At 45.2% G+C, this 121,896-nt stretch overlaps 2 protein-coding genes across 6 annotated transcripts in view; both read left to right on the forward strand.

Moving 5' to 3' along the window:
• The window catches only part of CIAO2A (cytosolic iron-sulfur assembly component 2A), a 15,979-nt gene extending 5,387 nt beyond the window's left edge, over positions 1 to 10,592 (forward strand). Inside the window, exons 3-5 of the mRNA XM_065941454.1 lie at positions 6,799 to 6,848; positions 9,238 to 9,283; positions 10,127 to 10,592. Coding sequence (XP_065797526.1) covers positions 6,799 to 6,848; positions 9,238 to 9,283; positions 10,127 to 10,224 — 194 coding nt within the window. The 3' untranslated portion in view covers positions 10,225 to 10,592. The remainder of the gene's footprint in view (positions 1 to 6,798; positions 6,849 to 9,237; positions 9,284 to 10,126) is intronic.
• Positions 10,593 to 39,485: 28,893 nt separating this feature from the next.
• Positions 39,486 to 119,982, forward strand: LOC136171903 (death-associated protein kinase 2-like). 5 transcript variants are annotated; one of them, XR_010663934.1, is made up of 7 exons: positions 40,051 to 40,176; positions 48,205 to 48,302; positions 105,755 to 105,976; positions 111,810 to 111,948; positions 117,832 to 117,877; positions 118,343 to 118,496; positions 119,517 to 119,587. XR_010663934.1 is itself a non-coding variant. In XM_065940963.1 (7 exons), the coding sequence occupies exons 4-7, from the start codon at positions 105,768 to 105,770 to the stop codon at positions 119,612 to 119,614; spliced, it is 492 nt and encodes a 163-aa protein (XP_065797035.1). In that variant the 5' UTR covers positions 40,051 to 40,176; positions 48,205 to 48,302; positions 48,918 to 49,025; positions 105,755 to 105,767; the 3' UTR covers positions 119,615 to 119,982. The 5 variants fall into 5 exon arrangements, 4 of the variants coding, with proteins under 4 accessions (XP_065797033.1, XP_065797035.1, XP_065797032.1 ...); XM_065940963.1 differs by lacking the exon at positions 118,343 to 118,496 and adding an exon at positions 48,918 to 49,025 and having other exon boundaries at positions 119,517 to 119,982; XM_065940961.1 differs by lacking the exons at positions 40,051 to 40,176; positions 118,343 to 118,496 and adding an exon at positions 39,486 to 39,702 and having other exon boundaries at positions 119,517 to 119,982.
• Positions 119,983 to 121,896: the final 1,914 nt, after the last annotated feature.

Raw genomic sequence — 121,896 nt, forward strand, 5'->3', positions numbered from 1 at the left:
AATGCATAAAGAAGAAAATCTCAAAAAGTTAGCATTTGAAAGTGTGCTCCAGGCTAAAATTCCAGCTCTGTTAGTTCTGTCACTTTGTGGCTTTGGGCAAGTTATATAACCCTTCTGAGCCTATCTCCTTATCTATAAAAATAGTGATAATGAGGGTAACTGGAATCTGGTAGACTACAGTCCATAGGGTCGCAAAGAGTCAGGACTGAAGTGACTTAGTGCACGCGTGCACACGTGCGTGCACACACACACTGAGTTGTAGGGGTTAAGTAATAGAAAGCATGAAACAGATGAGAAATGTTTTTTAGTTCTCCTTAAATATTATTCTTTAGCTATATGGTTATATAGGAACATGGTAATCACATTGATATATCAGTTTTGTAACCATATGAACTACTACTAGCCTCCACAATTATAAATAAACTATAATGAAAAACTTTACACATAAATATTTTTATTTATCTCTAATTATTGGTTCAGGATAAATTCCTGTAAGTGGAATTATTGGGTCATATGGTCGAAATATTTTTAAGCCTCTGGGTAAACATTAGTAGGTCCTTATTAAAAAGTTCATACTAGGAGTTCCCTGGCAGTCCAGGAAGTTAAGACTCTGCGCTCTCACTGAAGATGGCACACTGCAGAGAGTTTGGAACCGTTTACCTCAGATTGGGACTTGAACCCATGTGCCAGGACTCAAACCTGGCCAGAACCCACAGTCTTCCAGCTAAGATCACACTCCTGGTTTCAGGACCTAATAAAGCTCAGGTTCTTGATGTCTCATTGCAGAAAGAATTCATTAAGAGACAAAGTGATAGGTAAGAAGTGGATTTATTTAGAGAGAAACACACTCAGCAGACAGAGTGTGGGCCATTTCAGAAAGCAAGAGCAGCTGTGGTAGAAACACTCCACAAACAACAGTGTGGGCCAATGCAGAGGGTAAATGTGGCCTTGAAATGTGGTGTGGCTAGTTTTTATGGGCTGGGTAATTTCATAGGCTAATGAGTGGGAGGATTACTCCAACTATTTTGGGGAAAGAGTGGAAATTTCTAGGAATTAGGCCACTGCCTACTTTTTGGTCATGTATATGTCAGCCTTGGAGCTGTCATGGCGCCTCTGGGTGTGTATCTTCAGTATACAGGGTCACGGGTCTAGTCAAAGTTGACTTGTCTGCCATCTTGGACCCATTTGATTCTAATTAATAAACCAATTGTGTGCTTGGGCTATGTCATTCTTTCAAAGGTTGTGCTCTGCCCGCTTCCCTCCTGTTTCAGATTCTGTCCCTAGTCAGGGAACTAAGATCCTACAATCTGGGCTATGTGGCCAAAAAAAGAAAAGAAAAGAAAATTCATTCTCTTTGACCTAAGAAGTAAGGAACTAGTTTCCTAGGAGAGGATAGTAGCAGGTACAAAACACATAGGGTAAATGTATAATAATAAATCTTGAAAGAAACTATAGTATCTATTAATAAGGATATGATATAAAAATAATCCAATTTCTTAATTTCTATTGAAAATGAATGTAATCAAGGAATTAAAGTATCTGTGTGAGAAGTGTATGAAAAAGCTTGAATGATAAGTTGAATTTTTATTATGATTGCAGTTATTTTAAAACAAATGTATGTGGATAAAGATTGAGAGAGCACATGAAATAAAAATAACTGTAAAGATGTCAAGATTAGTTTATGGTTGATACTTCAGTTCTGTACACTTCTTGAAAAGAGTTTTGTCACTTTTTTGGCCCTTTTGATATGGGTTTCAGTTGAGACCCTTGGCTTTTTAGAGGGTTGCCTAGTAATGTATCATGGTAACTGTGTTCAAGCAACATGATTGGAAAACTCGACAAAGAGAGTCATCTTTCTGTCTGATGCATTAGAAGGCTTTTCCTATGAGCAGGTAATACTGTTGCAAGAAAGAGTGGGTCTTGAGAGGATGGTCACATCCCAGGTCACATCTGAGTCCCTGGGACAGCCACCAAGTATGGGTTCTTAGCTTCATGCAGCAAATAATTCAAGAGTGAGCAAGCCATTAATAAAGTGAAAGAAGGCTCATTCAAGGAGGAACACACTCCATGGACAGAGTGTGGGCCACCTCCAGAATGCAAGAGAGGCACCAAGGGTATAGGGGTAGTCAGTTTTTATAGATGTGGGTAATTTCATAGGCTCGTGAATGGGAGGAGTAGTCCAGCTATTTTGGGGGAACCGTTGAGGATTTTTGTGAATTGGGCCACCACCCACTTCTTGACCTTGATGGTTGACCTTGGAGCTGTCAGAATGCCTGTGGGTGTGTCATATAGCTTGCTGATGGGTTATAATGAGTGAATACTAAAGCTCAAGGTCTGGTGGAAATCAACTTGTCCACCATCTTGTATCTGTTTGGTTCTAATCAGTTTATGTCACGTCCTCAGGCTAAGTCATTCTTTTAAAGGTTGTGCCTTGCCCTCTTCCTATCTAGTACTAAACAGAGAAAGACACCTGAGTAAGAGTTCCACTCTGACTACTTAGGTTGTCTCCTACTCAGTTACCCTGGTATGTAATTCCAAAGACAAGGAAGACGCAAAGAGGGTGAGTAGGTATGATCTTGGGTGGCCTCAGTCTGCAGCAACTTACAGTGGGGCTTCAGTTCCTGGTCAGAGATTGAAGCCAGTGAAAGCACTGAATTCTAGTCACTGAGCCAGTGGTCAGTGACAAAGCCCAAAGCTTTGCAGAGAAGAATTCCCACAAAGACAGAATGTAGTGAAACAAGTGAAGTGTTTATTAGGAAAAAAAGAATACAGTATGTGTGGATAGACACACGGGCAGACTCAGAGTCATGCCCTAGTGGTAGTTTGAATACTTTTATGGGGCATTTCTTCCAGGTTTCCTTTGACCAGTCGTCTTGCTTGCCAGGTTCTGAGTCAATATTTGGTATGTCTCAGGGTCCTCTCATTTGTGCATGTACATCTTTTAACCAGGATGGATTCTAGCAAAGAGGCCTTTGAGTAGTTGCATCACTTACTGTGAGGTGATGCCCCCTCTCTTCTGACCTCCAAGGAGCCTTTCTGTCATATGTAGTCAGGGAAGTCTCCTTTAAGAATGAGGAATGTGTGGTCTTTTATCTCTTAGCTTCCCTGATAACTCAGTTGGTAAAGAATCTGCCTGCAATGCAGGAGATCCCAGTTCGATTCCTGGGTCGGGAAGATACCCTGAAGAAGGGACAGGCTACCCACTCCGGTATTCTTGGGCTTTCCTTGTGACTCAGTTGGTAAAGAATTGCCTGCAGTGTGGGAGACCTGGGTTCGATCCCTGGGTTGGGAAGATCCCCTGGAGAAGGGAAAGGCTACCCACTCCAATATTCTGGCCTGGAGAATTCCATGGACTATATAGTCCATGGGGTTGCAAAGAGTCATGGACAGGACTGAGTGACTTGACTTTCACTTTCTTATCACTTAACTGGGCAGAGCTCAGCCTGCCCATTGTCCTGCTATTTTTGTCTGGAGAGTTTCAGGACAAACTCCAGCTGTTTGCTCCCAGGGCCCATCTGTCTCCTGCCTCAGGTTAGGGCAGAAAAACCACTTGATAATCTTTCACAAGAAGGCAGGAGATGAAGGGCATAGGATTTGGAATCTAAATTTAACTTCTAGCTCCTTCCACTTGTTAGCTATGTGATGTTGAACAAATCACTTATCTTAGTTCCTGACTGTAAAATGAAAATGATAAAATAGTAATAGCTAACATTTATTGGATACTTAATTATGTGTCAACTACTGTTTTAAGCATAAAAATATAGTTACTCCTCATATGTAATAACCTTATACTTAGTGGTGCTATTATAATACTTAATGAAAACAGATAATGAAACTGAAATTCAGAGAGGTTAAGTAACTTGCCTGGTGTCACATAGCTAGTGTGTAGTGGAGCCAGTTTTGAACCCAGAGTATCTATTTCAGTATTCTCTACTGCCTATCTTGAGAATTCTGATATTCAAGAAAGTGCTTTGTGAATTGTAAAACAGTTAATTGTTTTTGGGTAAAATACCTACCTGAAACCATTCATCTCAGATTGGGACTTGACTGAGACTCCAGCCCAGCCAAAATCCTGCCTGGGACTTGAAGCCACATGGCCAGGACTCTAACCTAACCAAAACCCAGTTTGGAACTAGAACCCAAGTGGCCAGGACTTGAACCCAGCCAAAATCCATGGTCTTCCAATTGAGATCACATACCTGGTTTCAATACCTAATGAAATGCAGGTTCTTGATGTCTCATCACAGAAAGAATTCAATAAGAGGCAAAGTTATAGGTAGGAAATGGATTTATTTAGAGAGAAACATACTCCACAAATAGTGTGGGCCATCTCAGAAGGCAAGAGTGGCCTTGGAAGAAGCATGTGCCACAGACAAGAATGTGTGCTGTTGTGGAGGGTGAGTGTGGCCTTGAATCTGGTGTAGTTAGCTTTTATAGACAGGGTAAGATTGCTGGGAGAAATATCAATAACCTCAGGTAGGCAGATGAGACCAGCTTAATGGCAGAAAACAAAGAGGAACTAAAGAGCCTCTTGATGAAGGTGAAAGAGGAGAGCGAAAAAATCTGCCTTAAAATTCAGCATTCAAAAAACTAAGATCATGGCATCCAGTCCCATCACTTCATGGCAAATAGGTGAGGAAAAAATGGAAATAGTGACAGACTTTATTTTCTTGGGCTCCAAAATCATTGTGGATAGTGATTGTAGCCGTGAAATTAAAAGACACTTGCTCCCTTGGAAGAAAAGCTTTGACAAACCTAGACAGCATATTAAAAAGCAGAGATATCACTTTGCCAACAAAAGTCCGTATAGTCAAAGCTATGGTTTTTCCAATAGTCATGTGTGGATGTGAGAGCTGGACCATAAGGGAGGCTGAGCACCAAAGAATTGATGCTTTCAATCTGTGGTGCTAGAGAAGTTGAGGGTCCCTTAACAAGGAGATCAAACCAGTCAACCCTAAAGGAAATCAACCCTGAATATTCATTGGAAGGACTGATGCTGATGCTGAAGCTGAAGCTCCAATACTTTGGCCATGTGACACAAAGAGTTGACTCATTGGAAAAGACCCTCGTGCTGGGAAAGATTGAGGGCAGAAGGGAGTGAAAGAGGATGAGATGGTTGGATGGCATCACTGACTCAATGGACATGAATTTGAGCAAACTAAGGGAGATAGTGAAGGACAATGAAGCCTGCATGCTACAGTCCATGGGGTCCCAAAGAGTCAGATACGACTTAGCAACAGGACAACAGCAGCAACAAAAGTTTATGTTGTGTCCTTGGGCTGTATCATTCTTTCAGAGGTTGTGCCCTGCCACCTTCCCTCCTGTTCTAGTTACTAGAACATATGAGGATGCTCAAGTAACAGGGACACAAGGTAGGAGCAGAGTGAGGTGAACCCTCTAGACAAACTTTAAGGCAGGTAGATACTCTAAAGGGAGACCCTTCTTAAGGAAATTATATATTTTCTTTAGAGTTCCCTAATATCTGTTATGGAATTACTATGTTGTAGGCTCTAAGGAAGACCCAGGCTCATTGTAGCTCATCTAATCTTTTTTCCTTTCCTGGAATTTTTATAATGATTCTGTTAGAAAACCTGATGGTACTTAGAAAATCAAAAACAAATTAATACCTCCCCAAGATGATTTGGTGTTTTGTTATTGTTTATTTTTAGTTAACCCAAATATTAAGAAAATGTTCTTTATAACAAGCCCTTATATGTTATTTGAGAGAGGAAATAAATTGCTCCAAATAAAAACCTGCAAAGCCAGGAAACTAGAAATTCATTCTGATTCTTATTTTTAGAAAACTCACTACTGAAATACTTTCTCTTCATAAAAAGAGCAGTTTGATTTGTCTTCTCTGTCTAGGGGTTTGCGTGTATGCATGCTAAATCACTTCAGTTGTTTCCAACTCTTTGCGACCCTATGGACTGTAGCCCTCTTGGCTCCTCTGTCCATGGGATGCTCCAGGCAAGAAAACAGTAGTCGGTTGCCATGCCCTCATTCAGGGGATCTTCCCGACCTAGGGATCAAACCCCAGTCTCTTACGTCTTCTGCATTGACAGGTGTATTCTTTACCACTAGTTCCACCAGGGAAACCCATCTAGGGATGTGGATTTAGTTAAAATTGTATTCCTTATTTTGTGGTGGGGAAGAAGTAAAACATTGGCACTGAGGCTCTGTTCCAAGGTGACTTAATTTCTCTTAGAAGACTCAACTAGAAGAAAAAAAATTATTGAAATACAACTTGGTATTGGGGCAATAAACTGAACTTCAGAGGAGCTTGTTTGGAGCAAACAACTGTATTTGTATCTTGCAGGCATAGAGGATTCTAAATTTGAGAGTGCTTTAAAAAGTGGCTCTTACTTAGTTTTAAGTTTTTGCGTGGCCTGACCTGTTATAAGCATTCCAAAGTTTAATGAATCAGTTGATCTTTGATGGAAGGCAAATTGATGTAGCAGAAAGGATCTGGATTTTGCAGTGGTTTGGGTTCTAATCCCAGCTTGGTCACTATACTAGCTCTTTGATCTTCAGCAAGTTAAATTGTGACCTTGGTTTCATAATTTGTAGAATGGGGTTGATAATACCTGGCTCAGTGGATTATCATGAGGAATTTTTAAGGTTGTGATTATATGTTAAAGATGCTAGCTAAAGGCACCAGCCTCAAAGGAGGCCTACTATGGATTCAGTCTAAGCTGTTTTCAGCTACTGTTTTGTATGGAGATGCCTACACATAGCTGCATCCTTTTTCAAAAACCAATAAGAGAAATAATTGATGCGTTTTTTTTTTTCCCCCTACAGGGTTGTGCTTAAGAGTAAAACTTCAGCAGTGTTTACCGTTTAAACATAAGGTAAGGAATGTATTTTTTGTTGTTGTTTTATAACAGCATTGTTGAGTTTGATGCACATATCATACAACCACTATTTAAAGTGTAGAATTTAATGGTTTTTGATATATTCACAGAATTGTGCAGCCATCACTACCATTACTTTAGAACATTTTCATTATCCCAGTAAAAACCCCATATCAACTCATATCAATTAGCAGTCACTACCCATTTTCCCCAAACCTTCTCCCATCCCTCGAAGTGGAATGTTAGTCACTCAGTCGTGTCTGACTCTTTGTGACCCCATGGACTGTAACTCCCCAGTCTCCTCTGTCCATGGAATTCTCTAAGCAAGAATACTGGATGGATTGCCATTCCCTTCTCCAGGGCATCTTTCCGACCCAGGGGTTGAACTCAGGTCTCCTGCATTGCAGATTCTTTACCATCTGAGCTACCTGGGAAGCCTATTCCTAGGCAACCACTAATGTACTTTTGTCTGTATAGATCTGACTATTCTGGATATTTCATTTAAATGGAATCATACAATTTGTGAGCATCAGGATCTTTTCCAATGAGTCAGTTCTTTGCATCAGGTGACCAAAGTATCAGAGCTTCAGCTTCAGCATCAGTCCTTCCAATGAATATTCAGAACTGATTTCCTTTAGGATTGACTGGTTGGATCCCCTTTCAGTCCAAGGGACTCTCAAGAGTCTTCTCCAGCACCACAGTTCAAAAACATCAATTCTTCAGCGTTCAGCTTTCTTTATGGTCCAACTCTCACATCCATACATGACTACTGGAAAGACCATAGCCTTGACTAGACAGACATTTGTCAGTAAAGTAATGTCTGTGCTTTTTAATATGCTGTCTAGGTTTGTCATAACTTTTTTTCCAAGGAGCCGATGTCTTTTAAGTTCATGGCTGCAGTCACTATTTGCAGTGATTTTGGAGCCCAAGAAAATAAAATCTGTGACTGTTTCCATTGTTTCCTCATCTGTTTGCCATGGAGTGATGGGACTGGATGCCATGATCTTAGTTTTTTGAATGTTGAATTTTAAGGCAAGTTTTTTGCTCTCCTGTTTCACCTTCATCAAGAGGCTCTTTAGTTCCTCTTTACTTTCTGCCATTAGGCTGGTGTCATCTGCTTGTCTGAGGTTATTGATATTTCTCCCTGCAATCTTGATTCCGGCTTGTGCTTCATCCAGCCTGGCATTTCACAAATTTCCCTAAATTACCAAAGTAAAGGAGTATATGGGGTCTCCCAGGTAGCTCAGTGGTAAAGAATCCGCCTGCCAAAGCAGGAGATGTGGGTTTGATCCTTGGGTCAGGAAGAACTCCTGGAGAAGGAAATGGCAACCCACTCCAGCGTTCTTGCCTGGGAAGTCCCTTGGACAGAGGGGCCTGGTGGGCTATGACTCTACAGTCTATGGCGTCGTAAAAGTCAAACATAACTTAGTGACTAAACAGCAACACCAACAAATGAATATAGATTGATTTTATATCACCTCCTTTGTTGTTCACAATAAGAGTTACTGTTAATGACATTGACAGGATTTATATCGTGTTTTGTATTTTAAAGAAAACTGATCAAGATGGTCTCTAAGGTCTCTTATAGCCATAATAGGTTATGATTTTTCCCCATCATGAAAAACATTTGTCTCAGTAGTGAATAAGGATATGAGAATTAGATCAGGTGCTCCAATGTTCCCTGAAGAGTAGACAAATCTTTATCATATAGCATGATTTAGTTACCACAATATTTGCAATAATTTTGTGGGTTTGTCTCAAAAACTCTGGTTCTTGGAGGTTAGCTCATTTGAGCAAGTGAGTGCAGCAGGACCCAGAGGGATAGCTTAACCAGTGGTGTACTTGAAAATAAATTTATCAAGATAATAGTAAATGAGAAAATGATGATACTGAAAATATATATCATGAACCCATTTTTATAAAATATGCAATAAAAATAAATTTCCAGCCTTGGTGGGTATGTGTGTTGTGAAAAATTATGTGGATATAGAGAAAAATATGGAAGAAAGTACACTAGATTAAAGTGACTTTCTTTTGGGGTGGGGCAGGGAGTAAGTTGAGATACCGATTTGGGAGGAAAAGGCAGAGTACAGGGGAGAGATTTTGGAGCAAAACATGTATGAGATCTCATCTGTGTAAAATCGTAGGTTTGTGTTTATAAAAAAAATAATGAGAATACCCCCTGTAGACTTTCCCCAAGTGACCAAAAAAAAAAAAAAAAAAATCCTTGTAACTTAAGCCTTCATTTTAGCAAAGAGTGTGAAGATGTGTCCCAAGTCTTTGATGTTGGAAACAGGACTGGACTTTCATCCCTAGGCTCTGGAGTTCATTGTGTGTTCCACCTCACTCATCTAAATGTTTTGCTTTCAATGTATTTTTTTCCTAGTTGGAAATCTACATTTCTGAAGGAACCCACTCAACAGAGGAAGATAGTAAGTAAATTTTGAACCATTATTAGAAAACAGCTTTATATAGTACTTTATCTTGGATATTAGGTTCTTCCACCAGCCAAGCATCTACTGGGTCATATGCAAGAGTACAAAATCAGCTACTAGCTTTTCCTTGAGAAGAAAGTAATTTTTTCAGTGGAATACTGGGTGAACGGGAATTAAGCCCTGTGGATATTGACTGGTTTAGTCCAGGGGCCACACATCTGTAAAGAATGTGCAGCTCTGGCAACCTTGACGTACAGACTCTGAGGAGAGCTTGCCTCTTTTCTTTGGTGGCAGGAGAGAGAGCTGTATATTTGAAGGTGAAATCAAAGGTCCAGAGAATAAAGTGTTAGGGAATCTCGGGGTAGGGGTTGTCTTTGTGAGTTTGGATTAATGTATTATATTGAATTTTTTTTTTTTTTTTTTTTTTTTGCCATATTCTGTGGCATGTGGGATCTTAGTTCCCCGATCAGGGGTCGAACTACAGCGCCTCCTGCAGTGCAAGCATGGAGTCTTCCTGGGTTAATGTATTAAAATGGGAGTAAAGAACCCCCCCCCCTTTTTTTTTGAGAAGCTTTTTTATATAAAGACTCTCTGGCCTACAGAGAGAAACAAGGTGGCAACCACTTAAAAACAGCAGAGATAGAATTCAGGAAAAGCAAAACTGAAATTACAGGAAATGTTTTTTTTCTTTAAGTCTTCCTTTCAAAACTTACAAATATTTAGCCAACATCTGCATTAAGTTTTCAAGGAGTTGAATTCCATTTTAACAAACTAATAAAAATAGTATCTGTTGCTGTATATTGACAGAGTTATGCTAACTTGTGTGTGTGTGTTTTGTAGTCAACAAGCAGATAAATGACAAAGAGCGAGTGGCGGCTGCCATGGAGAACCCCAGCTTACGGGAAATCGTGGAACAGTGTGTCCTGGAACCTGACTGATAGCAGTTTTAGAGCCACTGAAGTATAATCATTTGATATATTTGTTTAAAGTCTTTGTAAAATGTAAAAAATTCATGTTTAATACATAGGTGATTTGTACCTCAGAGCATTTTTTTAAATGATGATTTCCAAGCAAGATTTAATTATAAGGTAGTACCTAGTTTGTTCAATGTCTAACATTCTCAGGATTTGTAACCCTTAAATAATCAGACAAAAATATTTTCTAGTTACTGTGTGTAAGATGAGTTGCAATTTTTCTGATGCCCATTCTGATGCTTTTCATGTCAAAATATTTACTGTGCCCAAGTGTATTCAATTTAAACCATTACTCTGTAAAATAAATAAAACAGATGATTCTTGTACACACATTAGAATGTTTTTATGTAATTGTAAATTTCAGTGTAAACACTCAAAGATACTTCCATACCTTTATTTTCTGATTGTTATGTAGAATCAGAGATAGGAGAGCTAAGGCTTCCCTGGTGGTCTCGTGGTTAAGAATTCCTCTGCCAACACAGGGACACAGGTTCGATCCCTGGTCTGGGAAGATTCCACATGCCATGGACCAACTAAGCCAGTGTTCTGCAACTACTGAAGCCCACACTCTTAGAGCTAGTGCTCCATAACAGGAGAAGGCAGGGCAATGAGAAGCCTGCACACTGCAATGAAGAGTAGCCCCTGCTCGAGGCCACTAGAGAAAGCCCATGTGCAGCAATAAAGACCCAGCACAGCCATAAGTGAATGAATGAATGAATGAATCAATTAATATTTTAAAAATTTATTAAAAAAAAAAAGAACTAAAAAGAGCCCTTAAGATCAGGCCTGGGCCCTGCTTTCCTTCAAGAAGAATTCTGGGTACATTTATAAATAAGAAACAAACGGGAAGAGGGCCAGAACTGCTCGAGGTTTCAAGCCTGAAGCAAGCTCAAGTTAGCAAAGAGTTGATGCCATTTTTTTTTAAAATAACATTATTTGGCTTTTGTTTTTTTAAGACTTTTTTTTTTTAAGGTGGACATGTTTAAAGTCTTTATTGAATTTGTTGCAGTATTGCTTCTGTGTTATGTTTTGGCTTTTCGGTTACAAGGCATGTGGGACCTTAGCTTGCTGACCAGTGATCGAACCTGCACCCCCTGTATTGGAAGCTGCTGCTACTGCTGCTGTTAAGTTCCTTCAGTCGTGTCTGACTCTGTGCGACCCCATGGACTGCAGCCTGCCAGGCTCCTCCATCCATGGGATTTTCCAGGCAGGAGTACTGGAGTGGGTTGCCATTGCTTTCTCCATGTATTGGAAGACAAAGTCTTAACCCATGGACCACCAGGGAAGTCCCAAGTTTGTAGTTTTGACTATTAGATGTGACTAGATACTTTAGTGCCATGAGATTGCATGGTTAAAAGTGATAGGATGGCATACTCAGACAGAAGTCATATGTCTGTCCAAGTCTTCACCATGGGCAGAGAAAGATCAGGCCTTCTCAACAAAGTTTCAAAGGATTGTTGTTGTTTAGTCTCCAAGTTGTGTCGAACTCTTTTGCAACCCCGTGGACTGTAGCTCACCAGGCTCCTCTGTCCATGGGATTTTCCAGGCAAGCATACTGGAGTGGGTTACCACTTCCTCCTCCAGAAGATCTTCCCAACCCAGGGACTGAAGCCTTGTCTCCTGCATCAGTGGGCAGAATCTTTACCACTGAGCCTCCAGGGAAGACGTCAAAGGATTAATGGGGTGGGGGACAAAAATAAAACCAGTTCTGACACAACGTCCTTTACAGAAATCCTGTTGAAGCAATCTTGGCTTCTGCTGAGGCTCTGCACTGTGGGACGGTCAGAGCAGAGTTTTATCCCCATGATGTTGAGATGATTAAAAGTTGCTGCTGCCAGAGAAACCACTGACATTGTGGCATCAGTGCACCAGATTTGTGGAAATTTCACTGTCGATTCTTGATCTTTTGCTGTGAAAGTTCTCACTGGCTCCTCTCTTTCTTGCAGATCTTTAAAAATCTGTCACCCAGCATACATAAATATTAGTAATATTGCTGATTTTTAGTCATTATTGTAATCACTTGTTTCTAAATTACAAAGCCAGAGACTTCCCTGTTGGTCCAGTGATTAAGACTCTGCACTTCCACTGCAAGGGGTGCAGGTTCAATTCCTGGTCAGGGAACTAGCTCCCACATGCCTCAGGGTATGGTCAAATAAATAAATAAATTACAAATCCACCAGGAAAGGTCCTTAGGACCAATGCTAAGTTTCCAGTTTCATGGTATTCTGGGATCCAAGGCAAGAGCTAATAGTACCTAGTGTATACCCTGTCCCATATTCTGCCACCGCTTGCATACATGTGCACACAAACATGCTTCTTGACCAGCTGTCAGCTTCTGAAAGAAGTGACAAGCTTCTGAGTGGGCTCTGGGGCTCATGGACCAGAGTCAAATACATGTTGATACCCAAGTACTGACCAAGTACTTGATGGTCTGGGAACCCCAGGAAGCCTTATCTAGGGCTTCCAGAGTAGGGCTCTTTCTGTCTTCTAATGAGACCCTGATACATAAAACTCTCATTGTCAGTTTCAGGTGGCTGGGGTTGATTGAAATCAGAGGTCCCTTGTGTATGCTCTCACCAATTCATGCGCTTACTCAGGGGTACTCTCATCCACAGATATTTAGTGAGCACTTTTTAAGTTTCAGGCACTGTCCTAAATGCTAAGGATTCAGAGATGGATCAGCCACTGTCTGTCCTCCTAGAGTTTGTACTATTGACTCCTGCCTTTGATCCCTCTCCCTTGCAGGCAGTGAGTGATGCCAACTGTCTTGTCTAGTGTCTGACCTTGTCCTAGCTAGGTAGGTATGGAGGTTGGTCAACCAGAACCAAAGACAAGATCATCCCCCTAAGGAACTGCCTGACAAGGAAACCACTGATGATACAGCCAGAAGTGAGTCTCTGCTGCAGGCACCCCCATCCTGCTGTCCTGCTGCACTTCAAAGTTAGCTGTAACTCTGCGACTGTCAGAATGTGGTCTTTTTTATCTGTGCTATTTTGTGTGACTCGCTCCAACTACAGTGTCCGAGATGGGGTCTCTAGTGGTCCCAAGTCCCATGTCTAAGCCCTGGCTGCCAGGGAGGTGAGAGAATGGAGCATATGACTTGTATGAGGAGTCTGGCTATCTCCAGCAAGACTTGCATGGTAGGAATTGCCCAACTACATCAAGAAGATTAATTCAGTCCAATAACTAATGTCCACTTCAGTTCAGTCCCTCAGTCGTGTCCAACTCTTTGCGATCCCATGAACTGCAGCACACCAGGCCTCCCTATCCATCACCAACTGCCGGAGTCTACCCAAAACCCATTCCATTGAGTTGGTGATGCCATCCAACCATCTCATCCTCTGTCGTCCCCTTCTCCTCCTGCCCTCAAACCTTCCCAGCATGAGGGTCTTTGCAAATGAGTCAGCTCTTTGCATCAGGTAGCCAAAGTATTGGAGTTTCAAGTTCAACATCAGTCCTTCCAATGAACACCCAGGACTAATCTGTTGGATCTCCTTGCAGTCCAAGAGACTCTCAAGAGTCTTCTCCAACACCACAGTTCAAAACCATCAATTATTCAGCACTCAGCTTTCTTTATAGTTCAACTCTCTCATCCATACATGACCACTGGAAAAGCCATAGCCTTGACTAGACAGACCTTTGTTCACAGAGTAATGTCTCTGCTTTTTAATATGTTGTCTAGGTTGGTCATAACTTTCCTTCCAAGGAGTAAGTGTCTTTTAATTTCATGGCAGCAGTCACCATCTGCAGGGATTTTGGAGCCCAGAAAAATAAAGTCAGCCACTGTTTCCATTGTTTCCCCATCTATTTGCCATGAAGTGACGGGACCAGATGCCATGATCTTAGTTTTCTGAATGTTGAGCTTTAAGCTGAGTTTTTCACTCTCCTGTTTCACTTTCATCAAGAGGCTCTTTAGTTCTTCTTCACTTTCTGCCATAAGGGTGGTGTCATCTGCACATCTGAGGTTATTGATGTTTCTCCCAGCAATCTTGATTCCAGCTTGTGCTTCCTCCAGCCCAGCATTTTTCATGATGTACTCTGCATATAACTTAAAAAAGCAGGGTGACAACATACAGCCTTTACGTATTCCTTTTCCTATTTGGAACCATGTTGTGGGAACATGTTGGAACATGTTGTTCCATGTCCAATTCTAACTGTTGCTTCCTGACCAGCATACAGGTTTCTCAAGGGGCAGGTCAGGTAGTCTGTTATTTCCATCTCCTTCTGAATTTTCCACAGTTTATTGTGATCCAAACAAAGGCTTTGGCATAGTCATTAAAGCAGAAATAGATATTTTTCTGAAACTCTCTTGCTTTTTCAATGATCCAGCAGATGTTGGCAATTTGATCTCTGGTTCCTCTGCCTTTTCTAAAACCAGCTTGAACATCTGGTGTTTTACCCGGATCACAGAATCCCACCAAACAACACAGGAGCCGCGGGTCGATGCAAAAGCAGTGAGGAACTTTATTACAAGCTCGAGCAGGGACTCTCTTCACACAATGGCAAAGGAGTCCCCCGTGAAACAGGCAAATCATTTTTATACTGTATAGCAGGGGATGCGGGAAGGGAAGCTTAAGGGAATTGGTTAATTCTTCAACTAAGGTGTCTTGTTAGCTACTGATTGGTGGGTTAGAGTAACAGGTGAGGGACTTTCCTATCCTCCCCTGATTGGCTCATTGAGTTTCTTTCTCTTTAAATTTCGTTTTCTCTCCTTAGGAGGGGGTTTTACTCAAAATGGCGGTGCTATCCTAAAATGGAGTCATTTGGGTTTCACATTTCACATTTCCCCCTCTTCTAGTTTCTATGGAAGGCCCAATCATGGGTCTTCTACAGAGTCAACTATATCATCTGTGGAGACAGTTGAATATTGAGATCTGAGTAATATTAGGTGGACAGTATTAAATCTATCTTTATAAGGGGCTCTGTAGGTGGAGACATGTCGGCTATGGGAGGAGTGTGTGGAGTAGCCCAGTATCCTGACTTTGGTTCTGGGAGGGAGGTTTTGGGGTTACCACCTGGGAGGAAGGTTTTGGGGCTATCACCTGGTTTGGTCCCAAAGCTACCTTGGGGGTCAAGTAGAGTGGTCCCATCTTTAATTTAAGTTCAAATCGGACTCCATTGTCAAACCCAGTCTTATAAAGACGTAAGCCCCAGGCTCAGCCTACATCCCACCTGGTAAACTTTTTCCCTTTATCTGTGAACTTAATCTGTAATGGAAAACATTGTCCAGGTTTAGACAATATTCCCTGAGACCTGCATTTTGGGGTATTCTGGGGTAATTTTATCTGAATGAGGTCGTTGCCAGGATTGATGGGCCAAGGGACCGTTCCCGAGATTTCGCATCCCCAAGCGGCGCAATAAAAAAAGTCAACTCCCCCACATTTTTCAATTTGGTTCTGATCCCTTCCTCCCCCTGGGCAGACATAGACAGACACTTGTTCTAAATACTGTGGGCCCTTACCCTCACAGTTACGGGTGAATAAGTCATAGGAGCCATGAGCAAGAAAGTTGGTCAGTTGGCTGGGACCATGGAAGCCGTTACTGTCGGCGGCCAGGACGCACAAATCAAAGGTCAATACGGGCCACCATGTCCCTTTGGGGGCTACGTTGGAACTCGAATTAAGTATTTCTCCAGTCTCAGGGTTGTAGACTACCCAGGTCATGTTAACCGGATGATGAGGATTGGCTGAGGCAATCCTCTGGAAGGCTGTCCAGAGTACAAAGCACCTTAAGAGGGAGATGCTTCTTTGGGGCGTTTCCAGAGTTTTAGCTTGAGTGGATTGTCCGGATGTTTGGAGACTCTCCATTGTGGCAGAACCTCGTGGAGGTCGGTGAAAGGATCAGCAGGCCTCACATGTGAGAAGTGGACCCATGTTGAAATACCATCTACCTTGAGGGCTGTTGGTGTGACTAGGATGACAGAGTAGGGTCCTTTCCAGCGTGGTTCGAGGGTGCCTGAGTCGTGTCTCCGCACATAGACCCAATCTCCTGGCTGAAAACGATGCGGTTCAGGCGGTGGCTTGGTGAGGTATAGGGCTTCTAGCCGTTTCCAAATGTCCTTGTGCACCCGTTGGAGGAGTCGGAGGGAGGAAAATAGAGCATCAACAGGCAAGTCAGCTATTAAGTCAGTCTTTAAACTAGGTACAATAGGAGGAGGTCTCCCGAACATAATTTCAAAGGGGGTTAACCCCAACATGTAAGGTGAGTTCCGCACCCGGAACAAGGCAAAGGGGAGGAGCGCCACCCAGTCCCCGCCAGTCTCTAGGGTTAATTTGGTCAAGGTCTCTTTTAAAGTTCTGTTCATTCTTTCTACTTGCCCTGAACTCTGGGGTCGATAGGCACAATGTAATTTCCAATTTGTCCCCAGAACCGCCGCCAGTCCCTGACTTACCTTGGAGACAAAGGCGGGACCGTTATCGGAACCTACCTGTGCAGGGAATCCGAACCGCGGCAGGATCTCCTCTAAGAGTTTTTTTGTTACTACCTGGGCTGTCTCCTTTTTTGTTGGGTAGGCCTCTACCCATCCAGAAAAAGTATCTATGAAGACTAGCAGGTATCTATATCCGTATTGTCCTGGTTTTACCTCAGTAAAGTCTACTTCCCAGTAGGCTCCAGGGCGTGTTCCCCTTTCTCTGGCTCCTCTAGTTGCTCCTGAAGTCTTGGTTGGGTTTGTTAGCTGGCAAGCCTTACAGTCTGAGGCAATTTTTTCTATTTTCGCCCGGTAGTCTTTGATGACAATCTTTGCAGTTCTGACAAGATCCTGCATTTTTTTCGCCCCTAAATGGGTTGCATTATGAATTTTCCAGAGCAGTTCTGTCCCCAGTTTTTCAGGTAGGATAGGTGCTGACTTAGCGTCTTTCCACCAACCGTTTTTAAATTGTGTCATAGGTAAGGAGTTAATCCATTTTATATCTGTTTCACTGTATTCAGGGTTATCGGGTAGAGTCATGGTCCCTGGATCAGGGAGTTGAACTGCCAAAACTGGGGTAACAGATGCTAGAGCAGCTTCCTTGGCCGAAAGATCAGCCAGTCGATTGCCCCTTGCCACGGAGGAGTCGCCTCTTTGGTGGCCTGGGCAGTGAACTATGGCCAGTTTCTTGGGCAGCCAAAGGGCTTGTAGAAGCTCAAGAATTGTCTCTTTATTTTTTATAGTCTTTCCTTCAGCCGTCAGGAGTCCTCTTTCTCTATAGATGGCCCCGTGTATGTGCGCTGTGGCAAAGGCGTATCTGCTGTCAGTATAAACGGTCAGTTTTTTTTCTCTACCTCTTTTGAGTGCTTCAGTCAATGCTATGAGTTCGGCCTTTTGGGCCGAAGTCCCATGGGCCAAAGGGGAAGCCCATATGACTTCTGTCTCAGTGGTCACAGCCGCACCCGCATACCTTTGTCCATTTTGTACGAAGCTGCTCCCATCCGTGTACCAAGTCAGTTCAGCATCCGGAAGGGGGACGTCTTTCAGATCAGCTCGGATCCCACATACCTGAGCCAGGATGTCAGCACAGTCATGTAGTGGAGCGTCCAGGTCTGGATCCGGCAGGAGTGAGGCTGGGTTCAAAGTAGTTGGCGGCTGAAAAATGATCTTGGTAGGGTTTAGTAGTAGTCCCTGGTAATGGGTCAGTCTAGCGTTACTGATCCATCGATCTGGAGGTTGTCTCAATATACCCTCAATGGCATGCGGGGTTGTTATTTGCAGTTCTTGTCCCAGGGTTAATTTGCCAGCATCTTTTACTAACAAGGCCACAGCAGCCACCATACGCAAGCAGGGGGGCCATCCACTAGCCACTGGGTCCAGTTTTTTTGAGAGATATGCCACTGGTCTTTTCCAAGGTCCCAGTTTCTGGAGTAACACGCCTTTGGCTACCCCTCTGTTCTCATCTACATAGAGAAGGAAGGGCTTAGTGATGTCAGGTAGACCTAGGGCAGGGGCTGACAGGAGGGCTGCCTTAATGTCCTGGAAGGCTTTATCCATTTCCTCTGTCCAGGCAAATGGTATAGTCTCTTTTGTTGCCTGGTATAGTGGTTTTGCCATTTCAGCAAAACCTGGGACCCATAATCTACAGAATCCAGCGGACCCCAGAAATTCTCTAATTCCGCGTTGACTCTGGGGCTTAGGGATCTTTAACACAGTCTCTTTTCTAGCTTTGGACAGCCACCGCTGTCCTTCTTTTAATATGTATCCCAGGTAATGAACCTCTTGTCTGCCAATTTGTGCTTTCTTTGCGGAGGCCCGATATCCCAGCTCACCTAAAGTATACAGCAAGTCTCTGGTTGCCTCCAGACAGCTTTGTTGTGATTCTGTGGCCAACAAAAGGTCGTCCACATACTGTAGCAAGGTCACCTGTGGGTGTTGGATACGGTAGTCACGCAGGTCTTCATGTAATGCTTCATCGAAGATTGTGGGCGAGTTCTTGAATCCTTGTGGTAGTCTCGTCCAAGTTAGTTGCCCATGAATGCCTTCCTCTGGATCTGACCATTCGAAGGCGAAAATATTCTGGCTTTTGGGTGCCAGGGGGAGGCTAAAAAAAGCATCTTTTAAGTCCAGTACCGTATACCACTGGTGATTGGGGTTCAAAGAGCTCAAAAGAGTATAGGGGTTTGGTACTGTGGGATGGATGTCCATCACCCGTTGGTTAACTTGTCTCAAATCCTGCACTGGCCTGTATTCATTGGACCCCGGCTTTCTGACTGGGAGAAGGGGGGTATTCCAGTTGGATTGGCATGGGCGTAAGATGCCCTGAGCCAACAGCCTTCGTATGTGAGGGCGAATACCCCTTTGTGCCTCTTGTGGCATCTGATATTGCTTGACTCTGACGGCCTCTGCTCCTGGTTTTAATTCAATATAGATTGGGGGCCGATGTTTGGCTAAGCCTGGACCTCCGGTTTCTGCCCAGGCTTGTGGGTATTCATTAAGCCACTGTTGCATATCAGCCTCAGTGGCTACTTCGGAAGGGCCTTGGTGTAATCTGTACTCATCTTCTATTTGCATGGTTAGAACTTGTACCGGCCTACCGGCTGGGTCTGTAACATTCACCCCCTCAGGTGAGAAATGGATCTGGGCTCCTATTTTGGTTAGCAAGTCTCGGCCAAGCAGTGGGTAGGGGCAGTCTGGTATGACCATGAAAGAGTGGGATACCCGGCCCGTGCTCAGATCTAGGTTTCTTCGGGTAGTCCATGAATATTTTTTCATACCAGTGGCCCCCTGCACCCATGAAGTCTTTGAAGAGAGTTTTCCCCGTGGGTCAAGCAGGACAGAATGTTCGGCCCCAGTGTCCACTAAAAACTCAATTGGGGTCCCCTCCACTTTTAAGGTTACCCTGGGCTCGGGGAGGGGTTCCGGGCCCCGTCTCCCCTAGTCGCTCAGGTCCCCCAGAGCCAAAACGTTGGTTCCTTGTTTGAACTTTTTAGGGCAATCCTTAACCCAATGTCCTTCTTTTTTACAATATGCACACTGGTTTCGTCCTAACTTTGGTTTTCCCTGGGGGTTAGGTTTCGGCTTACCTTCTGCCAGTTGTCTCAATCTCTTCTCTCGTTCATTTGGCTGGGCGCTGGTGGCGGCCAGGAAAATGCGAGCCATATTTCGGGTCTGCCGGTCAGCGGCTCTAGTCTGCTTCTCTTCAGGTGTCTCTCGGTTATTATAAACTTTCTCTGCTACTGCCATCAGATCTTGAATAGATTTTTCACCTAATCTATCTATCTTCTGTAACTTCTTCCTTATATCTGGGGCTGACTGATTAATAAAATGCATCATTAAGGCTGACCTAGTATCCTCCGCCTCAGGGTCCATGGGAGTGTACTGACGGAATGCGTCCATCAGTCTCTCCAGGAACGCCGCAGGACTCTCTTCTCTCCCTTGCTGTACATTACCTACCTTAGCCAAATTAGTGGGCCTGCGAGCGGCCGCTTTGAGACCCCCCAACAGAGTCTGGCGGTAGACCCGGAGCCGCTCCTTACCTTCTGCCGTGTTATAGTCCCACTGTGGCCTAGATAAAGGGAAGGAGGAGTCAATTGTCGCAGGGTTAGCCGTGGGTTGCCCATTATCTCCTGGCACCAGTTTCCGAGCCTCTAGCTGGATCCTTTCTCTTTCTTCTGTGGTGAATAATATCTGGAGTAGCTGCTGACAATCGTCCCACGTAGGCTGATGAGTAAACAGAACAGTTTCTAACAGATTAATAAGCTCTTTAGGTCTCTCTGAAAATGGGGCGTTCTGGGTCCTCCAATTGTATAAATCACTAGTAGAAAAGGGCCAATATTGAAGGGGCTGATTTCCATCAGCATCAGGGGGACCCAGAGCCCTGAGAGGAAGAACAGCTGCTGAAGAGGAATCGGCAGGCCACCTGGGGGAGGCGGCCCTACGTTGTCGGGTGTTCGTTGCAGGTCCTCCCTCATCGGCTTCTGGAGGAGGTTGGGGAAGTGGGGGTTCGGGCTGAATAGGAGGGGGGAGAGAATATGGTGGAGGTGTGAGAAGGAGATCAAGAACAGTCGAATCTTCCTGCAAAACAGGGGCAGAGGGGGAAGCCGGAGGCTTTTTCTTTTCTTCAGCCACTAGGATCTCCGTGGCTGCTGCTGCCTGTGGAGGTAAAAAGGGTTGGATCCAACGGGTTGGGCTGACTATTAGATCTTCCCAAACCAGGATATATGGGACCTGGTCTGGATGTCTGCTTTGAGGTCTGAGGAGGATTTCTCGGACTCTCCGGACAGTCCTTAAGTCAAAAGTCCCTTCAGGAGGCCAGCCTACGTTAAAGCTGGGCCATTCAGCCATGCAAAAGATAACCATCTGAGATTTTTGAATTTCTGCACTCAGATTATGAGCTCGAGCTCTAACTTCTTTGAAATGGTCAGTTATTAAGGTAAGCGGAGAGCATACAGATTGGGTCTGTCCCATCGTCGGTCAGTCACACAATGAACAAACAAGACGACACACCAGACAAATAACAGAGCGCACAATTCCGAGAACAAAAGGTACAGAGTATATCAGATGTATATCAGATATATATATATATATATAGGACTACTGAGTGGGAGCTGGAAGACGTATCTTCCTGCTCCCTGCTGGAGACCGTATCGGCGCGTCCGCCTAGGTTTAAGTCCAGCTACAGAGCGGGGCCCCCTTACAGACACAGATGCAGCTGCTGCTCCTGCTTACCGGCCGTTTGTCCTCCGAAGCGCGGGTCCTGGAGAGTCTGGGGGATCCCGGACGAGCCCCCAAAATGTTGTACCCGGATCACGGAATCCCACCAAACACCACAGGAGCCGCGGATCGATGCAAAAGCAGTGAGGAACTTTATTACAAGCTCGAGCAGGGACTCTCTTCACACAATGGCGAAGGAGTCCCCCGTGAAACAGGCGAATCATTTTTATACTGTATAGCAGGGGAAGCGGGAAGGGAAGCTTAAGGGGATTGGTTAATTCTTCAACTAAGGGTGTCTTGTTAACTACTGATTGGTGGGTTAAAGTAAGGGGGAGGGACTTTCCTGTCTTCCCCTGATTGGCTCGTTGAGTTTCTTTCTCTTTAATTTTCGTTTTCTCTCCTCGGGAGGGGGTTTTACTCAAAATGGCGGTGTTATCCTAAAATCTAGCCGTTTGGGTTTCACATTTCACACTGGAAGTTCACGGTTCACGTATTGCTGAAGCCTGGCTTGTCCACTACATTAATATTATATCTAAGTGAATTTGTGCTTTATCCACCATAACAGAATCTACATTCAAGTGAAAAATAGAGGTCCATAAATTCACAAGATGAGTTATCCAGTCCCATCTCTGGCAAAGTCAGCAAATTTTTTCAAAAAAGGGCCAGATAGTACATTTTTCGGTGTTGCCTCTCTGTTGCAAGTATTCAACTCTGCTCTTCTAGCACAAAACAACCAGGACTATGTAAATGAATGAATGTAGCTGTGTTCCAATAAATTTTATCTGTAGACACATTTGAAGTTATTTTAATTTTCATGTCATGAAATATTCTTTTGATTTTTTTAACCATTTAAAAATATTTTTAAAAAATCAGCTGATTTCTCAACAGAAAGTCTACAAGCCAGAAAAGAATGGCACGATATATTCCAAGTGATGAAAGGGAAGAACCTACAACCAAGAATACTCTACCCAGCAAGACTCTCGTTCAGATTTGATGGAGAAATCAAAAGCTTTCCAGACAAGCAAAAGTTAAGAGAATTCAGCACCACTAAGCCAGTTTTACAACAAATGCTAAAGGAACTTTTCTTTAGGCAGGAAACACAAGAAAAGGAAAAGATCTACAAAAATAAACCCTAAAAATAAAAAATCCCTAGCTTGTGTGTTGCGCAAAAGCAAGCATTGAACTGGACTTGGCCTGTGGGTCATTTGGCAACCCTTGATCTATAAGGATGACTCAATCTTTTTTGGAAGGGCTCAGACGTTTTTAAAAATCTTATAAAACATATGGAATAGACCCTTTCTCTAGAGGGAAAAGGCACACACTGAAAACTGTGTAAATGGCTCCAGAGCTTTCAAGAATTTGCTAAGTAGTCAATAACCCTGGTCTCTAATTCATGCTTGCTGAGCCCTTGGGCTTCCCATTCCTTTAAGACCTCAGAGCCACAGCCAGTCATGACTGGGAGTCACTGTCTACCTAGACTGTAACAACCCAGCTTTCTCAGCTCTACCTGAAGTGACTGCTATGTGACCCAAACTGCAGACGTCTCCAACAGGATACAATTAGCAGTAATTGGGGCGGGGAGTGGGGGGGACTCTCTGTTAGGAAGGGGAAGGATTGCTGTAACAGTGACCTTACATTCATGCCCAGTTGGTGACCCTCCTGTGTTAAATACAACCACAGAAAACAAACCAGTGAACTATAAGGAGTGAACCTCATCACTGACGCAGAACTGCTAGAAACACTATATTTTAAGTTGCAGGTGGGTGCTGAGTGTGTTATGTTACTGTTTTTTCTTAAATTTTTATTTGTTTATTTTGGCTCTGCTGGGTCTTCGTTGCTGTGAGGGCTTTCCTCTAGTTGCAGAGAGCAGAGGTTACCCTCTAGTTGTCGTAAGTGGGCTTCTCATTGCACTGGTTTCTCTTCTCTCCTCGAGAATGTGCTCTAGGGCACAGGCTTAATAGTATGGTGCAGCGGGCTTACTTGCTCCGAGGCATGTGGAATCTTCCTGGATCAGGGATCAAACTGGTGTCTCCTGGGTTGGCAGGCAGATTCTTCACTGATGAGCCACTAGGGAAGCCCTGTTATTTTATTTTTTACATCTAAATATATGGAATATTTTGTAAATAAAAATTTTAAAAACCCACTGTATCTTGCCTGGGCCAGTGGTTGTCTTCGATTCAGGTTGGGCGGCCTATAGAGGTGAACTCAGTCCTTGTGTGAACTTGTTTGGGAGAGATGAGCTAGGGGAAGGGGGAAGGTAGCAGCTACAGTGTGTTCTGTGATGTTCTCTCTGAGGGTTATTAGCATCCCCCAGACCTTTGATCCTCACAATGGAGGTGGATCAGGGCACAAACCCTGCTGTCAACAAGATGGTCTAATCTTGAACTTAGCCACTGGGTGTCCTTGGCCTTTAGTTACCTCGTCTATGAAATGAGGATGATAAAAGTACCTATTTCACAGAACTGTTGCAAGGATTAAGAGGGACCGCTTGTAAGTGCTGAGCACAACGCCTGGAGCACAGTAAATGCTTTATTGTTTGTTTTAGTCGCTAAGTCGTGTCCGACTCTTTGCGGCTCCTCTGTCTAGGGGATTTCCAGGCAAGAATGCTGGACTGGGTTGCCGTTTCCTCCTCCAGGGGATCTTCCTGACTCAGGGATTGGACTCTCGTCCCTTGTTGTCTCCTGCATTGGCAGGCGGATTCTCTACCACGGAGCCACCAAGGAAGCCCAAATGCTTTATTAGTGTTTGTTAAATAAAAACAGATAAGAGGGGAAATTCCTGGCAGTCCAGTGTTTAAAACTTGGCGCTTTCGCTGCCGTGGCCCGAATTCAATCCCTGGTTGGGGAAGTAAGATTCCTCAAGCCGCTAAAAACAACAGCAACAAAAGCCTGAGGAGAGGGCCCCTGGTTCTAAGTTACTTGACTGAGACGAGAGTTTTCCTGCCTGGCTGGGTGCTATTACTTGAGAACCACCAGATGGCAGCAGAGCAGAGGCTGCTAGGTTTCCAGCTGACGATTCAACAGGACTTGAAGAGCCCTGATGGGCTGCCCTGGGTGTTCTCCGCCTCCACCGGGATCTGCCTAGGGGCCCCCTACAGCCCACCCGCTCTCTGACTGGGCTGCCTCACGCTGCGGGCATGGCGGTCTGCGCCTTTGTTCTGACAAGGGTGATCATCACAGAAGTCTTCCTCGGATGTGGAATTACTCTGCCAAAGGTTATTAAGTAATTTTGAGGCTTTTGACACACATTAGCTGCCGAGTTGCCTTTCTTGTACCAACTGACACCCATCAAGAATGGGAGTTTTGTGTCCCTGCCTTGCACTAATTAATACTGTACTGGTTATTATTATTTTATTTTTATAATTTCCCTTGCTACTTATTTTTTATTGGAATATATTGATAGTTGATTAACAACGTTGCCTTAGTTTTTGCTATAAAAATCTTTGTCCAACGTGGAGGATTTTAAAATGTGGTGTTTTATTTGCATTTGTTTGCTAAGATTAAATGTTAAAAAGATTTCTATTGAGATTTTTAAAAAATCATCTGTTTATAGCTTTTAGTTTTCTAAGATGTTCATTTAAAAAATCTCTTTATACATTATGGATATGAGCAGTTTCTGTCACACATACAAGTGTTTCCCAGTTTTTTGGTTGCATGGACACATTTAACGATTATTTATTTTGTTTTTGAATGAATAATACCTTAAAGTGGTTCAAACATCAAAAAGCATTGAAAGATCAGTGAAAAGATCCCTTCCCAACAATATGCCAAGTTCTCACCCTTTCCAATAGGTTTCATGGGTAATAATTTCTTACCTTTTGATCCAGAGAATTTTTATGCCTGTAAAATCCCATATATATCCCTTTGTACAAATGTTAGCATATGTCATGCCAGATTCCATTGTTTTATAACTTACTGTATTATTATTTTTTTACTTAATATATTTTGATGTATTCCCATAGCAATCTACAAAGAGCTTCCTCATGTTTTTTACAGTGTTATAGTGTTCTATGTATATATCATATTTTCTTTGACAAGCCTCCTATTGATGGACATTTAGGTTTTTCCACTATTTCGCTCTTACAAACACTGCTACAATGAACAACCTTATACATACCTTTTATTACACATGTACAAGTGAATCTCTGGGATAAATCTCTGAAAATAAGTTTGCTGGGTAAAGGATCTAAGTGTTTATAATTAAATGGATACTGATCAATTGCCCTGAATAGAGATTGTGCTGATTTACATTCCTACCACCAATGTATTAATGTGCCTACGGCATCATCAAACTTTTAGATTTTTGTTAAACTAATATGTGAACACGTTTACCTCAGTGAAGTTTTAGTGAGTATTTCTCCCATTATGAGTGAGTTTGAGCATCTTTTTTATATGAGTAGAGACAGACATTTGTGTTTCCTTTTCTGTGAACTATTTTTGTTCATATCATTTGTCCATTTTGCTGATTAGTCTTTTCCTTAATGACTTGTAGAAAGTCTCTACATATTAGAGAGAAAGTACCGTTTGTGGTGTGTTACAAGCTTTTTTGTTTTAGTTTGCCACTTATTTTTCACTTCTCTCTCTTTTTAGTGCCATGAAGAGTTTTTCATATTTTTGCATACTTGCATTTATCAACCGTTAATTTTTTGTATCCTGAATTTTTTTGTCATAATTAGGAAGGTCTTCTCTCCAAAGCTATAAAACATTTTTCCTATGGTTCTCTTTAATATTTTAACATTTCAATCTTTGAGCCATTTGGGATATATGCTGATATATGATATAATCAGGAATAAAGCCAGCTCAGTTTTTTTTTTTTTGTCAACTCAGTTTTTATCCAGATGGCTCATTATTGTCTTAATATTAGTTGTTGAATCTTATCCATGATCATTATTTTCAAATCTTATTTATGAATGATTACAGGGTTATTTTTTGTAATGACAAAGTACAAGTTAATATTTAACAATATGTAAAGTATAAAATAATTTATATTACATTCATTTAATGGAATCTCAGTGTTTTCAAGGCTCTTCAATTACATGTTCGAATTCTCAAGATAAATTAAGAAAAGCAAAATCAAAACAATAAATGCCAAGTGATCCCAATTAAAAGCAAGAGTACTGTCTTGGCCAACAGGTACAAAAGAGTATCTGTCTTATAAAAACAGATGGAAGGAAATACATTAAAATTTAAGAGTAGTTATCTCGGCCTTCCAAAAAAGTTTACTTGGAATGAAGACGTTTCTTTTGAATAATATGACAACCCCTGACAAGTGCTACTGAAAACATATACACGCAAAAAAAAACCTTACAGCATACGTGTCCTTTGTAAAATAATTTTATTTACTTATTTTAAAAAATACTTATTTTTATTTTATTTCTTTGGCTGCACCGAGTCTTAGTTGCAGCATGCGAGGTTTTAGTTATATCATGTGGAATCTGGTTCCCTGACCAGGGATAGAACCCAGGCCACCCACATTAGGAACACAGAGATTTAGCTATTGGACCGCCGGGGAAGTCCTAACACCATTTTAAAAATACATATATTTAAAGGTGGGAGATAAATAAAATGTATTTTTCCCCTTGGGAAAATGTCCTTTGAATCTATCCAAACTCCTAAGACTTGTACTGTGGCACCCTGTTCACATTCTTAGATGTCAAGAATGTGTTTTCTATTTCCTTTCTTCTTAGATGTTTCCTTTCTCTCCCTCAGCTCAGGGGACAATGTTTTCTTGTTATTTCAGGCTCACCTTGGTCATAATGAAAGGATTTAGCTTTACCAAAGCTTCAGTCTTTGGCATTTCCTATGATCATTTCTTTGATCATAGAAGCAATGTAGAAACATAGCAAAATCAAAAAGAAAGTTAAAAAAAATATAACATGCAAAATGGAAACTAGAGGTCTCCTTTTCCACCCACTCCAGTGTTATTCCTCAATGAAAACCACTTTGAACAATTTTTAGTTTTCGTTTTTCTGCTAATTATCATAATAAATATTATGTTTTACTTTTTTTAGAATGTATTTATTTTTGGTTGTGGTGGGTCGTCGCTGCTGTGGTGGTGCAGGGGCTTCTCACTGCGGTGCTCCCCTTGTTGTGGAGCACCGGCTCTGGAGCACCGGCTCAGTAGTTGTGGTTCACAGGGCTGAGTTGCTCCGGGGCATATGGATCTTCCTGGACCAGGCATAGAACCTGTGTCCCCTGCTTGACAGGCGGATTTTTATCCATTGGACCACCAAGGAAATCCTTTCTCCAGCTTTAAATTTCGAAAAATTTCAGACTTACAGAGAAGTTGCAAGAATTCACCCAGATGTTTCAATTGTTAATAGCTTTTTCTCACTCTACATATATACATACTCTTTTTGCTGAACCATTTGAGGAATAGTTATAGGCATGATGCCATTTCTCCCCAAAATCCTACAACATGCATGACTGAAGAGGAAGGACATTCTCCTCCATAACCACAATACAGTCCTCTCACTCAGAAAACACAGAATTGATTTGTTGTTGTTCAGTCACTCATTCATGTCCGATTCTTTGCGACCCCATGGACTACAGCATGCCAGGCTTCCCTGTCCTTCACTATCTTCCAGAACTTGCTCAGATTCATGTCCATTAAATCGGTGATACCATCCAACCATCTCATCCTCTCTTGCCCCCTGCTCTTCCTGCCTTCAGTCTTTCCAGGAGGAGATGACTATGTAATAAAATGTTCATATTCAAATTTCTGCAATTGTCCAATAATGTCCCTCTAACTTTTTAAAAATCCAGGACCAATCACTCATCACATATTGATCTGAGTTGCTGTGTATTCAGCTTATGTAATGTAGAATAGTCTTGGTTTTCTTTCATGACGCTGGTTTTTCAAAGAGGTGTGTTGCTGTTTATAACAGCCAGGACATGGAAGCAACCTAGATGCCCATCAGCAGACGAATGGATAAGGAAGCTATGGTATATATACACAATGGAATATTACTCAGCCATTAAAAAGAATACATTTGAATCAGTTCTAATGAGATGGATGAAACTGGAGCCCATTATACAGAGTGAGGTAAGCCAGAAATATAAACAACAATACAGTATACTAACGCATATACATGGAATTTTAAAAGATGGTAATGATAACCCTATATGCAAAACAGAAAAAGAGACACAGATATATAGAACAGACTTTTGGACTCTGTGGGAGAAGGTGAGGGTGGGATGTTCTGAGAGAATAGCATTGAAACTAGTATACTAGCAAGTGTGAAACAGATCGCCAGCCCAGGTTGGATGCATGAGACAAGTGCTCAGGGCTGGTGCACTGGGAAGACACAAAGGGATAGGATGCGGAGGGAGGTGGGAGAGGGGATTGGGATGGGGAACACATGTAGATCCATGGCTGATTCATGTCAATGTATGGCAAAAACCACTTCAACACTGTAAAGTAATTAGCCTCCAACTAATAAAAATAAATGAAGAAAAAAGGAATTAAAAAATAAAATAAAACCTTTGCCCATTTTTAAAAAAACAAACCAAACAAAGAAAACCAAAGAAGTGTGCTGTTTTGCAGAATGTTTCTCCATCTGGATTTGTCTGATACTTTCCTCATGATTAGTTTCAGCTTCTATATTTTTGGAGGGAGTACTACATAGATGCTACACAGTACTATATAGATGCTACATAGACCTTTCTCAGTGCCACATATCAGTGGGCACATGAGGTCAGTTTGTCCTATTATTATTATTATTATTATTATTATTATTAGCTGTGTGGCATGTGGAATCCTAATCCCTTGACCAGGGGTTGAACCCATGACCCCTGAGTTGGAGGCAAAGAGCCTTAACCACTGGAGCACCAGGGAACTCCTAGTGCTGTTATTATTGATGCTAAATGTGGACATTTTATTAAGGTGCTATCTGCCAGATTCCTGCATTGTCAAAGTACCTTTTCCCCTCTGTCATTAATGAGGAGTAATCTGTGGGGTGATACTTAGAAACCCTGTAAGCATCCTGTTTTCTAACAGTCTTTCACTCAATGGTTGTAATATCCAGTGATGAATCCTGCCTTAATCACTCATTACATGTGGTGGTAAAGCACTGGCTTTTCTAATTCCATTATTTCTTCTACACTTATGAGTTGGCATTTTCCTATGAGAAATAGCTTTCCTTTCTTTCCTTCGCCTTGCTTTAATTTTTATTTTTAAATATCAGATTAGGGACTTCCCTGTTGGTCCAGTGGGCTTCCCTGGTAGCTCAGTTGGTAAAGAATCAGCCTGCAGTGCAGGAGACCCCGGTTTGATTCCTGGGTTGGAAAGATCCCCTGGAGAAGGGAAAGGTTACCCACTCCAGTATTCTGGCTCAGAGAATTCCATGGACTGTGTAGTCCGTGAGGTTGCAAAGAGTTGGACAAGAATGGGCGACTTTCACTTTCACTTGTTGGTACAGTGGCTAAGACTCCATGCTCCCAATATAGGGACACAGGTTCAATCCCTGGTAGGGAAGTAGATCATGTATGCTGCAACTAAAGATTCCACAGACCACAACTAAGACCTGGCACAGCCAAATACATAAATAAAATTTAAAAAAAAAATAGGTTTATGGAATGTAAAATTACACATCAATAAAGTTGCTTTTTAAAAAGTTATCAGATTAGAACACATGCATAGCATATTTATGCTATGATATTCAGTATTCTATCATTATTCCCATCATTATTTATTTCAACACCCAAATTATTCCAAATCTGGCCAGTAAGAGACTCTTCCATCTGGTTCCTTTTTCTCAATACAGTAATTCCCATCCATTTTGGAGCACTTTCTTACTTTCCAGCACAAGATGTTCTAGGTTCATCTTGTCTTCTCCCTGCCCTGACCCCAGTATCAGTCATTTCCCTTAGGAGTTTTCCACTATAAACATTGTGTAAACTACAGCAAATTCCCTTCCTTCTACCTTAACTCCCCTTGCCACTTTCCAAATTTGATAGGTATTTACTTTTTGTGTTGTCAAGATGTATACCATTACATTTTGATCTGCACTTATAGTTAAACTAATTCATTCTTTTTTTTAAGCATTAATTTTCTTAAATTTTTTATTTTCTATTGGGGGATAGTAGATTAACAGTGTTGTGACAGTTTTAGGTGAACAGCGAAGGGACTCAGCCAGACGTATACATGTATCCATTCTCCCCCAAACTTTTCTCCCATCTAGCCTACTTCATAACATTGAGCAGATTTCCTCATGCTCCATGGTAGGTCCTTCTCGGCTATCCATTTTAAACATAGCAATGTGTCCGTGTCCATCCCAGACTCTCCAAGTATCCTTTCCCCCCATCTCTCTTCCCTGGCAACCATAAATTCGTTCTCCAAGTCTGTGAGTCTCTTTCTGTTTTGTAAGTAGTAAACTATTTCCTTCTTTGCTTATAGGTTACTTCAAAATTTAAAACCAATAATAGGTAATTATTTAAAACCAGTAATATTGAAATAATATGTAAAATCAATAACATGTGTAATTCCTATTGGAAACAATTATGCATTTGATCTCACATTTTTGTGTAGATTTGAGTCTTTTAGAGGGGCTTGTTAAAGATTCCCATTCCTCAGCCCCATCCCCGGAGTTCTGAATCAATACAGTTAAGGGGTCTGATGAATCTAAGACATTCTGAAGAAACAGGATTGGGTGCCTAAAGAAGGAGATATAATCCTATATCACTGAAATTTGGCTACTTGATTGAGAAGCCCCTAAAGAATTAGGAATTATTTTCTTTCCAGCTGTATTCCATTTTTCTGGATCATACACAGCCCAGGCTATAGTTTGGATCCCATATTATGCTGTTTTTGGATACTTTAAACATTTCTACACTTCTAGAGTAATTTTTTCACATTGGATACATGTAATAAAATTTCTAAGCCATTTTGCAAGGATAGCTTCATTTTACTCTCATACTTAGTGGACAGTTTGGTTTGATAAGTGGGAAGTTTGCTGTTGTTTGGATTGATGTTCTTCTTGAGACAAGGTGTTTTTCATCCTCTGGATTCTTTTAGGATTTTTTTCTTTATTATTAGGGTTTTGAAATTTCATTCTGATGTGCCTTGGTATAGATATTCTTTTAGCCTGAAGACTTTTATTGTTTGTTGTTCAGTCGCTAAGCCAAGTCTGATGCTAGGAGTTAGGAGTTAGATCTCCTTTATGTATTCCTTTGGATATATGATAATTATCACAGTTGGGTTTTCTTGTCACCATCTCTTCCAGAAGACTTTAAAGATCAACAAGAGAGGACGGAATATCTTTTTAAAACTCTGAATTCTTAATCTCTAGCACAGTGCCTGGCACACATCACAACAGTCAATAAATGCTTGTTGAATGTGTGATTATGCAATATTCTGAGCAATAAAGTCTTAAATTAGGAGATAATTTGCCCCATGGTTCATACAGTACACTGGTTAACGAACGAAGAAGCCTTTCGACAGATTGAACAAAGATAGCGAGATTGTAAAGCTACAGCAGATTCCTTCTAGATCAAACAGACTGCCTTCTCCCTAAGCCTGGGTTTTGTTGTTGTTTAGGCACTCAGTCGTGTCAGACTCTTTTGCCACCCCATGGACTGTAGTCCACGAGGCTCCTCTGTCCATGGGATTTCCAGGCAAGAATACTGGATTGGGTTGCCATTTCCTTCTTCCGTGGATCTTCTTGACCCCAGGGATTGAATTTGCATCTCCTACACTAGCAGGTGGATTCTTCTATCACTGAGCCCTGAGGAAAGCCCATTTATTTCTTTAGCCAAAGATAATTTTCTTATTCTTCTCTTTTAAAATGATTTCTCCCTTTTAAATTTGTCTCTTCTCTTCTAATACTAATTTTAGACCAATGTTGACTTCTTAGGTCTGTTTCTGAATATTTCTCCATATTTCCCATCTTTTTGTCTTTTTGTTCTGTTTTGGGAGACTTCTTTATTTTCCAGTTTATAAACTGTGTAAGTGGGTTGTGTGTGTTGTTGGTCTAGCTTTCCTGTTCGGGACTGGGTATGAGGCATGCAGGTTGGGGACACACTACCAAAAATAGAGCTTTGCTCCAAGCATAATGTGTGATTGTGTATTTTACCTCTAGAAGACGTTGTCTTTCTTTTCCTGACCTCTGTCCCTCAGAGAGGGCCAGAGTTGCCTCTGCTCTGCTTCTCATGAGGGCCCCACTGCCCTCACTAGGATGTCTCCCTAGGCGGGTTGTTCCTCACAGAGACATTCTCACTCATTATCCCAAATCCAAAGCTGTATCCTCCAGCAAGTGCTAGGTGGAGCAATAGGGAGAGGAACCAAGAGTCTTGCTGTGTCTGATGGGATACTGCTTGATTTATCCTGGTCACTCCTGCCCCCACCTCTACCACTTTTGCTCTTCCTAAAGTTAATGCAGAGCTTGGAGTTTTAGGGTATGGCATACTTGGGATTCTGGAGTCAGACGACCTGAATTCAAATCCCTTCTCTGTTGCAAGTCAACCATGTGAATCTCACTGTCTGATCTGTAAAATGGGGATTATAATATATGCAGGCATCCATGCAGTAAGTGCTCAGTTATTCTTAGTGCCCGAGAAAACTATGAACTCTGATATGCTGAACGGTAATTTTATCTGCTTTTTTCCTGTCAATCTGATCCCACCTATTTTCTTTTTAGATTTTTTACCAAAGTAGCAAATGTACATTATTTTAAAGAACAAACACTTTGTAAGTCTTATAACTGGAAATCAGCACCCCTTGTTCCCTCCTGTCCCTCTCTCAAGCATCATTCCCTAGAAGCCACCAGGTGCAACCCTTGAAAGTTTTTTCATTATTCACCACCAAGTTTCCAAGAAACATTATTATAATGCCTTTCACTATTATTCAGTTTTACTTATCTATTGACTTCCTACTGTGAAACAGGGGTTAGTGCTCATACTTGTTTTCCCACACTTCATTCCATTCTCCACTGAGATAAGATACATGTTTATTCCCATTATTATTACATGTAAATATTATTCCATAGCTTGAAGTTGAGCTCTAGTGTCTTGGGATGAACATTTCTTTACTTATACACCCTTCTGGTTCTTTCTAGGATTAGTAATCATTTTGTAATTTATTCACTAATATTTTTTTCTATTTTTTGGCCACGCAGCATGAAGGATCGAACCTGTGCCCCCTGCAGTGGAAGCACACAGACTTAACCACTGGACCATAGTTCCTGTGAAAGCGAAAGTCGCTCAGTCGTGTCCGACTCTGCGACCCTGTGGACTATACAGTCCATGGAATTCTCCAGGCCAGAATCCTGGAGTGGGTAGCCTTTCCCTTCTCCAGGGGATCTTCCCAACACAGGGATTGAACCCAGGTCTCCCACAAAGCACGTGGATTCTTTACCAGCTGAGCCATAAGCAAAGCCCAAGAATACTGGAGTGGGTAGCCTATCCCTTCTCCAGTGGATCTTCCCGACCCAGGAATCAAACCCGGGTCTCCTGCATTGCAGGCAGATTCTTTACCAACTGAGATATGAGGGAAGCCCTGATCAGGGATCAAACCCTTGTTCACTAGTTCCCTGACCAGGGATCAAACCCTTGTCCCCTGCAGTGGAAGCATGGAGTGCTAACCACTACATCACCAGGGAATTCCAGGGAATTTTAAAACATATTTACTTGTTTAACTGCACCGGGTTGTAGTTGCGGCATGTAGGATCTAGTTCCCTGATTAGGGATCAAACATGGGTTCCCTGTATTGAGAGTACAGAGTCTTAGCCACTGGCCCACCAGGGAAGTCCCCAGAAAATGCTTTTAAAGTGAATGTGAAAAAAATAATAATAAAATGAATGTGGCTGGAATTGAACTGAGCCTTGGATAAATGAAGGGGAAAGGAAAAAAGTAATTCAGAGACTGTGGCAGGAACAATATGGCTGGAGAGATAGGGCACAAATGACAGACTAACTTAAAAGAGGGAACCATCTGGTTTTCTTGGTTTTTTTTTTTTTTTCTTTCTTTTTGGCTATACTGCACGGCATTCGGGATCTTACTTCTCAATTCCCTGACCAGGGATCCAACCCACACCCCTGCAGCAGAAGTGTGGAGGCTTAACCACTGGACCACCAGGGAAGTCCTAGTAACCAGCTGTTTGGGGAGGGAAATGGACATTTGTGCTTTCTCAAATATTTTGTCTGGTCTGGGGAGAAAGGTTTAATTATTCCCATTTTACAGATGAGGCAGCTGAGGCTCAGAGAGGGGAAGTGACCTGCCCAGAAAGTGGCTGAATAGAAATATAATTAGACCTGTCTAATTCCTGAGCCCAGAGAAGATGATGGAATTCATAGCCCTAAAGGTGGGCATAGTCTGGGATCCCTGGCCAAGCACCCAATGCCCATGTCACCAACCTCTTGCCTAAACAGAAGGAGATAGCATGTGCCTCGATCCTGATTCCACAGTGTGATGCCTGTGCTGGCTCAGGAGGGAGTCGAGGCGGGACATGGCAGGTGGTCTCACGCCCCCAGCCCTTGATACACACAGCTACTCCCAGCTAACGTGCTGTCCTTCCCTCACCTACCTCCTACTCTCCTGGTCCTCTTCTTTCAAGTTTGAATCAAGCCCCTCCTATCCTCAGGCCCCTCAGAATGCCTGCTGGAGTTGACTTGACACTTGACGGGGCATTAAACCTCTCCCTCCTCTACCAGCACCTGGCCCCAGGGGGTGCCCTTGAATGTCTGCAGAGTGAATGGGTGTGCGCATGTGCCTGGGTATTCCCTGTCCTCCAGGCTTCCAGAGAACGGCAAAGTGTCTGATGCCCCAGCCCTGTTCTCTCTCTCCTCCCCTGCCCTGCTCTGTCCCACTGATGAGGTCAAGGCCTTGCTAAGTCCAGCCAGCCTAGAGGTCAAAGCAGCCACCTCTGTCTGCAGAAGCCAGTGGGCCTCCCGAGCAGGGCAGCCAAGCCTGCCCCATCCCCTGAACCTGCCGGGCTGGGTGTGGGAGAGCAGAGTGCGCAGGGCGCAGGGCACGGCGGGCAGGGCTGAGGAACCAGGCCACGGGGCCACCTTTGAGAGGAGGAGGCTACCTGCCTGCCGTCTCCCCAGGGGGCAAGCCCGCTGGGGAGGAACCCCCTGTGCCCTCTCCTGAGCTGCCGTGAGAGCAGAAGAAAGCAGTCAGCTCTGGACCCACTGCATGCCTGCAGTCCAGTCTTCACTGGACACTTGCTTAGAGTCAGGCTGGGAGTGGGTGGGCTGTAAAGATGAGTAAGATCCGTCTCCTCCTCTAGCGGGGCTCACACCAGATATTTAAGGGACACTAAAATATAGTAATACTCACTGAGCACTTAAGCGCCAGACACTGATCTAAGTGCACAGATAACCCACAACTAATGGGATGGTCACAACAATGCATGGGGATAATGAGGCACAGAGAGATTGAGGAGGTTGCCTGGGGGGTTTTCCTGGCCATCCAGTGGTTACAACTCTGTGCTTCCGCTGCAGAGGCCATGGGTTCCATCCCTGGTTGGGGGACTAAGATTGTGCACGCCGCGTGACATGGCCAAAAAAATCAGACGAAGATTGTCCAGGACCACACAGTAGGTTGCGTGTTGGGATCCACAGTAGGCATCTGGCAATGGGGTCCCTGCATTTAGCCCTCAGACCACATCTTCTATGCCAACCCCAGTGCTGGCTACCCCAGCCCACACATGCAGCATCTAAATCCTGGTCGTGCCTCCTCATCAGCAGGTTGCTAGGCTCCATAAACTTGTTGTTGGTTAGTTACTGAGTTGAGTCCAATTCTTTTGTGACCCCAGGGACTCTAGTCTGCCAATCTTCCCAACCCAGGGGTCAAACCTGTGTCTCTTGCATCTCCTGCACTGGCAGGCAGATTCTTTACCACCGAGCCACCTGGGAATTTGCCCCTCTGTAAACGTTCCAGGCACCAAAGGGTGTTTTAGGTCCTTTAGGGTATCACTACTTTTGTTGCCCTTTACCACCCCCCATGATTACATCTGTCCTGTGGGCTTGTCTTCTCACCCTGTGGAAGCTTCAGGCTCCCAGGACTCACCGGTCTCACAGGCCCGTGGAGGGTTTTGCACAACACAAGTGCTCAGGTGTGGCTGTGGTTTGGTGGGCTGATGGAGGGTGCTTTCTTTTCCCTGGGTCTCTGGGACATGAACAAAGTCATGCTCAGCCTGGACACTGGAACCACCTGGGGAGTTTTAACCCTGCTGAAGCCCAGATCCCACTCCCAAAGTTCTGCTGTAATTGGTGTGGGGTGCAGCCTGAGTGTTAGGATTTTAGGACTCTCCTGGGGTGATTCTGATGTGCACTCAGGGCTGAGAACTCCTTTAATGTAATGTGCCAGTTATTCACATTAATTGTACATCTCTCTGTCTGAGAGTAAGTGCTAGCCACTTGGGTACCCTTGGGAGACAGTAGGAAACAAGATAGTTATGGGCCCTTACCTTGTGGCATTCACATTCTAGTAATTCAGTTTAACAGACTTTGCTGGGTTGGGGATATCAGGAAGGGTATGGGTACAAAGATGAACAAGGCGTTGTCCTTGCCCTTGAGGAGAAGAGAAGTGCACACTCATTACAACTAAAATAGAGGAAAGGGAATGTCAATTGGGTAGAAACCAAGAGTGGTACGGTTCATGGGAGGAGCCATCTAGAGGTGAGATCAGGGAAGTTTCCATGAAAGATATGATACCTGAGAGGGCCCTTGAAGAATGGACAGGATTTTGTAGGATGGAATGAAGCAGTGATGATGGAAAGCCTTAAACAAAAACATGGAGGCAGGAACAGCCAATAAGCCAAGCTGGCAAGAGAGCAGACGTGCACACACAAGAGGGAAGAGGATGTGTGTACGCAGTGAGAACATGAAGGTCAGAGCCTTAAATGCCAGGGGAGGCATCTGGATCCATGCAGGAACTGAGGCTGAGTGCATAATTCTCAGCTGTTAATACCTGGACCTCCTCTTGACTTCATTCTGGAGTAGGTATCCTTGCTGCCGCCACCCTCAGGGTCTCCCCTTGCTTGCCACTGTTGCCTTGGTCCCATGTTCAGTGTTCAGTCACTGCCCTCAGCATCTGATGAAGTCACTCCACCCAAAGCACACAATGCATTTCCAGATGGTACCTCTCTAGGCAATGCGTCTGGCAGGTACAGAAGAAAGAGCACCAAACAGAATCAGGAGGGGGCCTGGCTCTAATTCTAGCTCTGTCTCTTACCAGCTGTGTGACCTTGGGCAAGTCACCTCTCTTCTCTGAGCCTCAGTTTCCTCATCTGAAAAAAGACCAGGCTGGATGGAATGACTGATAGTGACCCTTGGCGCTGCAGCATTTTTTGACTCGCTTTTGACGAGCACTTTTTGACTGCTGTGTGTCAATCCAAGAATGTTCACTTTGCCTTGGACAAGGACATTGCTGCTGCAAAAGAGATATTAAGCATGAACTCGGAGGGGGAAGGGATGGCAAGGTGACATGTAGGTGCTTGGGCAACACAGCTGAGCCCAGCCTTGCATTCATCGTAGTACAGGGTCTGGCCATGTGAATGAAGACCCTTCCAGATGATTCCAGCCCCCAGCCATTCAAGTCACTCCCACCCACTCAAGTCTCCTTGGTTGAAGTACCAGACATCCAAGAGCAGAGATAAGCCATATATACTGTGCATTGTCAGTGCTTCTAACCCTCAAACCATGAGTTGAAGAAAACTGCTTCATGTCACAAGGCTGGGGTGGTTTGTTACACAGCAATAGATAACAGGAAACGGGGGAGGAGGTGTTTGAAGGGTGGTCTGAGGATGAAGGTTTCACCTTATGCTGGAGAAACTTTACTAGTGGGTATCTTCCTGAGCCCATTGACTTGGAGAGCCACCTCTGGTCTTGGATATTACTCAACTCAAGGTAGCCTGGTGCTCTTGGGAGAGGTGGCTCAAAGCCTGTGCTGTCCTGGAAGGTTGTGAAGTTTATGGACAGGGAAGCCCGGGCATCTTTCTAGAGGCCGTCACAAATGCGGAGGTACCAGTCAGTTGGGGGGTGGGGGAGGGTTGGTTCATCTGTACATCTCAGCACCCCAGTATCTAGGAGGGCTAAACTGGAGACAGGGAGTTGCTCATGTGAGTAGAGATCGTGTGTGTGTGTGTGTGTGTGTGTGTGTGTGTATGTGTGTAAGGCTAACTGGAGACAGGGAGTTGCTCATGTGAGTAGAGATCCTGTGTGTGTGTGTGTGTGTGTGTGTGTGTGTGTGTGTGTGTGTGTGTGTTTGTGTGTGTGTGTTTGTGTGTAAGGCTAACTGGAGACAGGGAGGTGCTCATGTGAGTAGAGATCCTGTGTGTTTGTGTGTGTGTGTGTGTGTGTGTGTGTGCTCAGTCATTAAATAGTGTCTTTTCAACCCCATGGACTGTAGCTTGCCAGGCTCCTCTGTCCATGGGATTTCCCAGCAAGAATACTGGTGTGGGTTGCCATTTCCTCCTCCAGGGGATCTTCCCAACCCAGGGATCCAACCGGAGGCTCCTAAATCTCCCGCATTGGCAGGCGGGTTCTTTACTGCTGAGCCACCGGGGAAGCCCCAGAGAGATCCTCTAGGTGCATCTTATACACTCTGTCTCATTTCAGCCCCACAGTAGTTCTGTTAGATGCTCTAAGAAGGGGTGTTTGCCTACTTTGCTGATGAAGAACAAGGTCAGGGACTTCCCTGGTTAAGACTTCCCACTTCCACTGCAGGGGGTGGGAGTTCCATCCCTGGTGGGTGAACCTGCATGGCCAAAAAAATAAATAAATAAAATAAAGAAAAAAGAAAAAGAAAAAAAAAAAAAAACACTACACATTAATTAAAAAAAAAAAAAAGAATAAGTTCAAGTGCCATGACCAAGACTTTGAACCAAATAAAAGACTGAATCTGTAACTCTGTCCTCTGGGACTATACTGAGGAGCTGCCTGGATGGCCTGGGAGGGAGGTTCTGGGAAGGGGCCTTCATTTCTTTAAACAGCCTCTTGTCTTGAAATAAGACCACTGAACTTGATTTACATTCTGTTTCCATTTCCTTCCACCACCCCTTCCATTCTCATTCCTTTTTCCTCCCGGGATTTTTGGCAGGAGGAAGAGAGGAACACTCCACTCACTCCCCGGTCTTTCACTCGGGAAGGCAGGAGGGTGATGCGAGGCGTCACTCACCAACGTGCCAGGCAGGGCTGCGGGCACTGAGGCCAGGCCGCTTCCAAGTGGGGGTGGGGGTTAGCGGACGGGGAGGTGAGGAGGGAAGTGTCCCCCCACCCCCATCACGGCCCCCAGCCCACTGTGAACCGTGGATGGTAAGGTTTCCGCTCTGGCTGGGAGGAAGGAAGAGGTCTGCTGCCTGGTGGGACTTCTCTCACGGTGCGTGCGTGGAAGCGGAGGACAAGGAAATACCGCTTTCTGAGTGATCTCGCCAGGCTATATCGACTGTATCAGCTCATGTACACCAATTTCCAGGTTAGGTTAGCTGACTTGTTCAAAGCCACAAAGCATGTAAGCGGAGGAGTCCATGAAAACGCCAGGTCATGCGGCTGGCTCTCGCCCCTTCTCCGGGAACCTAGGCTTTTGGAGGTGCTCGATCCGACCAGGCCGGGAGGCTTGCAGCCCTCACCCCAGGGTGCCCCGAGGGGACTCCCGGCAGGCGGCGCTCAGAGCCTGGTCTCGGGGCTCCGGGCGCGCCTCCAGCCGGCGCCTGGGACGGGGCCCGCCGCTCCGCCTTCTCGGTGGCTCTGCGGGCGGGCGCGCAGGGAGCAGAGCAGATCCGAGAGCAGCGCGCCCCGCCGGGCCCCCAGTGCCCACCGCGCTCCCACGCCCGCGGCCGCGTAGCCTCCCGCCGTGAGTAGCGCCCGTCTGCGGGCTCGACGGGCGGGATGGGGTGCTCGGTCCGGGGCTGGGCTGGAGGGGTCAAATTGCTCCGAGGCGTTAGCCGCCTACTCCCTGTCGCCCCCCCTCCCCACCCCCGCCTCCCGCCTCCCGCCTCCCGCCGCGGGTATGGCCAGCCTTGGGCGCTCTGGCCGGTTCTCGACCTCCGGGACCTGACTGCTGGACCCCTAAGGCCGCCTCTGAAATCTGGCCTTTTGACCAGAAAGATCGGGTGGGAAAGCTGACAGACCGGGCGCCTAGGCGGGGAGATGGGAGAGAGACTTCCATCATGTTAGGACTCCTTGACGGGGGAGAGCACCCCAGATTTCCGGGAGGAGAGGGGATCTGGGCTTCTCAGCATCCTACACTTCACTTACCTCCTTCTCTTTGTGCGAGCAGCTGATGCGAGGAGGCTGCTCCATCCGTATCCAGTCAGCTTTCTCAGTGGCAGAAGGAAGCTGTGGTCCCCGACGTCTGGAGCCTGGGATGGGGCATGGTTAGGGTGGGCAGGGGGCCAGCCAGTAGGTCTGCAGCAGGTTGGGGTTTTGACCCCAGCGTATTGTCATTAGTTGACCTGACTCTGGGCTAGGCACTGTGGATGGCTCATGGTATGTGTGGATCGGGCTGATCCCCACTGTAACTCTGCAAGGTGGAGGTTAGTCTTCTCACTTTGGGGAGGAGAGGTAGCCCAGAGGGGTGAGCAGGAGGCCACACAGGTGGTGGTAGGTTAGGAGGGCACGCTGGAAGAGAGGATGCCTAACTGCTGCCTCACTGGCAGGTGGGAAGGTCCTAGGGGCAGGTGAAGAGAGCACATGCCCTTGTATTTGAGAATCCAGTGGGGGTGGCCCCCGGGTGGGGGGCAGCTGGAGGTTGCTGCTGTGTTTTCTGACACTGTGTTTCTCAACTGCTTTGTATATGGCATTCCTTGGGAGAGTCCTGGAGACAGAGGGATGCTGGCACGTTGGCCTCTTTACTATTGCTTCCGGAGTCCTGTTCTTCCCCAAACCACCCATCTCCTGAGATGTGTTTTTAGCTTCTGAAGTGGTTCCATTCAGCAGCCTTGAGAGAGGCTTGAGCAGGGGCACAGGGGTGTGTGGATGTGAGTGGGTGTGGGACAAGTTTTCCACTGGTAGGAAGGAGACCTGAACTGACCCTGACCCACTCCCTGTTCAGTTCAGTTCAGTCTCTAAGTCATGTCTGACTCTTTGCGACCCCATGGACTGCAGCACGCCAGGCTTCCCTGTCCATCACCAACTCCCGAAGCTTGCTCAAGCTGATGTCCATCGAGTCAGTGATGCCATCCAACCATCTCATCCTCTCTCGTCTCCTTCTCCTCCTGCCTTCAATCTTTCCCAGCATCAGGGTCTTTTCCAATGAGTCAGCTCTTCACATCAGGTGGCCAAAGTATTAGAGTTTCAGCTTCAACATCAGTCCTTCCAATGAACACTCAGGACTGATCTCCTTTAGGATGGACTGGTTGGATCTCCTTGCAGTCCAAGGGGATCTCAAGTGTGCGCAGGAGTGTGTGGATGTGGGTGGGTGTGGAACAAGTTTCCCCCTGGCAGGATGGAGACCTGAACTGACCCCGATACCCTCCCTGAGGGCTCCCCAGTTGTTAGATGTGGGAATGAGCCAGCAGGCTGCCCAGCAGAGCTGGACCTTCACCAGGAAGATAGTCTTCTCATGTCCACTTAGGCAGGCGGCTGAACTTGTCTGAGTCCAAGCTTCCTCATCAGAGATTGGGGTGTGTCACAGCCTCCAATGCGCGGAGGTGCGCTGTGATGTCGGACGCCCCTCCCCTCTGTTGACAGCTTCCTCAGAGCCTGATTGTGATGATTCTTCATGGGAGGGGGTGTAAGGGGACAACGTGGTCCCATTTTACTTGCGCTGGGTGAGGATCTCTGAGAGCTCAGCAGGGTGGGCTGGGTCCCCTGAGGGAGGGGGAAGGTTGTAAGTAAGCTTAGTAAGGTTGAAATTTCCTTCTGAGATAATCCTTCAGCCTTGGAGGCCCTCTCCTAGGTTGTTCCTCAGGAGGCCACTGGCCTCCCAACCCTGGAGCCACTGTTGGAGGGTTGAGGTGCTGTTGACAAAAGCCAGGGGAAGAGCAGTTGGCGTGGGCTGTGTGACTTTTAGCAAGTCCTTTCTCCTGTCTGGACCTCAGTTTCCTCTTCTTGCAAATCAAGTGGGTTTGACCAGACAGCAGTGGGCTTCAAACTCCTCCCACCCCTGAATTCTTACAGAGAACCCTCAAGTATAGTGTCGATAAAGTGGAACTTCTCTAAGTTTCCTTCCTCATGCAAGTGGCTCCTGAGTGGAGACTAAAAGTCCTCGAGGTTCCTCGAGGTCCCTTTTTGTGAGGTTCTAGAAAGTCTGTGATATGCAGATGACACCACCCTTATGGCAGAAACAAAGAAGAACTAAAGAGCCTCTTGATGAAAGTGAAAGAGGAGAGTGAAAAAGTTGGCTTAAAGCTCAACATACAGAAAACTAAGATCGTGGCATCCGGTCACATCACTTGATGGCAAATGGATGGGGAAACAGTGGAAACAGTGGCAGACTTTATTTTTGGGGCTCCAAAATCACAGCAGATAGTAACTGCAACCATGAAATTAAAAGACGCTTGCTCTTTGGAAGAAAATCTATGACCAACCTACACAGCATATTAGAAAGCAGAGACATTACTTTGTCAACAAAGGTCCGTCTAGTGAAGGCTATGTTTTTTCCAGTGGTCATGTATGGATGTGAGAGTTGGACTATAAAGAAAGCTGAGCACCAAAGAATTGATGTTTTTGAACTATAGTGTTGGAGACGACTCTTGAGAGTCCGTTGGACCGCAAGGAGATCCAACCAGTCCATCCTAAAGGAGGTCAGTCCTGAGTTTTCATTGGAAGGGCTGATGTTGAAGCGGAAACTCCAATACTTTGGCCACCTGATGTGAAGAGCTGACTCATTGGAAAAGACCCTGATGCTGGGAAAGATTGAAGGCGGGAGGAGAAGGGGATGAGAGAATGAGACAGCTGGATGGCATCACTGACTCAATGGAGATGAGTTTGGTTAAACTCCAGGCGTTGGTGATGGACAGGGAAGCCTGGCGTGCTGCAGTCCATGGGATTGCAAAGAGTCGGACACGACTGAGCGACTAAACTGAGCTGAATTGAAGAAGTCTGTCTTAACTTTCAGAAATGTTGCCTAGTATTAGTGCTGGGGGCAGGAATGTGAACTCTGAAGATTCCACTAAGGAGAATGCAGACGTTAAGATGGGCCTTGCTTGTGGAATGCCTGGAACCAGTGGCCTGGGCTTCTAGCCAAATGGTGTATCCGTGCCCTGTGCTGTGTGGTTTCATCTTTTGCGGGCCAGAAAGGTCCCTGTGCTTCTGGGTCCTAGGTGGTGACTAATTCCACCTGAAAATGTCTCTCCTTTAGTTTCATGTCTCTAAACTGGTAATATGCACATTCATCTTGGGGAGCAATGGTAGGAAGGGGCTTTAAGTTAATAGCTGTTTTTACCTGATGAGCTTTCTGAGCAGCAGTCTTGAGAAGGACAGCTGGGACACTACATTTAAATCAAACATTTTGGAGTACCTGCTGTGTACCAGCTCCCACGAGGGGGTAGAGGTGAGAATGTCACAACTCTTGCCCTCATGAAGCTCCAACAGGCAGGAGGGAAGGAATTCATATTTGTTGTAACCATCCAGGGACTATTAAAAGCACTTTAGGGAGGGGGATCGGGATGGGGAATTCTTGTAAATCCATGGCTGATTCATGTCAATGTATGACAAAAACCACTACAATATTGTAAAGTAACTAGCCTCCAACTAATAAAAATAAATGAAAAAAAAAATAAAAGCACTTTACATATGTTATCTCATTTGTCCCATAAAGCAGATATTAGACTCACTTTTAATTATTTCAAATTTTTCTTGCACACAAAATAAGAGTACATATATACATCAAGAAACAGCATTGGCAGCACTCAAAAAACCCCTTGCGTCCCCTTCCAGGCACAATCTCTGACCCAGGCATGACCACTATTCTAACTTCTAGCACCATGGTTTTGTTTTACCTAAAAGAGAATCACACAGTCTGTGGTCTCTTGTGTCTGTTTTCTTTCATTCAACACTATGTCTGTGAGTTTCATCCATATTGTTGCAGGCAACAGTAGTTTGTTTATTCTTATTGTTATATAATAATTTCATTGTATGGGTATAACTCTATCCATTCTTCACTTGATAGCTATTTGGGTTGTTTGCAATTTTTAGATATTACTAATAGAGCAGCTGTGAACGTTCTAATGTGGCCCATTTTGGAAACCATCTTCATGCATTTCTCTTAAGTATGTCCATAGATACTGCCCAAGAGTTTTCCAAAGTAGTTGTCCTAGTGAATACTCTCCTAAGCAGTGTTTGAGAGTTCTCCAAATATTCCCTAACACTAGGCATTGTCTGGACTCATTCTCTTTCTTTCTTTTTTAAAAAAATATTTGGCTGTGTCGGGTCTTAGTTGTGGCACTCAAGATCTTTAGTTCTGGCATGCAGACTCTTAGTTGCAGCATATGGGATCTAGTTCCCTGATTAGAGATGGAACCCAGGCTCCCAGCATTGGGAGTGTAGAGTCTTAGCCACCGGACCGCCAGGGAAGTCCCTAGACTCATTTTCTGTGTAAGTAATTTGAAGCTCAGAAAAGTTGTACCGTGCTGTGTGTGCTAGTAGGTGGCAGAGCTGGGATTCAAACCCAGGCCTGTATGCCTGTGCAGTCTGCTTTCTCCCTCTGGGTTACACATTGACATAGATTATGATATGAACCAGACCATGGTAAACTCTAAGCCTAAAAATTTGTAAAGAGGCCTCTGTGAGAATTTGAAGACAAGAATTTTTCATCTGTTTTGTAAGGAAAAGAGTCATGGAGGCTCATAGAGATGGTAACATTTGAGCCTGGCTTTGCAGGAAGGGAAGAGTTTTACTTGGAAGTCTCTCCAGGTGCCCTCCCCCCATCCATCCTTTCTGCTATGAAAAGGGCCCAACTTGAGCTGGGGTGTAGCAGGGGTGAAAGTTTTGGAGGACTAGGAAAAGTCTACTTGGGGCTATAGTAGAGGATTTGTGGGGGAGGGGTCTATGCCAAAATGGTGAGTTGGGGCCAATCTGGTGGGCCTAGTTTGAGCTTAGTTGGCTCCCAAGGCCCCCAGCTTCGAGTCACCCAGGATGTGAGCACAGGGCAGGGGCTCCTGGTGGAGCTGAGGAGGCGGGACAGTTTCAAATCCAGCTCAGCTCCTGATAGCAAATGCAGCTGGTCTCTAGCCAAGGAGGATCTTAGCTGTTCTTGGGACCACTCTCAGGGTATCTTCCAAAAGAATTTTTTTGAAGTTTTCTGCTTTCATCTAGCTGTGGGAAATTGTAGCTACTCCTACCTCCACCCCCATTTGATCCGGCTCAAATGGTTTGTTTGGAAGTATTTTTGCAGCAAAAAGAAGCTGATAGATAGCAGTCCTGCCACCCTCTGCCTAGTCTTAGGAACATTGCCAGGATAGGAGTGGGGTAAGGGGAACCGAGCTTCTGATCTGGTCAAGCCACACTTGCCAGAATCCCAGTTCCTTTTCCTCAGAAGGGAACAGAATTGGTCTCAGTGGCTGTGGGAAGCAGAAACACAATGACCTGGGGATGAGTCAAGCAACAATAGCAATAGTCATCCTTCTTATTTGCCCAGCAGTTTATGTCTTTATCACAGTGGATCCTCACCTGCATGTGTGAAGTAGGTGATATAGATGCTTTCACCCCAGGTTACAGAGAAGGGAGACTGAGTCCCAGACAGGGAGCCAGACTGCTATGGGTCTTGTGTCTGATACATACTCAGACTAGCCTAGGACTGGGGATCTTGCTCCTTTCAGGATTCTGTACTTGGCAGGCCCTGGCTGAGCAGAGTGAAGACCAAGTCAGTAGGAGGCTCTGTGATGGACAGGCAGGAGGAGATTGGCAGGTGACCCTGAGAGTAAGACGTGGGAGCCAGGCCAGTTCCACCTGGAGGTCTTCAGGGATATGTGTGCCTCGGTGGAAGGGAGAGAGGCAGGTGGCATCTTGGTACCAGAACTCTGGTTTGTAGGGGACAGAGGAAAGAGGCTGAAATATAGATATCACCTGAGAGTTCGGACAACTCCAGCCACTTGGCACTGATGAGACGTGCCTTTATGTAATGATGCCTCCACCCAGTGTGGTGAAAACAGTATTTTGGGGCTCACAGGGACTGGGCGTGGTTGGTATCTGGTTGGCAGGAGAAAAGCTGCCAGTGCCAGACAAAATGAACTCTGAGAACCCTTTGCTAATGACTCTTGCTAATGACTCCACAGGTAGCTGTTTTTAAAGTTTATTCTTATTTTTATTGGAGTATAATTGCTTTACAATGTTGTGGTAGTTTCTACTGTACAGCAAAGTGAATCAACTATATGTATACATAAACCTCCTCTTTTTTGGATTTCCTTCTCATTTAGATCACCACAGAGCATTGAGTGGAGTTCCCTGTGCTATACAGTCGGTTTTCATTAATTATTTATTTTACATATACTATCAATAATGTATATATGTCAATCCCAATCTCCCAATTAATCCCATCCCCCCCTTCCACCTTGGTATCCATGTATTTGTTGTCTACTTCTCTGCCTCTGTTTCTGCTTTGTAAATAAGATAGTCTACCATTTTTTTTCAGATTCCACATATATGTGTTAATAGACAAAATGTGTTTTTCTGACTTCCTTCACTCTGTATGATGGTCTCTATGTCCATCTACATCTCTAAAAATGACCCAGTTCCATTTCTCCTTATGGCTGAGTAATATTCCATTGTATATATGTATTCATGGGTAGCTGGTTTTATCTTTATGTTGTGCTTGCTGTATCCTGGGCCCTGCCCTTAGGGTGCTATCCAGCGTGGCACGTGGCTGTCCCAGGACTAGGGGGCTCCCTGGGGCAGGAGGATCCCAGGGGGGGATGCAGATGGCCTCTTCTGTGGAGTGGTGATGCTCTGCGTGCCTCAGCGTTGTCCTGAGGTTCTCACTAAGGTGCACTGGACAGGCCGAGTTAGCGACGCACTACAGACAAGGAAACAGGCCTCCCGCTGACAGGAGATGAAGTCACAGAGCTAGTTGTGGGCAGAATTGCAGCTAGATCCTCAGGTTTCTGACTCCTGGTGCCTATTGTTATTTGTCACACCTCCTCCCCAATCTTTCCCTTAGGGCGATGAGTGAACTACAAATCAGTTCAGACTTGAAATTGGGTGGCACAGCCCCTGAGGGAGTTGAGGTCATGATAATCCCTTACCTTTCTACTGCAATTTGTAGTTTACAAAATAATATCCTGATTTGCAGTGGTTTTTACAGTATTAACCCCTTTTACAGATGAGGAAGTTAAGACTGTGCAGGTTAAATGACTTAGGCAAAAGTGGGACTTGAACCTGAAACTTTTTTTTAATTTTTTTTTTAGCTTTATGGAATTATAATTGACATTTCACATTCTAAGATATTTAAAATGTACATCATGGTGATCTGATACACTTATATATAGTGAAAGTATTCCCCTCGTCTAGATAATTAACAAGTTTGTCACCTCGCGCACATTTACCCTTTTTTTTTTTGGTAAGAACATTTGTTTTCCTCTTTCAGGAAGTTTCACTTATTCTGACTCAAAACTGGGCTCTTTTTTCCCTGCATCACAGATGCCTCTTTTCTTAGTAGACCTGAATTTCTTCAGAACAAATTGCCCAGTTTGCCCATGGCTCTGTTTTCTCTCGAACGTGTTCAGAGCAGATCTGTCTCCTTAACAAACTTGAATTAATATAAATCAAGTGAGAATCGTACATCACTGATCACAGGTCCTGAGGAAAGGCTCGATCAAGCCTGTTCTTGAGGAATGAGGGCTGTGAGTTACCCTTTGATTTTTAGCCATTTACGTTGGGGCCTAGAGTCAGACTGGTCCCAATGGACACATCTGTCCTAACCTCCGGATTTCTCCTGTTTCAGGGCTGTACGCTCCAGGCCTCGATGAAGAGCCCAAACATGGAGACGTTCAAGCAGCAGAAGGTGGAGGACTTTTATGACATCGGCGAGGAGCTGGGGAGGTAAGTGGCTGTGAGAGTTGTACTGATCGGTAGATCTTATAGGTCACAGGCTTGTCACAGGGCTTGTGGAAATCTTTACAAACGATCCAGAGGGTGAGTCATTGTCCTGGGCACCTCTGCAAGTAATCTTCTCTCTGGAAATAAAGACTTGCAGCAGAAGGGGCTAGAATTGTTGAGTTCCATGTTTTCAGTATAACCCGACTGACAGTTATGGCCAATCTAAATGACTCTTGTTTTATGTGTTGCTTTGCTCCTAAAGCCCGCCCCAGGCTCTGGCCTGAGATCTGACCCGTTGGTTCTTTTCTGAAACCCACTTGGGATTCTCCACGGCTCTCTGGGTTTTGTTCTGAAAACTCCGGCTTGGAGCCGGAGGCTGACGAGCCCTAGCCCCCGGGACCAGGTGTGAGCCTGGCTCTGCTGCTGTGGTCCGCTGGACCTCGGGCAGCTTCACTCTGCTGGGCTCCGTTCTTTGTCCTGAGATGGTCCCTGTTTCACGGGGCTGTTTTCCAGCCTCCTGGGATCCTCTCTTTTACTGTCCAAATAAGAATAATGAGCATTCCATTCCAGGGCAACAGGAAATCCTGTTCCTGACCCTGCATTTCTGGGTCTCTCCAGGGAGTGCTCACACCCTCCTTGATGCCTCAGGACCTTGGACTCACAGACCCCTTCCTCCTTCAAGACAAACCAGCACTTTCTCTGTGACCCTCTCAAGCATGGACTCAGGTCTGTTTCCAAGGGCCTGCCTTGTCCCTGAGGCTGCTTGCCAGGTAAACCGAGTTTCATGGAAGGTGTGGGGGTAGTGAGAGGCATTTCTGCACAGAGAAGGAAACACCTTAAAGGAGGGGTAACAGTCACCTCTGCTTCTCTGACTCCTGACCTCTGCCACGGTGCTGGGGTCTTTCAGGACCTCAACCCCACATCTGCTACTGTCCTTTATACTTACCCCTTAAAAGAGACCCCCTATTCTTTCAGATGTAGGAAGTTTAGATTCTTGTTACAGCCTCTTCCTGAAAGGGCCTTGGGCATCGCTTTCCTAGAATCAAAGACCCTTTAAAGTTCTTCCCATACAAAAAGCCATCTCTGACCAAACCCCTCCCCATGATGGAGTCTTTTGTCTTCCTTATTATGGATAACAGTTCTGAGCAGCTTTCGAAATGACAGTTTTCCTGTTCCCTGGCACAGATATAAGGGGCATATCCTGACACGCGGGAAGTATGCAGCAAATGGTTGCAGATATGGGCAGGATGATGCTAGAAGCCCAGTGGTCTTGTTTTGAGGAGCTCATAGGGAGGAGCTGGGTCAGGCAGCTTCTCCTCTGTTACATCATTTGATTATGAGCCTCCACGTTGGGGTAGGTGGTCAGGTGGGCAGGTCACTGTCCCCATTTTACAGAAAAGGAAACAGAGGCACAAAGACCCAGCCCCTCCTCTTGAGAGCAGGGAGGCCAGCTGGAGTGGAGGTAAGGCTGTGTGTGCACAGGGCCTTGTAAACACAGGTCTAGGTAGCAATCTTGAAAAGATTTTGTAAAGAGATTGTAGAACACACCTTTGGACTCAGCTAAGTCAGCAGTGTTTCCAGAGTTTGCGATTATGAAATTCTTTCTGATGTCTCAGCTGAGCCCTGACGTAAGAGCCTTCCTGGGGTCCACACATGTCTCTGAGATTTCAGCTCCCTGCTGGTCAGGAAGCATGCTGAGGCCCTGGCCAAGCCGGTTTGGCTCCACCCTCCCCTCCAACCCCAATGCCCCTGGTTGTCTGTGCTGTTACCTTCCAGGAGGGCCTGTGGTTGGACCATCTCCAGGGCAGGTGAACCACCCCCTCCAATGCACAGTCAAAAATTTGTTTCTTAGGGGACTTCCTTGAAAGTCAGTAATTAAGACTCTGTCTTCCAATGCAGGGGGTGTGGATTTGATCCCTGGTTGAGGAACTATGATCCCACATGCCATGCAGTAGCATACCCCCTCCACCACCCCCAACCCCCAAAGATAATTAAAAAATAAAATAAAATTGTCTCTCTGACTCAGAAGTTAAACCTGGGTACAAGTACCAGTTTTCCTATTCACTGCCTGTGTGACCTTGGGCAAGTGGCATTACCTCTCTGAGCCTTGGTTCTCTCATCTCTCAAGTAGAGAACATACCACCTGCCTTATCAGTCCAGAATTTGAACTTCGATCTCTCCTGACTCTAGAGGATTGAATGAGATTATGACTGAAGTATGTAGCACCATCATTGTCATCTTGGGCACTACATCTGAATCACAGAGGAGGTTTAAAACAAGCACACATGTGTACATGCCAGGGATTCGGATCTAGAAGGTCTGGGGTGGGGCTCTGTCAATCCATATTTGTTGAAGTGTCCCAATTTGTGTAGACCGTACACCTGGATCCAAGATCACTTCTTTCAACTTACTTACAAAACAGAAAAAGACTCACAGACTAGGAAACGAACTTATGGTGTCTGGAGGGGAAGGGATAGTTAGGGAGTTTGGGAAGGTCATGTGCATGCTGCCAACCCAAAAAGGATAACAAACAAGGACCTACTGTATACAACAGGGAACTCTGCTCATTGTTATGTGGCAGCCTGGATGAAAGAGGGGTTTGGGGAAGAATGGATTCGTCTATATAGATGACTGAGTTGCTTTACTATTCACCTGAAACTATCACAGTATTGTTAATTGGCTATGTGAAAAGTGAAAGTGAAAGTTGCTCAGTCGTGTCCAACTCTTTGCGACCCCATGGACTATACAGTCCATGGAATTTTCCAGGCCAGAATACTGGAGTGGGTAGTCATTTCCTTCTCCAGGGGATCTTCCCAACCCAGGGATCAAACCCAGGTCTCCTGCATTACAGGCAGATTCTTTATCAGCTAAACCACCAGGGAAGCCCATTAATTGGCTTTTTCCCAATACAAAATTAAAAGTTTAAAGTTTGAAGAAAATAAAAGATCATTTCTTTCAGAACGGCACTTGAGAAACATAGTAAGCTATGGAGGTGACTGGGTAAAAAGCTCTGTCTGCCTGGACCAGTGATATATCAGCTGAAAGCCAATGAAAGGACCCCTGTCTGAGGCTTGATATAAGTTGTGGAGGGAATGGAAGATGCAGTGGTTCCACAAGCAAATTCCCTTCTGGCTTCTAGGTTCACTTTCTGTTGCAGTGACCACCTTTTGGCATGCCTTCCCTGTGTCATCTGTATCTCACCCGTATACGCAGCCCTGCTCCACTTCTACCCATGCCCAAGTTCTGCTTCCTTCCAGAAACCTGTCCTGACTGCTTCAGGCATGTGGACAGCAGGCAAGGTTGGGTGTGCTTGTTCTACATTCCTACAGTATGTTATGGATTCTCTAGTTGCCATTATTTGCCTGTGAGTGTGCTTCCATCCTCTTTGGCACCAACCCTTAACCAAAAGGTACCCTAAGGCCACTTGCAGTCCAGTGAGCTTTCTGATCATAGGCTCTGGAGGTCATTCTGTTTCATCTCGTAGTGTCTTACACAGTGATAGGCATATAGTATGTGCCCAGTAAATGTTTGAATGAGTTCTAGTTTCACCTGGCTTCCAGGGTCTCTATTCTGGTTTCGCACTGTGACATTAATCAAATTTCTCTTCTTCTCTAGCCCCCTAGTCCCATTTCCACCCCTCCTCAACTAGAAAATGCCATGTTTCTATTGGGTAGAAGGTGCTTTGATGGGCATAGGGGAGGGTGGAGGGGGAGTGAGTGCAAAGATATAGTTTATACTTTCTAGGAACTTATAGAGAGGTTGTGGAGGCACACAAACAAACAAAACAGCCCATGAGAATATCTTCCTTGGCAGGAATTCAAGAGCTGTCAGAACACAGTGCAGTGAAAAGAACTTGCAGACTATCCACATGATACTGATTCGGAACCTGGCTGCCTCCGTGGGCTAGAACAACCAGGAAAGATTTCGGGAGGTGAGAGCTTAGTGAAGAATGGGTGGGATTTGAACAGGCTGAGCAGTGAGTGTGGACTCGAGCCACCCAGAATAGACAGGAAAATGAAAGTTGTTTGTGGAGGTGGGTCCCCCAGAAACTGGATGACAGGTTCTGATAGGGAAGCAGTGGGCAAGCCCAGGGTAACAAGCAGGGGATGGACAAAAGTCTAAGCTGACCATTTAAGTTTTACTAGTCATTGGTATTGGTCACAGTGCGGGGAGATGGTGTTTGTCTCTAATGTGTTTAGTTTCCATTTTTGTCGCCACCTTAGTTTCCTCCTTGCAAGGTAAGAGCTTCGAGGCCAGTGTCTAAGCCACATCTTTCCTGTAGTTGTCTGATACAGAGTCAGGGATAAGTGGCTGAAAGATGAAACTGAAGGGTGTGGCTGACTTAGTCCATTACTGCCCCGTACATAATTGTTCTGAAGTAGAAAGTTTTCTGGAGGTTCATTCTGTATTCTGAGCCAGGCTGAGAGCTGCCTTTAGACAGAGGGCAAGGTTTATCCTTCTTACTGTTCCCACCTCTAGCCTAGAGCTGGATCCATAGCAGACACTCAACAATCACAGGGGCTGGTGTAACCATAGACTGTACTCAGCCAGCACTGAGCCCTCGAGGGCTTGAGTTTGTGTTTCCAAGCCCAGAAGCAGGTAGAAATGCAGCGGCATTGTTTTCATCACAGCCCTGTTCATACGACCTTCTTTGTTTTCTTGCCTGGAGGGGGCGGGGGAGGGGAATAGGGCAAGTGTGCAGAGCTGGTTGACATCCCAGCAGCTGTACAGAAAGCGCATTTGTTCTCCCCTCTCGTGTGCTAGAGTCGCTGCACATTACAGCGTCCTCCTGCACTGGTGTTAGCCTGTGGCTTCTGTCCTGCTCCTGCCTCTCCGGGAAGTGTCTGAGCCTGGTCCTGCGAACCCCAGCAGGGTATCTAGGCCCAGAGAGAGCAGATGCCAGCATTTCCCCTTGGGAGCAGCAACCAATCTCAGCTGAGGAGCTGCTGTGGAGGTTCCAAGTTGTGGTTGTTTCTTTCTCGGGACAGAGGATGAGAGAAATGCAAAGATCCATCTGTGACATCTGAGCCATCAGCCATGAACTTAGAGCAAAGCACTAGATTCAAGCCCCACTTTAGCCACCACTTTGCTGTTTGACTTTGGATGAGCTACTTACCCTCTCTGGGCCATGCAGCATTTTGATGGTGCAAGTGGAATGTGAATACAGATCTCCTTGCTCCCAGTACTTCCTCTTTCTGTTACTCCACAAAAACACTGCAGGCATTTGATATCACACTTTTGCTTTTGACTTCTTCCTGCTAGTGTCTGAGGTGCTTTTAAGAACAGGGACTTCCTTCAGAGGCCTGCTGTCAGCAATCTACCCCCAAACCATAATTCTCCTACATTTCCTTCCTATAGTTAATTTCTTTTAAGCCTCAGACTTCTTTGAGGCTACCTGACAAGTCTCTATTTTTAAAGTATAGTTGATTTATAATGTTGTGTTAGCTTTTCTGTACAGCAAAGTGATTCAGTTATACATACACACATGTGGTAGTGGTTTAGATATTTAGTTGTGTCCAACTCTTTGCAATCCCTGCCAGGCTCCTCTATGCATGGGATTTTCTAGGCAAGAATACTGGACTGGGTTGCCCTTTCCTTCTGTGTGTTCCCAACCCAGGGATCGAACCTGAATCTCCAGTATTGTAGGCAGTCCCCTGCATTGCAGTCGGGTTCTTTACCAACTGAGCCACCAGGGAAGCCCGCCCCCACCCCACATATATATATATATATATATATATATATATATATATATATGTATTCTTTTCCATTATGGTTTATTGAAAGTGAACGTTGCTCAACTGTGTCTGACCCATTGCAGTGCCATGGACTCTAGCCCGCCAGGCTCCTCTGTCCATGGAATCCATGGTCGTTCAGACAGTAAAGAATCTGCCTGCAATGCAGGAGACCCGGGTTTTGTCTCTGGGTCGGAAAGATCCCCTGGAGGAAGGATGGCTATCCACTCCAGTATTCTTGCCTGGAGAATTCCATTCTGTTGGACATCTTCGTGATTTATCACAAGGCAAGGTATTGAACATAGTTCCCTGTGCTATACAGTAGGACCTGACCTTGTTGTTTAGTATGTCTCTTGATAACTGCTAAGAGGTCCTTCCAGAAAATGAGGGTCAATGAAACTGCTCTGGTGAAACAAGTAATACCTTCCCAAGACTGGGCACCGTAAAATGTTGTCATATGAATAGATGAATGAATGAATGAATTCCAGCAAATGGCTGAATTGATGATGCCATAGGATCACCTGAATCATCTTTGTAAGAGACGAGGTCAGTCCTGGGAAGACTCCTCTGTGAAACAGACCATCTTAGAGCACTGGCCCAATTTCTGGTCCTGATGAAATGGGTTCTGTCCCCCACTGTCACTGCAGCTCTTTCTCCATGTTGATGCATTCGATGAGACCTTGCAAAGAGAGCTGGTATAGGAGTGAAGGCATCCTGGGTTTGGTTCTAAAGCTGTAAGTGATTAGGCAAATCCTTTCCCTCCCCAGGGCATCTCAGTTTCCCCATCTCTAACGTTTAGCCTTCCAGCACTAGCCTCCTGTGACTTTATGATTAAGTGAAGCATCCTTGCTGGGTCAGAGGCCACCTGCTCAACAGGGAAGGAGTCACTCACCAAGTGCCATGGCCCTGGACACAGTAAAGTCTGTGGTGCCACTGAGGCTGCTGCTGCAGAGATTAGACAGGGACGCTTGGCATTGAGGCCATACCCAGGGCCTGTTTTAGCAACACAGCTAGTAAATATTGACTGTGTGGCACAAAAATGGAAAGCAGAGATGACAATGTTAACTCACTCCAAGGGTAGAAGTTCAACAAGCACTGATAAGACAAGATGCATTTACACAGTGTGTGGGTGTATCACTGACAAATAAGTTGTTTGGGGGTGGGGAGAGCCGACAACAGGAGGAGGGAGGTTTCTCGGCTGATTCATAGCTGCTGTCCCTGCTTACTCATGGTTCATTTTTATTTATTTATTTATTTATTTTTTTGGTTATTTTTTTATGTTTCATTTATTTTTATTAGTTGGAGGCTAATTACTTTACAATATTGTAGTGGTTTTTGTCATATATTGACTTGAATTACCCATGGATTTACATGTATTCCCCATCCCAATCCCCCCTCCCACCTCCCCCTCTACCTTCTCCCTCTGGGTCTTCCCAGTGCACCAGGCCCGAGCACTTGTCTCATGCATCCAACCTGGGCTGGATATCTTTTACCCTAGATAATATACATGTTTCGATGCTGTTCTCTTGAAACATCCCACCCTTGCCTTCTCCCACAGAGTCCAAAAGTCTGTTCTGTACATTTGTGTCTCTTTTTCTGTTTTGCATATAGGGTTATCGTTACCATCTTTATAAATTCCATATATATGTGTTAGTATACTGTAATGGTCTTTATCTTTCTGGCTTATTTCACTCTGTATAATGGGCTCCAGTTTCATCCATCTCATTAGAACTGATTCACATGAATTTTTTTAATGACTGAGTAATATTCCATGGTGTATATGTACCACAGCTTCCTTATCCATTCGTCTGCTGATGGGCATATAGGTTGCTTCCATGTCCTGGCTATTATAAACAGTGCTGCAATGAACATTGGGGTGCATGTGTCTCTTTCAGATCTGGTTTCCTCGGTGTGTATGCCCAGAAGTGGGATTGCTGGGTCATATGGCAGTTCTATTTCCAGTTTTTTAAGAAATCTCCACACTGTTTTCCGTAGCGGCTGTGCTAGTTTGCATTCCCACCAACAGTGTAAGAGGGTTCCCTTTTCTCCACACCCTCTCCAGCATTTATTGCTTGTAGACTTTTGGATAGCAGCCATCCTGACTGGCGTGTAATGGTACCTCATTGTGGTTTTGATTTGCATTTCTCTGATAATGAGTGATGTTGAGCATCTTTTCATGTGTTTGTTAGCCATCTGGATGTCTTCTTTGGAGAAATGTCTGTTTATTTCTTTGGTGCATTTTTTGATTGGGTCATTTATTTTTCTGGAGTTGAGCTGCAGGAGTTGCTTGTATATTTTTGAGATTAATCCTTTGTTGCTTAGTTTGCTATTATTTTCTCCCATCTAACGGCTGTCTTTTCACCTTGCTTATAGTTTCCTTTGTTGTGCAAAAGCTTTTAAGTTTCATTAGGTCCCAATTGTTTATTTTTGCTTTTGTTTCTAATATTCTGGGATGTGGGTCGTAGGGGATCCAGCTGTGATTTATGTTGGAGAGGGTTTTGCCTATGTTCTCCTCTAGGACTTTTATAGTTTCTGGTCTTACATTTAGATCTTTAATCCATTTTGAGTTTATTTTTGTGTATGGTGTTAGAAAGTGTTGTAGTTTCATTCTTTTACAAGTGGTTGACCAGTTTTCCCAGCACCACTTGTTAAAGAGGTTGTCTTTTTTCCATTGTATATCCTTGCCTACTTTGTCGAAGATAAGGTGTCCATAGGTTCGTGGATTCATCTCTGGGCTTTCTATTCTGTTCCATTGATCTGTATTTGTGTCTTTGTGCCAGTACCATACTGTCTTGATGACTGTGGCTTTGTAGTAGAGGCCAAAGTCAGGCAGGTTGACTCCTCCAGTTCCATTCTTCTTTCTCAAAATTACTTTGGCTATTCGAGGTTTTTTGTATTTCCATACAAATTGTGAAATTATTTGTTCTAGTTCTGTGAAAAATACCATTGGTAGCTTGATAGGGATTGCATTGAATCTATAGATTGCTTTGGGTAGTATAGCCATTTTGACAATATTGATTCTTCCAATTCATGGTTCATTTTTAAATGAATGGATACATACATTCTTGAAGCATACAGAAAAAAGACTGGAAGGAAATACATTGAAACATGCACTGTAACGTTCTCTAGAGATGGTGAAATTGCCAATAATTTGATTTTTTTGGTATGTGTTTTTTTTCTTCCTGTTTTTCACACTGTCCAGATGATCACATTACTTTCATAATCAGAAAAAGACAGCCTTCTTTGAAGAGTCAGAAGTCACTTTCAGAATCATCTAAGTACCTCAGATCTTTGTGTTTTGCCTGCTGTGTGTTGTATGGTAACGTAGCTGTCAAAAAACAAGAGAAGTCCATATGAGAGAAGTTTATCTTCAGAATAAACCCTGATCTAAGTGTGTTTACTTATTGATTGTACCCATGAAAGTGGAATGTGGTGGGAAAAAATTCCAATCACTTGAGAGAGCAGGATTTTTTTTTTTTTTTTCTGTGTCAACAAACACTTACTGCTCTGAGCGCTTTCTGTTTGCCAGTCCTATACTCTGCAGTGACCAGGCCTGCCTTGGCCCAGATCTGGGCAGGTCTGAGAATAGGGCAGTCTGGTAAGTGGTTCCAGTGGTTCTTATAAGGTCGCAGGAGCCGGGTATGGAGGAGGGCCCAGGCCTTAGAATTTGGAGGGCACAGGTGGGAGTGCCATTATGATAATAATTGTCACTGATTAAGCACCAACTCTACCCCAGAAACCGTCCACATGTTATTACTAATCCTTACAAAATTTTGTGTGCTGGGCATTAGCTACCTTTTAGGGATGAGGAAAGCAGGGAGGTGAGAGGGGACACCCACAACTTCAGAGCAGACTTCCCTAGTGGTCCAGTGGTTAAGAACCTGCCTGCCAATGCAGGGAACATAGGTTTGATCTCTGGCCTGGGAAGATTCTACATGCTATGAGGGAACTAAGTCCACGAGCCACAACTACTGAGTCTGTGCTCTAGAGCCTGTGAGCCACAACTGCTGAGCCCATATGCTGCAACTACTGAAGCCTGTGCGCCCGAGAACCCGTGCTCTGCAATGAGAGAAGACACTGCAGTGAGAAGCCCACACACCACGGCTAGAGAGTAGCCTCCCTCCACTTGTTGCAACTGGAGAAGGCCCCCGTGCAGCAACAAAGACCCAATGCAGCCAAACATAAATAAATAAATAAAATTATTAAAAAACAAACAAACAAACAAAACTTCAGAGCCCAGCAGACTGTTTTCACACCCACATCTGCCTGGCCGCGAAGCATGTGCTCTTCCCACCCTGCCAGGCTGCCTCTCAAGCAGTTTAGGGTTTTACACTGGAGAACAGACCCCTGCAAAGAGAGCCTGAGCTAACAGCAAGGTGCATGCAGTCTCCATTCAGGACTGAGGGTCTTTGGAGGAGGAGGCAACTCCAAGTGGAGAGGATTGGCCAGTAACTATATGGAGCTTCCCTGGTGGCTCAGTCAGTAAAGAGTCTGCCTGCAATGCAGGAGACCCGGGTTCGACCCCTGGGTTGAGAAGATCCCCTGGAGAAGGAAATGGCAAGCCCCTCCAGTATTCTTGCCTGGGAAATCCCATGGACAGAGGAGCCTGGTGGGCTGCAGTTCATGGGGCTGCAAGAGTCGGGCAAGACTGAGTGACTAACCTACCTAATAACTACATGTAGGATCCTGATGTCAGTCCTGTCCCCAGGTGTGGGTGCACCTGCCCTCCTCGCCCTGGGGCGACCCAGTGGGGGCACTGGGACCACAGGAACCATGGGACAGTTGAGCCTTCTTTGAGGGTCCTTCTGACCAGTCCAATGGTCCCTTCATCCTCCTCATTGCTTGTGTGATGGCAGAGGTCATTTGTTAGGGGAGGCAGTTAGAGTTGGGGGCTGCAGTATCAGAACCTCTGGGGGAGGAGAAACTGGTCTGTAGGCCTCGTTTGTCCCTGATTAATTAAAACAACCAGTAGAAGAGTATCATGGGGGTTTGACTTTGTACTTGGCTTGGTAGAGCTAATTTCTGAGTCTGAGCAATCGATCTTTTGACCCAGAGAGGTCCACAGAGTCCTTGGGATTGGCCAGAAACCTCACTTCCTCACCCACCTCCCCTGGTAATCTCTCTACCTTCAAACTAACTGGAGAATGTTTTCTCCACCGCCTTTCCCCAGGAAGGCCTGCTTTCCAACAGTGAATCCCTCAGAGTTGGAGTTCATTGGTTAAAATTGGTTTCCACTTATTTTGGGCTCCTCAGGTGGCTCAGTGGTAAAGAATCCTCCTGCCACACGGGAGCCACAGGAGCCATGAGTTCGATCCCTGGTGGAGATATCCTGGAGGAGGAAATGGCAACCCACTCCAGTATTCCTATCCGGAAAATCCCATGGATAGAGGAGACTGGCGGGCTACAGTTCATGGAGTTGCAGATTCGGGCACGACTGAGTTACTGAGTACACATGCACTCACACCACTTATTTTATTTTCTTAGGAGAAAGGCTATGTGTTTTTGGGGGGAAGGGCTGAATTGTGGTGGTATGCGGTGTTTTTAAAAAACTGGGTTTTCAGCCCAAGCAGCTGAGTTGATTGAAGCCTAGCAGCACCCGTAATAGAATGGCTTATTTTGTGGTTCTCCAGAGTTGTGGCTAGAATATATTTGGTTTCCTGGCAAAGCCATATAGGATTTTTAAATTTGATGGAGAAGGATTCAGAGTTACCAAAATTGAAAGGAGCAGAGGCATCTGTATTCTCCTGGCTCAAGAGTCTGGTTTCCTCGGAGGCTCACACCAATGTGTCTGTTTTTTGTTTTGTTTTGCGGGGACATGCTGGGTCTTTGTTTCTGCATGTGGGCTTTCTCTAGTTATGGTGGCTGGGGGCTACTCTCTAGCTGCGGTGCACAGGCTTCTCATTGTGGTTTCTCTTGTTGCAGAGCATGGGCTCTCTAGGCACAGGGTCTTCAGTAGTCGTGGCCCGTGGGCTCTGGAGCGCTGGCTCAGTAGTTAGGCTAACAGGCTTCACCGCCTTGTGGCATGTGAATCTGCCTGAATCAGGGTTCAAACCTGTGTCTGCATTGGCAGGAGGATTCTTAACTACTGGAACACCTGGGAAGTCCAGTGTCTGTTTTTTGACATTAAGTGATAATCGTAATAATCACCTTCATCTGTATAGTACTTTACAGTTTATGAAGCACATTCACATACATTATCTCATTCTCTCCTTGTGGCTATATTTCTAGATAGGCAGGAGCAATTAACCCTATTTTACAGAAGAGAAAAAAGAGGTTCAGAGAGGTTCAGTGACCTGGTCACACATCTAGGAAGAGGCAGCGTTAGAAGTTGAGCCCAGGTTTTCTGACTCCAGAGCAGGAAAGGCAGGGAGGTTTGCACCAGTTTATGATGCGGACCTGCCATGCTGCTGGAATGCAGGCTTTCTGGGCACAGGGAGATGTGAGTATCCCAAGACTGTCCTGGGCCCAGCAGAGCCCACCTCGAAGAAGATGGGACAGCCTTTGAGGTGTAGTTTGGGGTTTTGTATGCTCTGTGCCTCTGTGGCCTTCTGTGGCTGCTGTTTCTATTTGGTTTTTACAATTGCCTGTGAGGCAGCAGGGTCGGTAGGTGCTGTGAGCCCCATTAGATGAGAAAATTGACATTTCAAGAGGCTGGGTGACTCACTCAATACCATTTATTCCTTATATACAAAACAAGCATGAATTGCATGCCTATGGGAGGCACATAGAGGGCTGAGATCATGGCTAGTGACTGGCGATCGAGGAATATGGAGGTGAGGTAAGTGAGGGAGGTGAGTAAGTGAGTAAGGTGAGTAAGAAGAGGGACCACAGCAGGTACTCAGCCACTCTCTGCTGAGTGAGGGCCCTGGAGGACAGCCCCCCGGCTGCGGATCTCTTTGTGTCCTACCCCAGCAGTAAGGACAGGGTAGGCTCAGGCCAGTGTTCCAGAGAAACTTTGTTATTCGTCTAAAGAATGATGATAATTGCTCCCGTTTATCGTGCTCCTGTTGTTTAGCACATCATAGACCAGGCGTTTTACCTGTGCTATTTTGTATTTGTTTGGCTGCCTTGGGTCTTAGTTGGAGCACGTGGGAAGTCTTTGTTTCACCATGTGGGCTCTTCTGTTGGGGCACATAGGCTTCTTTAGTTGTGGCACTCGCGCTCAGCTGCCCTGAGCATGTGGGATCTTAGGTCTCCGAGCAGGGATCATACCTGTGTCCCCTGCATTAGATGGTGGATTTTTAACCATCGGACCACCAGGGAAGTCCTGTTTTATTCTTATAAGGACACCTGTGACTGGATTTAGGGCCCTAACAGATAATCCAGGGTGATCTCATCTCAAGATCCTTAAGTCCATGACATCCCCAGAGATCCCTTTTCCACGTAGGTTACATTCACAGGTTCTGGGGATTAGGACACAGGCATATCTTTTTTTGAGGGGCCACTATTTTACCTACCACATCTGCCACCCCTTGCACCTCCTGGAGCTGCCTGAGACCTCTGAAGTCAGTGCGCTCACTGCAGGCTGGGCCCTGTGCCAATGCGGCCACCTCCCCTCCTCAAGGAGCCCCCTGAGCCTATGGTCAAGTGGGTCTTGGCCCCCCAGAGACCAGCAGTGGGATGGCCTCGTAGAAGGAGCTCCCAGAGCCCTGGGGTTGGCTACTTTGAACTTCAGAGCAGTAATTCCCACCTGGAACATGCTGTGCTTGTCCTGCGTGGCATAGGCAGGAGAGAGGGTGCCCTTGGCCAGGCAGGGCCCACGGGTCAGCCAGGCTGTCTGTCTCTGGCCAGACTGCAGCTGGCACGGGTCCCTGACCACACAGTGCCCTCTCCTGCCCCCTCACTGCTCTGCAGAGACCTGCTCTGCTCTTCTGTCCACATCACCCCCATCCTTCCCTGAGGATGCCTCCTTTCTCCATGCCCTTTTTCTTGTCTGCTGACTTATCTGTCCTCTCTCAAAGGTGGCACATGTTGTTTCTATTTAATGATATTGACTTTTCTGAGGGATCATATCTGTGTTTTCAGTTAGATGTCAGCTCCCCAGTGGTACCTCGCCCGTAGTCTTTGGTAGACACCATTGGCTGCTCATCTGGCATAGGAGAGTGTTTGGGGCTCCTGGACTTGGCCAGGACCTGAGTCTCCTTCAGAGATCCCAGGGCTGTTGGGATGGTCACACAATGTGGAACCTGAAAGGGACCTTCGAGAATATCTAGTAATCCAACATGGGTTTTCCAGAAGAACAAATGAAAACCCAGGAATGGGTGATATGTTCCTTTTACTTAAAAAAAAAAAAAATACTATTTTTTACTGTGTTGAGTCTTAGCTGCAACAGGATCTTCATGGTGGATGGGCCTCTCCCTTGTTGAGGTCCCCACGTCCCCTGCTCCTAGTTGTGGTGTGCAGGCTTAGTTGCCCCTCAGCTTATGGGAATCTTAGTTCCCCGCCCAGGGATTGAACCTGCATCCCCTGCATTGGAAAGGGGAATCTTAACCACTGGACCACCAGGGAAGTCCCAGTTGATTCGTTCCTAAATTACTAGGTGGCTTTGGATAAATCAGTCACTTCCTGGGTTCTCATCTCTTCTTCTGGAAACCAGGGTGTTGGGCTGTTAGATACTCTCAGAGCTCCCTTTCAGGCTGAACGTTGGGTGATTGCAGGAAGGTTCTCCCTGTGCTTGAGGGAGGGTTGGAGAAACCCACGCCTCCCCTCTACCCCCAGCAGCTTCCTGCCATTACCAGACAGGACCTTTCAGAGACCTGTGGGCTGTTGGGACAGTCACCCTGGTGGTTGGATGCTCTGGGCTGGGAGAAGGCCATCTGGGAGCCCTTGGTTAGAGGAAAATAGAGTCAATGGACACTTAACCCGAGTCACTGCAGCCCTGGGGAGGATGCAGGCCGCCAAGCCTCTGGTTCAGAATCCTGACTGGAAGGTGTTTCTTCTTTCTGGCTAAACTGCCAACCACACCCAGAGAAGGTTGGGATTTGCTAAATGCGATGACTAATTCGTCCTGAGGCAGGAGATCCCATCCATTCACTATGGCATCATGATTTATTCATGTGAGGCTAGAAGACCTACAGGGACTGGGCCTTTGTTTCCTGTGGCTTCCCTGTCACATGCAGCCAACTGTATTTTTTCAGAATGGATCATTTCTCAACTCTAGCTTGTTTTCCCAGTCAGTGCCGGAAGCTTATAACTCTGGTCACTTAAGAGCCCCCTCCTTCCTGGGTCTGCAGTGTTTTGGAAGGAACACTTGGTTTCTGACCGCACTGGGAGGCAGGTGGGATCTTAATTCCTTTTTGAAAAGTCGCTCAGTCATGTCCGACTCTTTGCAACACCATGGACTGTAGCCCACCAGGCTCCTCCATCCATGGAACTTTCTAGGCAAGAGTACTGGAGTGGGTTGCCATTTCCTTCGCCAGGGGATCTTCCCGACCCGGGGATCGAACCCGGGTCTCCTGCATTGCCGGCAGATGCTTTACCATCTGAGCCACCAGGGAATCCCATTAATTAATTCCTCTACCAGGGTTCAAACCCGTGCCCCCCTGCAGTGGAAGTGTGGAGTCTTAACCACTGAGCCGCCAGGAACGTCCCAGGAAGACATTCTTTTCTGGGCCTCAGTTCCTTTCCTGGCAGTGCAGGTGCTGGGCTAGCTGCTACCTTAAGACCTTCCAGCCCTTAGGTTCTTTACTTTTAAAACCTCACCCCTTACCCAGCAAACCCTTCTATTTTTCTTAAGGGATTTGCTTCTGTAGAGCTGCTGTGAGGAAATCAGAGACATCTTAGCTGCTGGGAAGAGTTTTGCCTGGTTTCACCTTTCTGCCTGTTTACTAAGTCTTAAAGGCACCTAGGGCCCTTTAGGCTGCCAGTTTCTGCCTTTCAAGATCACACTAGATTCAGGGAGTTCCCCAGCGGTCCAGTGGTTAAGACTTTGCCTTCCAGTGCAAGAGCTGCGGGTTCCATCCCTGCTTGGGGAGATAAGGTCCCACATGCCTCTAGGCCAAAAAAGCCTAAACAAAAGCAATATTGTAACAAGTTCAATAAAGAATAACAATAATAATAAAAACAAACCCACACAGATTCACTTGATGTCTAAAGTCTACAAGGTCTCAGCCCTGAAGCAGAGTGAAGGCAGACTCATCCCACTTCGTTTTCCCTCGGAATGAAGGGAAGGACCTGTCTCACTCCTCAAGACGTTTGCAGTGTCACTGTGACTGCTTCCTGCTCTCGGGCTGTGGAACCAAATCCCTGCTCAAGGACTTGATTGCCACCTTGTGGATAGTCTGGTGGTGGGGGTGGCAGGGGGCTCAGGGCTGATGGGATCTAAAAATGGTTTTGCTTCCATGCTTTCTTTATGTATGTCATTAGGATGACACTGGAGATATAGTTTATACCCTGTTTTCACCAATTACGTTACACTGTAAGCATTGCTCTGTCCTTTCCTCGGGGAGTGTATTTGTTGGCTGTGTGACATTACAGATAGAATTTCTAACCATGATCAGGTTAACTTTTATAGTTGCAAAAGCAAATTAGTCGATTAAAAAAAAAATCAAATAGTGCACTGAAACGTTTCTCCCTCATCCTTCTGAATCTCTCTAGCTCCAGTCCTCAGAAAGGACCATTGTTAAGTTTCCATGTATCCTTCTGGACATTGTCTATGCATATACAACCACATATGCACATTCTGGTGGGGTTTTTTTAATGTAGATTGTCTCAGACTGTACATGTAGATGTGATCAGAATGCTGTTTTGCAATTTGTTTTTAGTCTTGTGCATTTTCACAGATCTTTGTGTGTGTGTATGTGTGTGTGATGTTCTATTTAACAGTTGCATAGACCATCTATTATGGATGGACCATAATGACTTTAACCAGTGACATTAAGGTTGTGTGTTTTCCCTGATGGTTTAACAGGTAAAGAACCTGCCTGCAATACAAGAGATGCAGGTTCGATCTCTGGGTCAGGAAGATCCCCGGGAGGAGGGCATGGCAATCCACTCAAGTTATTCTTGCCAGGAAAATTGCATGGACAGAGGAGCCTGGCGGGCTGCGGTTCATGGGTTGCAAAGAGTTGGAGACGACTGAAGTGACTGACCACAGTACACCACACAGCTGTGAGGTTGTTGGGGCTTCCCTGGTGGCTCAGTGGTAAAGAATCCACGTGCAATGCAGGACGTGCGTGTTTGAACCCTGGGTCAGAAAGATCCCCTAGAGAAGGAAATGGCAGCCCACTCCAGTGTTCTTGCCTAGGAAGTCCCATGGGGGCTCCAGTCTATGGGATGTCAAGAGTAGAACAGGACTTAGTGACTAAACCACCACCACCATCGAGGTTGTAACTTCCATGCTCATCCTTATATATATATGTCTTCACACCTCATTTACTCACCTTCTATCTGCCAAGTATGATTCTAGACAGAGGATTTTGTAGTAAAAAAAGAAAAACTCTAGTGCCACACTCATACTAGTATGATCCTTAGGTAAATTCTAGAAAGTGGAATTGTTGACAGATTGATTTCTCACATATACTGAATGCATGTAAACCATGTGAAATATTTTGTTGAATGTTTGTTAAGTCAGTGGCTGCCTGAAACTTCCTTCCCTCTCCTGTGGCACCTGGCCACATTATCAGTACCGTCTCCCTGGCCTCCCAGGGGTTAAAGTGCCATTTACTGAGACTTCAGGAAGGTCACTACAGCAGTGCTGGGTGGTGACAGTAACATGCGTTGCTGGCACTTTTTTTTCTTGTTTTTTTTAACTGAGGTATAGTCGATTTACAGTATTATATTAGTCTTAGGTTTATAATGTAGTGATTCAATGTTTTTTAGATTATACTCAATTTAAAGTTACTATGAAATATTGACTATATTCCCTGTACTGTACAATATATTCTTGTAGCTTATTTTTTATACATAGTAATTTGTACCTCTTAATCCCCTTTTCCTATTTTATTTCTCCATCCTTCCCTCTCCTCAGTGGAAATCACTAGTTGGTTCTCTTCTCTATGTCTGTGAGTCTCTTCCTGTTTTGTTATATTCACCCATTTGTTTTATTTTTTAGATTCCACATGCAAGTGATAACATAAATATTTGTTATATTTATAACAAATAAATAATTTATTTCTCTGTTTGACTTATTTCACTAAGCATAATACCCTCCAAGTTCATCCATGTTTTTGCAAATGGCAAAATTCCTTTTTTTTTTTTTTTTTTGTATTATTGAGGTATGGTTGATTTACAAGGTTATGTTAGTTTCTGGTGTATAGCAAAATGATTCAGTTATATATATATGAGTATATAATTTTTTTTCAATTTTTTTCCCATTATAGTTTGTTACAGGATGTTGAATATATTTCCCTGTGCTATAAGGGTCTTCTTTTTTTTTTAGGCTCTTCTTGTTCATCTATTTTATACATAGTAATTTGTTAATCCAGAACTCTTAATTTATCCCTTCTTTCTTCCCCTCTGGTAACCATAATTTGTTTTCTATGTCTATAAGTCTGTTCCTGTTTTGTTAATAGGTTCTTTTGTATCATTTTTAAAAATTTCATATATAAGTTATATCATATGATACTCATATTTCTCTATCTGACTTACTTCAATGAATATAGTTAATATAATACAATTAATGTAAATTATGTGATATAATTAATTTAATAAATTATAATTTAATTAAAATAACCTCTAGGTCCACCAGTGTTGCTGCAAATGGCATTATTTCATTCTTTTTTTATACCTGAGTAATATTCCATTGTGTGTGTGTGTATGTATATGTATACATATATATATCTTTTTTTCTATTCGTCTGTCCACAGACATATAGGTTGCTTCCACAAACTGGCTCTTACAAAGAGTGTTGCTATGAACTTTGGGATGCATGCATCTTTCTGAATTAGTGTTTTTGTTTTCATTGTATATATACCTGGGAGTAGAATTGCTGGATTGGTACCTCTGCTTTTAGTTTTCTGAGGACCCTCCAGTGGCTGCACCAGGTTATGTTCCCATCACCAGTATATGAGCACTATGTTTTCTCCACATCCTCATCAACGTTTGTTATTTATAGACTTTTTGATGCTAGCCATTCTGACAGGTGTGAGATGATAACTCACTCTCGCTTTGATTTGCATTTCTCTGATGGTTAGCAATGTTGAGCATTTTTTCATGTGCCTATTGGCATCTGTATAACTTTTTTTGAAAAATGTCTATTCAGGTCTTTTGCCCATTTTTAATAGGTTTTTTTTTATATTGAGTTATATGAGCTGTTTATGTATTTTGGATATTAACTCCTTATCAGTCATCGTTTGCGAGTATTTTCTCCCATTCCCTAGGTTGTCTTTTTCATTTTGTTGCTGGTTTCCTTGCTGTGAGAAAGGCTGACACCTTTAAGTTCCTTGTGGGACAGTTTTTGCCATGTGTCCTCCCAACTGTGTAAGAAAGTCAGAGTGGCTGGTTTGTACTTTATGGAAGGACCTGATGCACAGACAGGTTATTGTTGTTCAGTCACTCAGTCATTTCTGACCTTTTGCAGCCCCATGGACTGCAGCACGCCAGGCTTACTTGTCCTTCACCATCTCCCGGAACTTGCTCAAACTCATGTCCATTGAGTCTTTGGTGCCATCCAACCTTCTCGTGCTATGCCAATGCCTTCTCCTCCTGCCTTCAATCTTTCCCAGCATCAGGGTCTTTTCCAGTTAGTTGGTTCTTCGCATCAGGTGACCAAAACATTGGAGCTTCAGCTTCTGCATCAGTCCTTCCAATGAATATTCAGGGTTGATTTCCTTAGGATTGACTGGTTTGATCTCACTGCTGTCCAAGGGACTTTCAAGAGTCTTGAGTTAACTTTCTGGTATAACAAGATAATTCTCTTGTGTGTTTATGCTGTGTGTATCATCAATAGTGTCTGACTCTTTGTGACTCCATGGATTGAAGCCTGCCAGGCTGCTCTGTCCATGGAATTTTCCAGGCAAGAATACTGCATTGGTTTGCTATTTCCTTCTCCAAGGGATCTTCCCAACCCAGGGATCGAATAGGCATCTTCTGTGTCTCCCAAATTGGCAGGCGATTCTTTACCACTGAGCCACCTGGGAAATCCACACGCCTCACTGTGTCATGCTTAGAACCAGCCTCTATACCACTCGGAAAACACATCGTCATCACTAACCATGCTGTATTTCAGATTTTCAGACCTAAGCACCAGTACGGCTTGAGCTTCAGAGATGTGTCTGTCTCACCATGGGAGTGGTGGGTCACCCTGATGAAGTGTAAGGCATTGCCCTGCCCTAAGAAGATTAATCTAGTTTGATGGTGGGGAAAAAAAACACAGAAAAGAAAAGGGTGCAGAGAGATAATTATCCCCTTGTGTACTCAACTTTGGAAGCTGACACATTCAGATCCCTGAGGGTTGGCATGGTCAGGGAAGGCTTCTGGGAGGAGTTAGAACTTGACCTTAACCAGAGATAGGATTTGAGTAGGCAGAATGTATCTCTGAATAGGCAAACAGGAGAAGCCCTGAGGTGGGAATGAGTGTGTTGGGCTGATCCTGCTGGGAAGCCAGAGTATCCATACAAGGGCTTTGGGACCTGGCCAAGGTGCTCAGGCTCGATGGGAAGGGAAAACAGGTCTTGAGCAGAAGAGAATGTGATGACTTAAGTCTTTCAGGAAGAGGGGAATGTGTGGGGTGGACTGGGATTGTAGATAGAGGACTGTGAGCACGAATGCTGAGCAGGAGGTTGTGCTAAAAGTTGCGGCCGCTGCTTATGTCACTTCAGTGACGTCTGACTCTGTGTGTCGCTATGCACTGCAGCCTACCAGGCTCCTCTGTCCACGGGATTCTTTAGGCAAGAGTACTACAGTGGGTTGCCATGCCTCCTCTGGGGTATCTTCCCAACCCAGGGATCAAACCCAGCTGTCCTGCATTGCAGGCAGATTCTTTGCTGCTGAGCCACCAGGAAAGCCCAAGGGTAAGGTGTATTCATCTGTAAAGGTCTAGCTCTTACACCAAGGGTGCTAAGGGTATTCATCTGTAAAAGTCTAGCTCTGCAGGGTGGTGGGCCTGAGGAGTCTAGTCCATTTCATTCAGAACACATACACTGCAACTCTGCTGTGCGTCCATCATGTGCCTGGGGAGGCAAAGATGGGTGATTGTGGGCTCTATTGGAGGATCTCATGGTCTAGGGAGGAAGAGAAATATACAAAGAGAGAATTTCAATAAGACTCGCTGAATGTCTTAGAACAGAGGGGTGCACCAGAGATGGGAACAGAGGAGGGCCTTGTGACCAGGACACAAAGAACATTTCAAAAGAAGGACCAGTAGTGACTAAATAATTTCTGGCTGACTTGCCTGTGCTTTGACAGAGAGGAAGTCTCACATTTGCAGACTGAGAAAAGGTTCCTGCCCTTTCTTCCGCATTGACTGTCAAGTTCCTGGTGATCCTGTAGCCCAGTGTATGTGTCATGGGAACTGCTGACCCCTCTCTGAGTTCACTCCTGGTTGGATAATCACAGTTATTGATGAAAGCTTACAGTCTATCTAAGAAAGAAAAGGAAAAGTTTATTCGCGTCAAATTGTGGGTTATAATCTAGGAAGAACACTCCAGAAAACTCCAAGAACTCTTCTGCCCATGAGGAATCAAAACACAGTTATGTAAATTTTGTGAAACAGAGGGCGTTACATTAAGTGACATATTATTGACAGTTGACAATCCAGATCTATGTGTCATTGTGGCCCCTTCTAAGATCAAGAAGGAATGTTATCTTTTAAGGAGTTGTTGCTGGGAGAATGTTGCTTGTCATGGTTGAGCAGATATTTCTGCCTGTGAGGGAGGTTTGGTGATGTATAATGTGGATTCACAATGAGCAGTAGAGGGGGAGAGGGGACAAAAGGGAGGAGAAAATTTTTTATGTTTAAATTTTCTTTGTCTTGCCATATCATATGAACTTTGTTTCACACGGTGTTCTGCTCTACTGGTTGAGGGTATCCATGTGAGTATTTATTTTCTCTCCCCTGCTTTTCTTCTGTTGAATCAACACAGGAAGTTTTGAAAAGGAAATATTCACTTAACTATTCATCATCCGAGCACATTTTTGCATCTGTAATCTCTACTACTTTTTGGCCACACAAGTATGTTTAAATAAAAGGAGAATAGTTATCAAACTGTTCATACCATCTGTGCATGTTCCTGTAACATTATTTTATAAACATGTCCCACCTGATGCTCCTATTTATCATCTTGATGTTTATGTCATCTTCCATTGCCTCCGGAACAGCTAATTACCACCCAAATCCTTTGTGGAAGATTTTTAGTTTGTTCCCAGATTTTCCTTGTCTAAGGAGCTGTACTGTTTCTTTTGAGGTCTCTCCACTGGCTACATTCCCAAAGAACCGTGCACTCGGGTTCAGATAATCTGATTTAAAATTCCAGATCTGTATCTCATTAGCTCTGTGGCTTTAGCTATCTGAGCCTCAACTTTCTGGTCTGTGATTATACTGATCATGCAGGGTGTTGAGATATGACCCAGGGCCAATAAAGGACATTTCATGAAGGACCTGCGCTTTTAGGCACAGCTGATATCACCCAGTAGAAGCGTGTATTTTATGGTTCTCTTTTTATCTCTCTTTATATAGAGAGAATTCGTAGACCGTACAATTCACTTATTTAGTATATGTGCTGCCAAAGTGAACACGCAATTCACTCATTTATAGTGTACAATTCAGTGGCTTTTACTATATTCCCAGAATTGTGCATCATCACCACCATCAATTTAAGAACATTTCATTACCCTCAAAAAGAAACTTCATGCCCATTAACAAATTAATAGTCATTCCCCATTTTCCCCAATCCCTCCCAACCCTAGGCAACCACTAATCTACAGATTTTGTCTCTATGTATTTGCCTATTCTGGTCATTTTTTGTAAATGGAATTGTGCAATACGTGCTGTTTTATGACTGGCTTTTTTTTTCTTTTCTTTGTTAGTGCAGCTTTTATTTCAGTAGACCAACAAACTCTTACTAAGTATGTATTTTATATGTTCTTTTCACTTGTTTAGGCATCATATAGACATAATGAAATAGTTCCTATTTGAAACTATTTGAGGGTCTCTTAGTTATATGAGGAAGATAGTTATCCAAAAGCAGCAAAAAAATACTATGTGATAAGAACTGCAGCAGAAGTATAACCAATGGAAGAAGAGCAAAGAGAAAGGAAGAAAACTGAATTTACCAATTTACCTTAGAACTCTGACATTATAAAGAACAAGTTTATATATATATATTTGAATTTATATATATATATACATATAAACTCATTGGAAAGACCCTGATGATGGGAAAAATTGAGTGCAAGAGGAGAAGGGGGCAACAGAGGATGAGATAGTTGGATGGCATCACTGACTCAGTGGACATGAGTTTGAGGAAATTTAGGGAGATGGTGATGGACAGAGAAGCCTGGCGTACTGCAGTTCATGGAGTCATAAAGAGTTGGACACGACTTAGTGACTCAACAACATCAACAATATGCATGCTGCTACTGCTGCTGCTACGTCGCTTCAGTCTTGTCCGACTCTGTGTGACCCCATAGATGGCAGCCCACCAGGCTCCCCCATCCCTGGGATTCCCCAGGTAAGAACACTGGAGTGGGTTGCCATTTCCTCCTCCAGTTCATGAAAGGGAAAAGAATAAGTGAAGCCGCTCAGTCGTGTCCGACTCTTAGCGACCCCATGGACTGCAGCCTACCAGGTTCCTCCGTCCATGGAATTTTCCAGGCAAGAGAACTGGAGTGGGTTGCCAGTGCCTTCTCCGAACAATATGCTTACATGCACATGTGTGTCTGTGTGTGTGTGTGTGTGTGTCTAGGTTTCCCTGGTGGCTCAGTGGTAAAGAAGCTGCCTGCCAATGCAGGAATGGCTGGCTTCTTTCACTTAGCATGTTTTCAAGGCTCCACGTTGTAACATGTATCAACACTTCATTCCTTTGAGTTGCCAAATGATATTCCATTGTATGGATATAGGACCTTTTGTTTATTCATGCATCTGTTGATGGATATTTAGGTTGTATGGTTCTTGATATGCAGTGCCAACTTTTTGTTGTTCAGTCACTAAGTCGTGTCCGACTCTGCTACCTTGTGGACTGTACCATGCCAGGCTTCCCTGTCCTTCAGCTTCTCCCAGAGTTGGCTCAAACTCATGTTCATTGAGGTGGTTATACCATCCAACCATCTCATCCTCTGTCGTCCCTTTCTTCTCCTGCCTTCCATCTTTCCCAGCACCAGCATCTTTTCCAATGAGTCAGCTCTTTGTTTCAGATGGCCAAAGTATTGGAGCTTCAGCCTCAGCATGCAGTGTTAATTGGCATCTATCAAATACTGTTGCATGCTGCAAACTGTTGATGTGCCAAAACATTGGTACCTTCTTCATCATAGCAGTAAACTGTAGATATTAGGTAACTACTGGGACAACCATTGGAGAGCTGTCCCCATGAGTTATGAGGAATTCCGGGCCAAGTGAGCAACACCCTCTAGGAAGGTACCTTTGCCGTCTTTCCTAGAGGTTTCTTCAGGGCTGGGAGGTCAGAGGAGGCAACCCCTTCAGAAGACAGAGAAGGCTTCCTGGAGGAAGGACCCTTCAAGGATGGAAAGTCTGACTGGAGCTAGGAGGAGGTGGACATTTTGGGCAGGTGTGAGCAGGTTACTGGTTGCCATGATAGGAGAGTGGAGGCAAGATTTTAGGGTGCCTGGAAACTGCAGGGGCCAGATTATAGGCTGAGGGGATCTTATACCTTCCATCATTTGGGGGGCTATATGAGAGGGTTGTATGCTGACAAGCATGGTGAAGTGAGGATGGCCTGCTACTGACTCGAAGCTTGCCTCCTTCCCTGTAGCTGGCAGAGGTTTTTCTGAGTGAGGTTCAAGCTTCCCTGCATGTTCAGTGGCTTCCTGGAGTGGGGCTACCCACAGGTAGCCTGTGGGCGGGAGGGAAGAGCAGTCTCCACTTCCTTCTTGGCTCCCTGTGAGATGGATGTAATCTGGACTTGGCTTTCTCCTCTCCCAGCTGCCATGTAGGCGCCAAGGCTGAGCCGTCTGAAACATGAGGCAGGGTGGAGGGGGGTGGGAAGAGGGGCTGCCTGTCAGGAGTCTTGTCTGGCCCTGGCTCTGTTACTGCGCAGGGCAGAGGCCTCAGTGTGGGCCATTCCCTTTGCTGGCCCCTGCTTTCCCTGTCTGAGTAGGGAGGGTGATGGTGATACGTTCCCTTTACTTCCACCGTCCCATGAGTTCTGCAGAATTTTATTGTGTACTGGGGGATCTCCAACAGCTTTCCTTGCTGGGCTCTGTCCTGCTTTGAAGGGGGTGGGTCGCGGCTTCTCTGGAGGGTCTTGATATAGCTGCTGGGACTGCACATCTTTAGGTGTTGGGGGAGTGGGGAATGATGGTGGCAAGGACTGACAGATATTGTATAGACCAGGATATAACAGGAGGAGAGCATGTTCTGGTGTCTTTCTGCCACCTGACCAGTCAGCCTGGAGGGCTGTGGCCCCTGATGGCAAGGGCCGATTCTCTGACTCTGGCCTGTTTGGGGTAAATTGGCAAAAGCTGCATATGTCAGATTCGGTGGCGGCCCCTCTATGGCAGCAGAGGGGTCAGGGCTGGCCCAGGGAAGCTGGGGTCAAGTGTGGTGGGCAGGGACCACTCAGTGTGGGTTGATCCTGAAGCTGTCATGCGCATGAGAGGGTGCCAGGAGATGGCACGAGCAGAGAGATGCTGGGCAGGCTGGTCCTGTCTGCATGACTGAGGTTTACATGGGATGGATCTGGTTCTACTCCTGCATCCAGTGCTTCACTTCCGTCTTTTGTGGGCAAGATAGTTTCTTTTTTTTTTTCTCTTCCTGCCCCCACCTTGGCCATCTGTCTCCTAGTGTTTTCTATTGGCTTCAAGCATGAGAGACTCTTGTCTAAGCCCGTTCCCATTTTGGAAGGTTGTTCCCACCTTCTGGGTTGTTCCAGGCTTCCCTTTATCCATCTTCTCCAGCACCTGTGCATCTTTCCTGACCTACACGTGGTATTCCTGGACCAGCAGCTGGGATTTAAGGCAAGGGAAGATTATGTTTCTTTTCTTGTTTCCAATACCTGTGGTGACTGTATTTACTAACTCCCTGATCAAAACACATGGCCTCACACATAGAGCCTGAGTGTAGAACAAAATGTTCACTATTGCTGCTAGGCGGGATGATTTTCCATGAGCTGCCTGGATACCTGCCTTACTGATAGCCTCCTGGCTTCTGCAGCACCACAGGTAGGAAGATCCCTCAGGGGTAGGTATTGGACCTACTCAGAAGATGTGCTTGTCCCATTAAAGGCAAAAGCTTTCACCCTTGTTGTTATTATTCAATCACTAAGTCATGTCTGATTCTTTGTGATCCCATGGACTGTGGCATGCCAGGCTTCACTGTTCTTCACTGTCTCCCAGAGTTTGCTCAAACTCATGTCCATTGAGTGGGTGATGCCATCCAACCATTTCCTCCTCTGTTGTCCCGTTCTTCTCTTGCCCTCAATGTTTCCTAACATTAGGATCTTTTCCAGTGAGTCAGCTCTTCGCATCAGGTCGCTGACGTACTGGAGCTTCAGTTTCATCATCAGTCCTTCCAGTGACTATTCAGGGTTGATTTCCTTTAGGGTTGACTGGTTGGATCTCCTTGCTGTCCAAGGGACTCTCAAGAGTCTTCTCCAGCACCATAATTTGAAAGCATCATTTCTTTGGTGCTCAGCCTTCTTTATGGTCCAACTCTCACATCCATACATGACTTCTGGAACAGCTATCGCTTTGACTCTATGGACCTTTGTCAACAAAGTGATGTCTCTGCTTCTTAATATGCTGTCTAGGTTTGTCATAGCTTTCCTTCCAAAGAGCAAGTGTCTTTATTTCAAGGCTGCAGTCACCATCCACAGTGATTTTGGAGCCCAAGAAAATAAAATCTGTCACTGTTTCCACTTTTCCCCCAACTATTTGCTATGAAATGATAGAACTGGATTCTATGATCTTAGATTTTTGAATGCTGAGTTTTCAGCCGGCTTTTTCATTTGCACTAATCTTAAGTGCTGGCTTTTGGTCAGAGCAGGACAGCAGATAGACCAGCTGAGCAACTGCTTTGGGCTTAGTTTTCTGGCCTGGGGGCGGGACTTTGCTAGTCACCTTCCTTACTTATGTAAGTACTGGAGGATTAGGTAAGAGTGTTTTGAAGAGCTCATCTAAAAGGAACTTTGGGAGGAGACCGACTTAATGTTTCAAATGAGGAAAGAAAGAGAGCCGTCACTAATTTGGGCCCTAAAGCCAGAAATGTGTGTCTGCTGGGAGGGAGGGTGCAAGTCCCAGAGTCATGCGATCCTTGGGTCATATCTCTGGCTGACTCAGGAGGCGGTTATGCATGTGCTCAGCGCAGTTGTGTCTGTGTGTGTGTGTGTGTCCCAGGCCTGTGAGAAAGTCCATTGCCAAACCAGCCAGCAGATTCTAGTGAGGCCTGGCAGGTGTGGCATGCATATGTGGCAAAAACAGCTTGCAAAGTCTGTTTCTTGCTGAGGAGATCAAAATCCTCAATACTGTCTTTGTCTAAACAAAGCTGTCCCATCCTCGGAAAGGTATCAGCATGAGGCAGGTCATGTTTGATGATGATGATTTTAAAAAAGAAAAGAACCCCCTATTGAATTAATGAATCTAGGCATTGATCATCAGAAGCTGTTAATATCACTGAGAGAGAGGCAGCCAGAGAGCCATATTATGTGCTTCCAACCTCCGGATGGAAGCACATACTATCACCTGGGGAGTTTTGCCAGAAACTCAAACTTGAATCTGATTTAGGATCTCCGTCCAACTACAGATTTACAGGATATATAGGGGACAAGGAATTGGCAACCCACTCCAGTATTCTTGCCTGGAGAATCCTGTGGACAGAGGAGCCTGGTGGGCTGCTGTCCATGGGGTCGCATAGAGTCGGACATGCCTGAAATGACTTAGCGTGCATGCATAGGGGACAACAGAGCAGGCTAAACAACACCATGAGGATGTAATCAACAAACCCCAGACTATGGAAAGCTCTAAGTCAAAATAGCTCTAGTATAGTCAACAAATGGATTGTGAGAAAGAGAAGTGGGGCAGGCAGGAACCTATAGATTAAAAGAAGTTTTAATCTTTTAAGGAATATTTTTGACCTTCCCAGGCTGCACTAGTGGCAAAGAATCCGCCTGCAATGCAGGAGATGTAAGAGATGTGGGCTTGATCCCTGGGTTGGGAAGATCCCCTGGAGGAGGAAATGGCGAACCACTCCAGTATTCTTGCCTGGAAAATTCCATGGACAGAGGAGCTGGTGGCCTACAGTCCATGAGGTCAAAAAGAGTCAGACATGACTGAGCGTCTGAGCACAAGGAACATTTTCAATCAATTACAATGTATGGACCTTGTATGGATTTTGATTTGGTGAAACAAACTCTAAACAAGTTTCATGACACAATAGGAGAAATATTGGCACCAACTAGATAGTAATGATATTAAATAATTATTTTTCAAAGCAGAATAAGTACTATGGTTATAGGTGTTTAAAAAGAGTGCTTATCTTTTAGACATACATACTGAAATATTTATAGATGAAATACTATGGTATCTTGGATCTGCTTCAGAAATACCCACTGGAGGGGGTCACTTAGTAGAAGTGTAGATGAAATGAGATGGGTATGCATCAATAATTGTTAAAGTTTAGAAAACATCTAACGAGATTTGACAAAAATTTTTATGGGACTGCTTGACCCCAAGTTGACTTACTGTGTGTCTGTGAGTCTCCATGTCACAGGCACTATTGAAATATTTGTAAACCAGATGAACTCCAGGCCAATGAAACACAAGACAGAATAAAACTATTTTCTGGGTTGGCATAAAGCAATGATAATTAATATCTGTAGAGAATCTGCTGAGCATTGGATGCTGTTCTGAGCCCTTTGTAATAAAGAATTTAATCCAAACACAGCTCTGTAAAGTAGATACTATTATTGTGGAATTTTTTAGATTTACAGAAAAGTTGCCGAGATCATACAGAGAGTTTCTGTATACCCCTCACCCAATTTCCCCCAGTATTAACAACATCTCACATATCCACAACACATTTTTCAAAACCAACAAGTCAACATTCAGTTCAGTTCAGTCGCTCAGTCACGGTCGACTATTTGCGACCCCATGGATTGCAGTATGCCCGGCTTCCCTGTCCATCACCAACTCTTGGCGCTTGCTAAAACTCATGTCCGTCGAGTCGGTAATGCCATCCAACCATCTCATCATTTGTCGTTCCCTTCTTCTGCCTTCAATCCAACATTAGTACATTACTATTAGCTGAGCTCCCAACTTTACATGGACTTCACCCATTTTTCCAGTAATGTCCTTTCTTCCATTCCAGGGTCCCACCTAGGACACCACATTGCGTTTAGTTGTTATGTCTCCTTCGTTTCCTCTGGTCTGTGACTGTTTCTCAGTGTTTCTTTGTTTTTCATGAGTTGGAGGAGTACTGATCAGATATTTGCAGAATGCTCCCTATTTTGGGTGCATTTCTCTGGTGTTTTTCTCAGGAGGTAATGGTTTGGGGAGAAGAATACCACAAGTGAAGTGTCTCTCATCACCTGATGGTTAAGGGATACCTGATATCCATGTGACTTTCACTGGTGATTTAAAAAATTTTTTTTAAATTTATTTATTTGGCTGTATCGGATCTTAGTTGCTGCGCACAAGGTCTTTGTTGCTTCATATGGGATCTTTCACTGTGGTGCACGGGCTCTAGTTGTAGCATGCAGGCTTAGTTGCCCGCTTAGTTGCCGTAATATGCGGGATCTTAGTTCCTTGACCAGGAACCACATCCCTTCTACTGCAAGATGAATTCTTAACCACAGGACTACCAGGGAAGTCCCTTCACTGCTAATGTTAATCTTGATCATTTGGTGAACCTGGTATCAGCCTGGTTTCTCCACTGGAAAATTACTGTTTTTCCCTTTCCATAGTAGAGGTGAGTCATTAAGTCCAGCTCGTACTCAAGGGAAGGGGAACTAAGCTCCCCTACTTGGAGGGAAAATAGCCACATACATTATTTGGGGCTCTTCTGCAAGACAGATTGGATAACTTCATTCTAAAGGTGAAGGAACTAAGACACAGTAGCAAACCCACTCACCCAAGGGATGAATCCAGCATGGGTACCACAAGCTGTGTCTGCTCAACTTTGTGAATATCCCAGCTCCAAACTCGGCCAGTTTAGCCTAACACCTGACTTGGCTCTAAGAATCTTCTGACTTGGTTCTCACCTTACCTTGGCATCCTTTTTTTAAAAAAATTTTATTTTATATTGAAGTATAATTGATTTATAATGGTGTGTTAGTTTCAGGTGTATAGCAAAGTGGTTCAGTTATACATATATATGTATCTACTCTTTTTCATATTCTTTCCCCCATAGGTTATTACAGAGTATTAAGTAGAGGTCCCTGTGCTATACAAAGGTACTCGCTGATTACCTCTTTTATATATACTAGTGTGTATCTGTTAATCTTGACTTCCTAATTTATCCCTCCCCCACCTTCCCCCTTTGGTTATTACAAATGGGGAAGTTTGTTTTCCAAATTTATATCACAAAAAAAAGTTTGTTTTCCAAGTCTGTGAGTCTGTTTCTGTTTTGTATATAAGTTCATTCATACCATTTTTTGGGATTCCATATATAATTAATATCATTTGATATTTGTCTTTGTCTGACTTCACTTAGCATGGTAATTTCAAGGTTCATCCATGTTGCTGCAAATGGATTATTTTATATTTTATGGCTAATATTCCATTGTGTATATGTACCTCATCTCTTTTATTCATTCATCTGTTGATGGACATTTAGGTTATTTCCATGCCTTGGCTATTATAAATAGTACTGCAGTGAACATTGTAACCCTGACATTCTTTTCTTCACCCTGACATTCTTAACCAGCATGAATCATGTAGTCCCATGGCCTAGATAAATGAAGGGAACATGGACTGTATCTGGCCCAGTGATTTTCAAGCTGTATCCCTGAGAACCCAGGTTCCCCAGAGCCACCACTGGGAAAGGCAGGAGAGAAGTTGAGCCTGTGGCTCCCCCACCCCTAGTGCTTCTATTTTCATCTCTGTTACACGTTGGGTTTTCCTAGTTAAGAAGTTTGAAGACTATGGATCTCAGTCATCTCATTTAAAATAGAGGAACTAAGGCCTAGAGAGAATGGCTGATTTGTTCTTGATCACTCAACAGGCTAAACCCAGGCTGTTGAACTCCACCGGGGATCAGTAAGGAAGCAGGGGGATCCTGCTGGAAGCGTTGGCTGCCCCAGAAGGACCTTATTTTGCAGTCTCTGAAGTGTGGTTAGGTCTCTGCTGGGGCAGTGGCCTTGCCTGGGATGCTGCACTGTTACTAAACCTTTCCACGAATTCTTTCATTTCACACCTTTTGGAGGTGATGCTCTTCTAAGTTTTAACTCACTCAGTCACTGAAGAGGGACAGAATCTGGATGTGTGACCTGGAGGAAGCGGAGAGGAGAGCCAGCAGGATTTGTCTCTACCTTCTGCCCCCAAATCTGGCAGCCTTTCTCCTGAGACGAGTTCCTCCCCGCTTCACTTCACTGCACCCACCCAGCCCTCCTCCGACTCCAAGCCTAGGTCCCATTCCTACTAAGTCCTGCTTTGGTGAGTTGGTAAAGGCCTTGGTCATAACCCTGCCCCACCACCTCCCCACCCGCAGCAATACACACATACACACACTCTCACACTCACACACGCACACAACCTCCCTCTGCTGCTAGTGTTATTAACTGATTATTCTCTGAATGACACCTCAGAAATATGATGTGGGGGGGTGGGCAGGCCCCCTCAGCACTAACCAGATAGCTGTCTACAGTGTGTGTATGAGACTGATGGAGCGCATCTCATGCACAGCCCTTGTGTTTGTGTGACTTTTTGCACTTTACAGTGTGTATTCACTTTCATCATCACCTTTGGGCCTCACATTGGCATGGATTACCCTCATTTAACAGAAGAGGAAGCTGAGTCTGGGAGAGCTTGCAACTTAGCCAAGCATGATAGCTGATTTGAGGGAGCTGGTTCTGATCCTGGGTCATCTGACTTCTGGGATCACACATCCCTGCAGTAGATGAGTGACTCCAGGGGTCCAGGATAGGGCCTCTGGGTGTGCAGGCTTATCTTAAAGGTCTACAATCACCGGTGACTGCCCTGGGTCGGGAAGATCCCCTGGAGAAGGGATAGGGTGCCCACTCCAGGATTCTTGGGCTTCCCTGGTGGCTCAGATGGTAAAGAATTCCCCTGCAATGTGGGAGATCTGGGTTTGATCCCTGGGTGGTAAGATCCCCTGGAGGAGGGCATGGCAACCCATTCCAGTATTCTGGCCTGGAGAATCCCCATGGACAGAGGAGCCTGGCGGGCTACAGTCCGTGGGGTCACATGGAGTCGGACACGAGTGAGTGACTAAGCGCAGTACAGCACCTGTGACCGAGGTAGAAAGGAGCACGACGGGGTCGGCTGATGACCTGTCTCTGGATGGAACAAATAGTAAGTAGAAACCCAGCTTGATTTCCCTCTCGTGGCCAAGTTCCCAGCAGACTCTGGTGATGTTTGAGAATGGGTCAAACTCGACCCTTCTTGACTTTGTAAGTGAACGAGATTCTGACTTTCTATCTCTTCATCTCTCTCCAGGCCCCTGAGTCAGTTTTCCACCAGTTTCCCTCCACTCTTGACGAGCTGGTCAGCATTTAGAATAAGGCTCTGGAGCCAGTCCCTTTGGGTTCCAATTCTGGCTTTGCCCCTTTCTGGCTGTGTGACTGGAAAATTGCTTCTCCTCTCTGTGCTCCAGTAGCCTCATCTGAAAACAGGAGGCAGTATGGTGCCTTCCTTATAGGGTTGGTAAGAGTACTAAGCATGTTAAATACATTTTAGAATTGTGCCTAAAATATAGAAAGAATATAGAGATCCATCATTATTTTTGAAAATAGTGAAAAGCCTTAAAAAGCTAAAAATAGATTTGCTGTATTATCCTGCAATCGCACTCTTGGGCATATATCCAAAGAGAACTCTGATTTCAAAAGACGCACGCACCTCAGTTTTCACAGCAGCATTATCTACATTAGCCAAGATGTGGCAGCAGCCTAACTGTCCACTGCCGGATGAAGGGATAAATAAGATGTGAGATATATATATATATATATATATATATATATATATATATATATATATAAATGGAATACTACTCAGCCATAAAAAACATGCCATTTGCAGCAATATGGATGGACCTAGAGATTATCATAATTGCAGTAAGCCAGAGAAAGACAAATATCATATATTGCTCATATGTGGAAACTTAAAAAATGAATACAAATGAACTTGTTTACAGGACAGAAACAGACTCACACCCTTAGAAAACAAATTGATGATTGCCAAAATGGGGGGAGGGATAAACTAGGAGTTTAGCGTTAAAATACACACACTGCTACATATAAAATAGATAGCCATCAAGGACCTACTGTATAGCACAGGGAAGTATACTCAGCATCTTATAACCTATAATGGAAAAGAATCTCGAAAAGAACATTTATATATGAATCATTTTGCTGTACATTTGAAACCAGTACAACATTGTAAATTAACTATACTTCAATCAAAATATAGTGAAAAGTTTTTTCTTAGTAGACCTGGATATGACTACAAAATAAGGAGTGATTGGTTGTTGTTGTTTTTAAACAAACCAGAGAATCTTCTAAGGATCTTGTCAAGTCTGGAAAGAGCTGTGAAACTCCTTCCTGAGAATTGCCTTCTGGACCAGACTGCAAACCGTACGAAACAGTCAGTCACACTGTGGTCTCACTCTATGAAACTTTGGTTAACTCTAATCCTTTGTTATGGAGAAAGCAATGGCACCCCACTCCAGTACTCTTGTCTGGAGAATCCCATGGGTGGAGGAGCCTGGTAGGTTCCAGTCCAGGGGGTCGCTAAGAGTCGGACATGACTGAGCGACTTCACTTTCACTTTTCACTTTCAAACATCGGAGAAGGAAATGGCAACCCACTCCAGTGTACTTGCCTAGAGAATTCCAGGGACGGGGGAGCCTGGTAGGCTATAGTCCATGGGGTCGCACAGAGTTGGACACGACTGAAGTGAACTAGCAGCAGCAGTCTTTTGTTAAATGGCATTTGTGTGTGTGTGACTTTTTCTTTTAATATATATTTTTAAAATTTATCTTATTTTTGGCTGCATGGGCTCTTCGTTGCTGCATGCTCACTCTCTCTGCTGATGGCAGCCAGAGCCAGTCTCTAGTTGCAGCGTGCAGGCTTCTCATTGTGGCGGCGTCTCTAGTTGTGGCACAGGGGCTCTAGGGAACCTGGGCTTCAGTAGTTACAGTGTGCAGGCTTAGCTGCCCCACAGCATGTGGGATCTTACTTCCCAGACCAGGGATTGAACCTGTGTCCCCCGCATTGGCAGGTGAATTCTTAACCACTAGAACACCAGAAAAATCCCTGCATGACCTATTCAATTGGAAGATTAAAAGAAAACAAGATGACATCAGGAATCTAGTTTGTATTTAGACGTAGGATGCCAGTTTCTCACACCCACAGTTCAGTTTCCAGGCCTGTTCAATGAGAGAGATCAATTCAGTTCAGTTCAGTTGCTCAGTCATGTCCGATTCTTTGCGACACCATGGAATGCAGCACACCAGGCCTCCCTGTCCATCACCAACTCCTGGAGTTTACTCAAACCCATGTCCATTGAGTTGGTGATGCCATCCAACCATCTCATCCTCTGTCTTCCCCTTCTCCTCCAGCCTTCAATCTTTCCCAGCATCAGGGTCTTTTCAAATGAGTCAGTTCTTCACATCAGGTGGCCAAAGTATTAGAGTTTCAGTTGCAACATTAGTCCTTCCAGTGAATATTCAGGACTGATTTCCTTTAGGATGGACTTGTTGGATCTCCTTGCAGTCCAAGAGTTTGCAAGGACTCTCAAGAGTCTTCTCCAACACTGCAGTTCAAAAGCATCAATTCTTTGGCGCTCAGTTTTTTTTATACTCCAACTCTTACATCCATCCATGACTAATGGAAAAACCATAGCCTTGACTAGATGGACCTTTGTTGGCAAAGTAATGTCTCTGCTTTTTAATCTGCTGTCTAGGTTGGTCATAACTTTTCTTCCAAGGAGTAAGCATCTTTTAACTTTATGGCTGTGTTCTGCTAAATCTGCTAGTTGATCATCCATTCAAAAATGTTTGTTAACTATTATGTACAAATCACTGTGGTAGAGGCTCTGGAAGACACAGTGATAAACCAGAGAACTTTAAGGCCTTTAAAGACCTGTTAATCTTCAAAAACATATTTGGTTAAAGCCTGAATACAGGATATTGTTCATTTTTAGGGACGATCAATCTGATTCATGTTCCCAACAAGAAGGCCCCGATCAAAAACAAATTTCTGATGAACTCTGTTATTAAACATTTAAAATATCAGATTGCCCTTTTTTCTATATACTCCGGTTAATCTGTATTGAGCCGCAACATTTCCACCAGTTGTGAATCCTCAGTGGCACGTTGGAGGCCGTATGTGCCCCTTTCTCCCAGGACCCTGAGCTTGGCTCTTCCTCTGTAATGAAAGTGAAAGTGAAGTCGTTCAGTCGTGTCCCACTCTTTGTGACCCCGTGGACTGTAGCCCACCACGATCCTCTATCCATGGGATTTTCCAGGCAAGAGTACTGGAGTGGTTTGTCATTTCCTTCTCCAGAGGATCTTCCCAACCCAGGGATCGAACCCAGGTCTCCCACATTGTAGGCAGGCGCTTTACCGTCTGAGCCTCTAGGGAAGTCCTCTGTAATAGGAGTCAGTAATACCTGTCCCTAAAGGCCTCCTGGGGATTTGGTGAGTATTAAATAAGAGAACGCACATAAAACCACTTTGCAACTGATAATCCTACTCTTCAAGAGTTACTTACTGTTCACAGAAGGAGTCATTAACATATTTTTATTCATTTGCCTCTGCTCCTTATACTGCCTTTTCCAAGGTAGGAAAACAGTCCTATAGGTCCAGATTTCCAGCAAGAAGGACCAGAACCCAAGAGGATTTGAAGGGAATTTGGGGTACCCAGGATTCCATTAAGTAGTGGATTGAGAGCTTATTGTAATATTTATTAAATCAGCACTTCTCAAACTTTGGAACATGCATGAGTCACCTGGGAGTCATGTTCACATACAGATTCTGAATCAGTAGTGCTGGTGTAGGGTCTGAGATTCTGCTTTTCTGCCAGACTCCCAGGTAAAATCAATGCTGCTGGTCCAAGGACCGCACTTGGAGGAACAATGTTCTCGGGGGTACAAGGTTCATAATCAACAGAGGAGAGAAGGTGCAACCCCGGGCCCCGGGAGGTGGATCTCCAGGAAGTCTGCGTTGGGAGCTGTGGCTGCACCTCTGTGTCCCCACTTCCTTTCCATCCCCTCCCGGAAGAGGCTGTTATCTTCCTGAGCTGTGCATTTGCTCTGAATGTTGGAGGGAGAAAATGTGCATCGTGAGTACTTGGGAAAAGGAGGAGGAAGGAAGATTATCTCATCATATATAACTGCTCTTGTAGGTGACAGGCTGTGTTTCTCCCTGGCGGGAAGGTGATCTAGAGATAGCACAGTGAACCAGTTCCTACCTCCAGCATCTGATGGGGCAGCACAGCAGAATCCAGTGTAGACCAGAACTTTTCTTTTTTTTTTGGGGGGGGGGTGGTGTACCAGTGGAGGTAGCTGAAGAGTAGTGACTTAGGTGTTTCAAAGAAGGAAAGAACTGAGGGGTAAGCAATCAGAGGGTGCTCCCACCACCCTCCCCCTTTTTTTGCCAGCTTGCTAGCACTGGCAAAGCACTTGCTAGCACTTTGCCATCATGCTGCCTGCTAGCAGCCTCAAAACTTCCCCTGCAGGGTCTGTCTTGTCCTGCATCTAAGTACCTCAGTTCTCCTCACCCCAACATTATCCCTTCTTCTATTACATCAAAATTCCCTCTTTTTTTCCCCCCAGTGTAGCTGAATTCTGTCAGTTGCTGGGAAAGCAATCTAATCCAACTAATTCATATTCAGCTATTTTGTTGTTGTTTTACTCACTCAGTCATGTCTGACTCTTCTGCAACCCCATGGACTGTAGCCTACCAGGCTCCTGTGTCCATAGGATTCTCCAGGCAAGAATACTGGAGTGGATTGCCATTTCCTTCTCCAGGGGATCTTCCCAGCCCAGGGATCGAACCTGTGTCTTCTACATTGCAGACAGATTCTTTACCACTGAGACACTTGAGAGACCCCTGTATTAAGGCATACATGACTGTTAACCCAACTAACTGTGAATTACTTGAGTTTTGATGAGCCATGATACACATGGATTTCTCCCCACTTCTCCCCATGCAGGTCAACAGAGCCAAAGCCCTAGGGAGACCTGAGGCCTTGTAGAGGTCTCTTTTGCTATATAGATGGTGATACCTCAGGAGTCTTAAGTATGAGGACAAAATCTAGGTATAGCTGGTACAGGTGTGTTTGTTCAGAAGGAAAGCTTTCTCTTCCTCCCCTGCAGGTCACCAGTAAAAGCAGGAGGCTGTGATATAAAGAGAAGTTTGCTGTAGTGGTGTAACTTTCACACTGAGTCCTATGGTGCATTCTTAGGGGCTGTCACACATGTGTGTGTGTGTGTGTGTGTGTGTGTGTCTGTAGTGACCAAGAAGTGCTTTGTGCTGCTCCCCTTTGATCTGTCTTGTATTTTAAACTTCTGTGTGAGATTTATTTGAAAAAAAGTGAACTTAAATCTGAGAAGGCTTATAAACGATTGCCTCAGGTAAGCAGAGCTGAAATGGGGCAGGGGGCTACGGATTCCACTCTAGGGCTTTCTGTGCAATTTCATCTATTTATCCATGTTCGTGTGTAGTCCTTTGATTCAGATTTTTAAAAATGAATACTGAGAGGAAAACGAGCTTTGCTACTAGAAAAAGTTTGGAACTCCTTGCCAAGTAGGAAGACAGAATAGGTGCTGGGAGACCTGGGGTCTCTGGCTGCTATGCTGTAAGCTTCTCTGTGACCCTGGGCAAGCTCTGAGTATTTCCTCAGCTGTGAAAAGTGTCCTTCCTCTCCCCTGTTTGACCGTGAGATTCTGTGAGTAACAGCTGTTGGCAGTTGTGGGGGCAGGACTGTTCCTCCCAGACCCCGCTGTGCCCTGGAAAGGCCTGGGTCTGACACCCAGCCTGTGGGTTGACTTGACCCCCAGCCCCAGCCTGGCAGATGATTTATAGGCTGGAGAGGAAGGGAAATTTTGACCAAATTGCTCTGTGCTTTACTTACCTCAGGGATCCATGGGGAGAGTTCTTATAGAACAAAGAGTGATTGGGCAGGTTTCCAGCAGAGTGGATGGGCAGCGCTCCTGAGCTGAATTTAGTGTGTGTACGGAATGTGAGAGTTGGATCATAAAGAAGGGTGAGTGCCAAAGGATTGATGCTTTGACCTGTGGTGTTGGAGAAGACTCTTGAGAGTCCCTTGGACTGCAAGGAGATCAACCCAGTCAATCCTAAAGGAAATCAACCCTGACTATTCATTGGAAGGACTGATGCTGAAGCTGAAGCACCAATACTTTGGCCACCTGATGCAAAGAACTGATTCATCTGAAAAGATCCTGATGTTAGGAAAGATTGAGGACAGGAGAAGAAGGGGATGACAAAGGCTATGATGGTTGGATGCCATCACTGACTCAGTGGACATGAGTGTGAGCAAACTCCGGGAGATGGTGAAGGACAGGGAAGCCTGGCTTGCTGCAAGCAGTCCATGAGTTAGCAAAGAATCAGATACAACTTAGCGACCGAACAATAATAACAAAAGTGCTTACTGTGTACTGTTTGAGAGCTTGGGTTTCCTGGGGGTAAAGAGAAGTTCCACAGGACAGCTGTGCCTTTAAAGAGTCCGAGAGAGAAGACACACCGAATGTTTAGTTTAGAAAAAGGTTTGGGGGGAGTACCTTCTGCAAATGCTTGCTGGTTCTTACATGAATGAGGAACTGCATCTCGTTCATTTATGTGTTCCCAGTGCCTGCACGCAAGACTCCAGTAGTCAGCTCATACTTACTGAGCGCTTCCAGATGCCAAAAGCACAGCAGTGAGCAAGACAGAACCATCCCTGTGTTTCAGGCATTTTCAACCCTGGGGGCAAGTGTGGGATGGTGGGAATTCAGGGGAGTAGACAGAAAAACCCAGCGCGGTAAGTGATGGACGTCCGTGATGGCCGATGAGTCGTGCGCACAGAGACACCTGTTATTATGGTCAGGGCAACCTCAACTGCTCCCGGCTGGGCTTCCTGGCGCTTTCCCTGGATCCATTCTGGGGGTCGGCCAACCTAGAGAGACCTAGGGACCTAGAGCCTTCTCTGCCTAGGTGTGTGGACCCTTCTCTGTGCATACATGAGCCTCATCATCCAGACACAGCCTCTGGCAGGAGACCCCGAAGCATGTCTGTCCTAGAGTGAACAGCGGGCTGGCAGGAGGGCTGAGGGACACCGTCCATCTCCTGGCTGTCCTGGGGCATGCTGTGTTGAGACACTCTGCCCTAAGGGGGCGCTGGGACCTGCCCACTCTCAAGATTAAAGAGGAATGTGCCTGTCTCACCAGTCCAGGCCCCATGTGGGAACCCTGGATGCTCTATGGTCTGCGTCTCTGAGCAAGGAGCTGATTTCTGGGATACCGTGGAGCAGGAAGGGGCAGCCTGTGGCCAGGGTGAAAACATCTGCTCTGAACCTTGATGCCTATTGTCTGATTTATTCCTCCTTTACCTTTCAGAAACTGTTTACCAAGCACCAAGGATATGCCAAGTTTATGCTGTTTTCACATTTCTCTAATTAAAATTTCTCAACCGTCCTGCAAGTGAGTGTATTATTTTCATTTGACAGGTGAGGAAACTGAAGCCTGGCCAGCTAAAACTAATCTCATTTTTATCAGTGTTGACCATGTGCCAGATACTGTTCTGGGCATTTGCAGGTAGCAGTGCATTTAATCTGCATCACAGCCTCTGAGGTGGTTGTCATCCCTGTGTGCTGATGTGGGAGCAGAGGCACTGAAAAGCTAAGAAACTCCCCTAAGTTTCCAGAGCCTGCTAGAAACAGAGCTGGCTTAGTTATCCTGGCGTCCTTCCCAGATCTGAGCCCCCCAGCTCTCAGAGCCCTCCAGCGTGGGTGACGACAAGGATACCCTGCAGCAGCTGGTGAGGCACGCCTAACTGGTGGGCTTCTAGAGGGAAGCGGCCAGGTTAGACGCCTGGATCTGTTCTAGGTTGCAGTTTGGGTAGAGAAACAGATCATGTTGGAGGTGACACATACCTTCCTGATGACGTCTTGACAGTTATGCTTGAAATTAGGTGCCAAATCCTGTAATGACTTAGAGGAACTGGGAAGGATTGGCAGCCTCCAGGGCATCTGGTAGCTGCTAACTGGGGTTGGTGATGACAGTGGTCGGAGGAGGGTGGCCTAAGCTGTGACTTGGAGCCGCTCGCCCAACAGGGGCTTGAGCTTCTGCAGGGAAGACAGGGCTGGGTGGAAGAGAGTTTGGACAGAAATCTGCTTCTAAGAGGACTTGGACCTGTTCTCTCTACCTGGTCCCGCTCTCCAGGGTTGTGGGCATAGGGAGGATAGTGAGTGAACTGAGAGTCGCTGTTATGTCTAACTCTTTGTGACCCCACAGACTATATAGTCCATGGAATTCTCCAGGCTGGAATACTGGAGTGGGTAGCCTTTCCGTTCTCCAGGGGATCTTCACAACTCAGAGATCAAACCCAGGTGTCCTGCAGTTCAGGTGGATTCTTTACCAGCTGGGCCACAATGGAAGCCCAAGAATACTGGAGTGGGTAGCCTATCCCTTCTCCAGTGGATCGTCCCGACCCAGGAATCGAACTGGGGTCTCTTGCATTGCAGGCCGATTCTTTACCAACTGAGTTATGATGTGAATCTAAAGTCAAATCCATTTGAGGGCAGGGATGAAGAGATAAGCCCCCTGTGAGCATGGGGCCCAAAGGGCATGGGAGTTGGCATCATTTTCTTCCTTTGGGAAATGCCTTCTGCTCTGAAGTTGATCAAATTGGCCATTGGGATGGACTGTGTAAATGGCTGTATGGGTAGTCCTGCCTGGGACAAGCCCCTTTAACAGTCTGGGGCCCCCTTTAGCCAACTGTGAAATAGGCAAGTTCTGCTTCTGCAGGAGTGCTTGACAGCTCCCTTTCTTTCTCCATGCCACAGTGATTGCAACGCAGGACCACTTATAATTAGTTCCTCCTGCCCATGTATGGTAAGAACTTGAGGCAACCTACAGCATGAGGCACACAGAATTTGAAAATAAAGGTGGAGATCCAAAGACACACGACCTCCAGAAGATTATGATTTATCAATTCTGTGGCAAAGCTTGGATATCTCATTTCTACCAAGTTTTCCTTGATTCAATCCACCCTCAAGTGTGAGAACCACTGGTGCAAACCAAAGAGGAAGGAAATACACCCAAGATCTGGGTCATTATCGTTGACCATTATCACTGACCAGCAAGGCAACAAAAGGGAAATAAGATAGATTATGTCATTTTCATTATCTGAAATGAGGAAGGCTATAGGTTTTTCAGGGTAGACAGACATGTTCATGGTACTAATTTCTGAAAGAAAGCCACTGCCTGCTGCATCCTGTTCCAAGGGACACTAAACAACATAATGGATAACTGGGGGGCAGGGGAGATGCTTTGCATCCCTTAAGGGGTATTGTTGTGCTGGTCACCCCGGGAGCTGCAATCTATCCTGGGGATACCAGGCCCACTCTGCAGCAGGACCTGCTCACATTCTGATGCTGTCCTTTCCTGAAATCAGCCAGTAGAAGGGTCATCACCAGGAGGAAGAGTGGGGTGACTCTGAGTAAAGGGCCATGTGTGGGGGACGAGGGATTGCCTCTGTGGTGAGTTTGAAGGTATTGCCTGAATTGAATGCCTGTGTGACCGAAGGGGCACAGGGCACTCCCCTTTAGTGTACCCTTAAGTCACGGCTTAGTAGCAGCCAGAGGAGATGTAAGGAAAAAACTGCTTAACAGTATCTGATGCTACAAAAGGCCTAAAGTTCCTTTTGGACAATACAATCAGGGCAGATGTTTGCAACATACACAACAAAGGGTTCAGGTCACAAATATGTAAAGAGCTTTTATAAACAATAAGAAAAAGGCAAACACCCCAGTGGAAAAATAAGCAAGGAGGCATGTATAATGCAGTTCAGATTACCAACAAGTACAGGAAAAAAATGTTCATTCTTTCTAGTAATCAACAAGTTAATAATAAATTTAATTCAAGTTAAGATAATCAGATATCATCCTTCAAATAGGAAAACTGGTAAAGCTGAAAAACACAGTGAACAAGTTCAAGGGGTTATTTAGGACTGTTAGGAGTATTATTGAGACAATCTTCCTGGGAGATAATTTGTCAAGTATCATAAACCTTAAAAATGTAAATAACTTTTGACCAGGGGTTCTACCTGGAGCTTACCTTCAGAAAAGACAATCAGGGATGTACACAAAGATTTATATATAGTAGTATCTATAACAGTCTTAATTATAATAAAAATTAGAAGTAACATAAATGTCCAGGGACTTCCCTGGTGGTCCAGTGGTTAAGACATTGGAAGTGGCCTTCCAATGCAGGGGGCATGGGTTCTCTCCCTGATTAGGGAACTAAGATCCCACATGCCACGTGGTGTGCCAAGAAAAGGATACTACAAATATCCAAAATTAAGAATTTGCTTTAAAAATTATGATTTATTTGTAAGGTGGCATATTATTTAAAATCAGGAGTGAAACAATTTTCAGTAATGTGAGTAATATTCGTGATCTAGTGTTAAGCAGAAAAATTTTAAAAAGCTGTTTCCAAAACAGTACAGACGGCATCATCCCAGTCCCATTAAAAAAATGAACAAACAAAAAAGACTATAGTATGTGCTGAAAAAAATCTAAGAGAGTAGACACCAAAATGATAACAATGGTTATCTCAGGAAGCTTCCTCTTTGTGCTCTTTAAAAATAATGAGCATGCTCCTTTTGTAATAAACAACTATCAAGAATGTGTTCTTTTCCTAGTGAGTCTGCTGGTGAGGTGTTCTGTCTGCACAGAAGCCTGGCTGTGAGTGACAAGTCCTTCACTCACTGCCTGTTGCCTCAGTTTAGCTCTTCTTTTCTGCAAGTAGGCAGAATACCTACTTCATGCTCAGTGTTCAGCAGACCCCATCAGATGAGTAGGATAGTTCTTACTCCCCAGGCTCCAATGGGCTGGTTTCTGATTAAGGTGAATGCCTTGGTCATTTGTCATGAAAGTATCTCTGCCATGTGATGTATTCAGCATTTTGCTGGATATGAAGATGGTACTGGGGCATCTTACTGAGTGCCTGAGATCTGTTCTTTTTTTTTTTTAACTCGCAATAGGGGAATTTATTACTGACTCGAGCCAGGGCCTCCCACCCTCACTGGGTGTGTGAGGACAAAAGGCTCTGAGCCCCAGTTCTCTCGGGTATTTATTAGGTCCAAACAAGCAGCAGGTAGTTGGCGCAATCGGATTGGTTACACAGTGGGTAGTTGGCGTAAGCAGATTGGTTACACAGTTGCAAGGTTATTTTTGTGGGGCTTTCAGCTTTCCCCTGATAGGTTCCCTTTTTTCTGGCTAGGCATATGTTGATTGGCTGGCTCCAGGTAGCCTGATAATTATGTTACCCTGGGAAACCAGGCCTACTCCTAATCTAGGCTGCCTGCCATGGCGTTAGCCGTGACAGCCTCACATTTCCCCCCTGTCTTTATACTTTTGTAGAGAAATCTTTCTCTTCACCCTGTGAAATTGACTGATATTTTTGTCTCAATACCATAATTTGTATGGTATTTAGGTGCTCCCTAATAAATGAGACCAGACGGTTTAAAATGTATGGACCAAAGGTCAGTAACAATATTAATATTGTGAGTGGACCCAGGAGGGTGAAAATCAAAGTGGTCAACCAAGGGGAGCACTGAAACCAAGATTTAAACCAGCCTTGTTGGGCTTTTCGTTCTCTCTTCCGCTGGGCTAGTCCCTCTCTTACTTTCTGGAGAGATTTTTGTACCACCCCTGAATGGTTGATATAGAAACAGCATTTTTCTCCCAGTGCTATACATAATCTTCCTTGTTGCAGAAACAACAAATCTAAACCTCTCCTATTCTGTAACACTACTTCAGCCAAGGAGCTCAAGGATTCTTGGAGGTGCGAAATGGACTGTTCCCGTGGTTTTGTAACCCCAAGCGGCGCAATAAAAAGAGTCAACTCCCCCACACTTTTCAATTTGGTTCCGATCCCTTCTTCCCCCCGGGGCAGACATAGACAGGCACCTGTTCGTAGTACTGTGGGCCTTTTCGCTCACAGTTATGGGTGAACAGACTGAAAGAGCCTTGGGCAAAGAACTTGGTCAGTTGGTGGGGACCAAACCCATTACTGTCAGCTGCCAGCACGCACAAATCAAAGGTCAGTACTGGCCACCATGTCCCTTTGGGGGCCACGTTGGAGCTCGAATTAAGCACTTGTCCAGTCTCAGGATTGTGGATCACCCAAGTCAGGTTAGCCGGCTGATGGGGGTTGTGGCTGGTTGCTCCTGGGCCGATGAAAACTGTCATTAGCAGAAGAGTTAAGAGGGCTCCCGTCGTACGAGTTTCAGTTTCAAAGCATTTGATGGGTGAGGTCTTGTCTCTCATTCTGCTTGCATCTTTTCCTGTTCTTCCGGGGTGGCTTGCCGCACGTGATTGCAGTGAACCCAGGGCCCGATCCCGTCGACCTCAGTGAAATCTATCTCCCAGTGTTGCAGATCTGTTCTTTTAAAAAAAAAAAAAAAAACAAACGTTTTGACTGTGCTGGGCCTTTGTTGCGATGCACAGGCTCTTCATTGCTGCACGTGGGCTTTCTCTAGCTGCAGTGAGCAGGGTCTACTTTCTAGTTGTGGTAGCTTCTCTTGTTTTGGAACACAGGCTCTAAGACATATGGCTTCAGTAGCTGCAGGATCCCCGGGGGATGTGGACCATGGGGATGTGCAGAGTTCACAGCAGAGGGGTTGGGAACAGAACTCTTGGCACTAGAGGGATCTGGCAGGTTGGGAGGGAGCCATTATAGAAGATATGAGGGACGACCCTGTCCCTACATGGTAATAACAGAACCTCGACCTGCCTGGAACTTTCTGTCTTCCTGTTTTAGTCCCTTTCTTGCTCTGCAGCATGAGCTCATGCTAAAGATCACATCCCTTATGGTCCAGCCTCCTGGGCCTTGCTCAGGCTGTGAAGGCCAACTGGCTGGTGTTTCTGAGATCAAGTGAGCTGACCTGTCCTGCTGAAGTTCTTTTCAGTAATCAAAGGTACATCTGATTGTCAGGAACTTGGGTGGTGAGAGGGGAACCCTACCCAAGTGAACGTGCTGTTCACTGCTGACCACTTGTCCTTTTCCACCACCCCCACAACGAGGAGAGGAAAGGGCAAGCTCAGCTTCCTGATGGACTTCCTCGAGAAAGTGACCACTTGACGGGGAGGAAGTGAAGAAGTAATGCCCTGTGTTGACTCAGGGCATTCCCAGAATAAAGCATTTGTGTTTCACTCCAGCTGTGGCCAGCTGATTCCTTTGTGCCTGTCTGAATTCAGCTTTCTCTGCCTGTTGGACTGCACCTTATAGGCCTGCAAGCCCTGTACTTGCCCAGCATCAAGACCAAAGAAAGAGCTTGGAGTCAGCAACAGAGACATCTGTGGCTTAATGGATGGGGTGGGATGAATCTTACATGGCTGAAACGAGGTCCTGGAGCAACATCTCCACATGTACAACAGATAGTGGGCAGGACAGGGCAGCGGTCTTCACTCCTGGTGGGAGCTGGAGGGTTACCAGTTATAGAGGGAATTGATGTCAGTTTGGCTCATCAGTTACCAGGGAAACTAGCAGTGGCACATGCCCCTCACTCTTCCTTTCATCAGCTCTCATGGTGGAGATGTTCTGATTTAAAGATTAGAACAATCACAAGCTGAGACTAAGGGCAACTATGTAGGCATTCACTGATTAGGCATTCACTGATTAAGAGTAAGAGAGAAATTCAGTCAGGAGAGTCGGGTGTAGGTGAGGCAGGGACTGGGAGCAGGGGATGTACGGGGAGCAAGAGAAGAACCATCTAGAGTGGCCTGATCATCTGCTGTCAACCTGGTTCACATCCCACCTGCTCCTTAAGACTTCCCCTCACTCCCCTTGGCCAGTACTTCCTCCCTCTGCTGAACTGCTGTGGGACTTACTGTTGCCCATGCCCTTGACCCTGTGGCAGCTATTTCTAGATATCCATGCCATATTTCTTTTTCCATGAGCATTTGTCTGATCTCTCCAGTTGACTATGAGTCCTTCCAGTTGTGCAGGTATATCTGGTCTGTAGCATTTGGGACACTGATCCATACATGAGGGATGGAGGAGTAAATTAGTAAATAGATGGATTGGTGAGTGGACAGTTAGGTAGATGGGTGGACGGGTAGTTAGGTGACTAGACGGGCAGGTGGGTGGATGGTGGGTGATGGGTGGTACCCTCCATGGCTAACACTTCAAGCCGTAGTAGCCTATGTCATGTCTGTGTCTAGAATATAGACTCCAGACTAAGGAAAATACCAGAGGACACCAAGCTATATTTTCAGTGGAAAAAGAAAAAAACCAAAGTCTTCCAAAAAGCCAAGTCCAAGTTAAACTGAGCTTAATTAATTTCAGGCCTTGGGCCTGTGGGCTCCTGTTCATTTGACAACAGCATCAAAATGTGCTTAGACTTAAAAATAGATTCCAAAATGCAGTCATAGCTCACCCTGACTTGGCTCTGCTCAACAATTCCTTCCTTTTTGTGCTTCAAGAATTTTTTCTGTGTGCCCCCCAGCCCCCAAATAAAGAGCCAGAGGAAGGAAGTTAGTCTGAGGGACAGGGAGCTGAATGAGCTAAGCTGTGCAGGCAGCTGCCACTGGCCAGCACAGGCAGACACCTGTGACTTGATGGATAGGGGCCATTTGTAGGTCAGGGTTTAGCTCCCTGGAAACTTCTGGTTCCTGATACTTAATCCAAAGTGTGTTCCTTATTGTTGATCCTGAGTTTTGTTTGGTCAGAGTAACTTCTTCTTTTTTTTTTTTTTTTTAATGTTTATTTATGTGCTTATTTTGGCTGCACCAGGTCCTAGTTGTGGCATGCAGTATCTTTAGTGAACTCTTAGTTGCAGCATGTGGGCTCTAATTCCCTGACCAGGGATCAAACCTGGGTCCCCTGCATTGGGAGCTTGGGGTTCTAACCACTGGACCATAGAAAAGTCCCAGAGTAATCCTTAAAAGAATACATAATAATTTTGAGAATTATCTCTTTAGTGTTTTCTATTTCTCCTTTATTTCCCTGACTTTTTCCTTACAGTTTGGAATTGCTTTGGGATCATCAAAGAGCATGCTTCCCTGCTACTGAGCAGACTTCTCAAATCATGTTCCCTGGAACCCTTGGGGTTCCAGAAAGCCCCTTTGGGCGTCATGTGGCTGGACTCTGAGCAGGCAGCCTGTGAGTTGTTGTTGTTTAGTCGCTAAGTTGTGTCTCTTTGCAACCTCTTGCACTGCAGCACTCTAGGCTTTCCTGTCCTTCACTGTCTCCCAGAGTTTGTTCAGATTCATGTCTATTGAGTCGGTGATGCTATCTAACCTTCTCATCCTCTGCCACCCTCTTCTCCTTTGGCCTTCAATCTTTCCCAGCATAAGGGCCTTTTCCAGTGAGTCGGTTCGTTGCATTAGGTAGCCAAAGTATTGGAGCTTCAGCTTTAGCATCAGTCCTCGCAATGAATATTCAGAATTGATTTCCTTTAGGATTGACTGGTTTGATCTTCTTGCAGTCCAAGGGACTCTCAAGAGTCTTCTCCACCACCACAATTCAAAGGCATCAGTTCTTCGATGCTCAGCCTTCTTTATGGTCCATCTCTTAGCATCTCTCCCCAAAAAGAAGCCCTGCTTTTTATATGTTTTACATAGTGAGCTTCTTTGCACAATTTGTTGGAGAGAGGGCTCCACACCTCAAATAAATTTCTAAACCATCATCATGAAACTAGAAAGTTAGGGGCAACATGGTCAGGGAAGGGAGATGGGCTCACAGACAGTGGTTTGGCTCACATGCTGGGAGCAAAGGCCGTTTCAGCAGTTCTGGGCACTCTTGTGTTTGCAGGTCTTGTGCTGATGTTTCTGTCTGCTGCAGCTCCACGTGCCACGTGGCTGGGCTGCTGATCGCACGGGTCTCTCGCTCCTTGCTTGCACACCTAGTTCCTGACATGCTGCCCCCCTGGCTTTTGGTAAACTTTTGCTCCTTCTTCTCATCTCTTTGGCCTGGAATCTTGACTTGCCATGTGTTCCCCCTTCTGGCAACCTTATATGTCTTCACCCTTTTTTTTGGCTTCCTGAATATCTGATCACTTGTTTACCCTGACCTCAGATGACTATATCCTGAAGTGTTTTCTGCCTTCCTGGATCCTGGCACCACCCAGGGACCCTGCCTTTCAGCTTCCCCAGTTTTCCCCCACACTATCTTATTAAGCTGGGATCTGAGGATGGGGTTCACGGGTGCTAAATCAGGCTCAAGGCTGGGACTGGAAAATGGAGACCATGATCCAGATGTGTCAATCCACTGGATGGAAGGAATAATTTACATTCACAGAGAGAGAGAGTTTCCTTAGGGCTTTCACATATTTGTCTCATTTCTTTCTCATTATAACATGGTGAGAATGGGGTATTCTTTTGGGGGGTGTATAAATATAAATTTGCTAAATGAGAGAGGAGATTAACTTCTTGCTATAGAATTTCAATTAACTGATGTAAATCTTTCACCCTTAAAAATACCACAACTCCACACTACTGTATATAAAATAGACAACCAACAGGCACCCACTGTATAGCACAGGGAACCCTACTCAGCAGTCTGCAATGACCTAAATGGGAAAAGAATCTTAAAAAGAGTGGTGATGGTTTAGTCTCTAAGTCATGTCCGACTCTTGTGACCCCATGACTGTAGCCTTCCTGGCTCCTCTGTCCATGGGATTCTCCAGGCAAGAATACTGGAGTGGGTTGCCATTTCCTTCTCTAGGGGATCTTCCTGACCCAGGAATCAAACCCAGGTCTCCTGCATTGCAGGCAGATTCAAAAAGAGTGGATACAGGCATGTATATAACTGATTCACTCTGCTGTATAGCAAAAACTAATGCAATATCATAAATCAACTATAGTTCAATAATATATACATATATGTGTGTATGTATATTATAAAAGAAAGAATACTACAACTCCCTCTTCTTAAGTGTGGGCAGCACACAGTGACTTCATTCCAAAAAGTAGAGTGTCAGAGAGCAGGGGTAACTTTACAGTGGAAAAAACCTGCAAATAAGACCTCAGCCAGGTGATCAAGGTTAACATCAACAGTAATAAGTTATATTGATAGTGTGTACCTTAATATGACATGAGAATTGTCCTTTACCTCTGTGGTCTTCCTTTCAAAATCCCTTAAGATTTTAAGATCCCCAAATGCTAATTATGAGAAAACTTAAACTGAGAAACTTTCTACAAAATGCCTTACTGAAAATTTGAAGACATCAAAAACAAGGAAAGTCAAAGAAGCTGTCACAGCCAAGAGAAGCCTAAGGGGACAATGATGACTAAAGGTAATAGCCTCAGTGGGATCCAGTTTGTTTTCCTTTGTGTGAATTCCTAGGCACCGAGCCACCTTTTCATATCTCTTTGGGGCCTGCAGAATTCATTCCTCTGGAGTTCTATTTTCTCAATTAAAATTTGTGTATAATCCAAAATCTTAACGCAAAAGCTCACTTTGCATTTGATAATATTTATTTCAACTATTACTTATCTTGGTGTCACAGAGGGCTGTCAGACCTCCATGGTCCCAATGAGGGAAGGTTTCTCACTCAGGTCAAGGCATCGGATAACTCCAATCACAGACTGTCCACCTGCTGCTAGTTTCCTCTCTTCAGGAGGGCCAAGGATGCCCTTGGCCAAGACCCCATCCTGGGACTACATCTGCCCCAGAATCCACAGCTGGCCCCCATGCACATGTTCAGGGCTTGGCAGGGACACTGCAGCCTGGGCAGAGACTGCAGATGAAAGGTGAGATTGGAATATTCTTGTGTTGTGTTACACACAAGGAAACTGAGGGTCAGAGTCACATGATTTACTAAAAGTAATAGAGCTAGAAATAGAACCTCAGTCTACTGACTGTAAATCCTGGAGTTAAGTCTAGGAGACCAGAAACAGACTTTTTGCTAAGGTGATGGGAGGAATATCTTTGTTCATGGGCGTGGCTGAGTGGAGACAGATGTTTTGAAAAGGATGGTGTGTCTGTGTGTGTCTGTGTGTGTATGTGTGTGTATGTGTGTGTATGGGGCCAGGTCAGTCAAGTTTGGCCAGGCAGAGGAGTGGGGAGGGGGCTGGTGACACCATCCCCAGACAGGCTCTTGCCCTGGGATCAGGGGGTGGGTCCTTTGGGATTGGGCCGATCTGGTTCCTGTGGATTGTAGATTTGAGCTCCTCCAGCTCACGCCTTTGACACACGCTGGCTGAAGGTTCCATTCCCCCTCTTCCTGGGCTGCACCTGGGGTGGCCTTGACTGGAAACTTCTAAGCACTGTCCTGCCCTGTTGGTACAACACACCTGCAGGGTAATTCCAGAGTAGATGTGGCTCATTGTTCTCCAGTGTGGGAAGAGGAACTGCAGTGATTGCTTGGGGGGAAGCAGGAGGAGGAACCTGGGCCCCACAACCCTCTGACCTGGAGCACTTCCCACTGATGCCTCTCACCTCCCATGACATCTCTCCCTGGTCTCTATTCTGTGCAGCTCTGCCTCATCTCCACCTTGATCAACTGGGGACTTTGGGGCGAGTTATTAGATTCGTGGACATTTTGGACTCTCTGAGAGAGAAAATGAGTTAGACCCACTCTATCAATAAACCTTAAAAATGCCTTTGGCGGTCAGCCCTGGGGAGTTGTAAGAACAAGTCTAGTTGGCCATAGCCAACCTTGTGGGAGTGGGTAGACCGTGGGAGTGATCTGTCTTAATTCTGGCTCTGAGAGGTGCATTGTCTTTTGAGAATTCAAAACCAATGATAAAAATTGAATAAAACTTATTCTACTTTTTTTTTAAATGATTTTCTTTTCAGAAGTAATTGATTTATTTTTGACAGTGGGAGTGGTCTGTCTCAATTCTGGCCATGAGAGGTGCATTGTCTTTTGAGAATTCAAAACTAATGATAAAAGTTGAATAAAACTTATTCTACTTTTTAAAGAAATGATTTTCTTTTCAAAAGTAATTGATTAACTTTTGGCTTCGTTGCTGCACGAGGGCTTTATTTAGTTGTGGCAAGCAGGGGCTACTCTCTGGCTGTGGTGAATGGGCTTCTTACTGCAGTGGCTTCTCTTGTTGCAGAGCATGGCTCTAGAGTCGGGCTTCAGTAGTTACAGCTCATGAGCTCAGTAGTTGTGGTGCAAGGGCTTAGTTGCTCTGTGGCACGTGGGATCTTCCTGGACCAGGGATCAAACTGGTGTCCCCTGCATTGGCAGGTGGATTCTGAACCACTGGGCCACCAGGGAAGTCCCCAGTCTACTTAAAAAAAAAAAAAAAATCTGTTTATTTACTTGACTGTATTGAGTCTTAGTTGAGGTATGTGATGTCTTTGTTGAATCTCTTGCAGTGCATAGATTCTCAAGAGGGCTCCATGGGGCTCCACGAGAGCTCAATGGCATGTGGGATCTTAATTCCCTGAGCAGGGATCAAACCTAAGTCCCCATCATTGCAAGGTGGATTCTTAACAACTGGACCACCCAAGAAGTCTCCCCAAATCAGTCTACTATTTATTATCACCATGCATTGGCAATTGTTAGTAATATCAATGATAAAACTCTCCTCTCTTCTGGGGTGGGACCCTTCCTTTCTGCTTGGTGCATCACTGCTGGCTAGTTACCTGGAGAGTCTCACTGAAGCTGGAGTTGGTTGACATGACTTTATGTCCTGTTCCCTCTATCAGGACCTGCTACCTGGTCCAACTTGCAAGTTACTTAACCTTCCTAAGCCTCTGTGTTCTGATCTGTAAAATGCAGCTAAGAATGATGTTAGCAAACATTTAAGAGAGGATAAAAGTGAAATTAGCATGAAGAGAGAAAAGCTGGATGTAAATGTTGTGATGTCCACATTGCTATACAAAATCTATCCCAGGTGTGAGATTTGGCTCACACCCAGATTACTCTTGGGCGGGAAAGAATTCAGGAGCAGTTGAGCCAGCCTCTTCCCTGAAACTTAGGAGTTGGTTTTGAAAAATATTTTTTATTTACTTTATTTTGGCTCTACTGAGTCTTTCTTGAGGTGCATGGGCTTCTCTAGTTCTGGCACAGGCTTAGCTGCCCCATGGCACGTGGAATCTTAGTTCCCCAACCAGGGATCAGACCTACGTCCTTCAATTTTTTTAAACATAATTTAATTTATTTGTTTATATTTATTTTTGGCTGTTCTGGGTCTTTGTTGCTGTGTGGGCTACTCTCTAGTTGTAATGTACAGGCTTCTTATTGTGGTGGCTTCTCTTGTTGTGGAACACTGGCTCTTGGGTGAAAAGCTTCAGTAGTTGCAGTACAGGAGCTCAGTGGTTGCAGTTTTTGAGCTCTAGTGCATAGGCTCAATAATTGTGGCTCACAGGTTTAGCTGCTCTGCGGCATGTAGGATCTTCCTGGGCCAGGGATCAAACCCGTGTCTCCTGCATTGGCAGGTGTATTCTTTACGCTGAGCCACCAGCGAAGACCCTGGAAGGCGGATTCTTAACCACTGCATCACCAGGAAAGTCCCAAACCATTTTTGAGTTCTGAGAAGCAGTTCCAGGTTACTCCTCATCATCTGATTCCTGAACAGACAATAGGAGACCCTAATGGGGTGCCCCCCCACCCTCCCCAGGCCCTGCCAAGTCCTGTCTGTGACACTAATCTTCACACACCCTCATTTGTCTTCCAGGGACACTGAATAAGTGAGGAGCTGGGTCCTCTGTCTGAGAAGAGGAGCATGTTCCTGATATAATTGCAGGAGAGCTGCTGGCAGGAGCAGGGAAACTAGTTTCTTTGTCTTGAGGATTTACTGTCCTTCACGAAACCCTCCTACGTGACTTTTGCAAGTCAGCCTCAAGCACAGTGTTCCACCCACCCCTGCCTCCTGCCTTTCTACTAGTTCGATGGTTTAGTCCTTTCTGGGGAGTTACGTCATGATCTTCCCTGTGAGGTGGACAGGCTGTGTGCCACCAGGGTTGAGAACCACTGCTCTAAGGATGAATAGAGTTGGTGAATTGTTTAAGATGAAGATAACCCCCAAATTGACTGTGCACTGGGATCATCAGAGAGTAGGGTGGGGTGGGGACATGTGTTAAAATGGCACTGATGCCCTGGCCACACATTGAAGTCCATGTAAATCAGCGACTTACTTCTGCCTTCACATGAGCAACAAACTAATAGCAGTAATACTAGTCACCGTTTATTAGATTTGCCTGCAGGCCAATGTGATGTATTTTTCTTTTTTTTAATTTAAAAAAATATTTATTTATTTACTTGTCTGTGCTAGGTGTTAGCGGCAGCATGTGGTTTCTTTTAGTTGTGGCCTGTGGAATCTAGTTCCCCGACCAAGGATCGAACCTGAGCCTCCTGCATGGGAGCGTGGAGTCTAAGCTACTAGACCATCAAGGAAGTCCCCCCTGATGTGACATATTTCCAGTCCTCAGAGTTCCTTGGCAGGGAATCACAGTTCCCATTTTACAGATGAGGAAACTGATGCACAGAGAAGGTGGCCACCGGCCCCAGGTGACAGTGTATGTCTCCTGAGACCAGGCCTGCCTGACCTGGAAGCCTGCTCCTCCTGTCCAGGGCTGGCCTCGTGGAGCACATACTCCACACGTTCCAGCACCTTCCCGAGGAGAGAGGAGACCAGCGAGTGGCCGTGGCTCCCTTTGAGGCTCCCCAGGGCAGGCTGAGTGGAGGACCCTTGTCTCGCAAAGAGAGGCAAGATGAGTGGCATTGGCTGGTATTTGGCTCTGTGTTAGTCATCTGCTCTCAAAATACCTCCTTTTGGCGGGAGGAGGACGCCTGCTCATGTTAGGCATGACCCCCAGTCACCTCTCGTTGCGTCAGCTACTCTCACAGAGAGAACACTCAAGAACAAACACTCATTTGCTTTTCGAGAGTTAGAGGAATTTTTCAGGCATGTGATACAGAAAAATGCCTCCGTTTCCCCCGAAGGAGAAGAGAAAGCTGTTTTGTCAAGGTGATCTGAAATATTTAGCTCTGCTTTATAAAAATCCTCTGCCTCCACCTCTGTGCTCCATAATCTTAAACAAATAGTTTAAAGTCCTTAGACTTTGGCTTTCCCATCCCTCAGGGCTGCTGTTGCTAGACTCCTTGAGGTGTCAGGGACGAGAGGAGCGTGGCCGTCCTGACTTGGAGACGCACAGCTGCCTGGGACTGGAGGCTTTGTTCAGTGTTTGCTGGCACCCGCTAAGAGGCCTGATGTCCCAAGGCCCAGAGTTGCTCTCAGGGACCAGAGATCTTGCTGCACGTGTTCCCTCTGACTTTGGGAGGTCTGATTTAACCCCACCTGCATCAGGCCTTCGTGTGTAGAGGGTCCAGAATCGGTATAAGAGGCATAAATAGCTGAAATTTTAGAGTTAGCAGAGAGGTGATATATACATGGCTCCACAAAGCCTTCCCATCGCAGCCACCGGGGCCCTCTCCCTCCCCAGAGTTCCATCTACACCTGATGTCTGAATCTTTGGTCCCTGCCCCTTCCTGTGCAGGCAGAACCTGGCACAGAGTACATGCTCAGGTAGCCCTGGGTAAAGGGGGATGGGGGATGGAGGGATGTGTGAACAGGTGTGTGGTGACATCTCTACGATGATTGCCACAGAATGCTATTTAAGTGTTGGCATCTCTTATTCCTCACTTGCTCTACTTGAGGGTCTGTTTTTTTGATCACTTGGGTTTATTTTGAAGGCTGTCTCACTGAGGATTATTCTAGTAATGGAGTGATTCAGATGTGCTACTAGTTTCTGAGGCTGAGGCAAACACAGTAAGTCCCCTACATACGAACCTTCAGGTTGCAAACTTTCAAAGATGCAAACGTGCGTCCCATCAGTGTCAGGTGTGAGTGAAACTGCAGTTTGCCCTCCATCTCCTATTGCTGAGGATCCTTCAGCTCCACCATCTCCCACCTCCGCTCTCTCCTCCAGTCAGGAACTCTTCTTGCTTGTTCCCTCGATGCCAGCCCCTGTATACCAGCTGTTGTACTGCACTGCTGTACTTTTCTAGGTACTATACTGTAAGACTAAAAATGTTTTCTTTATTTGTTATGTTTTTTATGTATTATTTGTGTGAAAGGTATTATAAACCTATTACAGTACAGTACTATATAGCTGATTGTGTTAGTCAGATACCTAGGCTACCTATGTTGGACTTACAGACAAAATGGGTTTACGAACACACTTTTGAAATGGAACTCGTTCTTATTAGGGGACTTACTGTATGCAGAGCACTTCTTTGCGTGTAACTTTTACCCCAGCGCCCCTAAGAGAGTACATCCAAAGTGGTGGTTATGGTTTTTGTCTCAAGCAGTAGGTATAGTGGGTGTCAGGAAAACCTGGGACACTGGTGGAAGGGGAGTGGGAGGATCCCCAGGAGGGTGGCCAAAGACTGAGAGTGGCCCCCAGTTATTGCCTTAACATCACCCCCAGTGATGGTGAAGGCCACTGCCCTTCCCTCTGTGTGTGTGTGTGTAGGGGGCTGCCTCTAGAGCACTCAGGGAGGCTGGCCTGGGGCTACTTGCCAGTTTGGCAGGTTTCTGCATACAGGTTTCTCAGGAGGCAGGTAAGGTGGTCTAGTATTCCCATCTCTTTAAGAATTTTCCAGTTTGTTGTGATCCACATAGTCAAAGGCTTAGGTGTAGTCAATGAAGCAGAAGTAGATGTTTTTCTGGAATTCTCTTGGTTTTTTATGATCCAGTGGATATTGACAATTTAATCTCTGGTTCCTCTGCCTTTTCTAAATCCAGCTTGTACATCTGGAAGTTCTTGGTTCATGTACTGCTAAAGCCTAGCTTGAAGGATTTTGAGCATTACCTTGCTAGCATGTGAAATGAGCACAATTGTACGGTAGTTTGAACATTCTTTGGCCTTTCCTTTCTTTGAGATCAGAATGAAAACTGACTTTCTCCAGTCCTGTGGCCACTGCTGAGTTTTCCAAGTTTGTACCATTTCATGGATGCTGTCTAGGTCCATGGAGTGAAGGATTCAGGCTCAGCCCTGAAGGGCACTAAACATAGTCTTGACTCCTTCAACTGTCTTAGCAGTTCGTGAACAGGGGGCAGGATCCTCAGTTCTTTGGCCTGGCTTTGCCATTAACTCTGTGATGACCTTGGGTGAGTCACTTGATGTCTCCTGTGCCTCAGTATCCTAATATTTTACAATTCTCTGGTGCTATCTGGGCTCCCCTGGTAATTCAGCTGGTAAAGAATCCGCCTGCAATGCAGGAGACCCTGGTTTGATTCCTGGGTTGCAAAGATCCACTGGAGAAAGGATAGGCTACCCACTCCAGTATTCTTGGGCATGCTTGGTGGCTCAGTTGGTAAAGAATCCGCCTGCAATGCAGGAAATCTGTATTTGATCCCTGGGTTGGTAAGATCCCCTGGAGAAGAGAATGGCTACCCATTCCAGTATTCTGGCCTGGAAAATTCCATGGACTATCTGTCTTCTAATCATGAGAAACACCCACCGAGGTTACTAACAATGTTAGGCTGCCTCCACCCCATCCCCACTTCCACCGGGATCCCCCCAGCCCCGCTGTCATAGCCTCTGGCCTTGTCTTTAAGTGCTTTAGCCTGGTGTTTGCTCTGTCTTCTTATTGTCCAACCCACTACCTGGTTGTGTCAGGTAGTTGAAGTTTGATTTGTTGGGAAGGGTTGGAAACCAAGGTGAAAACATGAGACTAGAGAGGTGATTTGTCTCCTTACAATTCTAAATAGATGAGTTTGTCCTTGCTTCCAGATAAGGGAGGCCCAAACAGATGATCGTTAGTAATTTGACTGTGCTGACCATTTTTATTATTCATTCATTCATTCATTCCCTACCTTGATGCTTGTAGGATCTTAATTCCTTGACCAGGAATCAAATCTATACCCCCTGTGGTGGAAGTTCAGAGTCTTAACCACTGGACCACCAGGGAAGTCCTGCTTTTCCTTTCAAATCTTTCCATTAAGTAGTATAAACTTCTGGACCTTGTGGTTTCATCTGGTGAATACAAGACAGAGGTTCTAGCTGAAGCTGTGTCATCTGGACCAAACCAGTAGCTTTTCAGGGCCTCAGTGTTCCCATCTGTACACTGGGAATGACAACACTGCCACTCCTTCCTAGTACAAGGTAAAGGATTCATAGGAACAGAAGGGGAGCCCAGAACTTGCTCTGTCTCCGTCTCCGGATGATGGCCAGGTGGGGATCCTGGCTGATGACGTGACTTGTCCTGCCCCGGAAGAAGGAGTTGCTGTGGCCGGGGGTGGAGGCCAGATCACTTCTCCCAGGTCTGCAGTGATGTCCTCATTGTGTGTGTCTGTGTCCCCGCAGCGGCCAGTTCGCCATGGTGAAGAAGTGCCGGGAGAAGAGCACGGGGCTGGAGTACGCGGCCAAGTTCATCAAGAAGCGGCAGAGCCGGGCCAGCCGGCGGGGCGTGTGCCGGGAGGAGATCCAGCGGGAGGTGAGCATCCTGCGGCAGCTGCTGCACCCCAACGTCATCACGCTGCACGACGTCTTCGAGAACCGCACCGACGTGGTGCTCATCCTCGAGCTGTGAGTGGGAGCCTGGGACCCTGCGGGCAGCAGGCGTGGGGAGGGGGCCTCCAGCCACAGGCCCCGGAGGGAGCAGCAACCAGCTGGCCAGACGCTCGACCCGGAGGAGATGAAGTCGGTAGGAGATGGTTACCCTCAGTTACCCGCTCCTCCTCCGGAACCCAGGCTGCGGAGACTGAGGGCCAGGGTCTAGGTCTGGCTTTCATTGGGCCCTGGGGATCAGAGGGAAGAAGTGGCCAGCGCTGGGGTCCTTTCCTGGCTGGTGAGCACGTTAGAGGGTGGATGGGGGGGCGGGGGCGGAGCAGGAGGGCCATTAAAGAGAGTCTGTTTTTCAAAGCAGAGAAGAACAAGCACCCTCCCAGCTCTTTGAAGCCCTTCCCCAGCCCTTTCCCGGAAAACCCCGGGGCCTTTGTACTGTGTCTGATGCCTTTGTTATGACTGTGCATGCGTGCATAGTCCCTCAGTTGTGTCAGACTCTGCAACCCCATGAACTGTAGCCTGCCAGGCTCCTCTATCCATGGGATTCTCCAGGCAAGAATACTGGTTATTGTAGTAACAATTATTTAGAGAGCTCTGCTGTAAGCCAAGGTCCTTTGTGCTAGTTATCTTGCTCAATTTTCAAAGAAGCTGTGTTGAGGGAAGTGTTATACTTACCCCGAGAGGACTTTACATTCACTTTGCCGAGAATGTCTCATCTCATTTAATCCTCATAACAATCCTATCACACAGAGACTCTTATTATCTCCATGTTACAGACAAGAACACTGAAGTCCAGGTCAGTTATTAGATCCTACAACCAGGAAGTAGCGGCACCAGGGCTGGGGTCACACTGCTTGTGTGTGTGAGGTGGGATGGCCTTGGGCTGGGCCTGCTGGGGAAACCTTCATTCCAAGTCTGGAAGAATTTGGATGGGTGATACACCAAGACTCCAGGGTTTGGTCGGGCACCTGATGTCCCTCCTGGAGACAATTCCATGGACTGGGGATGTGGGGCTCTGGCGGACCATAGAGTTTGAGCCGGACTGTGGCACAAATGACGATGGCTGTGTCCAGTCAAGCAGCAAGACCCCGTGTTGGGAGTGTTCTGAGCCTCATAGGCGTGAGGCATCTGCCAGTGAGCAGAGGAGTAGTGGCATTTGTCTCAGCAGCCCCTGACTTTGTGACCTGGGGCAAGTCACCTCACCCCTCTGAGCTTCAGCTCTCATCTGTAAAGCTGGCACCCATCCTTAACCCACCTGCAAGTTGGGTGGGCCACCTGACTTTGGAGACCATTCTAATTTGAGAACATACTCTGGTGTTGCCAGGCTATAGATTTATGTAGCGGATGGGCATTTGTATACTCTTGCATTGAATTCTTAAATTATCCAACTCAACATTCCAGTGCATAGAATCACCCATGCTTTGCCCTCGTCTAACTTCCAAAGTCCTCCATGTTTCTCCCAGGGACCTCTCAGCCAGTTGGACTAGTCATTGTGTTGTAGCCACGTGTTCCGGGAAACAAACTCACTCAGAAGGACAGTGCAGATAGTGGAGTGCAGTTTATTACACCGGCAGGCCCAAGGCAGAGTCTCCTCTTAGTCAAGGACCCCGACCAGTTTTTGTGAAACCTTATATACCCTAAGTGTACTTACTAAAACCTACCTCCCCAACTTCCTTGAAACTAGTCTTGACAAGGTAAAAGAGAGATACAATCAAAGTTAACCCATGATTCATGTGTCACAAGACTAGATAAACAGTGGACATTTATCAATAGGACTGTGGTCATATCCCGATAAACATAATGGAATTTATGACTGTCCTGTTACAGAGATAATTAGCATATTCTTTTAGGCAACAGAGAGTCCAAGTATGAGCCCTGAGGCTCTTTTATCCAGGGGTCTGGTTCCTCATTGGTATGCCACTTCTATAGACACCGGGCACAAAGTTGAGAGTCCATTGGGAGAGTGACCATGTGTGTAGCCTAATGTCCGCAGCCTGGCCTAAGATGGAGTCCAGCTCTGCCTGTTTCCTCCTTCAATTGTACACACCTGCCTGGCTCAGACAAGCCTGGGGGGTTCCTACAGGTGCAGCCAGTGATGTGGATGGCCCGAGGTATGACGTGTCCCGAGGCTAAGGGTCAGCAGATGGCATGCTGGTTCCCAGCAGAGAGTGACAAGCCCACCTTTGCTGGGAAAGCCAGGCCATTTCTTTAAGTCTATTGCCCATAAACCTTATAGCAACTAAAAAAGAAATTATATTCAGAAGCCAACCACCCAAACACAGCCATTTAGGTTTCCCTGTGGTTCCTCTCAGTCTTTATCTATTTGTGTGCAATCTTTGTCCTTGTAGAGTTTCATGCTCTACTCCCCCTCCTGCACTAAGTTCACATAATGTCATGAAAAGCTTTTTTCCTTTTCACTGATCATATCATGTTTCAATGAATTATATACATATATCTCCTTGTTGTAGGACATTTGATTTTTCAGTTTCTAACCATTATAGATTTTATTGCCATAAAGCAACTTTCTTCCCATATTTTCCCATTTTCTTCTGAATTAATTTTTTTTAGATAAATTCTCAGGAATGGAGTGAGCAAGCTGACATTTTTAGGCTCTTGGTGTCCTCACCAAGGACAGTCTTGGTTAACCAGTACCACCTGCAACATGGGAATATCCCATCTCGCTGCAGCCTTGCCAACCCTGGGGCATTTGTTTTAAAGCAGGGTCCATTATTTATTGTCTTTCTCTCTATATATATTGAATATATATATATATATATATATATATATATATTTGTTTTGTATATATATATATATATAATGTAGGTATGTATATTTTTTGAGGTGAGGGAGCCACGCTGTACTTCATATTGGATCTTGGTTCCTAGACCAGGGATCCAACCCATGCCCCTTATGGTGGAAGTGTGGCGTCCTAACCACTGGACAGCTAGGGAATCCCCAAGTCCTTTATAGTTACAATGATGTTTGGTGATTATTTGTTGTTTTGGTCATTTTAATTGGCATTTCTGTCATTGCTGGGGAAGTTGTCTGTTACTGTCTGTTTGTAGAACCCTAGGAGTTGGGATCTAGGATGTTCTTGAGTTGTTGCTGTTTCTGCAAGCAGGTCATGGTCATTTCTCCAACCATGGTTAGCAAGCAATCACGTGCCCTCTTCTTGGGAGCCATCACTGCCTATAATATCCCTTGTCATACTAGTACTCCTGTGGTCTGCTTGAGCTGCTCTGTTTGTGAAGTTCTGTCTGTTCATAGTTTCTCTATCTCCTCCTTAACTCTCAAGCTGTCTCACTGTCTCAGGGTGCCAATCTGTGGTACTAGGGATTGCTAAGACAGTGTCTCAGCCTTGTGTGAGCAGGGTCTGAGAGGAGGACCTTCCAGGAGAGAAGGGCTTTTCATGGGCTTTAAAAATATATTTATTTATTTATTTGGCTGCATCAGGTCTTTGTTGCGGCACTTGGGATCTTCATTGTGGCACGCGGGATCTCTCATTGCGTTGCATGGACTCTCTGGATGTGGCTCACAGGCTTTAGTTGCTCCACCACATGTGGAATCTTAGTTCCCTGACCAGGGATCGAACCTGCGTCCCCTGCATTGCAAGGCGGATTCTTTAACACTGGACCACCAGGGAAGTGCCTTTCCGTGTGCTTCTGTGTGTGACCTTGGTGACCACTGTTGAGCTGCTCAGGAGCCTTCAGCCTTCTGGTCCTCACTGTGCCCTACTAGGTTCATGGGTTTGCCTGATAACTTAAACACAGGTGTCAGAGCCCATCTGTTGATGCTTGCAGATTTTGTGGATGGAGTTACCTCTCAGCACTGTTGTCTGATGCAGGGCTTCCTCCTGCTTCCTGCTGAAATGGCCAGTGCTCAGACGGCATCCCAGCCCTGATTTAAGTCCCCTTCAGCTGTTATTACCCCACCCATGATGACTGGTGCTGCAGCCACTTCTCATAGGACTGATGAAAGCAGGGGTGGGAAGGATTTAGCTATCCATATAAATTAGCTTCCCCTGAAGGAGGGCATGGCAACCAACTTCAGTATTCTTGGCTGGAGAATCCCATGGACAGAGGAGCCTGGCGGGTTACAGTCCATGGGGTCACAAAGAGTTGGACACAACTGAGTGACTTAGCACAGTACAGCATATAAGTTGACTTCTGTACGGTGTAAAGAATATTTTGAAACTCTTAAGAAATTAACTCATGTCACATGTGGAGCTGGCTTTGAAAAATGTAGGTCTGCCCTGGAAGGTTTGGGCAGCCCTCCCATCCCATGCTCCTGACGCCTCTGGGGCCCACTTGACTCCAGGCTGGTGGAAAGGGATACCTCAGTGGGTGCATTGAGTCCTGGGGACTGGGAGCAGAGCAGAGGCCAGGCTGTTAGGTTTTTCTTTTCCTCTCTAAGTTAAATTGTTTAGTGATGTGAGAGGAGAGAGGCTTGGGTGGAGGGGTGTGGCTCCAGGGCAGAGGCCTTGGAGCTGAGAAACTCTGGGGAGAAACTACATTGTGAGGGTGGCAGTTGGGTTGAAACAAAACCCAGGCTTCTTGATACCCTTGAGAAGACATGCCTGAGAATTGATGCAAGTGTTCCCAGCCTGGGTGTCAGGGCTGGGACCATCACCCCAGCAGGCTCATCAGCCTCCCACTTTCCAAGTCTCTAGGGGCAATTCTCAGGGCCACCATAGCTGTTCCTCTCTTCATCCAAAGGAGACCATGTCTGTCCGGGTCTCTTGCCCGGATCACACTTTCAGGTAGAGCAGCTGTTTACTGACCCCCAACCCCAAGTCCTCACCCAGCCAGGGCCTTACATCAGTAACTTTGGGTGACAGGACACATCTCCATTATCATGATATTCTTTTACCTTTATGCAGCATTCAGTTTAAGGTAGGAAGGGCAGTATATGCCCAAGGTCACAGCCTCCCATGACCCAGCAAGGCTGCAAGTATGAGAACAAAGGTTGGGCTGGGTCCTGTGTGTTCCCAAGGGACACTGTGGATTGGAAAATTTGCAAAGGACTCCAACAGTTCTCTTGCAAATGCCAAGGTTTCACTTCTCTATGATATAGAATATTCTGTGCCATGTTAGTGTTTTCTTTTAAGTTTTATTTTATTTTATTTTTTGGCCACACCTTGAAGCTTGTGGGAATGGAACCCATGCCCCTGCATTGGCAACGCAGAGTCTTAACCACTGGACTGCCAGTGACGTCTTGGTGTGTTGCTATTTTAAATGTCTTCTTTCCTTTGTTCTTTTATTCATCCACCTTCCCTTGAATGTCTTTCTTGCACACAGTGCTGTGAGAGCAAAAGGTAATGCAGCCTTTACCTTTATAGAAGGTCATGCCTTCTATAAAGTCACAGAAAGGGGCTTTGTGAACAATCATGGTCAGTCTGCCCATTTTGCAGGTGAGGAAACTGAGGCCTGCCTAGTGTAGGTGGGGCAGGGAGTTGTCCAAAGCCAGTAGCAGGGCTGGACTGGAAACTAAGTCTCCATTTTCTGGCCCAGCATATGTTCCTCTTTGTCATCCCACATAGCACTTGTTTTTGTCCTCGGTCACCTCAGTCATATGGCAGAAGGGGAGCACCCAGGGTAACCAGGGACCTGAGCCTCGAGTATTAGCAGAGCCCCTTTTGCTGTCACCTGAGTGTTCCACCTCTTGTGATCCAAAGGAAACACAGCAAATAGAAGTAGTAACAAAGTCAGTCTCTGTGCTGGCTGGACTGAGCCTGAGAGGTGGGTGAGGGGGTTCTGCCCTGCAGAGTGCCTGGGGGCTGGGGCGGGGGCAGGGGCTTGGGCTTCTGGCACATGGGACTGACTGGGGCTGGGCCCTCCCTACCGGTGTCTTGCAGAGTGTCCGGAGGAGAGCTCTTCGACTTCCTGGCCCAGAAGGAATCCCTGAGTGAGGAGGAGGCCACCAGCTTCATTAAGCAGATCCTGGAAGGGGTGAACTACCTTCATGCCAAGAAAATCGCTCACTTTGATCTCAAGGTCAGTGACGGGGGGAAGGGAAAAGAGTCAGTTCAGGAAGAATGGACCCAGTCTCTCCAAATGTCATTGCCAGGAGGGGTCAGCACTCGCTTGACCTTCCTCCCTCATCTTACAGTTGAAGACTCTGAGCTCCTGGAAAAGAAATGATGGCTCAGGAGTGTCCCTGTCCTGAGTTTCATTCCACAGGTCAGGTTTCATTCATGTAGGGGCTGATGGCAAGAAGCTTCTGAATCAGACTAAAGGTACCTTATCTCTTTCAGGGGGCACTTGGGCTGTAAGTTTTAAATAAGTGAGCCAAGGACAGGAAATGTGAAACAAAACCCATTTCACAAGACTGAACTTTTCAGTAACCAAGAGCTCATTCCCAAGCCACAGAGTTAGATGCCTTCAGATGAGTAGTGTTGAGGTTGCCTGGCGCTCCAGACCCAGCACAGCGACCAGCATCCCTTGACCAGAGGTTGGAAATCATAGAGCCCAGTGACCACTGGCTGCATTCCCCCACCCCACCCCTTCCTGTAGCCATGAAACTGCTTCCAGGGGCCACTGATCATTTGTGGTCACTGGCGTTCAGGGTTGAGAAAGTCCATGGTGACCACATAGAACTTCACAAAGCAAGAGTGCGGTCAGAGTCAAAGGATTGGTTCCCATAGTAGCTGAGCTCAGGTTCATAGACTGTTGAGCCTTTACAGACAGGTGAAGCATAAAGATCCTCCAACCTGTGATCAGGGGGACCCACTTACTGGGGAGGAGACGCACTCATTTTGCTATGCAGAAATTCCTGTGGTGTCTCAACCACTGTGCCGAGTGTCTGGGTGTTGCTACAGGTATAAAAGCAATTCAGGACTTCTCTGAGCTTAGTTCCTCTTTTCCAGGAACTTGTGCAGGAATCAGAAAAGAGAGATCAATAACTCTAAGTGCTGTTGTAGAGGGAAGTACATGGGAACTGGGTGTCTAAATAAGAAAGCGTCTAAGTCAGACTCTGTTGTCTAAGAGGACTTCTTGGAAGAGGTGTATTTGAGTTGAATTTTGAAGGATTATCAGGCATCATGAGAGGGGAAGGGCCTTCTAAGGAAGAGAGGTCAGCAGATATATGGTCCTGAAATAGCATTCAGGGTAGTTCAGGCAAAGGTTGAATGTGCTGAATGGAGAACCTGGGGGAGAGCAGGAGGCAGACTCAGGGTATGGGAGCTAAGCCAAGGAATTTGAACTTTACTCTTAGAGATACAGGACCAGGTGAGCAGGGAGGTGAAGAGAGCAGATGGGTATTTCTGAAAGATCCCTCTGAATGGGAGCACAGATAGAATGGGGACAGTAATCTGGGTGAGATGTGGCAAGTGCCAAATTAATTTGAGGAGCGATGGATTCAAGATCTTTTACGGTTGCTCTGAAGATTGATTAGGTACCTAGTTAGATGTGGGAGATGAGGGGAAAGGCAGAGTTCAGGATGATGCCCAAGTGCTGGCTATGGGTCCGGCCCAGAGAGTTTGGCATGCCTGGGGTCTCAGCAGCTGCACCAGGGCATGGTTCCAGCCCAATTCTTACTCTGCCCTGTGGGGTGACCTGCTGTGAGCCTCCCCTCCTTAGTCTAATTGTCGCAGGATCTTGAATTCCTCCAACAGAAGCTATCTTGCAGAGTCTCGCTTGGGTGTCACAGAGTACAAATCAGGGTCATCAAGGAGTGTGTGGCTTGGGCTGGCCTTTGGACCTCAGCATGATAATACACCAAGCAGGAAAGGGGCTACCTGGATTCACCTGTGGCTTCTTCCTGGTAATGCTGTGGATAGTTGACTTATTTTCTGTATCTTTTCTGGTTCCAGGAGGTCCAGATGGGGTCCTTTAACACAAATGATAATGCTTAGCTGTCAGAGTTGTAGAAATGAGACAGAAGCAGGATTAAGTGCTGGATACTAGATAGATGCTCTGTAGTAGTAGCTGGTATTTTTATTTCCCTTCCCATAACAGAGGAAAAGAAAACACAGCTCTTGTTTTGGGCCCTGCTAGAGTAGGAAAACAAAGCCTGCTGCTGCTGCTGCTGCTGCTAAGTCACTTCAGTCGTGTCCGACTCTGTGCGACCCCATGGACTACAACCTACCATGCTCCTCCGTCCATGGGATTTTCCAGGCAAGAGTACTGGAGTGGGGTGCCATTGCCTTCTCCGACAAAGCCTGCTAGTGCAGTTCAAAGTTGCCCAGCAGAGAGCTGAGTGTGGTTGTTAGGTGGGGTTGCTGGTGGGGGATTCTTGTCTGGCTCCTGGGCTCAATCTGGACATTTTCCACAACCTGGGGAGAGTCCGGGTTTCTCCTGCATGCGTGTAGGGTGAAGATGCTGGTAACCCCCACCCTGCCTCGTATCCTTAGCATTGTGTGGACTCTGAGCCTTCTGACTCCCCTCCCATGGGTCCCTTGGCCCAGGCCCAGCTGAGCAACCTCAGAAGTGATGAGTAGCTGGAACTCAGTGGGATTACCTCATGATTGACTAGACTTCCCGGAGCCAGAATGTGAGTTCCCCTTAGCTGAAACTTCCTGCCGCTAGGGGGGCTCGTGCAGGAGTTCCAGCTGGTGGCTTAGAGGGGACTTCCTGTTTCCATGTTGTTTCTCACCATATACGATTCATTTTATATGAACACATTTCTCTTTCTGACTTTCCTTCTCCATGAGGGTTCTCGGCCTTCCCCTCCTCTTGTATTCTGTTACTTCTTGCCAAGTGAGTCAGGCTAGCTTGGCCGCCCCATGAATTCAGTCACCATGTTATCTCCACACCCCTGCTCATGAGCTGTTCTCCACGCTCACCTTCCAGCTGGAAGGAAGAGGTGATGGAGGAGGGTCAGCTCTCTGGCTGGCCTTTGGAAGAGATGCAGAGTACATCATGTGAAATACTAGGCTGGATGAAGCACAAGCCAGAATCAAGATTGCTGGGAGAACTATCAGTAACCTCAGATATGCAGATGATACCACCCTAATGGCAGAAAGTGAAGAGAAACGAAAGAGCCTCTTGATGAAGGTGAAAGAGGAGAGTGAAAAAGCTGGCTTAAAACTCAACATTCAAAAAAATAAGATCAGGTCCCATCACTTCATGTCAAATAGATGGAGAAAAAGTGGAAACAGTGACAGATTTCATTTTCTTGGGCTCCGAAGTCACTGCGGATGATGACTGCAGCCATGAAATTTAAAGACACTTGCACCTTGGAAGAAAAGCTATGACAAACCTAGACAGCATATTGAAAAACAGAGACATCACTTTGCTGACAAAGCTCTGTATAGTCAAAATTATGGTTTTTCCAATAGTCGTGTACAGATGTGAGAGTTGGACCATAAATAAGGCTGAGGACTGAAGAATTGATGCTTTCAAACTGTGGTGCTGGAGAAGACTCTTGAGAGTCCTTTGTACAGCAAGGAGATCAAGCCAGTCAATCCTAAAGGAAATCAACCCTGAATGTTCACTGGAAGGACAAATGATGCAGCTGAGCTCCAATTCTTTGACCACCTGATGCGAAGAGCTGACTTTGGAAAAGACCCTGATGCTGGGAAAGGCTGGGGACAAGAGGAGAAGCGGGCCACAGAGGATGAGATGGTTGGATGGCATCACTGATTCAACGGACATGAGTGAGCAAACTCCAGGAGATAGTGAAAGACAGGGAAGCCTGGTGTGCCGCAGTCTGTGGGGTCACAGAGAGTCAGACACGACTTAGTGACTGAGCAGCAACAGCAACAGGCCACTTCATGTGTCTTGTTTGATCCTGTTAGTAACCCTCTTGAGGTAGGTTTTTGGTTATTCCTGATTCACAAGTGAGAAGTCTGAGGCTGATAGAGCTTCAGTAACTTGCCCAGTGTTAGACTGCTGGTAAATGGCAAAACTGGCATTCAAAGCCAGTTTCTAAGTCTCTATCTATGTTGATTCCCTAAAAACAGGTTGTGCAAGAGACGTGCATGTGACTGCATTGGTTCATTCAAACCTGCATCCCATCGGCCATTCCTGAGCACCTACTACATGGCAGCCCCTCTTGGGTAGAGCAATGGAAAAGAGAGACGAAGCCCCCATCCTCCCTGTGGGGCCACGGATACTGGGGAGGGGAAATATAAGAGGCAATTGTAGTGCAGTTGGTTCTCTGCCAGAGGCATGTCCACATACCATGCAGGCCCTTGGGTCTAGTTGTTGGGTCTACAACAACTAGCTCTGTATGTTGATGGGGGTGGGAGGGTGGGGGTCGTCACAGGAGAGGTTCCAGCAGGGAAGTGTTGGAGCTAGGTGATGAGCAGAGGGGAAGAAGCTTGTCAGAAAGGCATTCTTGCAGAGTGAATTGCAGGTTGGGGTAAGGGTGATGATAATCAGCCAGGATGTAGCACAGTGTATGCAGGCCAGAGGTGGGAGGGCCTTGAATGCCGGATAAAGACAGACTCGGGCCTGGGGCGCACTGGAGCCTGGTGGGGAGGGGCTATCTGTGGTCTCATCTGCAGTGTGCCATGGAGTGATGGGACTGGATGCCATGATCTTAGTTTTTTGAATGTTGAATTTTAAGGCAGGGTTTTGCTCTCCTGTTTCACCTTCATCAAGAGACTCTTTAGTTCCTCTTCACTTTCTGCCATTAGGCTGGTGTCATCTGCTTATCTGAGGTTATTGATAGTTCTCCCAGCAATCTTGATTCCGGCTTGTGATTCATCCAGCCTGGCATTTCACAAATTTCCCTAAATTACCAAAGTAAATGAGTATATGTGGTCTCCCAGGTAGCTTAGTGGTAAAGTATCCGCCTGCCAATGCAGGAGATGTGGGTTTGATCCTTGGGTCAGGAAGAACTCCTGGAGAAGGAAATGGCAACCCACTCCAGCGTTCTTGCCTGGGAAGTCCCTTGGACAGAGGGGCCTGGTGGGCTATGACTCTACAGTCTATGACGTCGTAAAAGTCAAATATAACTTACTGACTAAACAGCAGCACCAACAAATGAATATAGATTGATTTTATATCACCTCCTTTGTTGTTCACAATAAGACTTACTGTTAATGACATTGAGGGGATTTATATGGTGTTTTGATTTTAAAGAAAACTGATCAAGATGGTCTCTAAGGTCTCTTTAGCCATAATAGGTTATGATTTTTCCCCATCATGAAAAACATTTGTCTCAGTAGTGAATAAGGATATGAGAATTAGATCAGGTGCTCCAATGTTCCCTGAAGAGTAGACAAATCTTTATCATATAGCATGATTTAGTTACCACAATATTTGCAATAATTTTGTGGGTTTGTCTCAAAAACTCTGGTTCTTGGAGGTTAGCTCATTTGAGCAAGTGAGTGCAGCGGGACCCAGAGGGATAGCTTAACCAGTGGTGTACTTGAAAATAAATTTATCAAGATAATAGTAAATGAGAAAATGATGATACTGAAAACTGTATATCGTGAACCCATTTTTATGAAATATGCAATAAAAATAAATTTCCAGCCTTGGTGGGTATGTGTGTTATGAAAAATTTCATGGGTATAGAGAAAAATATGGAAGAAAGTACACTAGATTAAAGTGACTTTCTTTTGGGGTGGGGCAGGGAGTAAGTTTAGATACTGATTTGGGAGGAAAAGGCAGAGTACAGGGGAGAGATTTTGGAGCAAAACATGTATGAGATCTCATCTGTGTAAAATTCTAGGTATGTGTTTATAAAAAAATAATGAGAATACCCCCTGTAGACTTTCCTCATGTGACCAAAAAAAAAAAAAAAAAAAAAGAAAAAGAAAAAATCCTTGTAACTTAAGCCATCATTTTAGCAAAGAGTGTGAAGATGTGTCCCAAGTCTTTGATGTTGGAAACAGGACTGGACTTTCATCTCTAGGCTCTGGAGTTCATTGTATATTCAACCTCACTTATCTAAATGTTTTGCTTTCAATGTATTTTTTTTCCTAGTTGGAAATCTACATTTCTGAAGGAACCCACTCAACAGAGGAAGATAGTAAGTGAATTTTGAACCATTATTAGAAAACAGCTTTATATAGTACTTTATCTTGGATATTAGGTTCTTCCACCAGCCAAGCATCTACTGGGTCATATGCAAGTGTACAAAATCAGCTACTAGCTTTTCCTTGAGAAGAAATTAATTTTTTCAGTGGAATGCTGGGTGAACGGGAATTAAGCCCTGTGGATATTGACTGGTTTAGTCCAGGGGCCACACATCTGTAAAGAATGTGCAGCTCGCTGGAGAGGGTGTGGAGAAAAGGGAACCCTCTTACACTGTTGGTGGGAATGCAAACTAGTACAGCCGCTATGGAAAACAGTGTGGAGATTTCTTAAAAAAAGTGGAAATAGAACTGCCACATGACCCAGCAATACCACTCTTGGGCATACACACTGAGGAAACCAGATCTGAAAGAGATATGTGCACCCCAATGTTCATCGCAGCACTGTTTATAATTGCCAGGACATGGAAGCAACCTAGATGCCCATCAGCAGACGAATGGATAAGGAAGCTGTGGTACATATACACCATGGAATATTACTCAGCTGTTAAAAAGAATTCATTTGAATCAGTTCTAATGAGATGGATGAAACTGGAGCCCATTATACAGAGTGAAGTAAGCCTGAAAGATAAAGATCATTAGAGCATCCTAACACATATATATGGAATTTAGAAAGATGGTAATGATAACCCTATATGCAAAACAGAAAAAGAGACACAGATGTACAGAACAGACTTTTGGACTCTGTGGGAGAAGGCGAGGGTGGGATGTTTCGAGAGAACAGCATGTATATTATCTATGGTGAAACAGATCACCGGTCCAGGTGGGATGCATGAGACAGGTGCTTGGGCCAGGTGCACTGGGAGGACCCAGGGGAATCGGGTGGGAGGGGAGGTGGGAGGGGGGATCGGGATGGGGAATACGTGTAACTCCATGGCTGATTCATGTCAATGTATGACAAAACCCACTGCAATGTTGCGAAGTAATGAGCCTCCAACTAATAAAAATAATTGAAAAAAAAGAATGTGCAGCTCTGGCAACCTTGACATACAGACTCTGAGGAGAGCTTTGCCTCTTTTCTTTGGTGGCAGGGGAGAGAGCTGTATGTTTGAAGCTGAAATCAAAGGTCCAGAGAATAAAGCGTTAGGGAATCTTGGGGTAGGGGTTGTCTTTGTGAGTTTGGATTAATGTATTATATTGAATTTTTTTTTTTTTTTTTTTGGCCATATTCTGTGGCATGTGGGATCTTAGTTCCCCGACCAGGGGTCGAACTACAGCGCCCCCTGCAGTGCAAGCATGGAGTCTTCCTGGGTTAATGTATTAAACTGGGAGTAAAGAACCCCCCCCCCCTTTTTTTTTTGAGAAGCTTTTTAATATAAAGACTCTCTGGCCTACAGAGAGAAACAAGGTGGCAACCACTTAAAAACAGCAGAGATGGAATTCAGGAAAAGCAAAACTGAAATTACAGGAAATTTTTTTTCTCTTTAAGTCTTCCTTTCAAAACTTACAAATATTTAGCCAATATCTGCATTAAGTTTTCAAGGAGTTGAATTCCATTTTAACAAACTAATAAAAATAGTATCTGTTGCTGTATATTGACAGAGTTATGCTAACTTGTGTGTGTGTGTTTTGTAGTCAACAAGCAGATAAATGACAAGGAGCGAGTGGCGGCTGCCATGGAGAATCCCAGCTTACGGGAAATCGTGGAACAGTGTGTCCTGGAACCTGACTGATAGCTGTTTAAGAGCCACTGAAGTATAATCATTTGATATATTTGTTTAAAGTCTTTGTAAAATGTAAAAAATTCATGTTTAATACATAGGTGATTTGTACCTCAGAGCATTTTTTTAAATGATGATTTCCAAGCAAGATTTAATTATAAGGTAGTACCTAGTTTGTTCAATGTCTAACATTCTCAGGATTTGTAATCCTTAAATAATCAGACAAAAATATTTTCTAGTTACTGTGTGTAAGATGAGTTGCAATTTTTCTGATGCCCGTTCTGATGCTTTTCATGTCAAAATATTTACTGTGCCCAAGTGTATTCAATTTAAACCAGTACACTGTAAAATAAATAAAACAGATGATTCTTGTACACACATTAGAATGTTTTTATTTAATTGTAAATTTCAGTGTAAACACTCAAAGATACTTCCATACCTTTATTTTCTGATTGTTATGTAGAATCAGAGATAGGAGAGCTAAGGCTTCCCTGGTGGTCTCGTGGTTAAGAATTCCTCTGCCAACACAGGGACACAGGTTCGATCCCTGGTCTGGGAAGATTCCACATGCCATGGACCAACTAAGCCAGTGTTCTGCAACTACTGAAGCCCACACTCTTAGAGCTAGTGCTCCATAACAGGAGAAGGCAGGGCAATGAGAAGCCTGCACACTGCAATGAAGAGTAGCCCCTGCTCGAGGCCACTAGAGAAAGCCCATGTGCAGCAATAAAGACCCAGTACAGCCATAAATGAATGAATGAATCAATTAATATTTTAAAAATTTATTTCAAAAAAAAAGAACTAAAAAGAGTCCTTAAGACCAGGCCTGGGACCTGCTTTCCTTCAAGAAGAATTCTGGATACATTTATAAATAAGAAACAAACGGGAAGAGGGCCAGAACTGCTCGAGGTTTCAAGCCTGAAGCAAGCTCAAGTTAGCAAAGAGCTGATGCCATTTTTTTCTTAAATAACATTATTTGGTTTTTGTTTTTTAAGACTTTTTTTTTTTTTTAATGTAGACATGTTTAAAGTCTTTATTGAATTTGTTGCAGTATTGCTTCTGTGTTATCTTTTGGCTTTTCGGTTACAAAGCATGTGGGACCTTAGCTCGCTGACCAGTGATCGAACCTGCACCCCCTGTATTGGAAGCTGCTGCTACTGCTGCTGTTAAGTTGCTTCAGTCGTGTCTGACTCTGTGCGACCCCATGGACTGCAGCCTACCAGGCTCCTCCGTCCATGGGATTTTCCAGGCAAGAGTACTGGAGTGGGTTGCCATTGCTTTCTCCATGTATTGGAAGACAAAGTCTTAACCCATGGACCACCAGGGAAGTCCCAAGTTTGTAGTTTTGACTCTTAGATGTGACTAGATACTTTAGTGCCATGAGATTGCATGGTTAAAAGTGATAGGATGACATACTCAGACAGAAGTCATATGTCTGTCCCAGTCTTCACCATGGGCAGAGAAAGATCAGGCCTTCTCAACAGTTTCAATGGATTGTTGTTGTTTAGTCTCCAAGTTGTGTCGAACTCTTTTGCAACCCCGTGGACTGTAGCTCACCAGGCTCCTCTGTCCATGGGATTTTCCAGGCAAGCATACTGGAGTGGGTTACCACTTCCTCCTCCAGAAGATCTTCCCAACCCAGGGACTGAACCCTTGTCTCCTGCATCAGTGGGCAGAATCTTTACCACTGAGCCTTCAGGGGAGACGTCAAAGGATTAATGGGGGTGGGGGACAAAAATAAAACCAGTTCTGACACAACATCCTTTACAGAAATCTTGTTGAAACAATCTTGGCTTCTGCTGAGGCTCTGCACTGTGGGATGGTCACAGCAGAGCTTTATCCCCGCGATGTTGAGATGATTAAAAGTTGCTGCTGCCAGAGAAACCACTGACATTGTGGCATCAGTGCACCAGATTTGTGGAAATTTCACTGTCGATTCTTGATCTTTTGCTGTGAAAGTTCTCACTGGCTCCTCTCTTTCTTCCAGATCTTTAAAAATCTGTCACCCAGCATACATAAATATTAGTAATATTGCTGATTTTTAGTCACTATGTAATCACTTGTTTCTAAATTACAAAACCAGAGACTTCCCTGTTGGTCCAGTGATTAAGACTCTGCACTTCCACTGCAAGGGGTGCAAGTTCAGTTCCTGGTCAGGGAACTAGCTCCCACATGCCTCAGGGTATGGTCAAATAAATAAATAAATTACAAATCCACCAGGAAAGGTCCTTAGGACCAATGCTAAGTTTCCAGTTTCATGGTATTCTGGGATCCAAGGCAAGAGCTAATAGTAC

The sequence above is a fragment of the Muntiacus reevesi genome, chromosome 7 (genome assembly GCF_963930625.1).
Source record: "Muntiacus reevesi chromosome 7, mMunRee1.1, whole genome shotgun sequence".
NCBI lineage: Eukaryota > Metazoa > Chordata > Mammalia > Artiodactyla > Cervidae > Muntiacus > Muntiacus reevesi.

Bases quoted from the DNA above. Each gene is read 5' to 3' on its own strand.
- LOC136171903 (XM_065940961.1), top strand. From the start codon at position 48,226: ATGAAGAGCCCAAACATGGAGACGTTCAAGCAGCAGAAGGTGGAGGAC. The intron at 48,303-105,754 runs GTAAGTGGCTGT...GTGTCCCCGCAG, and splicing joins ATCGGCGAGGAGCTGGGGAG to CGGCCAGTTCGCCATGGTGA. The intron at 105,977-111,809 runs GTGAGTGGGAGC...GGTGTCTTGCAG, and splicing joins GTGGTGCTCATCCTCGAGCT to AGTGTCCGGAGGAGAGCTCT.